The 144179-nt window shown below is 40.4% G+C and overlaps 4 protein-coding genes across 11 annotated transcripts in view; 1 reads left to right on the forward strand and 3 right to left on the reverse strand.

The window, feature by feature from the left end:
* Positions 1-28886: 28886 nt before the first annotated feature.
* ism2a (isthmin 2a) lies at positions 28887-51797 on the reverse strand. Its single transcript, XM_031321427.2, has 6 exons — positions 51234-51797; positions 45344-45592; positions 39201-39501; positions 34974-35108; positions 31973-32041; positions 28887-30656 (listed from the first exon to the last, which is right to left on the reverse strand). The coding sequence occupies exons 1-6, from the start codon at positions 51363-51365 to the stop codon at positions 30139-30141; spliced, it is 1404 nt and encodes a 467-aa protein (XP_031177287.1). The 5' UTR covers positions 51366-51797; the 3' UTR covers positions 28887-30138.
* Positions 51798-58623: 6826 nt separating this feature from the next.
* dglucy (D-glutamate cyclase) lies at positions 58624-91800 on the forward strand. Of its 4 annotated transcripts, none has more exons than XM_031321388.2 (15): positions 58624-58722; positions 61302-61384; positions 66080-66233; positions 68145-68231; positions 68578-68731; positions 69030-69180; positions 69310-69432; positions 69893-70135; positions 70949-71066; positions 71419-71561; positions 71667-71766; positions 72890-73038; positions 75397-75516; positions 76331-76491; positions 77799-78866. In XM_031321388.2, the coding sequence occupies exons 2-15, from the start codon at positions 61309-61311 to the stop codon at positions 77958-77960; spliced, it is 1941 nt and encodes a 646-aa protein (XP_031177248.1). In that variant the 5' UTR covers positions 58624-58722; positions 61302-61308; the 3' UTR covers positions 77961-78866. The 4 variants fall into 4 exon arrangements, 3 of the variants coding, with proteins under 3 accessions (XP_031177248.1, XP_031177249.1, XP_031177247.1); XR_004895723.1 differs by lacking the exons at positions 58624-58722; positions 61302-61384 and adding exons at positions 64285-64701; positions 91787-91800 and having other exon boundaries at positions 77799-78245; XM_031321387.2 differs by lacking the exons at positions 58624-58722; positions 61302-61384 and adding an exon at positions 64285-64701.
* Positions 91801-93649: 1849 nt separating this feature from the next.
* LOC116065767 (ovarian cancer G-protein coupled receptor 1) lies at positions 93650-117134 on the reverse strand. Its single transcript, XM_031321390.2, has 7 exons — positions 117024-117134; positions 100829-101140; positions 99241-99390; positions 98748-98881; positions 96659-96881; positions 95181-95361; positions 93650-95100 (listed from the first exon to the last, which is right to left on the reverse strand). Exons 2-7 carry the CDS (start codon positions 100925-100927, stop codon positions 94634-94636), a joined length of 1254 nt encoding a protein of 417 aa, XP_031177250.1. The 5' UTR covers positions 100928-101140; positions 117024-117134; the 3' UTR covers positions 93650-94633.
* A 5092-nt stretch (positions 117135-122226) lies between these two features.
* ccdc88c (coiled-coil domain containing 88C) overlaps positions 122227-144179 on the reverse strand; it is a 47614-nt gene continuing 25661 nt past the window's right edge. Inside the window, exons 14-31 of one of the 5 annotated variants that reach the window (XM_035994817.1) lie at positions 144075-144179; positions 143500-143784; positions 142590-143387; positions 141721-141848; positions 141457-141595; positions 141257-141367; positions 140753-140914; positions 140336-140613; positions 138269-138412; positions 137794-137980; positions 137473-137618; positions 136529-136618; positions 136085-136392; positions 129960-130049; positions 128903-129013; positions 128679-128813; positions 128364-128602; positions 122227-124010 (exon numbers count right to left, since the gene is read on the reverse strand). The exon at positions 144075-144179 is cut by the window's right edge and continues 33 nt beyond it. In XM_035994817.1, the coding sequence (XP_035850710.1) occupies positions 123237-124010; positions 128364-128602; positions 128679-128813; positions 128903-129013; positions 129960-130049; positions 136085-136392; positions 136529-136618; positions 137473-137618; positions 137794-137980; positions 138269-138412; positions 140336-140613; positions 140753-140914; positions 141257-141367; positions 141457-141595; positions 141721-141848; positions 142590-143387; positions 143500-143784; positions 144075-144179 (4230 nt within the window). In that variant the 3' untranslated portion in view covers positions 122227-123236. Of the gene's footprint in view, positions 124011-128363; positions 128603-128678; positions 128814-128902; positions 129014-129959; positions 130050-131749; positions 132179-136084; positions 136393-136528; positions 136619-137472; positions 137619-137793; positions 137981-138268; positions 138413-140335; positions 140614-140752; positions 140915-141256; positions 141368-141456; positions 141599-141720; positions 141849-142589; positions 143388-143499; positions 143785-144074 lie in introns of those variants that run through there. The other 4 variants (XM_031321383.2, XM_035994818.1, XM_031321382.2 and 1 more) reach the window with 4 other exon arrangements.

Raw genomic sequence — 144179 nt, forward strand, 5'->3', positions numbered from 1 at the left:
GTCCAACTACAATCATTAGATCTGAGAAAAGTCTTTTAGTTACATCCATTAGGCCTATGTGCTGCCCAAAACGGCTCGGGTGCTGCACCTAACCCTTACAGTGGCAGGGAAAACCCTGCTTTCTACATTTGGCAATGGCTTGAATGTAACAGACGTTCATTAATATCAAAAAGTTACGCACTAAAGCTGTAAATCTCTGTCTTCTGTAATACACATGCATTTCTATAATACACATACATGTTTATAATACATACACATTTCTATAATAAACACATTTAAAAAAGTTTAATTCTTTTCTCAACCCGCTTTTTTTTAAGTAAAACAAATGAGCTTGGTAATGTGAAGTTCACCCTGCAGGGGATCCACCCAGAGTCTCCTGCATGTCTTGTGTGTCGTCGTCCCCCTCCCCCCCCTCCCTGCTTACATCGGCTTGAGTGGCATCCCGGCTCCACAGGGAACGCCGGGAATTTTCACCTCCTCCTGTCAGGGTTGATTATCAGTGGAGCCATCAAAGTGTGTGTGTGTGTGTGTGTGTGTGTGTGTGTGTGTGTGTGTGTGTGCGTGCGTGCGTGCGTGCGTGCGTGCGTGCGTGCGTGCGTGCGTGCGTGCGTGCGTGACGGAGAGTGTGTTTCAGCGCAGCCTATGCTCGTTAGAAAACATTCTGGCACATTTGTCGTTAACATACTTTCCTTAAGGAATAATATGCATGCTGTTCAATGTACAGTGTGTATAAATACTTAACAGTGTGTCTTTTTGCCTCACCTTTAAACAGATTTCATAATTATGAATTAAGTTAATTGACCTTTAGAATGTGGCTGCCCAATAGATGCCATCCCAACAGGTTCTCACACCCATCTCGTAATTGGCCATCCACATCATAAGTATGTCAGGACATACAATGTAAGAATGTGGTAATAATCCATGTAAAGTGTAAACAGTGTATGGAAGTGTCCATTATTATGCATGACAAAACACAACAACATTTAGTATTTATGTCATGTAAAATGTACATTTTTCAATGTTTATGTAATGGTTGTCTTAACTTAAAAAAATATTAGGGGATGAGTATTCCCAGACTCTAAAACATCATACATTCATAATGTGTATTAGTCATGGGTGTTACATTGTTGTTTTACACTGCTAAAAAGTACAATATGCAGCATATATGTAGATGCTACACTCAGTTTTTGCAACTTTTCAAAAATAAGTGCACCGTAATAAAATTAAAGACAATTCAATTAACCCTCTGAGGTCTGAGGGCATTTCTACATATCTTCTTGAATTCTCCTTTTAAGGGCATTTGCAGATGACTGATCCCCATGTGTTTCATAACAAAATCATCAGAAGAAAATTAGCTCTCTGTATAGCGATGCCCAAAATTGTTCCAGAGCAATGTATAACGAGATAATTTGGCCCTAAAGCGCAAATATTTCTCAAATCTCTTGTGAAAACGTACCTACACTCAATTGTTTAGGTGCTTGAAAGAAGTTTTTTAAAAATAAACATTGGGTTCACAAAAGAAGCGTAATATAGGAATAAAACAGTAAATAAATGTCTTAAATGAAATTTTGTAATATCGCTTTTTGAGGGTTACTAATGCTAAGTTTAAAAATGAATGAGATAGGATCACCCACTGAATAATTATTGGTTACACTTTACTTGAAGGTATCTACATAAGAGTGACATGACACTGTCATGAATGTATCATAAACATTATAAACAAGTCATAAACATATGACATAACGCTTCTGTCAGTAAGTGTCATTCGATTTTTTTCATGACAAGTTATGGTTAGGGTTAGAGTTAGGGTTAGGGTTAGGGTTAGGGTTAGGGTTAGCGTTAGGGTTCATGTGTCATGACTGTGTCATGACAGTGTCATGTGTTCATGACAGTATCATGTCACTGTTATGTAGATACCTTCAAGTAAAGTGTTACCTAATTATTTACAACAAAATAGGATAAGTGAGTCTAAAAAACTAAATTAATGACTGAAAAAGTAGTGAGACCTCCCAGGGAGAGCCATGAAGCCAAGTCACACAGTTTGCAGAAGCAAAACGCGCAGCCATGAGATGGAGTTCAAGATAGTCACACTCTGCTTCTAATGTCGTATTAGCTTACCCCTTGGCCTCACACACATTTTCACTATGGTCCTTTTCCATTTACAGGTCCCTCCACATGGACAGGAGCCGTCTATTAATAGGGGGAGAGGTGACCCAGTGAGATGAAGGCTCCACCCGGGAGCCGCTCCGTCTCCTCAGGGTTTACGCAGGGTCTTAAAAAGTCTAAATAAATCAAAAATGTTAGGCCTTAAAAAAGTCTTTAATTCGCGGAAGTATTGTGTTCTAGGTCTTAAATGATTTCAAACATGTCTGAATTTTCCTACATCCATGTAACACTACTTCTAATGCTCATTGAAATGTTTTTTTTTTTTTTATTCTGTGGCGTTGTTCTTTCTTTCTCTTGTCCAAATATAATTCGCTGAAGATGTACAGATTATTATTACTCTGTCGCTTTTATCCAATTTGAATACATTTATTTACTTTGCAAGTACTTTTGTGACTCTGCATTTTGTTGTACTTTCATGTCGTGATATAGGTCTTAAATTTCATTCATAAAAAGGTCTTAAAGTCTTAAATTTGACTCGGTAAAACCTGCAGAAACCCTGCTCCTTCATCTAGTCTTTCTCCCATCTTCTCACAGCTTTGGGTCTCTTACTTGTGCCAACATCCATCCGGTGGATCCCCAAGAACCCAGAACCACTGAGGCACTAATAAACTTTTTATATAATATCTTCAGTGCCATTTTTGGTAACTCTTCAAACATGATCCCCTCCTTCACATAGTCCATCCTAAAATTGGAGTCACAATTTCCTGTGTGAAGGCCTCCGAGTGCAAAGGGAAGCCACATAATGCTCAACACCAGCTACGGTTACTCAAACTAAACAACTTATACCCCGGAAGAGTTCCTCTGAATGGTGCGAACAGCACGGCATAATTTTAAACCATCGATGTAAAAGGGAAAGGCAAATGACCACAGCGAGAAATCACCTTCCTATCTGACTTGAGAAGTATTTTTAGAATGGCATTGCAGGATGTGGGAAAACATGTAAAGTGAAACCCTTTTTTCCTTAGTTAGCCCCTCTCAGCATGTTTTTGAAATGGAGTTGGATGTACTTTCTTTCCCAGTGCCGTGATCGACAATGTGCGACTCTCAGTCCAAGGTTTTGCTCTAAAATTCACTCCGTGCATTTATTTTGGCGAGTCAATCATATGTTATATAATGCAAGTAGGAAAATAAAGAGTGATTTGTGGCAGTTTGTATTCGCTGGTAGCTTTACTTCCAGTCCACTCAATCAGCAGATGCATAGACACAACTGAACGTTGTCAACGCAAACTAACGCTTCTCCTCTATGTCCTCCTTACGACGCCTTAATAGACCTCATTGCCAGACCTTCCTCCACTGCGCTGCGGTGGAGGGTCTGGCTTCTCCACACAGCATTCTGGGATGGGAGAAAAACATGCTCTGGTTTATTGGCATTTCTTTAAACCAATCACAATCGTCTTGGGCAGCGCTAAGTGCCGGACGGAGCCCTGGTCCCGCTGCAAAATAGCCTCGAGAAGGAACTTGTTTTGGTGGAACGTGGTGTGTACGTTCAAAAGTTGTTTTAGTCGTGTAACAGAAAACTCAGATTGGACAGAAAGTCTTGCTAGCTGTCTGGATTTACCCTGCAGAGATCTGAGGAGCAGTTAACCATAGTCCTCAGAAATCCACCGGAGTTTAGAATGCCAACACAAAGAAAGCCCAAGGTAACGGACATCCGGCCGAAATTTAGGGACATCCAGCAGAATTTCCAGCGGCACCTGAACAATCCTGGAAATGAAACATCGTCGATAAAGACTAATCAAACGTTTCTCTTTTGATCCCTCAGCCTAAGTTTTCACTTCACAAACTACAAACTCGCCAGCATTGCAAAGCCTTCTTCCTCTATTCATCCGGGCACATTGTAGTCCATTGACCCTTGACTGCTGTAAAAGCTGGACAAACACAGGAACAAAGCAAAGATAATGAGGAGGAACAGCACAGGCACTGTGAGCAGACAGACTGAGCGAGCGTGTTGGCTCCCTGATAACCTCTTGAGAAAACAAGGTTTTATGAAGTAAATAGTCCACTAGACAATAAGCTAACCTTCGGTGGACATGGGCCACCTGTGGAGACCTCAGTTCTCGGGAACACAGCGAAGGGGAATACAAGTTGTATAAGAGCAAATGGAGGTCAACTACCTGTAATGAGACTAGTTTCCACCAAAAGATTCAGGAGATAGAGGACTTAGAAATTCAGTTCAGTCAGGATATTAGAGATATTAGCCGAGCTTGACTCAGTGACCTGCCAGAACGTACGCTATGCTTCATTTCTGTGAAAGTTCTGATTTCTACGCACTTTCCCAAGAAGTAGGGACAAATATGGATGTATCATGGATATTTTGATAAAAATGATTTTCTTTAGCAGCCGACTCTCGTCTCCCTTTTCTTGTCACGGATAAGAGCCGGACTGTAACAATCCTCACTAAAAATTCAACTCTCTATACAGTTCTTCCACATTGCATCTCACAATTCCAATTCAGTATTTGCATTTCAGTTTCTGTTTACTGAGATACGCATCCGGTTGTTAAGGAAAAGCAAGCAAGTGCAGATTCACAGAACTCCCAATCCGTGTAGCCAAAGATGCTTCATAACAAGCCTACATTTTGTCTAGTGATACATGATGCATATGTTTTCAATATGTTTTCAATTTTTCTAAAGAGGAGAAAAGCATTTTTGGACATATTTTGACTGTAGTTTGTTCACTTTTTTTCCCAAGCTAAGGGAACGCATCACTGTTCAAATGCACTCCAGTGCATAAAAAAGGACGTGAACGCATCACAGTTCAAATGCACTCCAGTGCATAAAAAAGGAAGTGAACGCATCACAGTTCAAATGTAATTCAGTACACGTACAACAGTAAGAGAACGCATCAGTGCTTACGGCAGCGACATTCAGCGCTTATTCTGTCCTTCAGTTCAGTCGGTTGTCAGTTCAAGCTGCTACTTTAAGTTCAAGAAATGATTTCTTACCAAGAATGCATTTCAATTTGCTTTTTGTAAAATGCTAATGTCATTAAGAGATACAGTGAAAAGTTCAAATTTTTTTTCCCACATAGTCACATAAACTCACCGTCTCTGCCCACCACTGCTGTATAGCCTGACAGAAGCAGCTGTGTGTGTGTGTGTGTGTGTGTGTGTGTGTGTGTGTGTGTGTGTGTGTGTGTGTGTGTGTGTGTGTGTGTGTGTGTGTGTGTTCAGGGTGGTGGTTAGTCTATGGTAAATGGTGGCCTTTGAGCTCTATGAGCTGCTCAGGACCTGGTTGGACAAACATATCTTTTCATGACAAACTACTGAATGGAGACAGTTAATGTCTAGTGATTTATGCTTACAGTTTGAAATCTAACTTATGGGGCGTTTCTTTCATGCTTTATTCTCGTGGAAACAACTTCTTGCTCTTGGCCTGAAAAGCTCTATATGGAGTACGTAAAGACAGTTATGGCTCCCTGTTGATATGCCTTGCAGCTGGACTTTTGGCCCACACAGTGATGTGGCAGTAAATCCCAAAGTAAACAATGACGGCCACTCAGTGATCATCATAAGGCACACAGCCCCCCACAGAAAACTGAAATCAGTTACAGCTCCAGAAAAGTATTCCTAAAGAACTTTACCCTTTTATTAGTCTTGCATTGCCAGACGCTCCTCCACAGCGCTGCGGAGGAGGGTCTGGCTAATCCACACAGCATTCCGGAATGGTTTCTTGGCATTTCTTTTTTTCTTCTTCTTTTTTTAAAGATAATTTTTTGGCCATTATTTTTATAGGACAGCTCAAGACATGAAAGGGGAGAGAGAGGGGGAATGACATGCAGCAAAGGGCCGCAGGTCGGAGTCAAACCCGTGGCCACTGCATTGAGGAGTAAACCTCTATATATGGGCGCACGGTCTACCAGGTGAGCTACCCAGGCGCCCAGCATTTCTTTAAACCAATCACAATCGTCATGGGTGGCGCTAAGCTGGACGGAGCCCGAGTGCCGCGACAAAATAGCCTCGGGGAGGAACTTGTTTTGGTGGAATGTGTGTACGTTCAAAAGTAGTTTTAGTCGTGCAACAGAAAACTCAGATTGGACAGATAGTCTAGCTAGCTGTCTGGATTTACCCTGCAGAGATCTGAGGAGCAGTTAACCGGAGTTCAGAATTACAACACAAAGAAAGCGGAAGGTAACGGACATCCGGCCGAAAAGAAGGACATAGGGAGGAATTTCCGGCGGGACCGGAGCAATCCTGCAAGTGGAAGGTCGTGGATATAGACTACCCTTTTATAGACCCTATTATTACAGTTTTTCATCAGTTTTCACTGCTTGCTGTGATGCACACTTTTGTTTTAAGATTTGCAAGGGCAAGACAAAATCAGACAATGCACCACCCGGTGAGCACGCTAAGACCTTGAGTGAACAGCTGATTCTGGCTAAAATACTGAATGCTAAAATGCTCACGGTGGATCCTTCAGCAGTGATTTCTGTATTCCCTGAGCAACTTTTCCCCTCAGTGAAGTGTGTAAGGCTTTTCATAATCCCTAATGTGACTCAAGCTCAAAACATAGACAGACAGGCAGAATGGACTGGTTATAACATGCATTGAGAATGAATAAGCGGAGAAGTTGAACGTAGTTTAGATTATGTGTGTGTGCGCACTATGCGGTGTGTAAAAACTGTGCAGTCGCTTCTTTGCTATAATATGTGTGTTTGTGGGCTCCAGCTGCTGAGGAGTTTATATTGTTTTTACAGCTCTGTGTTGTTGCCTTGGTTACATTTCAAAGCAACACCAAAGCAATGTTCCTCTTCGGTCCCCCTATAGTTTGGAAGCGGAATTGTGTCCATTATGTCTCATTCGAACTACAGATCCGCTACCCGATCTGGCAAACTTGCATAGTGCGGTTATAGCCGATAGAGAGCCGCAAAGCGAATGCAGAAGTGCCGTTCAACCTGTTACAAGTTGATGAACCACTGAAACGATTTTGGAAACATTATTTTAAGGTACAAAAGAATCTTTGGTGTTGCTTTAAGTGTCAGGTTATTTAATTTATGTTGCTTAACAATGCTTGTTGCACCCACCAAGGTATCCATAGACTTTTAATTTATTCATTTTTGTTTAATTCTGAATTCTCAGACTTTTTTAAGTCTTAGTTTTGTCTCACGCAGAGACAACAGGGACATTTAGCAGAATCGGCTAACTCTGCTGGCTGTAAGACACAGCCTTAACACACACTTGCCCACAGGAAAACCAGAGCTTAGTGAGCTTACTCTGCATACACGTGCACACATACCCTTGCACGTGTATAGAAATTTTACCCGGCAACCTTTAGCCTGCTGATTCCCATATGCGTCCTCCAGCATTCTCCTATGGTATCATTTCTCCCAATTTCATCCCATGTGTTAGATAATTAGATAAATACTCAAAAACATCAAGGTTTCACACAAGTGTGTTTCTGAATGGTCAATTACAGTAATGTAACTCAGATGCTTCAGTGCCATATCATTAGAAAAAAAAAAAACCTGGTCCACTTGTTTGCAAAATTTCCCAGCTACAATCAATCAAGTCTCATTTTATTACCTTTAAGTTTTAGTTTAGCAGAGTTTGAAGGCAAATGTTTGATGTACTGTATTACAAAAACAGAAATAAGGTTGAAGAAAACAAGAAATATGCCTGCAAGTTTCATCTGTTTTAAATCGACGACGACGACACATTTTAAAGAAAAAAACATGTTAGGATTTTTCAGACACAATAATTAAGAGGAAGAGGACACGAAGGAAGCTGAGAAGAGAAAAGGAGAGCGTGACTGAGGAATAGTAAATCTCGGACTGGCTTTTTAGTCGTTGGCTAGAGCTTCGCAAAATAAAAGGCTGCAAGACAGATACAGAACTGGCCATCCTGTAGTCTCACTGCTCTCATCAAAACTGTTACTATTTGCAGCAGCAGGTAGCTGTGCTCAGTGTAAAAGCTCTGATAAAGCCCCTGTACACTACGTGTTCAGCACCAAACAGTAAACAGACATTTAGAGGCTAGCTGGTGAACACAGTGCGGCATTTAGCAGCTAAAGAGACAGATGTTTTTCTCAGGAGTTGGCAGAGACCAAAAACTCTGCTGCCTGCTCTGTGTAATATGGCTGTGTAAATAAGCAACTCTTTGCTAACACATCCGCCTTAATAAATGCAAAGATTATAATATGTCAATATTGTGTTTACAGCTACTGCTCCTTGGAGTTGTTGAAGCATGTCTTATATTGTGAAGAACAGAAGTACGTTCTCGGATGTGTTGACAGCGTTAATGTTAATTTGGGCAACTTGTTAATAAGGTTAACCCTCCTGTTGTCAAATTTGACCCATTTTCTAAAAGTTTCTATATCAGAAATTTGGGTTTCTTTCAACCAAATTGTCAAAAGAAAGTTGACGCTCTCTTAAGAAGTCAAATAAATCATCAGTTTACTACTTTCATTGAATGTAGGTGTTTAATTTAATTGTATAGCATTTGACAAAGAATTGATAAAAGAATGTTGAAAAAAGTGACGAAAACAACAAAAACGTAAAATAAAAATTAAAAGTATAAGCTTCAAAAACGACGAAAAGGACGACCAAATTTTGACCCCGACAAACAAAAAGTTTGGTCGACGGAAGGACAACACAAGGGTTAATGCCCCAAAAAACCAGAAGCGGCCAGTGAGTTTTTACAGTGGGGAGATAGGGTGTCAGAGTAATACCAAGGGTAGCACACGGATAATTCACCGGTTTGGGCTTCCTGTTTGCCAACAACGCTAAAGCAAATAGTTAAAACAATACACCGTGAGAAAGCTAAGAAATTATACTTAAATTACACCATTAAATTAACTGAAAACACTACAAGGTGATTTATATTCATATTTATACAGATAATTTGATAGAACGTCAACAAGTGAGCCAAAGGGTGCCAAGAATGTGGACACCGTTCAGTTACACGCATTTGTCCCATGTAGCCCTTCCTCCCTGCATCATGTGGATGAACTGTGGTCTATATGTGTGTGGCCATGTTTCCACCTGTCATGGTTGTGTATGTTTTATGTTTCAGTTTCCTGTTTTATTTTGTAGTCTGTTTTTCTTCCTTGTCATGTCTTGTTTACTTCCTGCCTTGTGTTTCCCGCCTTTGTGATTGTCTGCCCCACCCTGATGTGTTTCACCTGTTCCTGAGCCCTCGTGTCACCTGTTCCTTGTTTCACCCTCGTTACCTAGTGTATTTATGGGCCATCCACACGGAGACGCTTTTTGATGCAAACGCACGTTTTGCATCGTTTGGGCCGATCACCCAAACTAATCCTGTAAACGCACTTTTTTAAAACTTGGTCCCAGGGTGAAAAAATTCAAAAATGGCTCCCTTTTGGCTTCGTTTGGACAATGAAACCGCATACGTGCGTATCGATGATGTCATCGACACACCCCTCGACCTCTAACGTTATGTAGCTAACGTTAAACATCGCTAAAGTAGCTGACGCTCCAGCAGGGACGTAACGTTAACGTTAGCTGCTATAGTTAGCTGTTTATAAAGTGGAAGTAGACAACTTATCAACTAGCTAGCTAATCTGTCTGCTTATCAACTCCTTGAACTGATTATGGTAACTTTAAGCACAGCTTATTGTAGAAAGCCTACCGCAAGAAAAACGTGTAGATTATCAAAAAGACATTGGATCATTGATGTTTGTTTGAATGCCAATGTTAGCTAGCAGAGCTAACGTAGCTAGCTCTGCTAGCTAGCGCGCTGCAATCATGTCCGATGGCAGACAGAATTGCAAAATAAAAAGCAATCCAACAGCACATTATACAATGTAAACAAAGACACGTTTTCTTGCGGCGGCCTTTATAAAATGAGCAGTGGTGAAAGTTATTATAGTCTATCATGTTATGATTGGGAGTGACTGAAGACTATGCTCTTCTTCTCCGTTTTTGGTGAATTTCTGTAGCAGAAACAGCGCCACCTATAGGCCTGGAATATAAAGTAGCGTGTTCAGTCTTTTACAAATGGATCCGTTTGGACACACATTGTTTTTGGCACGGTTCCAGGGAAGACGGGGGGGGGGAAAAAATGTTTTGGTACGTGTGGACGTGGCCGTAGTCTCTGTGTTGTCAGATCATTGTATTGTGTTAGGGTGTGTGTAAGTCTACTCCTTTGTCTCGGTGTTCCAGTTTTTGTGATTCCTGTTCTTTTGACTTACTCAACATTTTGGAACTATTTTTGTCTGCAGTCTTCAGGACTTTTTTTCTTTGTATCGCTTTTTATTTTTATTAAATCCTCAAGCTCACCACCCTGCCCTGCTTTCTCTGCATTTCTGGGTCCGCCATTTCTCTAAACCTTAACACCCCCTCCTAACCCCCAATCGGACTGAGTCAATTATACATTAATAATTGCTTCACCACGTCTGGCCATTAGGGTCTTGAGCTTTACATTCCAAGAGCTGTCATGCAGAAAGACAGATGGCAAGCGTCACGCTCAGACATTTGTCATACACTTAGATGAACCTCCAGGCTACATCCGTCATGAATTAGTGATTAAGTCACATGCTTAGGATATGTTTTAACACCCCAGAATTAAAAGCAGTTTTGGTCTTTTCATTTTTATTCTTAGTAAACAGGATGATAACTAGCTTCAGAAATATTATTGAAAGTTTGCTTTTTTAATGAATTTTATGTCTATTTCAGAACAACCAGGCAGACAATTCAGGCAGACAGTGGATTGATTACTGCCATCCATTTTGTGCAGCAAATAAGATTGGTCGTAGCCTCACGTGCACCTCCCCAGAAATGTGACTTCACGTCGCAGCGACACAGACCGCAAAACAACTGTGATTGGTCTGCCATGGATTGGTAGCGTGGCATTTCCCCCTACTCATTACACTGCTACCTCACAGCAAGCAGGCACTGCAGAGTTCGATCTCCTGTGTGGGGTTTGCATGTTGTCCCAGTGTTTGCGTGGGTTTCCTTTGGGTGCTCCAGTGTCCTCCCACCATAAAGACATGCATGCTAGGTAACTAGGACTACAGTTGAAAATTCTGGCTAACACTGGCGCATTTACGGAAATGTTGATTAATGTGCATTGTCCTAATAAAGAAATAAATCTTAAATCCGTGAACAACATGAAATCGGGGAGAGGGTTAACTTTTCCTGCAGCTTTTGGCCCGTAGTCAGAAAGCACAGGGGAGACACTTTGTTTCTCTTTGTACGCTCGCTCTACCACACACTCCCCACTTAGGCCACTTAAGTGTAGAGCTCTGCGTAGAGCCTTCGTACAACCATAGATCAGCCTTAAACAGTTATGTTAGGTATGAGGGGAAGGGGAGAGCAGCTTCCACTGTAGGCATAGGATCCAGTGTCACACCTCAGTATGTAAATGAGAAGACATGCTCACAGATATCAACCGCATGACTAATTTTCAGGAATTTTCTGATGCATCAAAAGTTTTGGATTAAGCCGAAAAGTGCATGGATTTAGTTTGAGTAGTCCTTTAACACAATATCGACAAACCAAATGGAGAGTAAGATAGGGCAAAACAGCTGTCAAAGGAAGGGTGGTGAAAGTTTTTTTTACAGAAGGCTGGTCTAGGGAAATGCATTTAAGGACATTCCAAAAGCTGAGATATTGTGACTGTAAAACTGAAAACATCTGTAAATTGACCTTGGCTTGGCTTTTATACTATTAACGCACAGTTAATCTTGAGCTTCTTGTGCACCTTCAACAAAGACTGCAGATAGCTCACTCTGTTCACGTTGAGAAACACCTTACATGTGTTAGTCTCGAATTCAATTTAATCCTGGACTAAATCTGGCCTTGAATGGGTTTTTACAGGTCTTCAGCTATCAGCTGACATTAATTAGCTACACACAGTTATCGTACTGAACCAGGATACCATTAGTACTGTAAATGACAGAGTAACTGACTTCTCTGCTTGAGCCGTGCAAACTCTCTTCCTTAACACCTATAAGACCCTTCAACCACTCTAAATACCTTTAAAATATTTGCTTACAGAAATCCTGACATCTGTCAAACCTTCGCGTCAGAGCCAATGACACAGGCGCAGTTTTGTTCGAGGCTCTGGTTTCATGCCCTGCCTGCATTCGCTTGAATTCGCTCGGGCCGGAGGATTTGGCAAGCTTGATAATATATTAGATAAGTTCTGGGAAGTGGCTCAGAAGTAAACACGTCTCAGCCACAGTAATGGCAAAGTTCGCACCCTGATCTGCACTAGAAGGAGAGGCAGCTGTGTTCAGGATGAGCAGCAGTTATTGGCAGCTCACACACACACACACACACACTCACACACACACACACACACACACACACACACACACACACACACACACACACACATAAACTGTCTCAATCTGGAAGAGAAAAGCTACAGATAATCAGATTGAGTGCTATAAATCTTTTTGATGAAACCTTTGAGAGGTGTGTGTGTGTGTGTGTGTGTGTGTGTGTGTGTGTGTGTGTGTGTGTGTGTGTGTGTGTGTGTGTGTGTTGTGAAATCAGACATCTGGTCTTAAGGTCTCTATGCTCTCCATCCACACAGCACAACAGGCCGCTATTTACTGCCCCTCCAACGGCCATAAAACACACATGCCTGAGTGTGTCTGTGTATGTGTCTGTGTGTAATCATCTCTTCCTTCCCTGCCTTCTCTTACGTTTCTCTCTCTGCTTTCTTTTTTTCCTCCAGAGCCAAAGTTCAAAAGATTCGATCACCGGGGAGAATGGGGAGAACTCCTGTTTGCCTCTTTTTCTCTCTTTAATCACTTCTGTCTTCTTCCGTCTCGTTTGCTCAGTCCCAGAGAATTCCCCGACAAAGAAATACAACAGGGCCAGTAAATCAATGAGAAATACAGTGGAGCTGAAATACAGAGTAGGCTTTCAACTCACTTACAAGAAGTGTGTGTGTTATCTTACATGTAAGTGGCTGAATATCACAGACACACCTGTGCTGTCTGTATCTATAGTTATGACAGGATCTGTTTATATTAGTTACTTTCTGATCAGTTTGTGAAATCCCTTTTGACGATTAAGGATCATGTGCCGTGCGTGGTAATTCCAAAGCAGCCCCATACGTCTCCACACAATTAAACACACCGTGTAGTACTGAAAACATTTAAACGAAATACTATAACATTTCAGGCCACGCTGCGTCTTTAGCTGCAGAACTGTTGTACGTCCCAGTGTTGGAATCCTCTCGAGTGAAATACAGTCCCAGTTTAGACCATTTAGCTGTCAGCATTTTAACCGTGTTTGAGTAAGCTACTAGCTAACGGTAGGCTAACGTTACCTGCTGCCAAGTGCAATGTTAACTAGTGTCACATGCAGTGATGCTTCTGTTGACTGTAACGTACGTTTCGGAGCATCAGAGTGCAGCTCAGGCATTTAAGTGGCACCGAAATCTGTGTTCTCATTCGGTCCGGTAGAAGTCAGTCATTTTGGAATCAGTGCAAATATTGGCACCAGGTTTCAGTACCCAACCCAAGTATTATGTCCAGGTATGTCCAGTGGCACCAGAATGGTGGACTGGACTGTTCATTAGCTGTCACTGTCAGTCACATTTTCTGTCCTTCACATCACCTTTCAATATTTAGAAATGAAAATAAACTTAACTTACAATTTTTGAGACCCACCAAAAAGAGACCACCTCATATTTAGCACACTGACTGCAAACATATTCCAATTAGCAAAATGGCATAGTGATACAAGCATTTTGTGAGAAAGGGGTGAATCCCACACTCTCCCACAAATGGCAACAGAAAATCTGACAAATGTTAATTACTTATAAAAGTCCAAATCCAAATGGTGGAAAGTATTGAGAAATACTGAAATCTGTGATGCCAATTTCCCATTGCAGCCCATGTTGTGTTAAGACACTACAGGGGAATAGGGAAAATATTTTAACTAACAGATGTCTCCGTGAAATTTCCCCAGTTGATAACTTACATTAAGATAATCATTTTTTGTATTACAAGTTTTCTGAACTTTTATGTTTAATTATGCAAATGAGGCAAACATAATGGTATTTTTCAATAGTTTCCACCACCCGGATTTCTTAGGACTTTTTTTATATGTGATAGAGGAGACTTTAATGAGACTAGAATTGTTGGAAGAGTTTCTGTTGCAATTTGTGTGGGGTCATGTTGCATAATGCCTGTACTATGTGTACTCATGTGTTCTGAGCCCACATCAGTGACCTTCAACCAACACAGCAGTAATTCATCTACAGTATATTAGAACACACAAACAGCCACGAAGTTCTAATGCCTTTGTTTTTCTGGTTTATGAGCAGATCTTGTTACTTAACCTTGTTGACCGACTCTCAACGCTTTGTTTTCATCTTATCTCCCAGCAGGAAGTAAAGCAAATGCTTCTGGCCAAGCCCTGCTTGTGTTCCCACAATGCCTTGTTTTCAGTCCAAACAGATGCCTGTGTAGGTATCATTATCTTTAACCTAAATCCACGTCCTCCCCGCTGCAGCCTTTGAAGTAAACATCAGAGGTGTTAAACATTGACACTGTGGTTATCCTCTTTGTGTTGATATGTGAGAGGAGCTGTAAGTTAGTATAGTATACTGTGTGGCTGTGGAGGGTGGCCATGTGGCTATAGGGATCAACAGTATTGTGCTTCACATAAAAACTGAATACACTTTTCAAAGGATGCTTTCCTAACCCCAGGCACAGAACTGTTTGTGAGAATTATACAATGATGTAAAACTATAAATCAAGGTAAAGATGAATTAAGCAGTTATTAGTCTCGCTTTGCCAGACCCTCCTGCAAAGCGTGCTGAAGGAGGGTCTGGCTACTCCACATAACATTCGGGGATGGGAGGAAAACGTGCTCTGGTTTAATGGCATTTCTTTTAACCAATCAGAATCGCCAAGGGCGGTGCTAAACTGATCCCCTGGAAATAGTTGTGCGAGAGAAAACTCAGATAGGACAGATAGTCTAGCTAGCTGTCTGGATTTACCCTGCAGAGATCTGAGGAGCAGTTAACCATAGTCCTCAGAAATCCACCGAATTTAAAATTCTAACACAAAGAAAGTGGAAAGAAACGGAACCGGCGGAATTTCCTGCAGCACCGGAGCAATCCCGGAAGTGGAACGCGAAGGATATAGACTAGGTAGTCACCACCCCAATCCATGTATTTGTAAATAAAAACAAAAGCCATGCAGATGCCACTGGTCTGCATCTTCTTCTGCGTTTGCATCATTTAGCGCTTTATTTAAATCTTTATTTAATTACCAGACAAACACATTAAATAAATCCATTTTTTCAGGTTTCGTAGGCTTGAAAAAAGGAAAATGACCGTGTAGTCTTTGTTTTTTTGTCTTAAAATGGAGAAATCTAATAAACAAGGAAACCAAATCCAGAGAACACGTCTAAATTCGATACTTCTGTTATTTTGTTTTGTGCTGTTTCTCCGCTTTGTACATGCTGTCACGGTCCTTCTCTGTGGCCATTGGTTCATTGTGACACTTTGCCTTTAATTTGGTGTTCATTCATTTTTAATGTTTTTTGAGGGATTTGTGGTTTTCTTTTCATGTTCCTTGTTTTGTTCATTGTTATTTTGAGTTGTCTGTGCTTTCCATTGTGGTCCTTATGTGTTTCTGTAGCCCTGCGTGTCTAGCCTCATCTGCCTGCCTTGTGTTGCCAGGCCTCGTCTTGTTACTCAGTGTTTCCCTCGTTATTTCTGTTCCCTGCCCACTCTAGCTGTTCCTTGTCTTGTGATTTTCTCCATGTTTATTAGCTCCATGTGTATTTTTACCTGTCTGTTCTTTGTCGGTATACTTATTTACTTACTTACTCCTCTTCATCCCCTATGGTACATAAGGCTTCAATGAGCACTCTCCACTGCATTCGGTCACTGGCAGCATGTTGGGCCTCTCCCCATGACAGGTTCATCTGTTCCAGCTGGTGTCCATCTTTTAGCGACTTTTGTGATGCGGTCCTGCTCCATCCTCAACACATGTCCTAGCCATCTCAGGCGTCTGTGCGTAATCTCCTTGGTGATGCTCCGGCTTCCCGTTTTCTTGTACAGTTCGTTGTTGGAGATCTTATTAGGCCAAAAGATCTGAAGTATTCGTCGGAGGCATCTGTTATGGAACACTTCCATTCTCCTCATGTCTGTTTTGACAACTCGCCAGCTCTCTGAACCGTACAGCAGAACAGAGTTTACCTTGCAGTTATTTCGGTATGTTAATTGTGATTAGCTCCATGTTTATTAGCTCCATGTGTATTTTTACCTGTCTGTTCTTTGTCGGTTTGTTAGTTGTGCTTTGCTCCAGTTTGCCCAGGTTGTATTCCTTGGAGAATAAATAGTTAGATTTTCAGTTCCTGTATCCTGTGCGTTGCTGTCTTTCCTGCTTTTGGGTCCAAACCTGCACCAACCGCGAAACATGCGCAGTCTGATCTGTGTGGGAGCAGGCTGATTCAAAGAATTTCAAATAGAATTTGAATTGAATTAAATAAAAAAAAAAATGAAAGTACATTTTGAGGAATTTGAAAAGAAATATATGTTTGTAAAGTTATGTAGGATGTATGTAGGAGTGAGGTGCACGTAAATAACGTTTCCTACATTAAACCGGTAAAATAATTCTTCATCCTCACCGGTATACAAGCAAACCGCTATATACACGTGTATACAGTACATCCGCCACTGCTTCTGCAACTGTTTATCTGTTTTTGTTCCTTATTAAATAAACTAATTCATAAATACATAAATGTATTTATAGTATTTGTCAAAGCGCATTTTTTTAAGTCGCATAAAATCAGTACAGAAAAATACTTTGCACATCTGCAACGTGAAACAGGTGCGTCAGGAGGGGGACAAGCAGGTCAAAAGTAGCATAGAAACTCCTGCAAACTATCTAACTTGCAAAAAATATATAAAGTTTAATAGTAGGCATCATTTCGATACTAGACCGAGTCACTTAAAATGAAACGATGTGTGAGAGAGACATACCTCGCGACCCATTACCCTTTACTGTCAAAGATAAATATCTGTCAACCTCTCAGGTGTTACAGTTTTAACCCTCTGAGGACAAAAGACGCACCAGCGAGTTCGAGCGATGTTTGACAACACTCCTACTCAAAAGGCGATATTACAACATTTCATTTTAAACATTTATTTACTATTTCGTTCCTATATTACGCTACTTTTGTGAACCCCATACTTTTGTAAACTCATTTCAAGCACCAAGACAATTGAGTGTAGGTACGTTTTCACAAGATATTTGAGAAATATTTCCGCTTTAGGGCCAAATTATCTCTTTATACATTGCTCTGGAACAATTTTGGGCGTTAGGTTATATGCAAATACCCTTAAAAAGAGAATTCAAGAAGATATTTAAAAATGCCCTCAGACCTCAGAGGGTTAATAATGTTTTGTCTTAACAGACCCTCGATCATATTTAAAATGTACTTTACAAACAATGCCGAAAACAAATGAAGGCATATATTGTTACATACAGGACAGCATACTTTACTATCCTTTAAAATTTAATTAAAAAAACCTATTTGGCAACACTTTATAAGAAGGTTACAAAACATTTGCATATATATATATATATATATATATATATATATATAATGCATCGATTAAAGCAAGATGCATCATGAATTCCTGTTGCTCACCATTAACAAAAACAAATATTTACTGACAATGGTTGCAACATGTTTCTTTACATATCACATTTGTTTTATAGACAGTACATTTTAAAGAATGTGTGTTTTTCTCTGTAAAATTCCCAAAAAACATGTATTTCTAGAAAACTAAATCCTATGTTCCTGGGCTTTAAAGCTTTGAAAGGTAAACTTTCACAAAGCTTGTAACTGAAGTGAATGCCAAGTTTAATCTGGCAATGAAATATGGTGCCAGCAGTGTAATGGAGAATGCATTCCTGTGCAAACATGTGAACTCCAAAACAGATGTTTTTTTTATAGACCATCAGAGAAACAATAACTTTTGTTTGTCTCATTTATATGTTTTCCTATTTTTTTATATGCTTTGCTATGGTTTTATGTCCCTCTTTGTGCACAGATTGGATTACTCACACTCACTACTGGGCAAGTGAAAAGACACATTCCTAGCTGTAGCCCCTGGGCACTGGCATGCAGCAGCTCCCTACAGGTCCAAAGAGTCTTGGACGTACTCACCTACACTGCTCGCATGTCTATATGCACAGTGCTAACTTCTTCCTCTAATTTGCTGCATCTTGATTTGGTAAAACTACCTTTTTATGTATTTACAGTACATTAGCTGGCTATTACTGGATTTTCTCTTTTCTTATTTTTCTGTGTGTGGGATGTTTATGGGCGTCAGCAAAGAGCCTTTGAGCTTTGGGGCCCTATCTTGCACCCAGCGCAATTGACTTTGTACACCGACGCATGTATCATTCCTATTTTGCACCTGATGCACAACGGACTTTTCCCTCAACAGACTCACATCGGTAAATTAGGGAATGAACTTGCGCTCCCGGGGGCGGTTCAGCAAAAAGAGGAGGTGTGTTCCGGCGCAAACGTTCCCTAGTGCTATTTTGCAGTTTCAGAAAACAGTTCCGCAACAGACCAGGAAAAACCTAGTCTAAAGTCAGTGGCGCGTTATTCAGATGCTATTTTAAGGGCGCATGCTTGGCCATAATGTAGAGTGTGCACACCGCGCATACACTTTGCTTCTCTCATCTCACGGACCCAGCAGCAACATAAATACAAGGAAAAATATGACCTTGTTTTACGCAACATTTCCATGAATCACGGATGTGTTGATGACATAAATGAGGAAATATTAGAGGACTTAAGGAGATGTGATGTTGATCTGCATGTGCCGATGTCACTTAACCCAAATGCCCCAGCAGTAGCACGGGAGAGGAGAGACAGAAGAGCTGCATGGTCTATAGTGAGGTAATCTCGGTCTAACGTTAGACTACATTGCAAAAATATCAATATTCATAACCTTGTGATTCAGTGAGAGTGAGCGATGGATGTTTTTGTGACATTTCTTTATTTACATTTTGACAAAAAAAAATAGTCTTAAACTAGCAAAGACACCTGTGCCGGGCTTTGCGCTGCGCAGTGCCGGGTGCAAGATAGGGCCCTATAACTATTTATTACATTCCTTGTCCTACCCAGTGTGTCAGCTCAGAGCAGGGATGCTGCATGAAACCTGAGGCTGATTGGACTATCCACTGGGTCCTGGACTTGCTAATGCGTAGAAATCCCAGGGTTTATTCAGCTGGACCAGCTGGATGATGACCTGCACTAACACAGGGATCCATTACTCCAGCCTTCACCCCCCCTCGCCAATCTAACCTAATAAGATACAGACTGTTAGCAGTCAGCTGGCCATTACAACAGGGTGCCAGCTTCTCACTGAGGTTAAAAGTCTAAGTATTAATTAAAAGCTGTGTGTTTTGATTCCTGGCACTGACAAGATGATGGATTCCAGCTGCTAGTTGGCCACTGGAGGATGGTGGGTATTATATCTATGGTGTTACACACTGCCAAACAGCAAGGCACTGAACCCGAAACTGTGTTTCAAATTAGTTTCATCCCTTTATTACCCTGGTTTCTTATCTGCAAGATCCAATAAAAGTAGTTTGTTATAAGATAGGATAAACCTTTATTGATACCCAGGGAGTAATTTGGTTGTAGAAATAGCAGAAAGCAGTAGTAATTGTAGAAAGCAGAAACTGTACAGAGAAATAGAGAAAGTAAAAGAATACATAATAACAAGTATACAAAAATAGAAAATAGAAAATCTACACAAGAACATATGGAAACAAAAATTGCAAGATAAAGTGACAGTGGTATGTTTAAAGTGGCAGTAATGGTGTGGCTGGGTTAGCTCAGTTGGTAAAGCATGCGCACATATATAGAGGTTTACTCCTCGACGCAGCGGCCATAGGTTCGACTCTGACCTGCGGCCCTTTGCTGCATGTCGTTCCCCCTCTCTCTCCCCTTTCACGTCTTCATCTGTCCTGTGAAAGTAAAGGCCTAAAAAGGCACCAAAAAAAGTATCTTTAAAGTGACAGTAATGATTAAATAGCAGAGTCTGTGGTTTCCACTGCCGTTGTGCAGCAAATGTTGATAGCAGCAGGTACAAAGGAGGTGCTCCGTTTTGAACCTGGGAGGGATGATCGGGTGGCTGAATGAGCAGATTTGTCCTTCATCCTCCTCTTCACCACTGCCTCCACACTCTCCAGTTCAAGCCTGACCCCAAGGCTAGACTCCCTTAACAACTTGTTGAGTCTGCTGGCCTCACCAGCCTTGGTGCAACCAGCCCATCATATGAACTACCGTCCTTATTAATGGAGCTCAGTCAAATACTGTTAGCTACTGAGTTGGTTTAACCCAGAAAAGTTTATATTGTCGACGTTCCATTTCCAGGATTGTTCAGGTGCCCTGCCGTAAAATCCCCCGGATGTCCATCATTTTCGGCCCGATGTCCGTCACCTTCCTCTTTCTTTGTGTTGGCATTTTAAACTCCGGTGGATTTCTGAGGACTATGGTTAACTGCTCCTCAGATCTCTGCAGGGTAAATCCAGACAGCTAGCTAGACTATCTGTCCAATCGAGGAGTTTTCTGTTGCACGACTAAAACAGCTTTTGAACGTACACACGTTCCACCAAAACAGGTTCCTTCCCGAGGCTATTTTGTAGAGGCACCATTGCTCCGTCTGGCGCTTAGCGCCGCCCAAGACAATTGTGATTGGTTTAAAGAAATGCCAATGAACCAGAGCACGTTTTTCTCCCATCCCGGAAAGCTGTTTAGCTAGACCCTCATTTGCAGCGCTGTGGAGGAAGGTCTGGCAATGCAAGACTAAATCCAGAGTGACCTGGCTGACGCGCTGCCCTGATGTTAACCTTGCTGTGTAGCGTTCAAGAATCTGCAGGCTTTGGTTGTGTTGCAGAATGACAATACGTTTTCTTTGTTTTACCATGCTGCATGGAAATGTCCATATTCTTTCGGTTTTCAGCAGTAAATCCATCCATATAGTCCATATCGGACAGCATTTCAAACAATGTTTTAGCGCCACAGTGTCACAATGGTCAAAAACCCTTTGCCCTTCCAGGCCAAACACCTGCCGACAACAGTTTAGATTCTACCTTTATAACCTTTTCCCAGGTAATAGCATAGCAACGCCCAATGTACACACAAGAAACAACACCCAATGTGTGAATACTCCAAACAACATATTTGGCTCCTGGCATTGGCATTTGACATGGATGTGATGAAGCTGTTTGTATGGCAGTGTGTCTTTGAGAGGTTAATCATCTATTATAATCATGATGAAGCGTGTTTTTCATGTTGTGTGAGAATTAGGGCTGTCAAATTGAATGCATTGTCATCGCATTAACGCAAATTTGTTTTAACACCACTATTGTTTTTGTTACTTTTCTGTTGATGATTGATCATGAAGCCCAATGTAACTGTATACAGTAGTTATCTGGTTTATCAGTGACGTGTATGAATAACACTGCAGACTAGAGTCTCTGAACTGTTGCGTTACCTAACTTTAACATATAATGAACCATGAGGCATGCTATCGTATCCTGATCCATATCGTCTCTGGCGTGACTGGGCCTACACCATTTTAGGCATCGCTGCCTTCTCCAAGCTGTGGACCTCTGGGATGCGATGGAGAAAGAGGGCCTGAGCCCAAAGCTGCAGCTAGAACTTTCTTGTTCATTTAAAGTGTGAGAGCCGCAAACGTATTTCGAAACCTTTTTTAATTAGTTTTATCTCCGCTCCTAATGTTAATTATATTAGTGACGGTCGGGTAAATGTAGTAGTACAATCTTTTCCTCTGAGGAATACACAAAAGGTCAGAAGTAAACATTCGGGGTCGCATATTAAGTGCTCTGGCGGCCTTCTATAAGTTATTTCGGTATACAATTCTTCTGGAGAAAACTTCAAGCAGCAATTCTATAATAATATAGGAGGCCAAGCAATCGGCCCCTGGATGTTATCATAGTGAAACCTGAGCTCAAAAGTCTAAAAACATTTCAGCAGATAAAAAAAAAAACTCAAACCATGATATAAGGACTGCAAATTAGCCTTCAGCTAGAAGTCCCACATAATTGCATTGGTTGCACTTTAGATGTAACAATGCCTACATGTATTGTCTCTGACAAATACATGTTTTAATCTTCATACATTCAATATAATAATTTCTTATTTTTTATTCCCCAGAATTGTTTGGCCTAGTTCTGTTTAAACAGGGTTAGGAGTAGGCACAGTTGTTTTTCACTATTGCTGAACCTTATTGTGGTTGGCACCCTGATGAACTGGAATCTCTGAAGTCACACTGTAAGCCAATTTGCCTGTATATATGTGTGTGTTTGCCTCAATGCACTGTGAGAAACGGAAACAACGTTATGTATGAGTCACATTTCATCATGTTTTTGTGGGTTTTTTTTTTTAGCATTTAGTGTAATGTGTGATAATCAAAGACAACCTATTGACAGCCAAGAGGGAATTTCTGTGTCCTGTTCTTAAAACAACATGCTGTCAGTGTCCAACATAGTTGAGCAACAGGCTTCAGAACAGCAGGAGGGAAAGAGGGAGGAGGAGGAAACTTCAAAAGGCTGGCATGTTTACAGAGAGTCCCTGTTTCCCCTCCAGTGTCGACTACCCATACACACACACACACACACACACACACACACACATACACGGGGACAAGAGGAGGGGTGGGGAGGCGTGGTTGTTGGGGGTCTATCTATCAACTTCCTGTAGCTCCTTCTGACGCATTCTTCTTCCCTTCTTCTATTTCATTTAGGTTTCCATTTACTGCTAAGTACAACATAAAACAGTGAAAATTAAAGGAAGATTTCATTTGTTTTTGTCAACTTAACACTCCTGTTATTTCAGTCTAAGTCTTTCTCACGCGCGCGCGCGCACACACACACACACACACACACACACACACACACACTAATCAGTCTAATTTTCCTCCATCAACACTGTCTCACTTCTCACCTTTCCATTCACACCCCGACCTTTCAGAGCGTCGCTCCAAGCGTCAAAGAACACTCAAGGTTCGTGTTTGATGGAATGGAATGACCAAGGGGAAAGGAAAATATTTCAACACAGGTCGGCACTTCAACGCAACAACTGAGTCCAAACAAGCACTAATACCAGAGGGGATGAGGATGAGTTTAAATCAACACGGTAACCTTATTAGGTTACCTTGATCCGAGGGGCTCACTGGATCACACACTGGAAATGACAGAGTGCAAATAATAGTTTCAACGGGGATGGTAGACACTTGTCGAGCGTGAAATCAGGCTGCATTCACTGTGTGATTTGGATGAAATTCGCAGCGACTAATTCAGAAAGAAAAGGCAGAAAAGGAAATGAACAACATTTGCCTATTTGGAAAGTGCATTGTTTACAATAGGACGTGACATAAATGCAATCTTAATATAATAAGGAAATACAATCGGTTTCCAGAACTACAAACAAAGATGTCTTCTTTATTTATCCTACCTTTTTTCACCACACCAAAATGCAATGTCAGGTGAGGCACCAAAGCTTATAATTTTCATTCTTTTATTGGTTTATTTAAAACGGGGACAGTGTAGGCTACAACACATGTATTGCACCAAATAAGTTACACTGCTAATGTCCATCTGTTGTCCCTGGGCACAGTGCACATGTATATCAAAAATATAATTCCACATAGGCTAACACTAATGTACAACTGTAGGACAGACCAGTGTGTATACTGTAGAATACTGTTCTTACTATTTGCAGATATATACAATAAGAATGTAAAGAATGTAAAACTCTGACGCACAGAAGGTTTAGCTTAAAGCCATAACTATAGAGTAGTTAAAGGTCATGAGCCTCGAGCAAAGTACATTGAGTAATAATAACAAGTGAACAGTGTTGGGCAAGTTACTTCCAAATTGTAATACATTATTGATTACTAGTTACTGTCATTTGAGAGTAATTAGTTATATTACAATATTACTGTCTCTGAATTGTAATGCTTTACACTACTTTTGTGTTACTTTTAAGTTAGTTTTCACCAAAATAAAAGCAGAAGTATGACTTGGCAGGTAGCTTGTGAATTTCACCATGGGATCAACAAAGTCTCATCTTTATCCACTATATACATCATCATTTATTCATATTATTTTGTATTATTAATCTGTGAAGTAACTAACGCTATAAAACAAATAGTTAAGTAAATCGTACAATAGCCTACCTGACTCTGAATTGTGGTGGACTAGAAGTAGCCTAATACTATATATATCAGAATCAGAATCAGAATCAGAAATACTTTAATAATCCCAGGGGGAAATTATTTTTGTTACCACTCCAGGTATACAAACAACATATACAAACAACATATATTATCCAGACTTTTAACATATATGATAAAAACAAATATACAGTAATAATAAATAAAATATGAAATGTACAGTGTTAATGTTAATGTGCAAATAGTGCAATAGAAAGAGAAAATGATTGTCTATGTTGAGATGATTATAGTGCAATAAAAAAGAGAAGTGAATTGTCTATGTTTGAGATGAGATGATTACAGAGAGGGGGTGTGTGACTCTCTGAGGGAGGTGTTTTAGAGTTTAATGACCACAGGCAGGAACGACTTCCTGTGGCGCTCTGTGGTGCATCTGGGTGAGAGGAGTCTTCTGCTGAAGGTGCTCCTCTGCTGGGCCAGTGTGTCATAGAGAGGGTGTGAGACATTATCCAAGATGGACTGAAGCCTGGACAGCATCCTCCTCTCAGCCACGGTCGTCAATGTGTCCAGCGCCTCCCCCACGACATCACCAGCCCTCCTGATCAGTTTGTTCAGTCTGTTGGTGTCAGCGGCCTTCATCCCACTGCCCCAGCATGTGACAGCGAAGAAGATAGCACTGGCTACGACAGACTGATAGAACATCCTCAACATCGTCCAGCAGATGTTAAAGGACCTCAGCCTCCTCAGGAAAAAGAGTGGACTTTGGCCCTTTTTGTAGACAGCCTATATATATATATATATATAAATACTCAATTAAAAGCACCTTACAACTGAATGGAAGTAGTCTACAGTATAGTTACTTTCCACCGCTGATAAAATGTAATGATGTTATGTGTAGCAAGACTAAACATTAATTCCCGATGTTGTTATCTGTCAGTTGCTCGGGCACATTGCTGTTGGCACTGACAGGACACAGATGTCCCTAGCCTACCGTCTCTGGTTCTGGCTCACTGTGACCACGGGAACAGTGACGGGACAGCTCGCTTCAACGCAGCATAAACAACTCCTGAAAATAATGTCCATGTCGCAAATGTCTCTGTCTCTGCAGTCATTTCAACCACCGAATCCAGCAACAGGAAATAACACTCACGGATGTTTTTTTTCTGTGCCGAAATGTTTCACGGTGTTGGTGAATTCTTAAAAAAACAAACGCCACTAAATAGCGGGTTAAATTTATTGTAACTTGCGTTACTGAGATTGTAAAGGGTATAATATTACCGACATTTTATTAGTAATGCGTTATATTACTGCGTTACAGCAAAAAGGAATATATTACTGTAATTGCATTACTTTTGTAACGTGTTACTCCCATCACTGCAAGTGAAACAGGAACAGTGTAAATGTGCAAATGAGGACGAGACATAACACAGCGGCCCCCACCCTGGCGTGTATTGTGTGAAAATAACAGTCCCTGTGCTGGAGAAGAAGAGGGGTCCCAAGAAAGAAAGTATAAGAGATGAGGGGAAGTATAGATCGGGGCTCACAAGGTCTGACAGTCTAGCGATACGTGGACCAGCTCCGGATTTTTGTCTGTTGCTAGGGAACCTTAGTCTCTGCATGCTTTGTGATCCCACAGATCTGTGTATTGTGACTTCAATACTTGACCAATTAAACAAATGTATTTGACTTTATCTTATCGTCTTATTTGGCTCTTGCTTAGGATCAATGTAATACCAATTTAACAAATATGCGGGGATATATAGGTCTTTTATTGGAGTCAGACACATTGTCCCAAAAGGGGAGACACAGAGGAGGTAATCCCCAACAATTAGTTTTAAACTGACTAAAACTGAAAAACTAAAAATGCTTTATTTATTTCAGTAGGCTATATATAATAGCCCCCCCTCTTTGATGATCTTGTTTGTCTTATTGCACCATGAGCTGTTAAAATATATATATATATATATATATATATATATATATATATATATTTTTTTTTTTTTTTTTTTTTTTTTTTGTCCAGTGCTTTAAAGGTGCAGTAAACGATGCTGCACAAAGATCGTTGATATTTGAACTCAACTTCCAAAGAAATACAACCCCCCCCTTTAGAAGCTCCCCCCCCCGATTCACAGACAGGTAACTACTGGCCGGTCGGCACATTCACATGCTGCCTTCCACCTCACCCCCCCCCCTACATCAACTGTCGCCGCCTGTTGCTGATTGGCTGGGATAGTGTTTTGGGCCTTGTGCACTCCTTTCTGTTAGTTTTCCATTCACACAGCCAGGTCTGTGTATTAACAAGTTACCACCAATGTAAGTGTATTGGATTAACATCACTTACTATACCTTTAAGAGCTTGTTCAAAGCCTTAGCCTGGCCTAGCATACCGCAGAATAAATTGATTTACCAGAAGAGCCGAGCAATAACACTGATCGAGAGGAGGAGCCAATCAAGAATCACTGATCCCCTTGAGAGGAGAAGGTGTTCTGTCCACACCTCTTCAGGGACCCCTGACTTGTCCAGACTCACAGCGGTCCAATGAGACTTCCTCCTGCTGGATGATGTCATCATGATCTCAACCACTTAAGGACCAATTAGGTGCTTGTCAGATTATTTTAACGTTCCTGCTGATCATTTCCCCTGTCAGTGTATCCAGTTTCACCTGTCTTGCAGATGATTTAGACGTTATGTACTTATTACATGGTCTGGGTGAATTCTCAATTCTGATTGGCTGCAGGGTGTCCATTTAAAATTGATATAGGACCCCTACAAACCAGTTCTGGTGAAACTGACTGTTTAATGTTCTAAATTGAATGCGCTACATTAAAAGAAAAGGAAATAATGAATGTTATTTCCAACACTGTGTAGTCTGCGCTAACACACAAGCTGCAAGAAGTAAGTTACACTGCCCCTCTGAAGTTACTTTGTTTCACAGCAATCATCTCTCATAGCGTTCGCTGTTCACATCGCTACTTCAGGCTGCAGCCGACAGTGCACATGGCGTATAATCTGGTCCTGAAAGATTGATTTGGGGACTATGACATGGCTGGATAGCTAGTTTGTCTTTTAAACATACTGTGAAGTTACATTTACTGGTTGTCAAGCATACACAATGTTATTGACTTTGAATCTTGCTAGCATATATTAGCTTTATGGCTCATAGCTGTCTGAGCTGAAGGGGTTCTGTGAGCTAAGCAGACTAGAAATAAACTTAGCACAAAAAGTAAGGACATTTGTGTTTGGTAGATTATTTCTCTGTGGTAACAATGCTTTTTGGCAATAACTCTTATACCGTTGGAAAGCCTGTTTAGTTCCCTTTCAAATGGTGCCCCATTTGTAAGGAACATGCATTTGAGAGATGAGCAGCAGCGCTGAGTATGTGGGTTGCACCCATGAAAAATTTAACAAATCTTCTCTACCAATGCCAAACAGCTTATTCTGCCGTTGACTCGTTTGGTCAAACACACATTTCCTTACTTTTTGTGCTAAGTTTATCTCCCGTTGCTACGGTTGGAAAGTCGTATCTAAGGTCCGTCCTATTTACTTGAGCAGTGAACGCTTGCATTGCATAATAACCTTATGGGATGGGAATGATTGTTCCAAGTATTAGTCAAACTGAACTATGAAGTTGAAATTATGGCTCTCTCACTCATGCAGTCATCTGACAACAGGCACACAACAATATGTCTGTGATAGGAGTGTGTAACACTTCTGTTGTTTCCAGTTAACTATAGTCCTCATAAATCGACAGGAGTTTAAAGTGCTCATATTATGCTCATTTTCAGGTTCATAATTGTATTGTGAGGTTGTACCAGAATAGGTTTACATGGTTTAATTTTCAAAAAAGACGATATTTTTGTTGTACTGCACATTGCTACAGCTCCTCTTTTCACCCTGTGTTCAGGTCTCTGTTTTAGCTACTGAGTGAGACATGGCACTTCTTTACCATCTTTGTTGGGATTCGCACATGCGCAGTAGCTAGGTAAGGATCACATCAGCTAGCTAGCTGTTTCTCCAACTTGGTCAGTACAAGGCAGGATTAGCCGGGAGACTTCTTCTAAACGAGGGTGCACTTCCAACTTTGCGTGGAATACCTGCAGGACAAGGACATGTAAGTAGTTCTTTTGTAGATTATGGTGAACTAGTGTGTGTTGTAGCAGTGTTTTGCCATTGAGAACGAGCTAGCATGCTAGCGCTAGCATACTACAGTTAGCCACCTCGTTTCAGCTAGTGACGTAGAAAGCCGTGCAGATTTTGAACAGCTCACCCGGAGACTGACGGCAGGACACATTCAGAAATCTGTATCTCACTCAAAACACCATGGATGTTTTTTTTCCAAGTTTGTATGTCTATGGAAGCACCAGAGACACAAAATAACACCCCAAATCCCAGAAAAAGTGTTTTTTTCATAATATGGGCACTTCAAAATTTACAACACAAAATAAGCGTAAGGTGACGGACATCCGGTCGAAAAGAGTGACATCCAGTGGAAATTCCGGCACTATTGGAGAAACAATTATGTGAACCCTCACTGGCTTTCCACCCACAAACACTGCAGTAAAGAGATGTAAACATATTTTATTTGTTTTGGCATGTCAGTGTGGATGACAAACTTGAAAATGATTTCAAAATGGTATGTGAACAAAATCCTCTTTTGACATTTGTAAGTCTACGTTCAAATGTACATGAATGCTGTAGGAATGTTAAATCTTTCACCAAAGAAAATCTTTTACCAAAGAAAATAAATATTTGCCCGTTAATTATCTCAGAATTCTGAGAAAATTTGTCATGTAAAAAGAATTTCTGCTCTGTTTTCGGAATGAGATACTCCAAATCCTGCAGCAACTGAACTCTATGCAGGTGAGATATTCCACAGGACTTTGAGGTATCTCTTTAATTCAGAAAAACAGAGCAGAACAGAAACACTTTTTCTCAGAATTCTTAGATTATTGTATCGTTGAGTCAGAATGGAGTTCCTCTGCATTTCATGGAACATATGTATGTTTTCCTGCTGTGGGAGCATGAATTGTGTAAAAAAACAAAAAAAACATGACATTGAAGATGTGGACAGGAAGAAACCCCCCAGACACGCTCTGGCAATAATTATGTCATATTGTTTGTAAAGATTAGGAAATAAAGCATGTATAGTACAAAGGTCAATTTGACTTTATTTCCTGCTTACCAGTGAATCAGGAATCCCTTTCCTGGGAAACTAGATCTGAGTAAAATAGTTCAGGTGCCAATAAATAAGCTCATCCTCTGTATACACACACACACACACACACACACACACACACACACACACACACACACACACACATGCCACTGCCATCAGAGACATTCACCTCAACTCATCCCAACAGAGTAGCAGCAACATACAGGAACAGGGATTGGCTGAGAAGGTTCCTAATAGAACATGCTTTAAAACACTTCAGCACTGATTTTCATTGTCCATCCAATGGTTCCAACATCAGTGTTATTTCATTTTTGTTGCTGTGAACAAACTGCTGAAAAAAGCTTCACCATTATTGGTTGTCCATGCCTTCCATTCAAGTTTTCATATATTTTGAAATGTTAAAGCCAAAGGGACCAAAGTGTCAATTTATGCAGGAGGCCATGAGATTGCAACAACAAAGCTTGCAACTGCACCAAAGTACTTCAGCTGGCACCACAGAAATGCTGTATACATGTAGCAGTTCAGTTTTTCTGTGCTTGTGCAGAATGAAGAAAATAGACAAGAGAAATGAGGATTTGAACAAGCAGCTACCATCATCGTGTCCATGTTGTCCTCCCTTCTTGTTGTGACACTGTCAGTACTCCCTGGCCTCTTTAAGTTCCATCTGAAACACTTGTTCAGGGGGGTTATCTGAACAGTCCAGCCCATTATTGGGCGGCCTTACTGAGTGAAACCTACTCCAGTCCCCCTTGCACAGAATCCAGGGCAACACATCCACCTTGTAATGCAGCTCTGGTGAGAACTCTGTACTGATTAAATTTGGCGCTCCTGCTCCTTTCCCTTGCGTAATCAGTCTCATCTGATCGTCGTAGCAGCAGTGCTGCGCCGCTAACGTTGTGCTTTCATACGACAGCATTGAGCGGATGCAGAATCGGGCTGAAGGTTTGTAGATGTCCAGGCGTTCTTTCGGTCCGCTCGCGTCTCTCCAGCGATAGGTCTTGCGTAGTTTTCCGTCCTGGATGTTGACAGCACTGTAAACAGCCTCAGAGGGGTAGGAACATGGGCAGCTGGGGAGCTCTGTGAGCACTTGGTGCAGGTACTTCTGGAGGAAGTCATTCTTGCAGTTTAGCCACTCCTCACAGCTGTCTACATCTAGGTTGGGGGGGGGGGGGTTGAAAGATTGGAAAAAGTTAGAATTAATTACAGAACGTCTTAATATTCTTCAGTTATTTGAGAATGAAATGAGCTTTGGTTGGTCTTACAGAAACATCTCAAATGCAGTACCTGGATTTGTGTTGATAAAGGATCATATTCATGCAGCCAAGTATGCAATGCACAATGCATCACACAGCACTTCAGTTTAAAATGGTACAAAGCAAAACATAATTTTGATAACTGCAACTGGACATGACAAGGTTAACAGCAAAAACAAAGTAAACCAATAAACAATTTCCCATGCAGGACCTTAATTAACATTAATCAACTGCGTTGAAGATTGATGGAATCACAAAAAGACTTAATTGGCTTTAGCCAATCCTAGTTATGATTACCAGCTACAACTATTTCTCAAAATTTTAGTCTGGATAAAAGGTAACTTCAGCGTAAAAGTTAGACAAAAAGAAATCTTTTTAGTAGAGACGACACATGGACGTGGACTGACATGCTGTCAAGTAACGGGTTTAGCATTTAGAAAATGTTAGCATGCTATTCATATTCATGCAACAGTGTGGCCACTATACACTTCTCACTATTACTCTGCTGCTAGGCTCATGTCAAGAGTTATACATTTAGTGTCAGTTTGAAAAAAACTTTTTTTTAAATCCACAGTCCAGTTGTAAAACATTAAAGGGTGATTGGGAGAGGGGCTTAGAGGAAAAACAAGTATAAAAAGTTTTTGGTCAAATTAAAAGCTACTCTCTGTATCTGCTTCCTGTGTTGTAAGGGAAAATGTCAGACACTGGATTGTGTTCTCCTTTCCTGCTGTATCCGTTGTTATGTTTGCAGAATGAAAAGAACTATCGTGTTCTCTGGCCGGTGCTTAGCAGCAAGAGAGTAATAAAATGGAAACCAAAAAGCAATTCAAACATTTTCTGGGAGGCAGTCTCGGTGTTTCATCGCGTCTTTGACAGACTCAGCGGAGAAGCTCTCAACATGCTGAGAGGGGAGATTTCTAAATATCAAAACCAGGCACTCCCAGTGTGATTGAATTTGTTACCCACCACTGAATGGAACGTACTGTATCATATACAGGCCAACGCCCCATTGAAAACATAGAGTGTAACTTGTTGACAATTGTGTGGATGCATGGAACAATAAGATAAGATAAGATAAGATTTTTACTATCCCGAAGTAAATTTCTCTTGGACAAACACACAATATCTGCTGCTTAAATGATTTAACACAACAAGGAACAACCATACATACATACATAATAATATACACAATACACCCACACACTCCATACGTACTTGTGTCCAGGGAGTCGGTGCTGTTGGTAGTCTGGATGGGTGTCAGTTCAGTCACTGAAATGGCAGTGTCTACATGACAGAGTGAAAGAAAGGGCCCACTTGTCTTTAGGTGCTTTAATCTTAAACAAACATGAACACACGTACTGGCATTTGACATTAAAGCTTAGATCGGGCCCAAAAAATCATGCCCAACCCTACCCGAGCCCGTGCATGTTGTGTCCGAGCCCGGCCCGACACATTAACTGTAATTATGAGCCTGAGCCCGATTTAAACCCGATCATTTTTGAATACGTGGGCCGTTATAACTGACATTCTCGACTACAATTCCGAGTTGTTTGAACTACAGAAATCTGTTTAGAAGGGGTATGCTTGGAGAAGTAACGAAATAGGACATTGAAGGCTGACTATCATCTTTTTTGCCATGGCAAGCCTGCTTCATGTGTCTGTTCATCGTCGAAGTCCCCGTTTTTTTGCTGTCATAGGCGAGCAGCGTGCCGCACTTAATGCACTCGACAAAGACAACACATATGTTGTCACTGCCCACGACTTGTTTAAAATGGTTCCATACCTCCGACTTTCCTCCAAACTTGCTCAAAGTTAATTCTCCTGTTTTTATTTTTTTTCTTTACATCTTCAAGCTCCTTGTTGCACTTAAGCTACACAATACAGCACAACAGGCCCGGTGTGATGCGTGCGAGTGGAGGAGACGCTGCGCATGATTATGGCATCGCTTTCTCCCCACCCAATTAGGCTAATAAAGTTATGATTAAAAAACATAAATGCTTGATCAAGGGCCCGGCCCGGCCCGAGGATAGTGGCGGGAAATATCGGCCCGACCCTCGGGTCCAGTTCGGGCTCGGGCAGAGAATCTAAACTCTATTTGACATACACATTAATGAACGAAATAGGAGTACTAAAATATTATAAGACACAGTGGTGGAATGTAACTAAGTACATTTATTCAAGTACTGTACTTAAGTACAAATTTAAGGTACTTTTACTTTACTTGAGTCTTTTCTTTTCATGCCACTTTCTACTTCTACTCCACTACATCACAGAGAGAAATATTGCACTTTTTACTCAACTACATTCATCTGACAGCTTTAGTTACTTTACAAATTAAGATTTTGCACACAAAACACATGTAGTTTATAAAATACGATGTTTTATTACAAATGAAACTACCCAACAATATATAGGCCTACAAGTCTAGCTGAAATGACTAGCTGATGAAACACTTAGTTGATTGACAGAACTGATTTGATCGTTTCCAGTTTCTAAAATGGGAGGAATTTTCTGCATTGAGCACTTTTATTTTAATAATAATAATAAATTTTATTTATATAGCGCTTTACATGGCATAAGGTGGCTTTCAGACCAACTAGCGCTGTTTGAAAAAATGGAGACCCCCTTCATCCATTCAGATTGGGTGGAGGTGCCGACACAGAAAACCTGCAAAAAAAACTAAAGGTCACCCGGGAAAGAAGCAGAACCTGGCTCAAATTTTTGTTGTGCGATGTCATCCGTCAAGGCACTGCATTGGCCAGTCAACTACATGCAAGGGCAAATTCTTGGCACGTAAACGCTGTATTTGTACTGTTTACCTCACTATTGTCGTGACGAAGATATTAAACAATTGCCACCAGTCTGTGAGTATCATAAAACTCTGAGCAGTGTTTTGGCGTCTGACAAAATCTGAACTCTATTACTCAAACTGGACCTCTTGGATTGAATTTCACGTCTCATCAGTACCTGAAGAAACATGACCCACCCCACATTGTGTTGCTTTAACGCTACAGTTGATAACTTTTATAAAAATAATACTTTTTGTCATATTTACTAAAACTATCACTATATCCTGACAGTAATATTACTTAACTGAAGGGACACAGTACCTGTTTATGATGGGTAATATGGAGTACCTCTGTTGTTGGCCCTCTGCTTTTCCCTCTTTGTATTTCACCTCTTGGCTAAAAAATGTATTTAGTATTTACGCTGATGATACTGATAAATTCATAAATAAGAGGCCTGCTTGTTGACTTTGAAAAAATGGATGTCAAATAATTTCTTGCTCCTAAACTCAGATAAAACTGAGATGCTGGTCATTGGCCTTGCTCGACATAGACACTAGTTTGATCAACTAACCGTCACTCTGATTTCTCAAAGTTTGATGATGCTATACACACACACATAGTCCAAAACAGATGCAGAGGCGGACACTGTGATTATACTACATTGGGTGTTTACATTCAAGGTCCTGTTCACACCAGTTTTTTTGCACACTGTCTGCATGTACAAACCTTTATGCCATGGGAAGATAACAATATTTACATCACGTGGACCATCACTGCCACATGGATGCAGAGAGTACAAAATGGACTTCATTGCTGTTGACTGTACAAGAAGTGTCAGGCTGTTCCATTTATGTTTCTTATTTAAACATGTGTTCAAAGTCTATTCTATTTAGTGTCAGTCATTTTGGTTTCTTTACATGAGGTTTTTATTGGTTACGCTCTTAACGCTCTACTGAGGAAGGTGGTTGTATATTTGTAACTGGTATCTGTTTTGTCTTTAGTATTCTTTTGGTAGCCTCTCGGCTGTCTTTCTAAATGGAGTAAATATTTATCCTGGACATAAGGGTTGCTGGTGTGGTATTATGTTGGTCCGCAAGTGGCATTCTGAAATTGTCTATGAGCACCAGCACTGTACTAGCATTCTTTATCTTCCGCTTTTAAATTAATAAAAAACGTGCTCTTATAGCAAGCTTGATTGCACATATTCCAGTAGCTTGGTAGCTTATCTAAAATGTAATTTATCCCCCCCTTCTTGTCATATCTGCAAATGTTAGAGAGCTGATTTTAAGGTGATTGGTTGATGACTAAGTTTAAAACATGTTCATGTTGCTTTTGCTATTCAAATTCCATCATTAAAAAGTGGTTAATAGCTGCTAAACAAGTCAGAGTTTTAAAATCTCGCCACATCGCAGAGTTTCTAATCTCACCGGCACAGTTCTCCAGGTCACACGTGCGTGACTCAGTCGCCGTGCACGCGTAGCCACATGAACGAGTGCGTTTCTGGGTGCCGTGTCCACAGGTGACGCTGCAGGGAGCCCAGTTACTCCACTCCTCCTCATACTCTGAAAAAAACACACACAGAGAAAAGATTGATGAAGAAAAGACAGCACAGAGGGGAGGAAAGGCAAAACTATGGAGTAATATATTAAGAGCAGGCTTTGAAGTTAGTTTGTGAATTCCTCACCCAGCTGGTGTATGTGTGTTATGCAATTAAGGAGCGGCTGAAAAGAGCCGGGTAACGACAGCGTGGGACCTCAGAGACATGCTCCTCTGTATTTAAACAACGCTTTCAAGAGGGGAGCGAGAGGGGGAGAACTTCAAAAGACTGAAGGTGGGGAGGGGGGGTGGGGGGGGGGGGGTTTAGGAGGGAGGAGGGAGCCAGCAGGACTGAATGTCTACTTGCAGTGAGAGTGATGACGGCTGTATGCTAGCAAAACTCCTCACTCTCACTTTGAGAATGGTACAACCTGAGTTAAGTGCCAAGATTTTATCAACAACTGGAGCTTAATGCAGAGCCTGAATGCATACTTCCTTTTTTCCTTTCTGCAATAACAGGCTTAAAATAACATCGTTAGATTATATGCTAATAGGAAAATGTAATGCATCAGTGCCCTATAAAAAGGAGAAAAGAGTAAAATGAAGCAGTTTAAAAATGGTCAGTGACACTAAGATTTCCTACCTCGATACCTAACCTGATCTTTGGGATGCAAAAAAAAAAACATGCCGGTAAGTTTTGCCCAGCCTCAAAGATCTGGAAATATTCCCCTTTGACCTGTTTCTACACAGAAAGTAATGATGCACTGTGACCAAATGAATATTGCATACTTTTGGGGAAAGTCATAAGCACACTAATGATGAGGCAGGAAATACGGCCAGCTGGCGTTTGTGGATGAGAATGAGAAGTCAGTCGGAGGGTGAGCACGTGAAAATGTGTGCGTGTGTGATCAGACTACAATATGCAAGTCAGACAGCTGTAAGCTCAGTCACTTAGAGAGCCGCGGTGTGCACACCAGTGGTGGAATGTAACTAAGTACATTTACTCATGTACTGTACTTAAGTTCAAATTTAAGGTACTTTACTTGAGTCTCTTCTTTTCATGCCACTTTCTACTTCTACTGCACTACAATTCAGAGAGAAATACACACACACACACACACACACACACACACATCTACACACAGAGTCTGCAGGGCAGTGAAATGCCTCAGAGGTTGTCTGGCTGAACAACAGTGACTTCACTCCTTCTCCAACATCCCATGGCTGTAATCGTCCAAATATTAGTGGATTATTTAAGAGGTCATGTTACTGACGGGGTGGCCAAGCTTGCACTGCAGCTAGCGAGCTAATCCGCTTGCAAGTTTACAGCCAGCTAGTCTCACTTTGCCAGACCATCCACACGCTGCGGAGTGGAATAGGGTCTTAGTTCATACAGCATTCCGGGATGGGAGAAAAACAGTCCTCTGGTTTATTGGCATTTTTTAAACCAATCACAATCATCTTGGGCGGCGCTAAGCTCTGCACGGAGCCGCTGTAAAATAGTTGTGCGACAGAAAACTCAGATTGGACAGATACAGCTAGCTGTCTGGATTTACCCTGCAGAGATCTGAGGAGCAGTTAAAGGAGAAATCCGGCGCAAAATGAACCTAGGGGTTAATAACACATGATTACCGAGTCGACCGTTCTCTGAGATATGTTTTCATTCTAATCGAATGTGACCAGTTTTAGCCCAAACCGCTAATTAGCTTATACCGCTAGTCGTCGGGGCACGAGGAAAGTAAAAAGAAAAAATAGCACCACACTTCCATAATGAGGGTCCCTACATGTAAATCGAAGCATTGAGAACTGTAATGAAAGCCTGAAATGCCGCCTAGGGAGGCTGGTTGGGGTGGTGGATGGAGGATGATAGCGTGGATGGGTCCAACAACACAGGACTTTCACCCCGGAGACCGGGGATCATATCCCGTGTCACTGAAACGTACATTTTATAACCCCACCCACCATCTTTTCCTAAACCTAACTGTCCCGTTGTTGTGCCGCATGTCAGTTAAACGTACATCCCGACCCAGAGCATCAAAAAGTGACGCCAAGAGTCCCGACCAAACACATTTAGATATGACGTCAATAACAAACACCAAAGGCACCTGTCCAGCGTCCGTATTTTACGCAATGGGAGTGAGAATGTGTTGCGAGGAGCAGGCTACAGAAGTCTGCTGAGATCACTTCTTTCTAACTCTAACTAACCTGCTTTTTTCTTTTTTCTTTTTACACATGCAGCACTACTCCCCAACACCTGGAAACATGTGCTGTGTTGTGTGAATGTGTGTACAATTGAGTTCCCCTAATAACATGAAGGAACTGGCAATTGTCCCTTTGGCGACTTTGTGATAGATTTAAAGTTGCTAATGAATCAAGCTTAAAAATGGCAGCTGCTATTAAATGTTGTACTTGTTAGACTGGGCATTTTTATTGATATTTACATTATGCACCACTCAGACTGATACACTTCTCAAACCACTGGCTCTGAGTAAGAAATCATTTGTGAGTGAGAGTGTGTGTGTGTGTGTGTGTGTGTGTGTGTGTGTGTGTGTGTGTGTGTGTGTGTGTGTGTGTGTGTGTGTGTGTGTGTGTGTGTTTGACATGTTTATGTTGCGGGCCTTGAAGGAGCAGACCCTCATATATCATGTCATGCCGGACAGACCGTCTGCACTGAGTGTGTGTGTGTGTGTGTGTGTGTGTGTGTGTGTGTGTGTGTGTGTGTGTGTGTGTGTGTGTGTGTGTGTGTGTGTGTGTGTGTGTGTGTTAGCCCTCTCACTCAGAAAGGTAACAGGAAGAAAAACATCATCAGACAGCTTGCTGCCAACATGCCCCTATTCGACCCCCATCCTACACACATACACACACGCACACACACACACACACACACACACACACACACACACACACACACACACACACACACACACACACACAGCACTGATAATACAACAGCATCCAAACATTCAGACCTTTCTATACAAGCAGAAAGCTTTGCAGTTGGCAAACCCGTCACTGAGGAACCTTATCTCTCTGCTGTCTGCCCAGTCTTCATGTTTTGAAAGAGAACTTTACTATGTAGCTTTAATGTGTCACTATGAACAGTGGTTTCATTTGACTTGTGAGAGTTTATTTCAGTTAGAAGGAATGTGTAACAAGTCCAACTGTGTGAATTTTCACATTTCTAATTGAACCAGAGGTACACATATTGCTCACAACCATCTTTCAAAAATGAAGCATTTTCAATCTAAAAACTCTTGTCAAAAGAGTTTGACATTTTAAACATGCACATTATTATACTCACTATTATACTTACAAAAGGTAGTGACATGACAACTCATGGTTGCCAGGTGTCATACTAACACAATGCATGCTTATATTTATGCTTATACATTTTTTTTTTCAGGGTGACAGCAGTTTGCCAACCTCAGGATTCAGTCGCATTGACGACCAAATATTGGACATTATCAATCTTACAATTCCAATATTGTTATTAATACATTACCATTGCACTGAACTGCCTTGCCCTATATTTATATTTAAATCTTAAATCTCACACTTTACTGATATTGCACTATTCCTTCCCTCTCTTCAATTGTTATTGTATATTTTTTGTACATTTTTAAATTCTATTTCATTGTTATACTGCACACTTAACAGTATTTTTTATATTTCTTACTGTCCTTTCTGTTTTTATTCTTTATATGTTAAGTGAGTGTTGTACTTTGACAGCAAAGATTAACCGGAGTCAAATTCCTTGTTTGTTTACGCAAACCTGGCCAATAAAGCTGATTCTGATTCTGATCACACTCATTTTAACTTGGATATGAAGTGGAATGAAGCACAGCACACTGAGGTTGACAAAACAGTAGAGTACAGTTAGAAAAAGGATCAGATTTTGATCGGCTTTACTTTAGTAGATACTGATCCACAAAAATATGCCCGGATCTGTCCCAATACCGATCTTTACGATTGGACTCGGGGCATCTCTTATCTTGCAATGATGAAAACATTTATTTCACATTCATCAAGGTAAAGAGTAAGATTTACATTAGTTTAATCCTGTCTCCAATTTTATGAATCAAAGTTGTGCGGTTTTGGTTTTCAGAGAGCATTCTTACCATAGTTATCCTTTGCATCCCAGTCTTTGTTCCAGTGACCACCCCAGTCTCCCCCGACTCCACTCAGAACGGGCTCCTCTGGGTCGTAGGTGTAATCCTCCGATTGTTCCTCCGAACTGGCTCTCTCCAGCCCGTTCTCCGCCTGCTCTGGGTACTCCCAGAACAGTGGCCAGAACAGCTTCTTGTGGCTATTGGCCCATTCTGAGGACGACACCGACCAGTCGTTCCGCTGGCCCTCCTTGACCAGGTCCATCTCCACTTCCGTCTCCGTCTGTTTGTCGTCTACCACCTCGATGGTCACCTGACAGAAACACAAAAGACTTACTATAGCGAGGTCTTCAATGTATGCCAAGGACCCCTTAACTGTATGTACATGTATTTTATGGATTGTTTTTAACAATCTACAGGTTATGTACTTATTGGCCACTGTTTAGAGTTTTTATTCATCTAATTTATTTATATATTTAAGTATCTTTTGGTTTTTAAGTGTCACGCCTCTGGTGTTTCCTCACTTATGATGGCGTTTCCTCAGCTCGGTTCAGCTCGGTTCCTGTTTTTAATGAATTCATTTTTGTCAATTTAGGGATGGGTGGATGAATGGGGCTGAGGGGAGGGATATTGTGTTATGTGTGTAAATATGTGTGTGTGTGTGTGTGTGTGTGTGTGTGTGTGTGTGTGTGTGTGTGTGTGTGTGTGTGTGTGTGTGTGTGTGTGTGTGTGTGTGTGTGTGTGTACCTAGAGATTGGCATGGTTTTATTTCAGTTAGCCTAATAGCTGGTTTGATTTGCATTGAGAGATGATCTTATGGAAAGTACCCCATGCCAATCTCTAGGTATGGTGAAGGGTATGTGATTCCAAAGGCCAAGGGAACTTTATCAGGATGCATAGTATCCTGGATCCATGAAATAACTGGCCTTTAAAAATAAAAATCTGCCTGCCTCTATGGGAATTTAACATAGGGGTGTACTTACTTATGCCCCCTGTATTGTAAGGAAGAACATTTATTTATTTACAATACATTATTCATTCACAAAGAAAATTGGTGTCCTTAAAGGTTGGATTTTTTTTAATTAAGGCATTAAGATCAATTTCCAAAAGATGATTTTTTTTATTTGATCAACTTTAGCATGGGTGTATTCACTTATGTTGAGCACTGTATATGCATTAAAGCTGCTTAAAATAATCTTTTACTACTAGAGTCCTGGTCTATATCCACGACGTTCCTCTTCCGGGATTGCTCCGTTGCCGCCGGAAATTCTGCCGGATTTCACTCTTTTCAGCCGATGTCCGTTAACTTCCACTTTCTTTGTGTTGGAATTTTTAACTCTGGATTTCTGAGGTCTATGGTTAACTGCTCCTCAGATCTCTGCAGGGTAAATCCAGACAACTAGCTAGACTATCTGTCCAATCTGAGTTTTCTGTTGCACGACTAAAATAACATTTGAACGTACACATGTTCCACCAAAACAAGTTCCTTCCCGAGGCTATTTTACAGAGGCATCGTGGCTCCGCCCGGTGCTTAGTGCTGCACAAGACGATTGTGATTGGTTTAAAGAAATGCCAATAAACCAGAGCACGTTTCTCTCCCATCCCAGAATGCTGTATGGACTAGCCAGACCCTCCTCCGCAGCGCTGTGGAGGAAGGTCTGGCAAAGCGAGACTACAAGAGTCCTACCCAAAAACACATCCCTGACATACTGTCAGTTTATTAACTTGTTTTATCTTACGTTCAGTTATCACCTCATCATAAAACTCTTCTAAAATGTACAGTATATGTCACATATTGCTGAACAACAGCTTTATGAAATATCTACATTTTAAATTCATCAATATAATATAGGTGCATTTAAAAGAAAAAAACACCTTTCTGGGGCGCTCTCGTAGCTCACCTGGTTCAGCGTGCACCCAATGTACTAAGGCTCAGTCCTTACCGCAGCGGCCCAGGTTGGAGTCCAACCTGCGGCCCTTTGCTGCTTGTCATTACCTCTCTCTCTCTCTCTCCACTTTCCTGTATTTAGCTCTCCTATCAAATAAAGGCCAAAAATGTCCCCTTTTCTACAAAGATTTATGTTATAACAACTTCACATGTTGGTGCAAGCTCTCAGACATGATGAGGGAAGTGATGTCACTGCTCCAGGGGAAGTGTGTTTATTTGAAGATCAGATTAAAAGTGCCCTCTGATTTTATGAAAGAGGGTTATTGTGCAGTGGGGGAAGGGACTGAGGGAAATGAAAAATACAGTGGGATGGACTGATGGACTGATAACGAGTTCTGATTATCTCTGTTTCTCTGTCACACAGTCATACACATGCATAACGTGCATACACACATATACACGCACAGGTCTCGACAAAACCCAGGTTGCTTATGTTCCCAACGGCAACTGTTTATAAAGACAACGCAGCACCTGAGGACAAAGATTTCAACATGATGCCGAATATCACGAGAACACAGAGGATGATAATAGTAATAATAATAATAATAATAATAATAACTTTATTTATATAGCACCTTTAAAAACAGAGTTTACAAAGTGCTTTGACAGACAACCAAGGCAAAAGAGGTGAATAAAATAACAGACAGCTAAACAGTGGGGCCAAACATTTGCAAAACTGGGCTAAATAAAAAAAAAAAGAGGCAAAACACGCCAAACTAAATAATAAGAAGACTAAATAAGCATATAAATATAGAATGAAGAACAATAGCAATACAAGATAAACAGATCAAAAGAAACAGTAAAATGGGAGAATAAAGAGAGATTAAAAAGAGAGTAAAAAGAGACATCACATAAAAGCAAGTCTATAAAAATGGGTTTTCAGAAGTGATTTAAAAGAAGTCACTGATTCTCCTTGGTGATGGTAAAAGCATGGTCACCTTTAGATTTAAGCCAAAAGGGCCCCGCCCGAGGAGCTAAGGCTGCGAACTGGCTCATGTGGGGCCAACATCTCTAATGTGTAGCTAGGAGCCAGACCCATACAAGCATAGGCGCCGATACCGTGGGTGCTCCGGAGCTCGAGCACCCACAGAAAATACTGAGCACCTACGTGTGCCAGACTGCCAGTAGGCTACATTAATTTCAAATTAAACATTGCAGTTGGTGCTAAGTAGAGCGCCTTTCATAGTGTGATTGGTTATGTCGCTGTCAGTCCCCTGCTCCATATCCTATCCACCAATCACAGCGTCTCTCGGATGAAAACGCCTCTTTAGTGACCCCCCTCCATCCCCCCCACTATACAGTGCGTGCATGTGCATTAAGTAATCAGAGTGAGACAAAAATGGACAGATTTGTTATTAAAAAAGCAAACCCTAATGATGCAAGTGCATCGACATCCACCACCAGTGCAGAAAGTCCACCAGTGCATCGCGGTTACAGTTCAACTTCTCATCTCCAATTCTATCTGTATTTGTGAGAAGTGGCGCTGTCCTGAGTTGAAAGATAATAGGCGTGTGTGTTCGTGTCGGCCGCTGTCCATTTCCTAAGGTTCTGAAATGCAAACATTTTTTGACTACTTTTTTTTAAAGGGCATGCGGCCGTGAGCACCCACGGAAGAAAACATAAATCGGGGCCTATGCATACAAGCGAGGATGGTCAGGACTATGGGCTGAAACGATTTCTTGAATAACTCAAGTAATTCGATTACAGATAATCATTGATGTTTAATCTGTATAACTATATACAGCCTGCTGTGGTTCGAACGGATGACTATTACTGTCACACAACGCGCTTGCTGGCTGTATACATGTGACGTGAATACATACATTTTGCATAATGGAGGAAGAGGGCGAAAATAGTGAGCGGCGAAGAGAAGAGAAAACGACAGAAAGCGTCCAAAGTTTGGGATCATTTAAAGCTGAAACAAAACGAAAAACTTGGTATGGTGTGTCTATTGTAAAACACAACTATCTTACCTAAGTAGCACATTAATCCCCAAGCATGTTGTCATCATGTTAAATGGTTATACAAAAAAATTGCAGTAACATGTGGCACTTTGTAGTTTGGATTATTTGAAGCTAATGTACTTCTTCTATGCAGTTCTTGCTGTTCTGAGTTTGTACCCTTATGGTTGAACACACTTATTGGAAGTCCCTTTGGATAAAAAAAAAAAAGTCAGCTAAATGAAATGTAATGTAATGAAATGTAAGCATCTCAGCAGAAAGAACCCAGTCTGCGGAATAGACCCACACGGTACCATTAAGGTTATCTTTTCTTTTTGGCTTTTTTATTGCATTTTTTATTTGATAGCACAGGTAGACAGGAAAGGGGGAAGAGGGAGGGGATGACATGCAGAAAAGGGCCGCGGGTCAGATTTAAACCCAAATTGTTGTTATGTGCATCTCACTCTGTTGACCAGGCAGGCAGTGAATTCCAGAGTCACATCATCAGCTCTGTAAATCAACTCCACAAGTCATAACACTTTTTTTTTCGTAAAGCCAGCTCCACCAGAATTTGGCTTTACAGTCACACTTAAAAAGGAACTTTTCACCTTTTATATTCGCCTCTCATGTGTTTTATATTTTCACTTTTTCCCCTTTTTTCTTTTATTTCTCCAAAACCCTGTGTAGATGTCTGGGGTTCATGGACAAGTTGGAGCGCCCCACTGTTAAAGGTCCTGCATAATGGTAACTTAAGACGCTGTCCTGACTCAAACCAGCTGTGCACAGAGATGGTATGTATGGAGCGAGAGGTGGAGATGCATGGTGTTAAGAACAGGAACTGAGGAGAATGTGATGGAAGATGACTGTCACATCCCCACTTCCCGTGATCACTGGTTTAATCCAGAACACCTGCACTTCAGTGACTACATTTAAATTTTTTACCCTTATTCCGAAAAAGACGATATTCCGACTAAGCTGTTTACATGGCTAATGAAAGTGAATATTCCACTAATATTCCCGTTTACATGCAGCCGTGCAAAATACGATTTTTTCAAAGTTTACCAGCGGTGGTGGACTTGTTGGACCGTGCGAACACAGCGTCCCTCTTTCATTCCTTCAACCAGCTTCTTGAAAAGGTTGACGTAGCGATGTGTGCGCATATCCAAAAACCTGTTGATATCCAAGTCTTTGATAATGTTTAAAAGTAGCTGTGTTTCTCCTTCTTATCGGGTCGGCAGCCTTGCAAACTGTTGGTTGGTTGGTTTGTGTACAGCAACCATAGCAACGCACAAAGCTGACCGTAAGCCGTAAACAGGCCAGAGGCTGTAAACTGCGGTAAAAACCCTGATTGAGACGCATATTATATAGATTGTGCTGTATACATGTCCAAAGAATGCCTCTAAAACACAAATAATACCGAAATATCCCACCTCGGAAAATGTTATATTCGGTAAAAGGCCTTATTTGGAATGTCCAGCCGGAATATGCTGTTTACATGACTTTCAGAATAATAGTGGAATATTGGTGTGCAGGTAAACATACTCAGTGATCATATGAATCCTTGCTATGAGAGAAGTGGCCTAGACATATTTCCAATGATATCATTTGTCCAAAAAACTTTTGTGACACCCATACTCGATTTTTTTTAGACACGCGTGATAAAACGACCAAAATGTCCAGTGATTCCAATACCTTTTTGCAGTTTCTCCCCCATTTAGTATTTAATTATGAGGTTCAAATACTTCATCATCATCATGTACCACCTTTTTCAGTCCAAACGCACGCATGCACACACGCACAAACGCACGCACAAACGCACGCCTCAAACATTTTGTTGAGTTGAGTACACAAAGTTAGTTGCTTGGATTGTTGATACATTAGACGTTAGATTGTTACATGACACGTGCCAGTTAACACATTCACAAAAGTGTTTTTTTTAACAAGATTAGGGTTTCGGTTCGGTTTGGTTTAGATCATTTTTAATGAGTGGAATTCGAATTATTGGCAAACCACCCGAAACCCCCCCCACTCCCCCATGTCTATGGGCCTGGTGATCATTCATATCTCCCTATTCCAGGGTGTTACATTTGCTTCTCCATACAATGCAACACCTGAGTGCAGTTACCTCTTGATTATAATACCTTTCCTAATTGACAGCGAACTACTGCCCCAAGTGGCGGGAGGTTGAAACCTAACAAACAAAAACAGAAACCAAAAACGGCTCTTACAAAAACATTTTGACTTCATCCGACATGCATATTGCATACCTGGATGTTGGGGTTCTGTGAGCCCATGTCTGCATTGGCCAGCTCTGGGAAGTTCTTCAGGTCTAGGACGAAAAGATCATTGTCCTCCTCAGGTTCGGGTGGTGGGAGGACACCTGGGTGAGAGTCCTGGGACCAGCGATGTCTGGGCCTGGGGAGAGACGGACCAGAGGGAAGAGTCTGCAGCAGGTTCTCCTGCTGGAGCTCCTGGAGAGTCTGATGGCCGTGGCCTTGACTAGGCTCTGCTATCACCTGAGAAGGGGAAAAAGACGTTGATCATGATGACTACCATACAACATGCTGGGGGAAATATCGGGTGACATAGATGATCAATTATCATGAGTGGATTGCATGTTTTTGTAGTTTAAAAAAAACCATCAGATGGACTGTATTTATATAGCACTTTCAAGTCTTAACGATTACTCAAAGCGCTTTTACATAGTTCAGGAACCATTTACCATTCATTCACACTCATTCATACACTGGTGGCCAAGGCTGCCATACAAGGTGTCACCTGCTCATCACATAAACATTCACACACATTTACACTCCAATGGCGCAGCATCGGGAGCAATTTGGGGTTCAGTGTATTGCTCATGGACACTTTGACATGGGACTGCAGGGCCAGGGATTGAACCACCAAGCGTCTGATTGGTAGGCGAACACTCTACCACTTGAGCCACAGCCGCCCAACAGAGCAGTGCCCCCTCTCTTAAGGAATGGTCTGGTTGTTAGTGTCTCGGCAATTTCATGAAAAAGCTCACAGTTAATTGTTTCTGCATATCATTTTAATATTTCAGGGATTGTATAGACTGAATCACCGTGACGTCAAGCTAACACAAAAATCACTTCCAGGTAGACAAATGGCCGTTGATTTGAATTGGGGAGATATGTACAATGAGGAAAAACTTGATTGTGTCTGTTGTCATTTTCAGCCGTAATGTAATGTTTTAAGATATATAGTTAAACACGGCAGTCCAGCCTATCTGACGTTTCTGCTGTGCTTATTTTCTGCACTGTGTTGCTTTGCTAGTGTCTTTGATAAACCAAATCTAGCGCTACGAACAGCAACATCTCGCCGCCGGTCGGACTGACTGCTAGTATGAGTGGAGTCCATTTCTTTAGTATGTGGCCCAACAGGTCAATTAGGTCTTTATGTTAGTTCAAGTGTTGAGATATTTAAGCAAACATGTATTTTAGATGAATAAGATGAGAGTATTTCTAGTTGTTCCCTGTCCCCGTTTGCTCAGCGCCTTTAAATTGCATGTACGGGATGCAGGAGTTTTCTACCCGGAAGTTATTGTAAACAAACATTGTGATTGGGTCTATATGTGTGCATATATAATGTAGAATATGCACATTGCATGTATGTAGACTTTTTTTAGCTGAATGCAAATTTGCACAGTGAAAGCATTAGCTTATGTTCCTTCATTAAAAACCCGCAGAGGCAAAGAATCCAGTGCTTACACACGATCGCATATAGCATACATTCTGATATTTGGATTATGATATCCAGTTTCATTTACCTCATCTTGGGTGCAGGACATTTGAGAGCAGTCCATCCCACACAGCCTATTCCACAATAAAGTACACAACTTAAACTTGAACTGGCTCAAGAATTTGACGCCCTCCGCAAAATGTGGCATTAGCTTCAGCATGCCTCTTGGGAGGGAGTGGCGAGGGATGACTGTCCATCCAGGATTATTATTGCAGCAAAAGCACCTTCATGTCCCCTGTGATTGTTTAGTGAATGGGTTCCCTGCAAACCATACTCAATATCTCCCTGTTCACGTTCCTTTTTCCAGAGTTTGGATACGTTAAGTGACTGTTTGTGTGTAAAACGACAAGTTCATATTGCAACCCTGGACTGAGTCAGGCGTCAAGGCTCCCTGTGAGCAACCTGAACCCAACCACTCGCTTTAATAAAAACACAGAGCCCAGATTGAGGGAAGAGAAAGTGGAGCTCTGAGACCAGAGGAGAACAGCGGAGCCAGGAAAAGACCTATATGAACCATACACACATACACATGTATACTCTGCCGTTCAAAAGTTATGAATCAGCTGTTGGCCTGTATTGATGTTGTTCTTCGTTCCTTCAATAATGTCTTCTGAACAGAGATAAAACTGTGTAATTCAGACACCAAATGTATTATTTACATTTGAAAGAGTTTTAGAATGAAATGATTCAAACTTCCATTTAGTCGATGTCCCCACAGGAGAATACTGTTGGAACTTAGATGTTGAATTTGTTTTCCAGTTTGGTACACCTTAATGGTAGCCAGCTGCAGTGATTAAGGAAGTTTCCTGATTGATAAAGAGTGTTTATTTTTGTTAATAAAGGGGAAAATACCACAGTAAAAAGCTTTATAAATCTATGGTGGGAGACCTTCCATTTCTATTGTGAAGTTTGAAGAAGAGTTTTGCTAAAGCAGCACGTTGCCTGTTAATTCCAGCTTGTTATACTGTATGCTGCATTATTGTGCACTTGACACTGTAACAGGAGCCTGTTCCTATTTAAATCTGCACACGAGTTGATGCTAAGCTTCCAGTTTCTTTTACCAATGACTGCTGATTTCTTCTCTTCTTATTCAACTGTTGCTCAGAGGGATCTTTGTCTTTTTCTGCCCTTTTTAATTGTCAGTCTGGTTATTTTTTTATTTTACAGCGTTTCGTTCTTCATGTTCAAAACAAACCCTTCATACAAAATAACATCTATTTGTAAGGAGGACTTTCGACAATTTAAAAGCATCAAAGACCATTCAAACATATACAGTAGTCCTCTCAGATATCTGACTGGACCCAATCAAGCTTTTGTGGCAGGAGATGGAAACGACTGTTTGTGTGCGTGCGTGCGTGCGTGCGTGCGTGCGTGCCGGCCTGCTTGTGTGCGTGTGTGCAAGTATTTCAGTACTTTATCGATTTGTGCGGATTATTCATGAAAACGCACTATTCAGTGAGGTTCGGTGTCATTACTTTGCCAATACTTTGTCAGTTATCAATGCACAGTAGACAACAATGACATTAGGAAACTAGTTTGGTTCACACCAGAGTGCAGTTTTCACCCCAACCTAAACGTACCAAACTTTCAAAGATTTTTGTAACTTTCTGAAACTACAATCACCCTGTTACTACAACTCCCATCACTTCAAGCAAGTGCAACACCAAGAATGCCTTTGTTAAAAGACTGTTCAAAAGGTTGCGCAGTTATTCCCAGTTGTACGATTCATTATGTTGAGACACATGTAATGAAGCCAATAGAAAGCTAATACGGTAGGTTTTTCTCCCCACCTTTGAGTGTAGTTGATGTTTAGATTAAATAGACTACTCACCAACGTGATTTCACCTCTTCACCAACTGTGTCAAGCCATGCTCTCTGCCAAGAGTCTAAAACCCAGCCAGCCATTTGTCCATTCATAAAACTTGACTGAGAGTCTCTGTCTGAGCATGTTAATGTGAAGGTTACTTCACCTGGCGGCTGCATGCAGGCTGAAACTGCAGTGTGGGCACTTCACATCACTAAATAAAGTGGATACAGCAGGTACATACATTATACAGGTCTTCTGTTGCTGCAAAGTAGTAGCAGTTTACATCAGTGCATACGGAGTGTGCCATGAAAGCAACTGCTCACACAATGCAGCATGCAATCTTAATCATGGAAAAGACAAAAAAAAATCTGTAAAGAGGGAATTGTTATTTTTCCCATAGCAAGATAAATCAGGAGCCAAATTCAGGTCAGTTGGTGGTCAGTCAGTGAAATGGTCCCTTAGCTCCTACTGAGTAATGCTCCTGCCCATAGATTCTAAATATAATGGACGAAGCTTCCGGGTCTGAAAAGTGAAGCCAATGTGGAAGTGCCTTAAACCCGCATTCCATCTAATTTCCAGCAGGGGCGACTCCACTGGTTGCAAAAAGAAGTCTCTTTCAATAGAAGTCTATGAGAAAATGTCCCTACTTCTCACTTGATTTATTACCTCAGTAAACATTTTCATAATGAGTTTATGGTCTCAAGTGCTACTTTCAAGTCTTCTTCAATATAGCATGATGTTCATTTTGTAAATTATGGTCCCTTTTGTTTTAAAATAGACGATAAAGCAGGGGATGCTTTAGAAGCATGGCTACAAACCGACCTGTTAATCATGACAGAGGCTTAGCAATGCTAATCACCATGGTATGTGTACATTAAAATAGCCGTTAACTTGTTTTGGTGTGTTGTCCATGTTTTCATCTTAAACTTTGACCCTCTCACTGCTTTCTTTCACTTTATTAAAATTAATTGGAACATTTTGGTCGCCTAAAATGTCTTGTTCAGCGTTCAACCAAGCTAGCTAGCTACGGCTAGCATTAGCTGGTAACTTAAGGGAAAGTTTGCCAATTTTCTGTACTGCCATACATGCAGATGAATGGCGCCAGTACCCAGTGGTCCATATTCACGCGCCGGTAAATCTCCGCTGGATGACTTGCTTCAGAAGACTTTAAAATCAGCAACGTTCCGTCTTTAGCGTTTAGCTTAGTGCAGCGCCATTGCAACCACAAACAACAATGGCTTAGCCGCGTCATCCTCCCCAGCTCCACCCTGTCGTCAGAAATCGTCACGTCCGGTTTCAAAAAACCAAGATGGCGACGGCCAAATTGCCAAACTCGAGGCTTCAAAACGGCAGTCTACAACCCAATGGGTGACGTCACTGCTGCTACATCTATTATTTTTACAGTCTATGTTCCTGCCTTGAGTAAGCTGTAGCTTTATAAAGCTTCTCAGCCAAGTTTATTCATTTAGCATGTTTTTAGGTCAACTTTTTAACTTGTTAACATCTTTTACATTCATGCATGCAGGTGTACGCCTTATAAATGTCATGATGTCCATAAGTCGAAACTTGCATTGTAGATGGTTTGGGCAAATTCAATTCAATTCAATTCAATTCAATTTCATTTATAGTATCAAATCATAACAAGAGTTATTACTTTAAAGATAGAGTAGGTCTAGACCACACTCTATAAAATCAGGGCAGAAGTCCACAACAAGCTATAAATCACATGTTTGACATATTACTGCCTTGTAAAGTTGATTTAACAGATAGGCATGGTTGATATAGCTATAGCTAATTTAATGTTGATGTGTTAGCTGAAAATAGGAATGACAGAATGCAATCATTTTCTAAAACAATATTTGTCTATTTTGTAGACATCAGGTAAGAATGTGATATCCAGTGTGTATACAGTACTTTTAAACTACAGCAACAGTTGATGCTTAAACGCACTGTGGGATTATGCATCTTCTGGACATCTTTGAATTTGTATTAATACGCACAGGGAATGATCCTGTTTACATTGTTGTGGCCTCTTCTACTTTCTCAAACTTTTAACACATTAAGACATAATTCTCAACTTTAATTGGCTTTCATGAAGAAATCGGACATTGGGAGGACTTGAATTCCACCTTGCTCACTTCAAACAAGGATGTGTTTACATGACCTGTTCTTGTCTGCACTCCTCTGTATAGGCCTATGTTTGAATAAATAACAAAGTAAAGTCTAAGGATAACCCTACCCTAGATATAATTGGGTGTGGAGAAGGCACAAAACAAGAAAAAAAAACCCTGTGGGCTATTAAACTAAAAGGCTCAATGTTAAGTGTAGCCTAGTTCTGATATATTTAACATCAAAGATTAATAAACTGAAATCAATATTAGAAACACAATTTGTCAATATGAAATGTCAACAGGCTATGCAAGAATAATTTGCCATGACTTTTAAGTAGCCTATAAGGTAAAAATAAAAAAAATTGTTTACACATTTTAAAAGCACCGGTCTTTTCTAGACTTTCTAAAAAGCTACTGCATTTCAATGGCCTGCACGTTTATAACGCGGACAGCATGCAGGATAGTAGAATAGTTTACCTCAGGAACAGACGCTGTGGTGTTTCTGCCTCTGGCTGAAGTCTTCTTGAAGTGCGTGGGAAAGCCGCGGACAGACACCGACAGCACGGTGAGGACCAGCAGCCACAGATGCGACACTGCCCTCCGCTGCATCTTTACCACAACTCTTCCCCAAATGCTACAATGTGCAGAATCTCTCAGCCTGTATCCTCAGATGGAAGAGGAGTGTTCAAACCATATCAGTGCGCAGAGAGCCAAATAGAAACCAAATCTGCACACGTGCGTGTTGGCCGTGCACCTCCTCCGCGCCGCCGCTCTGCTGGAGTCGCTTGATCCCCTAATTGTAATAATCCCCGATATCCGCTTTCTAATATTGGTCTGTTCATTTCACGCATATGTGGGACACATAAAAATCAAACCGATGATAAGAATTCCCTAATTGCTAAAAGTGTCCAATAAGTCTAGTGCAACTTCCAGCCCACAGAGCGGAGAGTAGGCGAAACCATGTCCACGGGGTTTGGAGGTTCCTCCTCTGCTCCTCTGAGGTGACATCGAGTCAGTCATCGGTTCCTCTGGTTGCAGTCCAGCTTGTAGTATTGGCTTTAAAGGAGCAACCCCCCTGCCCTGGGTGACGTAATGGAGGGAGGGTACAGCCTAGCCCACTACTAGAGAAATCAGAATCAGAATCAGAAAAAGGTTTATTGCCACAATAGGTATATACTTAGGCCTACGTGGAATTTGCCTTGAATGATGCAAACATGAACAAACTCACATATTAAACATGAATATGAAATAAACAGTAAAGGAAACAAATCCATAGGCTACATACAAATTAACTGTTCAGAATCACAATCAGAACAGGTTCTATTGTCACAATAAGTAGACTCGTGTGGAATTTGCCTTGGTAAATGGTGCAAACATTAACAAACATAAACGTTAATATGAAATTAACAATAAATACAGAAAACAAATAAATGCGTAGGCTATAAAATAAAGCAAAAAGAGGCTGAATGGGTGGAGTTCAGAATATGTGAAGAATAGGCCTACTATAAGAATATATGGTCAGGAACCAAGCCAACATTTGTGTTTTAGCAATATAGCACCATTTAATTTAATGTTAAAAAACAAAAAAGCCATTCAGACCTTTTAGTTGTTAAATGATTAGGCTACAATATGATGCACATGGTAACTAGTGGTGGAATGTAACTAAGTACATTTACTCAAGTACTGTACTTAAGTACAAATTTGAAGTACTTGAACTTTACTTGAGTCCTTTCTTTTCATGCCACTTTCTTCTTCTACTCCGCTACATTTCAGACTACCACTACATTCATCTGACAGCTTTAGTCACTAGTTACTTTCCAAATTAAGATTTTTCCACACATAACACATGTGGTTTATAAAATACAATGTTTTATTAGAAATTAAACTACCCAACAATGTAACGGCTGAAATTATTAGCCGATTAAAGACTCGCTTGATTGACAGAACTGTTTGGATCGTTGCCAGTTTTTAAAATGTGAGGATTTTTACATTTTCTTGATGATACTTTCATACTTTTACTTAAGTAACATTTTGAATGCAGGACTTTTACTTGTAATAGAGTATTTTTACAGTGTGGTATTAGTACTTTTACTTAAAGCTATAGTGCATAGTTTCTGTCTCTCCCATGAGGAATTGTAAGTAATGACAACAAAACTGTCGGCCCATCCACATGATACAAGCCTTACGTGATCATGCACCACCCCCACCATCCTTCACACAGTTGCTAGTAGCCAAGGAGGACACGGAGGATTAAAAAAACATGATGGACTCTTCAGAAGAGGTCATTATCTTCACTCGAGCTTCTGCGCAGGAAAGTCGCCGGACGCCACAATCTTCTGAACATAGCCATACTGAGAAATACAGAGAGAGTTGTGTGGAGCTGGAGTCTTAATTAGCTTTGTAGCAACTCATTTGGCAATGAACGGACGTTTATTGATATCAAAAAGTTACACACTAAAGCTTTAAAGTGCTCACATTATGCTCATTTTCAGGTTCATAATTGTATTTAGAGGTTGTATCAGAATAGGTTTACATGGTTTAATTTTCAAAAAACACCATATTTTTGATGTACTGCACACTGCTGCAGCTCCTCTTTTCACCCTGTGTGTTGAGCTCTCTGTTTTAGCTACAGAGTGAGGCATCTCACTTCTGTTCCATCTTTTTTGGGAGTCGCACATGCGCAGTACCTTTGTAAGGACTACTAGCCAGTCAGAAGCAGAGTATGAGGGCGTGCCATGCTAGCAGCTAGGTGAGCATTCTAACACGTGTTCCAAAGTGACCACGTTTGTCTCTGAAGTAAAGGCTGGACTACAATAGAGCTGTTTGGAGCAGTTTGTGAACAGTGTTTTCTGTTGGAGATGGTAAGTCCCTTTGGGGTGGACTTTGGGCTTTTTCACTTTGTAAACCTAGAACGTGCACAAAAAAGATATATAACACAATAAAGGAAAGGAAAAAAAGCCAAAAAGCATAATATGAGCACTTTAGAGGTGCTCTCAGAGATGCTGGGTGACGTCACTTCTTGTTGACGTTCAAAGTATTGTCAAACAAAACAGAAGCTAGCTCGCCCCTCCCTCCTCCTCATCCCGTCCCCTCCCCCTCCCTTCCGCACACTAAGCCCCCCAACTCCCACCCCCAAATCCTTCTTGTCGGTTATTGGCTGGAACACCGTTTGTTATGTTTGGTGGTGCAGGTTGGCGCAGTTTATTTTTGTTGCCGTTTGTGGAGCCTGGGCTGTCTACAGAGACCGCGTTTTTTTACAGTGTGTTCAGGAGACAGGCAGCTAGCAGATAGTGAGGAGATGTTTGCTGTATGTAACAAAAAATGTTGTAGCCTAAAAAACGCGTGACATCGCTTAGAGCACCTTTAAGTAAAGGATCTGAGTACTTCTTCCACCACTGATGATAACATGAACTGATGTGGCAGCTCATGAACTGTGCTATGCTCTGCCTCTGCCCATTAAACAGGCTTCTTTACTGTCTGAGATTTTTAAATCTCTTCATAAAACACAACTCTTCTCCTTGGTTTATGACATCTGACGTTGATATTTGATTTTTATTGATTTTATTGTTTTTATTATATGGCTGTTATGTTTTATGTCTCTAAATTCATGTTATTTGTGTTGTATGCCTCGTGTCAGTTATTTATTTTATGTCTTTTATTTATTCTTCTGTACAGCACTTTGGTCCACTTTGGTTGTTTTAAAGTGCTCTATAAATAAAGTTTGTTTTATTGATTGATTATAAAATGTAAACATAATTTTTAGTTTTTATGGTATTTTCTTCTCTTTTGTTCCTGTTTTCTACTTACTATGTATTTGTTTGTACTTCTGTTTTTTATTTTTTGTACAGTACAGAGTGTGTGTGTGTGTGTGTGTGTGTGTGTGTGTGTGTGTGTGTGTGTGTGTGTGTGTGTGTGTGTGTGTGTGTGTGTGTGTCTGTGTTATACATAGAGTTGTGTGGAGCTGATAGTCTTAATTAGCTTTGTAGCAACTCATTTGGCAATGGCTTGAATGTAACGGACGTTCATTAAAATCAAAACGTTACGTATTAAAGCTTTAAGTGATGTTTGACGACTTGGGTGCAGAAAGACTCCTAAACAATCTTCACACCTTCTAAGATAACCTGTAAAGTTTTGTATTTCATTGGTGAGAGGTTGCTGTTTTCTGTGCATAGTGTTTATGATATCCTGTGTAGTTGCTGCTGTTGATGTTAGTTTCCTGTTACCCAGTCAAGCTCTATCTTGGATGTTTTGCATTTGAAAAAGCAGCTGCTCAGCAGCAGGTCCACTCTTAAGGAAAGTCATCTGAATGTAGAGACGCTCACATGTGTAGGCTATTTTCTCCCCATTACACATTGCTGTGTAAGATTGCTACTGATGTAGTATCCCTAAACATTCTAATCTGGGCTACCTTATACAGGCCAGCAAGCGTATCATCAGTGTTGTGTAAATTGTTTTTTTTTTGTTTTTTTTACTTTTTCTAATAACATATTGGATTCCTGTTGATGTATAATTTCAGACATATTTTGACTTTGGTGAGAAAAAAAGCTTTCAAAAAATAATTTGGTGGGCGCCTGGTTAGCTCAGTTGCTAGAGCGGGTGCCCATATTATTCCTCGGCGCAGTGGCCGCGGGTTCAACTCCTCCCTGCGGCCCTTTGCTGCATGTCATTCCCCTTCTCTCTCCCCTTTCAAGTATAAGCTGTCCTATCCAAATAAAGTCCTAAAATGGCAAAAAAAAAAAAAATATATATAAAATGAATAAAAAAAGTTTTTGGTGGCCACCTGCAGCATCTCTGAGAACCCCCCAGGTGTCCCAGACCCCCTGTTTAAGATCTCTGGTGTATGGGGACATTTTGAATGTAATAAAATGTGTATAACAGCTAAACGAAAGCACAGACTATTAACTACTATCGGAAAAATAGTGAAAATACTGTAGCATAATATCTCATATGCTGTAGATGAAAACAATTGAGTCACAGCATGTGAGCCATTGTACGATTCCACTTTGATTGTTAAAGCACGTTATATCTCTAGCCTACTTTATCCTCTCGTGAAAATTATTTATTTATAATAATAATAACAAACTACATAACCATAACAATATCTAACCTCCCACACTTTGTATACTAAAGCTCAGAGGTCCAGTCTTATTGTTATAATAAATGTAACTTGACTAACAACTCCCCAGGGGTTAAGTAGGAAGGAAAGGCTTTTAACATGTTTTGGTTGGCCTTCGAGGATGCACATAATATACATTGGTGAAAACATATGAAGGTATGACTTCATCATTTCACATACGTTGTTAGGAAAACTTCACTGGGCACCTTTAGGTTGTGGTTGTACTCTTGTGGATGTGGTCTGGCAAAACTGTGGCCTAAACTTGGCATGTGGTTGCCAGAGCTGGCTCACATTTTGCCCTTGGATGCCAGAACATAGCCTAGTGTGTCAGCAATGTGACGATACCTCATATAGCCTGGCAAGATATTGTCTCTTCAATCGAAAATTAACTTAAGAGATATTTTTGAATAGTACTGCATTGCCTCTTCTAACCACTTGGTTTCAAAGTTTGAAGGTCACATGCTATTCCCTGCCTGCCCGGCCACACACATACCAACATGCATCAGCACCCATCAGCACACACACATGTATGGTAGGTATATACACTTAACTCCTTCCAGACAAGGGTCTAGAAGACCTGCAGTGAGGTGGAGTAGGCGTGGAAAAGGAATGGAGCGGGGGATGGGGTCAAGGGGTGAAAGAGCTTCCAGATGTTGAGACTGTTTCTCTTTCAAATGAAAGTTCCTCCTTACTTCCTTTTTTGACTGAGAACATGTGTGTGTTTGTGTGTGTGTGTGTGTGTGTGTGTGTGTGTGTGTTTGCGCGCACGTGTGTATGTGTGTGGGTGGGTGTGTTTCAAGTACGCTTTTGACACTTCCCACATTGCGATCTATTTCAGCACTTCTGACATGAGTTTTGATGAAACACAAAGACACATATATTCAATTTTTTTTTTCTGAAAATCATCTCACTGCATACAGGCTCATTAACTTGTGTAATGCTGCACACCATTGCAAGTCAGAAGTTGATAATTCTGAGTTGGTAATCCCGAACTCCCGATCTAACTGTGTCCCAGACAGTGCATCTGCTCGGGAAAAAATGGACCCAGCAAACTGATGTTTGTATTGCAAGTCTCTGAGCTTCAAAAGCATCTACAGAGGACATACATCAATTACCACAGAGAAATCTCTTGCTCATCATTCACCTGATGCGCCAGATGGTTCTGTGTAACAAACCAGAAAGAAGCCGTCAACTTTGGGTTTAACATCGGTTGAGATCTCCACTTTTGTACAAAATTTTAATTTTGAGCATATCAAACATCATTTTCTGCATTCTGGTGATTTTCTTTCTGCAACAATTTGTGCCTTTTCTGCATCAAGTTATGTTTCAAATGTCTTTATTTACAGTATGTAAAGGAAATTATAATAGGTTTTTGGGGTGGTTGCACTGGCCAGTTTTGATTATTGGGGGGGTTGTAACCACCCCATCCCCCCTGTAAATTACGCCAATGATTGCAAAAAATATAATTCAGAGAGGGGGGTGTTAAGAAATATGTATTTATGTCTGCTTTTGTCCTGGAGACTAAAGATTTTTAACAAGAAAGATGTGGGCATTTACCAGCCAGAAAAGTTTAAACAAAAAGATTCTATGAAGTTGCTTCATGGGAAATGTAGGATCCACAGTTTTTGAAGTTTGGTCCATACTGGGGACTAAAAATCTGAGGATCCAGTCGCATCTGGGACAGTAGCAGTCGAGTACTTGATTATTTCTTGCTGTTCTATATGCTTAAACCTGGTTTCTTATGTATCTTCTTCTTCTAATAGATGCAGCAGCTGTACCTGGATGAATATTTTGAGTTTTGAAATAAAATGTAGTGTGTTCTGTCTTGAACTGTACGGGTGACTGCCACAGCGTGTCTGCATATTGATGTAGACTTGCTGCCATCTAGTGTGTAAAAGATGTGTTGCAAAAAATGGTTCCTTGGTTCCCAAACTTTTGCACATTAAGGACCCAAATTAGACCACAGACCCCCATTTGATAAGACTTTGTCCCAGGGGCCCCCATCTGATCAAATGTTTTGCTTTTAGATGTTTGATTACAGAAAGTGTATAAAAGTCATGACCAACATAGTAATACAGTCATTTTGTTACTTATGGGTGGATTTCTAGTGAAAAATAATCATGCCCCTTTTTGCCCCCTCCAGAGCCCCACTTTGGGAACCACTGCACTGTCTTGAAATGCCCTGTGCTATCAATCATTTGTAATGCATAGGTCTCACCCATTTACAGCTCTGAACTTCTCTACCTGAACAAAGATTCTGAACAATCTGACTATCAAAGTGTTCACTTCACACAAATGTCGCCTCAAGAGTAAAATGCTGAAGCCCTAGTTTTGCACTTTGGTAAACACACGATGGGGAAATCACTACAGCTTGCTGAATGAAAGCCAGCAGCACTAATGGTATGTTCATTACTGCTTAAGGTAGTTAAAATGCAATATTTACAGCTTATTTTTGAATATTAAATGTGCATAACGATGCACAACGTTTACATTATTGGTGATTACAAATACCAAAATTCAAACCTTAAAATCATGGCTTTTATAGCCTAGTGGTGGGTGGGAAAACACCAAGTCACAAAGCCATCATGCCAGAACTACCAGAAAAAGGGTTTAGTGCCGTTTCCTTGAAACCAGATTTTTTTTTTCGACATTGTTATTGTAATTTAATACGTGTTGCGAAAATAATCCAATTAGATTACTTTATGAATTATGTACACCTTGTTAACACCTTATTTTGAAAACCGGACGTATCCACACCGCTAGAGCCACACGCGTATCCATCCGCTAGAACCAGTGCACCCTGAGTGCACCTCAGTTTTAGCGTCGGCTGGTTAGCCAGCAGTTTGTAAGGTAAGACCATAGACTGTTAATATTAATAATATAATATAGTAATTCATATTTACAGTCAATGGGTAAGACCTAAGACATGAACGAGTCGTATAAGAGCCAACGGGTCACGGTTTTAAGCATTTCCTCTATAACGTTATAGTTAACAAACTGCGTATTGACTTTGTTAATGATGGATTTAAATACTGACTGATTTCTTTAGCAGATATGACATTTTTGTTTAACGTTACTGAAATGATAGGCTCAGTAATGTTAGTAAATGGAATAGGTTTAGAGTTCCACAAATGATTCGGTAGGCTGAGCTAACTCGGCTGTGTTAGCTAGCTTACTTAATTAGCTACGTTATGAATGAGTTAACAGCAGGTGCTCAAGCTGCAGCTTGTTGAGATCTGGTTAAGGTATACAGTCTGTTGCACCAGCTGTGTGGAAGTTCTCTCATAAGTTAGAGTGTAAAGTCCACACTAAATATTACGTTAAACTACTTAGCTAGTTTGACACTAAAGTTTTGTCGATGTGTGCACCACGGAGACGTAAGGTTCATCTTGTTACACTGGTGTAACGTTAAAGTCAAAGTCCACACTAACCATAATATTGTGGCAGAAAATGGCCAATCAGTGAAAGCACAATTGATGCATTGTTTATTACCGTGTTGTCTCTCGTGCCCGGCTCAAAATAATATATCACCAAACAACATAAACTAGGACAACCTTAACCTAACGTTACAGCTATTGCAAAATAACAAGTGACAACTCTTCTGTCACAGTTAAATTATTTATGTATATACTGTATAGTAAAGAATATAAGACACACAAAAAGAAAATACTGTTGTATTTGGTTGCACCTTGCAGAGAGAAAGAATGAAAAAGAAAAACATTCCTTACCAATTGATAAACTATAGGCCTATTTATGATATTTTATTGGATTGATTATTTATTTTCATACTTTATTATTATTAGGCTGCTTTGTTTTGTATACAAACAGCCTTCAGCAGTTTCTAATAACACAAAACTTAAAAAAAAAAAAGAAGGATCAGCATAGTTTTGGTTCAATATGTGCTTGAACTCTTCTTCACTGTCGTTTGGTTTCTGACCTAAAGCACATTGTTTGTGTTTGTGTCCCCTAAATGTTAAATACATGCTCCTCAGTCTGGTCACATCCAGTCATGTGGAAGAGAAAGAGCCTGCGCACATTTTCACAACTTTTCATGTGACAGCTGTTGCAAATAGGTGATGCCGAGCTAAACCGTGCTCGCATAGGCCACTGTGAACTAGAGCTTAGAAAAAATAAAACTACTTGATTGATTATCTATACAGTCACAAATCGTTGAATGTAACTGACAAAAACTGTGAATCAGCAAGTTGTGTGATGTGCATTCTTTTTAGAAAACAATTAGTTTTAGAAATGTCTCATGATACATTGTCTCTAGAAGTGTATTATTTAATATTTAGTTTTTGTTACATAAGAAAAAGAAAAATGCAATACTCAATACTATGAAGTTGCAATACTTCTAGATCGCGATGAATGAAAATTGCATTACAAATCGAATCAGCACCCATTTAACGTGAAAGAATCGAATGTCTTTCTGTTTCCTATCGGCTGACGTGGCACAGATACCGATACAGTCTAACTATAGTAACTAGTCAGTAGTCTTTAAAGGAACACGCCGACTTATTGGGATTTTAGCTTATTCACCGTATCCCCCAGAGTTAGATAAGTCCATACATACCCTTCTCATCTCCGTGCGTGTTGTAACTCTGTCTGACGGCCCCACCGTCACCAGCCTAGCACAGATCCTGGAGGTAACCGGTTCCATCTAGCCTACTGCTCCCAATAAGTGACAAAATAACGCCAACATGTTCCTATTTACATGTTGTGAATTGTAAGTCACAGGGTGTACAATTAACAAGGTCACATGAGACACAGCCATCTTCTAACCGTTTACAAACTGGGAACTATATTCTCAGAAAGGCAAAGCACTGCTACTTGGGCGGAGTGATATGCTTGCAGCACCTGAGAAGCCCCGAGCAGAGAGTGTGCAAGCTAAGAAACCGAACCCCGTCAAAAAGCCCAATATTCGGCCGAAGCCAAATCCTGGATTCGGTGCATCAGTGATTCTGTTATCACAGAAACTATTTGGCTCTACGTTAATGCTGCCATCAGTCTGTGACTGGCACCAGCCGGGCCCTTGTCGAACAAAAAAGACACTCGCCACCGGGCTAAACAAGTTTTCTGGGGGAAACCCTGCTATAAAACTGGCACTGTAAGTTTGGCTTTCCTGTGCTTTCTCGTTGGAATTGTCAGCACTTCCTTTGTTGTGGAAATAGAGTTGGAGTCAAGGTTGAAATCACTGATTCACTAGGCTCAACAGCCAGTCAGACAGCTTTCACATTCTGCTTTTTATTTCTATACATCCAAAATTCCATAAATATAAATGTGACTGGTAATGTACATAGTGATAAAAGAACAATGTAAGGTTTTGGAAACAAATGAGTGTGTGTGTGTGTGTGTGTGTGTGTGTGTGTGTGTGTGTGTGTGTGTGTGTGTGTGTGTGTGTGTGTGTGTGTGTGTGTGCTGATGTTTAGGTGAAGTATGCTGACTGCTGTCAGAGCCGCCAGACGTTCCCTCAGATTTTTCCGGAGCATCTTTAACTCCTCCATGGACTCAGGTAAAACACAAACACACATACTACATGTATATACTATTTCCCTTCGTATGGGTTTCTCTGTTATTATCAGGGATAGTAACCGACAAGTAAGAATTCTCACCAATTAATACCATCAGTTAAACAGTTAAAATCATTATTTAAAAACTTTTTGTTAAGTAATAAAAAAAAAAAATAATAATATTAAAGTTAAAAAATTAAAAGTTTGTTGCACGGTAAAAGAAAAATAGGCTAGACCAGTGGTTCCCAACCTGGGGTCCGGGGACCCCTAAGGGGGGCGGCAAAGATCACAGGGGGGGCGCGAGTCTTTATCTGGTTTGAGGTTGAGGTAAAAAAAAAAAATATTTGCAATGTTAATGTTAAACAAATTATGATAATACACTAGAATATATAATGTATACAAAAGTCTGTATAAAAACTATATATTTTTGTTCTTGCTTAAACTTGTAGGCAGGCTACTTAGTAGGTCAAACCTCCGGGACCTCTTAACCTGGGGCCCTTGCTGTCATCAGTCAGCTGCTAGCTGCTCTCATCCTCATTTTTCCTGCCGCCACGGCATCACTATTTTATGAATGAAACATGGCGGAGAAACGTAAAAGTGCTGATAACTCCTCTGTATCAAAAAAGAAAGTAAGGGAAAGTTACCTCAACTTCGGTTTCGGAGGGGGGGCTCAGCTTTTCTTAGACATAAGTAGGGGGGGCTCCAAGGAAAAAAGGTTGGGAACCACTGGGCTAGACAATATACTTTGTAACTGCTATTTAACTTGCTAATGCTACCTTTGCACTAGCAAAGGTAGTTAAATTCATTGTTGTTACCCATAAGCTGATTAACATCAGGGGCCCTATTTTAACGATCTAAGCGCACGGTGTGAAGCGCATGGTGCAGGTGTGTTTAGGGCGTGTCCAAATCCACTTTTGCTAGTTTGACGGCGGAAAAAAAGGGTCCGTGCGCCGGGCGCATGGTTCAAAAGGGTTGTACTTAGTGTCTTCATTAATCAGAGGTGTGTTTTGGGTGTAACATGCAATAAACCAATCAGAGAGTCATCCCCCATTCCCTTTAAAAGCCAGGCACGTTTTTACCTTGGTGCATTGCTATTATGATGGAGGATTTGTACCGTAATATTTTTATTTGTAATCTTTTGCATGTTTGTGTGCTGCTGCGCTTCCCTGTGTGTGTAACAAGCATAATGTGTGCGCGCTGTGCATAAGCTTAGGCGCATTTTACTAATTTGCTGTTAAAATAACAATGAAATGCTGCGTTATTGACTTTAGACCAGGTTTTTGTTGGTCATTGGCACGATCACTTCCCGCTGCCTCAAGATAGCAATACACCAAGAATGCACCTGAACACACCTCCCTGTAAGACCAGCACGCCCATGGGCGCACAGATGGGCGCAGGTGCATTTGCTATTTAAACGACGCAGACACTGGACGGGAAATTGACAACTGCGTCGGTCTTAAACTAGCAAAGACACGTTTTATTAAAGGTCCCATGGCATGAAAATTTAACTTTATGAGGTTTTTTAACATTAATATGAGTTCCCCCAGCCTGCTTATGGTCTCCCAGTGGCTAGAAATGGTGATAGGTGTAAACCGAGCCATGGGTATCCTGCTCTGCCTTTGAGAAAATGAAAGCTCAGATGGGCCGATCTGGAATCTTCTCTTTATGACGTCATAAGGAGAAAGGTTACCTCCCCTTTCTCTGCTTTGCCTGCCCAGAGAATTTGGCCCACCCATGAGAAAGAGAGAGACATCATGGCTTGCAAATGAGCAAAGCATGGCCTTTGGGTCAAGGCCACACCCCCACCCTCCACCTTGCCCCCCCTCTCTCCTCCTCAATAGCATTTAAAGCTACAGACACAGAAATGGCACGTCCTAAGGAAAGCTCATTGTGGGACTGGCTCGTAGTGGCTGTAATTCAGATACAGTATTAGGGTACCACTGAGGCCTATATAAAAGCATCCCAAAAAGCAGCATGTCATAGGACCTTTAAGTATTACGGTGTACTGTCAACTCAGCCGTTCAGGTCAGAGTAATAGCACAGTTGAACCACAGAGCCGCAGCAGAGTGCAGATCTATTCTCTCTCGTCTCTTCTCCTTGATGTACTATTGTCTCTCCATTCATTAAAGGTACAAGAGAGTTGATGTAGATTTTTGTTTCATCCGTATCTATATGTAGGTATACAGTACATGGGATGTACTGTGCAAAGCATGTGTGTGAAGTTAATTTGCTAACAACAAAGACATGCTATGGCAACACACAAACATGGCACACAGTGTGAAGGCAGCGGATCTTTACAGGCATAAACTGTATGTTTAGGTCAGATGAGCCCAAAATACCACAGGGCAGCTTCACCAAGTCCAACCTAACATAAAACCAAATAAAAAGTTAGTGTGACTGAGACCAGCTTATGTGTCATACTGTAAATTGAATCAACAACCCTATCGATGACAAATCAAGTGTGGGGGTGAGTTGATTTAATGATTCCAAAAAGTTGGATTGTGTTACACGTGCCCCAAAATATAGAAATAAAGGTAATAATATTTAAGTAAAAAAAACATACTGCAGTGGATGGCATTTCTAAGAGCGCCCAGACAACAAAGAAAGTTGTTATTTAGTTACAAATTCACAAATGTGAGATTCTTGTACATTTTAGAACTGTTTTCACAGACAGGAAAGTTGGAGCATATTTAATAGTTCTGTACATGAGGTAGTCAAAAACGGCTGAATGTTTTTTTCTGCACATTTTCTTTTGTCTTTAATACTGATCTCAACCGATATCTCGGTTGATTATTCTCCCCTTACCCCAATAGTTTTAAACTTCAACAGAGTACCCGCCTTCAAGGAAGTTAACACTTGTCAATGGAGAGCGGCCATGCTCAGAGTCTGGTAGGACCACGCTACCGCCCTGCCCCCTCTTCACCTTGAATAACTCTTATCAAAGATTAACCACATGCATAACTTCTTCACTTGAACATTAACCCTGGAGTAGACCAGTCTTTGATGGGCAGAGTTTGGCTAAATTACAACATGTCATCTATCTTCCCCCACTGCAGTCACCAGTTTCTGTAGCTAGCGTAGCTGCCACTGCAGTTTGCATCTATGGCTCTTCTTTGACCCAGAGGCAAGAACCTGAGAGAAACCAGTTCAGCCATAGAATAGAAGAAGGTAGTTGCAGTAGAAGTTAGAGTATCTAACAGAAGTGTGTGTTCTGTAATGGAGCAGTCAAATGATTTACATTGTTTGAGTCCTGCTGAGTTGAGGCTGTTGATCAGGCAGGGCGATCCCAGAATAAGCACCACGACTGGATTAGCTAACGGTAAGAACCAGTGTAGTATAGTGCTGCGTGTGACACTGAAACCATGCACTTGGAATTATTTGTAATTTTCTGCCAGAAGGGGGTCTGTCAATCAATACATTAACAGAAGACTGACTATTTGATGACTGGGAGGGAGAGTGGGATCATGGGTGTTGTTGTCTTCAACCGCCATTGTCGATGAAAATCAAGCTGACGTGAGTCAGACCGTGTTCACGGATGCGTTATTCTGTTAAAGTGTTATTCACGTTACGTTAAGTAACAGTGCAGAGACTTCAGTCTGCAGTGTCGTTCATACACTACAACCCCATACCTGTACAGTTACACTGGGCTTCATGATCAATCATAACAGAACCTGCATTAATGCGTACAAAAAAATACTTCACCCTCGAAATGACTGAATGTAGAAAACTGTTATTGTTGCATGCCTCCACTAGGGCTGCACAATATTGTTTTTTTATCGTTATCACAATATCAACTTGTGCAATATACACATCGCGAAAGGCTGTGACATATCGCGATAGACACTCGAAGAAACTTTTTGTGTTAGTTTAAAGAAAATATCAGAAAATTACAGTTAAAAAATAATCATTTTTGTCATTCTTTTTTAGTGGAGCCTTTTATATTCAATTCAATGTTAAATTTGTTCAATAAAATAATGTTGGAAAATATTTCCTTTCATTTGTTTTAAATTCAACAAGCAATTTGTTGTATTTTAGCAGAACACTAAAAGCTGCAGAAATGCAGAACTGAGCACACTTTAACATCTGTTTATTTATCGCAAGAAATATCGTTATCGCGATATTCAACAACCTTATTACATATCGCGTATTTTCCTCATATCGTGCAGCCCTAGCCTCCACAGAGTTCAATAAAATAATGTTGGAAATTATTTTGTTTTATTTGTTTTAAATTTAACAAAGCAGTGTGCTGTATTTTAGCGGAACACTGAAAGCAGCAGAAAAGCAGAACTGAGCACACTTTAACATCTGTTTATTTATCGCTAATTATATCGGTATCGCGATATTCAACAAAGTTATTGCATATTGCATATTTTCCTCATGTCGTGCAGCCCCAAATCATACTCATCACACAGTTTAGCCTTTTGACCTAAATAAAGAACTGAATTTACTGAGTTTCCCTTTAATTGATCACTTGATGGAAGCCGTAATTGCACTTTTGGTACTTTATCTTAGTAACATTAAGATATATCTGTGTTTCTTTTGTTTCGGAATTTATTATAGTTTTATTATAGTGCATAGGATGTGGCACTCCCACTCGTTATCCATCGAATAGATTTGAAATCCTGTTCAACCAACTAATCTACTGGTCTGGAGCCAATCATGTTCTCCGTTTTGTTTCCGGTATGTGTCTGTGTCAGGATACCAGCAGGCTAATGTTGTCATCCTACCCAATCATCTGGCCAATGACTTTGAAGCGTTCTGTCGCAAGAATCCTGCCCCCCTGCCACTCCTTTATCGCAGCCAATCAGGAGAGACTGCCTGTCCACCTCTCGCTAGACATGCTGACATAAGGTAGAACACACGTGTACATCACACACTGAGCAGCATTTCCATTATTCGTTGATGTTTTGTATCTGTATTCCTCTTCTTCTTACTCCAATATGACAATAATGAATGGAATGGCTCACCCTTGTATGAACAAATGTCAGCAGATTTCAGATTAACTCTGGTTTATGTTTGTGACTCTGTGTTACTGCAGCTCTCTTTTACACGTGTCTGCTAATGTTTTTGAATTTTACCATAATGTCTTGAACAGAACCCTTACTCAAAACATGTTTTGGATAGAGATAAACCAATCAAATGTAAAACGTTGACGTGATACTTTCCACACGCCATTCAGAAAGTGTAGAAAACAGTGACTCAGATGAAATCCTAATGGTCTTTTGAAATTCACTTCAATAGGCTCCTAAATTAATTAATTCATTTAATGAATACGTATTGGTATTTAACAATCAATTGTTCTTTGAAAGTTTTAGAATATATATATATATATATATATATATATATATATATATATATATATAAAACTGAAAACATTTACACAGGAGTTTGCCTTTTGTGCCATTGACCCACCTAAAGCTGTGTGGAGAAGGTCACATACTGCAAATAACATTCCCATTTCTCATCTCAATTATTTGATGAAGGTACTTGAACAGAGAAAAGTTATTGTATTTTTTTTATATACACCCATTCATTAATTTATTCATTCAGTCAACCTTTGTTTATACTCGAGAGATAATTGAGGAGCGGCCCTCATTTACAATGACATCGAGTAATTACAAAGACAAAAACAGAACAACAACACAGAAAAGAAGCAACACCATCATACGAAAAATTGAAAGACACTAAAACGTTCTGAATTGGTACAATTATTTGATAAATAAATTATGGTAATAAGGATGCAAAAGAAAGCACAATTATGTAAAGCAATTACAAGTAAAAGTTAGCAGGTTTAAAACCATTTCTAAATTATCCCAAAAGGCACAAGGGAGTTGATTTATGTCTTGTGGGTTGAGTCAGCTGCACTAAAGTTAAAGGCAGGTTTTCCAAGTTCGGACCGAGCTTGTGGAACATGAAGCAAAAGCCAGACAGCAGAGCAAAATGGATTTGAAAATGTTGGCAAAAGTTCTTTTGTGGGTAAATATATATATATGTATTTTGTTAAGGCATTATAGAATCCCTCACATTGATCCTTCCACTTTATTCTTGCTGACAGTACACTTTACAAACCTTACAAACTGCCTGCGTGGCGTGAGCGTGGCGTTTCTGTTGCGTGGCGGCTGTGTGTATTCTATGTCTTTGCACACCAGAAACGTGTCTGACGCGGCGCTGCTGCTGCTGCTAGCCTTGTCTGTACACATGTATGTTTCCCATTGATTTACTGCACTTAAGCAGTAGTATACTTCATGTTAAACATAAATGTATACTGATTTGATTACAGCAAAGACAACGTCGGCAGTATTGACGGCAAAATAGGCTACAGAATATTTCGTTCTGTATTGACAGGTGCAATATTTGAAAATCAATAATTATTTTATTTTTTTTATTATTACATGTATGTAATGTATCTGCATTTATGTCAAAACCTAGAGACTTTCAAACATCAACATGTCATTTATTAAAATGTATTTGTGTCAAAATGACATATAAACATCTTCTCGTATTCTATTTTGCCTGGAAACTCTTCCAACACGCTTGCGTGTCGCGTGAAAAATAGGCGTCGGTTCTATTTCTAGCATGCGCGCGTTTTCGAGACATGCGTGTCATGCAGGCAGTGTGCAAGCTCTAACCTGTTAACATGGGAGCCGAAATAAAAAAAGGACACGCCATGCTGCTAACACGCTCACGACACGCAGGCAGCGTGCAGGAGCTCTAACATGGCAAATGACAAATGTGTGTGTTTGTGTCTTTCTGTGTCTTCAGGACAGATATTTCTCAGTACTATGTGTATGAGGAGGGTTGCCTGGTGAATAGAGTATCCAGTCTGCAGAGTTACTGCACTCACCCAAGGTATTTTAACAAAGACAAACACGGCACTAAAAGCAGTTTGAGTTCAAACACGCAGAGGAAACTGACGTGGAGAGTTTAATCCGGATTACTCAATGGAAAAAGTTGGAATATGTTGGTTCATAGCTTTCTCTTCTATTTATAACTGGGGCTCTGGTATACTTGGGGAATACTCAGCTAACTGACAGCAACGAATAATACCACGTCTAGTCATAACTGGGTCCAAGTCCTTTAGGTTGGCTCTGAGGATAGATTGATATTCTCCATGATATGGGAGATGGCGGGGAGGGTATGGATGGTTGGTTAGACTCTCCACTCTCTCACTTCTCTTTTTTAATTATGCTCCCAGGATTGCATCAGAGCAGCAGACTGAACATCATGGCCAATGGGCAGACATGGTATGTTTCTATCTGGGCTGCAGTTTTGGCTTTGAAGGCCGACTGAAGAAAGCCGGAGTCCCTGTCAGAAACGTGGAGCAGGGCACAAATGTCAGCATGTATAGGGTATGTACAAATATCTTAAAATATACACATGCAAGTGAATACAGGTAATAGATGTCTTTGTTTTGTGGCTATGTTTAAAAATTGTGTATTCCGGCAACATTTGCGCGCGAAAGCTCGAGTGATGCATTTTATGTCATCGCTGAGAAAGGACAACAGCAGCGTGTGTGTGTGTGTGTGTGTGTGTGTGTGTGTGTGTGTGTGTGTGTGTGTGTGTGTGTGTGTGTGTGTGTGTGTGTGTGTGTGTGTGTGTGTGTGTGTGTGTGTGTGTGTGTGTGTGTGTGTGTGTGTGTGTGTCCAGACTGCAGTTCCCTGTATCCCTGCAGGAGTGTTCAGCTGTCCTCTTGTGACCACTATGCGTCCTATTCCAGCTGGCATGCTGAATGCAGCAGTGGAGGTTACTTACCTCAATCCGCTAGCACATGGAGCTCCTGTACACATAGGAGACCCAGGTACACACACACACACACACACACACACACACACACACACACACTCTCATACAGACACACACACACGCTTTACACAGGATATTAACCTTAATTTAAAAACCCATAACTTTACATCACTTGTGTGTGTAGCTCTCCTAGGCATACAGGACCTGTCCAAACCAGACTACGGGGAGCGAGTAGAGCTGCAGCCTGGGGATGTCACCGTGTTCTGGGCCTGTGGAGTGACTGCTATAGAAGCGATACTCAGCAGCAGTGAGGAATATGATTGGCTAAAGGGCCGTCCGCACCAAGAACGATAACTGCAACGATAATTTTAAATATATAGTTTTAAAAATAGTTCTAATATAATATGTTGCCTGGAAAAGACAGCGCCGTCGGCGTCCCCAGGGACAGCCTGTAGACTTTTTTGGTTCATAAAATGTACCCGAATCCACAAATATGTAGGATAAAACAACAGACATTCCTGTAATCTTACGTTGCAACGTCTGCTGTATTTATGTATTATAATCAGCTGGAGCATGCAGTGCATGGTTGGCGCCACTGTTGACACTGTTAGCGTCCAGCAGTGTGGATGCCAACATAATTAGTTATAGTTATGATTGTAGTAATCCTTCTTAGTGTAGAGCCCTTCATGCTGTATTCACTCCATAACCTTCTCATAGTTTCTAAGAAGTGATCATGCATTCAGACTTCATGTTCTGTCTCCCTCTAGAGCCTTCATTGGCATTCAGTCACGCGCCAGGCTGTATGTTCCTGACTGACATCCCAGACTCCTCCCCTTCTTCCCTCATACCTCCACCCTCTGAGGGCGTAGACTCTCCCTCCACGGATCACAATCTCGAGCTGATTCCCCTCTGCTTTCTGGTATCCCACAACCCCTTGTTGTACAGTTTGGCATCTCAGAGGGCCGTGGCAAAGATCAGACAGCTGGAGACGATTATTGGAGAGGACCCAGGTAAACATGTGCCTAGAGCAAGGGCATAGAACTTGGTAGAAATGGTACTAGGGGACTTGTCCCTACCGATATCCAGTGATGACTGAATTGTCCTTAGCAATAATTTTGGTCAAAATTGCTAATGGGTTTAAATCAAATACAATTTTCATCGGCTCTACAAAGGTAACTCCTCGGATGAGAATAGTTTCTATTGGTGTTTGTTTGCTTTGCATGCAACGACGTGATTGGATTTTGGATGAATCAGAAACGGCGCAGTGCACTAAGCCGAGTCAGAGGAGAGCGCTCGAGGCTAGAGCACGAGACAATCCAGGCTGTCGTGTCGCAGGTGCTTTGCCTTCCGTTAAGTTAACATTTGTGTGGACAGTAAGCCACACGATGCCTGATCAGAAGTGTTTTTTTAGTTAGTGTTGGTTTTCCACCTCGAATGCAAAGCAGCATACAGCCGTTTCCCTAAACTTTGTCTCATCCGGAGAGAGTGTCCCAAACGGAGTTCTGTATCTGTCAGGCGGTCCGCATGAGATAAAAACCATATCAGCAGAGCAATGACATAATTAACAGCGGACTGTAGGGCGGATGGGGTTTTTTCTTGAAATATTACAACTTTATTCTCCAAATCTCAGAGTAACTTAAATGGTGAACTATGATATTGTCTCATATATTGTCTCATATTGATCGCGAGGGTGACAGACAACTCTCTGACAGCCTGAGCAGTACTGTAGAGATGATGGAAAGTCACTGAGTGCTCTGCTCCATCTTGATGTCGGTACCAGGTTTGCTGGAGGTGGATGTGAGTTTGTCCCGTTCTCTCACCAGGTCAACGAGGAATCAGAGCTTTATTTGTTCAGGATGAACTTCTGCGCTCCTGTCTGGCACTCTCCCACGCCTTCTCTGTTGCCATAACGACCGGCTTTCCCACACACTATATGCACAGGTACCTATGCTTCTCACACTACTTTTACAAGTATTATTACAACACACTATCCTAATCCCCATTTATTTTAACAGCCTGCAGTGTCACTTACACTGCTGAAACACTATGGTACATAGGGAATTATTCAGTTTGTGACTTGTTTGGTGCCACGGTTCTGTTTTGTATCACGCCCATGTCCCTGTCTTGTGCACGAGCAGGAACTGTTGCTTTCTGTGTGTTAACAGCGGGGGGGGGGGGGGGTTAGGTAGCGGTGCAGATAGATATTTCCTGGCATGGAAAAAACGTGTTAAGGAATCGCTGACTGCACCTTTGAAGTGTTTCATCAGGTTGATTGTTAGGGTTTCCCCTTTAGCCCCCCTGATGAGACTGACGGCCCACCTGGAGCCATTGCCATGGCAACCATGCTGCTGTCGCTAGGGAAACAGGTGACATTGGTGACGGACAGGAGAGCCCTGGAGATGAACCGGGCCATCATTGATGAAGCTGTGAGGACAGGTGGGACAGAGATCCACCTGTCACCTGAGTCTCTTAACCAAATAATTATCCTTCATCAATAAAGAGCATCTACTTGGTTTAATAACTCTGTGATACTACCCTCAGGTGTGCTGAAAACTGCAATCCCATTAATCACATTTGAAGACAGCGGCCCCGACTCTGCACTACACTTCTTGTGTCACCATGGAGACCCCAGCAAGCCCAGGTTAGCTGACCTGCCGTGTGTTTGCAGTGAGGATGAGGACACCTAAAGGACCTTTTAGCCCTGTTATGATCAACTATTTTACATCACAACAGCCTTTCTAGACTACTCTGGGTTGGTTCAGTTTGTGTCCTTGGTATATATACTTGTTAGCCTGATAATGCAAGAGTAATTCGCAAATGCTTATTAGTCTCAAACTTCTCAATTGATTTTCGATTTCCAAGGGGCGTTATCAGCGGTGCAGACCAAAGTGCCTCTGAATGCAATTCAAGAGAGCTGGAAAGATTCATCGATTAGTTGTCACTTATTACATTATTTGCCAACTATCTATGACAGTAAACTTAAAGGAGAATTCCGGTATCTCTTTTCGGTGTTGTACTTTGTAGACGGTCCCTAAGCACTCGTCTTGCCGTCTCAACACCGGAACTAAACAGAGCTGAATTAGCACACATTTTATGCATTTCTTTCACATCTACTGCAGTCAGATTCACTGTGTTCACTCGGAAGGAATCACTTCACATGGGTAGACACTTGTAAGGACATTTCAAACAAGTTAAGAGGCTAAAAAAACGTTTAAAACTTGCCCTGTTTCAGCCTCCTGTGTGCTAACGCTAGCAGGAGGATAACACGGTGTAGGCGACACTGATTGTTTTCGTTTTTCTCGCTATTGATAGCACTCCAGATTTACAAACAACAGAGCTACGTGTTGAAATCGACCGAAATTCTCCTTTAATATCTTTAAGTTGTCCTATATGTTGTCTGTCCTACATATGGGACAGACAACAAGTAAGGCAATAGGAGAAGACGTACAGTTTGATCTGAGTTTCGTGAGCTTGGTAAGTTACGTTCTGTTTGTAATTGCATTCAAGCATAGCGCTCCCCTGTCAGTAGTTATCCCATGTGAGTTAACGGTTGGGATTGGCCCGTCCAGGTTCTGGCCGGCTGAAAATGATTAGAACGGGAGGGGGGGCCAGACGTATCTGCTAGAGCAAATGAAACATGAGCACCGTCGATTTGTCTAGTTCCCAGGCTAGATATTTGACACTGGACTTTGATGTCTTGCCATCTGATGAGTCCTTCAGCTTCAAGAGCGTGAAAGTAATGTGCTTGTAATTTGTAATACCAGGTACGACCACCTTGTGGCGATAGAGCGCAGTGGACGTGCCGGAGATGGAAATTACTACAACATGAGAGGAATAAACATCAAACATCTGGTGGATCCCATTGATAACCTGTTTATTGCTGCCAAGGATTTACCAGGAATTACCACTACAGGTAGGTAACACTTTATACTACCTTTTTATTACTCTAATTCCGGGATTCAAATTGTAAGCAATAATGGAATGTTAATGATTTATGTAGCCTCTGTAGCCCACTCCTCATCTCTGCTTGAATCTCGGCCAGAAGCTCCAGGCTACATTAGCTGCTAGTAGCATAACACACTCGAATCTCTGTCTACGGTGGAGTTGCATTGTGGGTGGTCTCGCCTTACCAGACCTATCTCCACAGCTCTGTGTCAGCGCTGGAGTATTGTCTGGCTACACCCCCTATCTATTGTGAGATCAGGGGGGGAAACGGTCTGGCTTGTTTGAGTTTCTTTAAACCAATCACAACCCTCCTGGCTGGCGCTAAGCCCTGATAGCGGAGATAACGAGAGGGGAGGGACATCCGGTGCATCAGGCTTTATCCCAGCAATGTACAGTATCTCACAAAAGTGAGTACACCCCTCACATTTTAGTAAATATTTCATTATATCTTTTAATGGGAGTTGTCCCATTAAAAGATATAATGAAATATTTACTGCTGAAGAAATTACACTTTGCTACAATGTAAAGTATTAAGTGTACAGCTTGTATAACAGTGTAAATGTGCTGTCCCCTCAAAATAACTCAACACACAGCCATTAATGTCTAAACCGCTGGCAACAAAAGTGAGTACACCCCTATGTTAAATTCCCATAGAGGCACTTAATTTTTAAAGGCCAGTTATTTCATGGATCCAGGATACTATGCATCCTGATAAAGTTCCCTTGGCCTTTGGAATTAAAATAGCCCCACATCATCACATACCCTTCACCATACCTAGAGATTGGCATGGGGTACTTTCCATAAAATCATCTCTCAATGCAAATCAATCCAGCTATTAGGCTAACCGACATAAAACCATGCCAATCTCTAGTGAAGAAGGAGCAAGAAGTGAACAACGAAATGGCAGAGTTTGAGGTTAGCATTGAACGCGACGATGAGTGTATCAGTTTTGAAGGTCCCCCGTACCTATTCGAGCCTGAATACACAGACGAGGAGCTACAACTAATGGAGGAGAATCGGAGTGCTAGCTAGCTAGCAGCGGTAGCAGCAGAGAGTAGAAGCCATCAGGCGAGTGTTATTTAAATAAACTCCTGGTGTACTTAGAAACTTTCCAATGCCTCGTTTTATGAGTACAGAACTGTTTTGAACAGAACATTTGTACTACTGTAGAAGAACATTCTGGGGGGGGTGTTTGGCTCGAGGTCATGGTGCAAAGGTCATGGTGCAAAGGACCCTAGGGTGAAATTACTCCGAACCATCCCTTTTAAAATAACCAAAATAAAAATACTAATTATATAAACAACCTTATGTACCTGTGTGATTCAAGCAAAACAGAAATTAAATAACCAAATATTTAACTATTAAATATAACAAAACAATGAATAGCTCCAACAGATAGTATAAGCAATTTGTACTCACAATGGTCTGTTAGCATCTGGACAGAAACTTTGTTGGCCTTGGTGCTTCTGCTGCACTTGATATGAAATGATAGGTTTAAGGACAGAACAGAACTAAGCCTTATTTTGGATGTACTTTAAAGTGCTCATATTATGAAAGAAATCACTTTTTCTGGGATTTGGGGTGTTATTTTGTGTCTCTGGTGCTTCCACACACATACAAACTTTGAAAAAAAACATCCATGCTGTTTTGAGTGAGATACGGTTTCTGAATGTGTCCTGCCTTCAGTCTCCGGGTGAGCTGTTCAAAATCTGCACGGCTTTCTACGTCACTAGCCGAAACGAGGGTGCTAGGGGGCTAACCGTTAGTATGCTAGCTCGTTCTCAATGGCAAAACACTGCTACAACACACACAAATTCACCCTAATCTACAAAATAAATTGTATAGAACTGCTTACATGTCCCTGTTCTGCAGGTGTTCCACGCAAAGTTGGAAGTGCGCCCTCGTTTAGAAGAAGTCTCCCGGCTAATCCTGCCTTGTACAGGCCAAAGCTGGAGAAACAGCTAGCTAGCTCATGTAATCCTTACCTAGCTACTGAGCATGTGCGACTGACAACAAAGATCTTACAGAAGTTGAGAGGTCTCACTCTGTAGCTAAAACAGAGACCTGAACACAGGGTGAAAAGAGGAGCTGGATCAATGTGCAGTACGACAAAAATATGGTGTTTTTTGAAAATTAAACCATGTAAACCTATTCTGATACAATCTCAAATTACAATTAAGAACCTGAAAATGAGCATAATATGGCCACTTTAAGATAAAGGAAAAGAAAAACAACCATGAACCTTTTCAAATGTTTTCATATGTCTTCACCATGCTCTTAATTTCTCTGTACAGCTCATCAGATGTTCCTCTCTCTGACCCTGTAGGAATCGGTGATGGGGGTAATGAGTTGGGGATGGGTAAACTGAAGGAAAAGGTGACGACTCTGATGCCCAACGGGGGTCTCATAGCCTGTGTTGTTCCTGCTGACTATGCCATCACTGCTGGTATGGACTCACAATTATTATACTAGCTGTACAAAGTGAACACCACAGATTATACTGCTGCTGTTGTTATGGGTGCATACACACAGCACAGAAATGCTTTTAACACACATGTTACAACTCTAACGTCATATACAGTATATAAAACATAAAGACTGAACACACTAGAGAGAAGTGAAAATGGCCTCTCCACAACCTCTCTGTATGTATTCTGAGCCCATGCCAAGTACCAAAAGGGTTTAGAAAGTTCCACAGTGGAGTAACTATGTTATCTGTATATGCTAATCTGCTAATTGTCAGCTATTTTATCTGTACACATGGAGAAGTGAAACCAAAAAGTAGTAGTAGCAGTCATGAATAAACACAACCTTTGTGTCTCAGTTATGCATGCCTAGATAATCAGTACACACAGCAATGTGAGAATGGGACCATTCAAGTCCTTAACTGACCTGAGTGTGTCTATAGAGGGCGACATGTCCCCACATCCAATATTATTTTTCCTGCAACATTTCAGTTATCTTGGCTAAAAATGTTGAATTAACAGCTGTTATTTTTTGGCCACTATGCTAAATTTTCGTCTCTCGAAAACCTTTCATGATTTTTATTCCAGTCATTTCAAAAAAATTCAAAATTACACATTACTACAGCTTGTCACTGGCTGATGGCCGTGATCATCACTCATTATCAATTACCAATTGGCCTTTGAGAAAGCCGTAAAATACCTCTTATAGTACTTGGAGTTTTCCTTGTCAGGATTTGCCAATGTCTTTGTTTATCTGCCTTCTCCCACTCTCACCACCGCCCCTCCCTCCTGCAGGGGTGTCTAACTGGGGAGGATATGCCGTGGCCTGTGGGCTCTACCTGCTCCACACCTGCCCCTCCCACCAGCGATACAGAAAGAGAGGACTGGGTTTGGAAAACACAATCCCCCAAGAACAGCTCCAGGACTGGACTGCTAACCTGCCATCTGTGGACAAGGTGACACACACACACACACACACACACACACACACACTTCATTTTAGAATTCTCTCTTTTGGGATTTCCATCTGCTTTTTCACATTCTCTTAATAATCAGTTTTGTGGGTTTATAAGATGTAAATCATGGGTTAATGTCCTTTTTATTTACATGATATAACTTTTTTCAACTACAAACAAATGCAAAAGGTTTCCTGTTATTCATGTATCTTCCCTATGTCTGTTCTCAGTTTGAGATTGGATTATTAAGATGATGGAAATTTTTAATAGCATACCAATGCACATGAATGTCCCTGGTCCGCGTGTTTACAAGACACCACAAATTAATAAAAATTTATTTAAAAAACAGAATACACCACATACATTTCCAAACAATACAACAAAAAGTAAAATAAAGGAAATCAGTTCCACACAAGTTATATAATCAGATTTTCAAGCCTAAACAAAATTCAGGTGTATCATATATGGTTGTTTAGGCTACATACAAAAAAAAGACAAAGACTAAATACATAATGCGGTCTGTTCTTTGCTTTTGAAATATAATGTATTAACGTAAAGCTGCAATAAAAGGTACACATTGCCCAAGTTACAGAACCCACAGAACATTATCACCAAATCTACAGAGGGTTTTAGCCTCTTTTAGCTCATTCTTTTGCTCCTCACTCCCAGCAGCAGCATGCAGCCGTTTTGAGTGGAAAAGCTCCTGTGGGCGCCTGGGTAGCTCACCTGGTAGAGCGGGCACCCACATGCAGAGGCTCAGTCCTTGACGCAGCGACTCAGGGTTTGAGTCCGACCTGTGGCCATTTGCTGCATGTCTTCCCCCTCTCTCTCCCCCCTTTCCCATCTACAGCTGTCCTGTCTATTAAAGGATAAAATGACCAAAAAAATATCTTTAAAACCTGGCCAGCAATCAAACAGTAGACAGTCAGAGTTAGCTGGTGTATATAGTGGAGTATTAGCGGCTAAAGAGCCAGATGTTTTCCTCGGGAGTTGATGGAGATCAAAACAGAGCAGAGAGTGAAAAAGGGGAAGTGACCACTAGAAATTGGCCAGGTGGCAAGGCACACAACTCTGAATGAATGCTAATGTAATGCTCTGTTTATGCTGGATGTGTAAACAGGCAACTGTGTTTATAATGTGTATTATAAGATGTAAATGTTATGTACTTGTTCCTGCTGACCCCAAATGGCCAAAGCAAATCAGCTTCCACTTATAGAAGCAAATAAAAAAAAGTATACCTATGGTACATCTTTAGGAGGACTGCCATGTTCACACTCTCTGTCTCTCTCTGTCTCTCTCTCCTCCAGGAAGAGTCTATCCTTTCTACTCTGGTGCGTTTTGGGATAAGAAGCGGGAAAACTGGTCACCTGGCCATGGAGGTGGATGGTTTGACCTTTCACCCCACGCACTCTGACATCATCACCAGACTACTGGAAGTCACACTAGGCTCCACCACTCCAAACCTTTGACCAACTCATCAGCTTGTATTCTCAGCCATCTACTGTATCTCATCTATATGTGAGATTGAGTATTAAGATAAACTTGATACAGATAGCTGCAAATGCTCGTTGACACTAGAACCGCCATAGCCCACGCCGTTTAACGTTGTGATTTAAAAAAAAAAAAAAAAGAAAATTGTTATTGCTATGTTTCCCTCCTGCACTGCCTTTTTCTAAACACCTTTTCTGCACCTTCCCATATTGTTATAACGATAGAAAAATGTTTAGAAAACTCTCCTCCGCAGAAGAATGTATGTACTGTAGGCCTACAATATTCATCTTTTCATATGTGTAAAATATCAGAAATGAAAGCGAAAGTAATCCCAGGTTCTGTCTTGCCATCTATGGCCGGTACAGTAGACCGTTGAACTGAAAGATGCGCTGCTCCTGGGAGAGATGAAGAGACAAATGTAAATGGTGAGGGGACTTTTTGTTTTTCTTTTGTGTGTCATTTAATCATTTGCACTGTGATTATATTTTATTTACCATTTAGTTGACAATGACAATGTTTTAGCATTTGTTTCATGCCTTTTAGGTTTTACTCTGCAGGTTACATGCTGCTTACAACTCAAAACAGAACCAAATAGATGTATTTTTTTTAATCAAAAATGATTTATTTGCAGGAGTTGCTCACTTGTTGATTGTTGACTGAACTGACGCGTTGAATGGCCCATCAACGTTCATTGGACAAAGGGATACAGACGATCTAGGGTGTCGGGTTTAGGCGGATGTAGTACCCCCCCAAAGAGCCCGGCGGTGCTAGTGTTAAGCCCACGGCCCTGACGGAAACACACTGGAGCATGCACAGACTGAATGTGTTCCGATGGGTGAAGTTCTGTTTCCTCTCCATTCAGATTGCCAAAAGAAAGCGAGAGAGTAAAAAAAGAGAGAATGAAAGGATTGCTGTGTGTGTATGTGTGTGAGCGTGTGTCGCTTTCAGCCCTCTTCCTTGACTACCGGTGATGAAGCAAAGTAATCTCAAGTAAAAGCAGCTCTCTTTGCTCTCTCTGTCTGGCTCTTTACTGCCTCAGTCATAAATACATGTAGAGCTCTGACACTATTTTGATGCCTTAAAGAACTTTTTTTTTTAATTTTTTTTTTATACACTTTGTAATGGTATAAAAGATCCATTGTATTGACAGTAACTAGAAGGTGATTTGTAAAAGAACTGTGATGTTATTGATCTTTAGCATGGAACCAAGCACTAGATGTTTTGTCCCTTAAATGAGCCGTCACTATGAACACACCAGGCCTTATGTTGCACCCGGCGCAGCGCGGCGCAAAGCCCGACGCAAGTGTCCTTGCTAGTTTAAGACCGACGCAGTTGTCAGTTTCCCGTCCAGCGCCCACGTCGTTTAAATGCACCTGCGCCCATGGGCGTGCTGGTCTTACAGGGAGGTGTGTTCAGGTGCATTCTTGGCGTATTGCTATCTTGAGGCAGCGGGAAGTGATCGCGCCATTGACCAACAAAAACCTGGTGTAAAGTCAATAACGCAGCATTTCATTGTTATTTTAACAGCAAATTAGTAAAATGCGCCTAGGCTCGTGCACAGCGTTCGCACACTATGCTTGTTACACACACAGGGAAGCGCAGCAGCACACAAACATGCAAAAGATTACAAATAAAAATATTACGGTGCAAATCCTCCATCATAATAGTAATGCGCCATGGTACAAACGCGCCTAGCTTTTAAAGGGAATGGGAGATGATCTCTGATTGGTTTATTGCATGTTACACCCAAAACACACCTATGAATTAATGAAGACACTAAGTACAACCCTTTGGAACCAAGCGGCCGGCGCACGGACCCTTTTTTCCACCGTTAAACTAGCAAAAGTGGATTTGGACACTCCCTAAACGCACCTGCGCCAGGTGCTTCACGCCGTGCGCTTAGATCATTAAAATAGGGCCCACTGAGTTTCTCCTGAATACAGTCCAAACACATCTTAACAATATTAATTGTCTTCCTGTCAACCTTGAAAAAAACTTTTTTTTTCTACGTTTTTGACGCCTTTTTTTCACAATTTGTTTTTGCTTTTTCCAACGTTTTAAATTGTTAAATTTGTCTTCTAGACATTTTCAGCGCTTATTTCTACGTCCCATATTTTCTGATATAAAACAAAAATTGAAAACGGGTCAATTTGACCCGAAGTCAATACAAGGCATTTTTTAGATGCATTATCGATGCGGAGGTCTTTTGCGATGCAGAGATAGAAGAATTGAACGTATTCCACAGACGGTTTAACAAGTTGGATCCCAATTTGAACTTCACATTATTATGTGACCTTGATTTTAAGATTAGGATTATTATGCCGAAGCCAGTCGGGAGGCGAGCGAAAAAACCTTTGCCCGGAAGAAAAGCCTTCTGTGCTATTTTTTGCTGTTCTTTCATTGAAGAGAAACACACAGTTCTCATATAACTAATACTTTTGCAGCATCTATACTAACCTCTTTAGGAACAGCCACTATTGTTCTGAACGAACAGTCCCCCAGCACACACACCTAAACCGCGCCAGTAGGTACAAGTGTATATATATATATATATATATATATATATATATATATATATATATATATATATATATATATATATATATATAAACGCAATATTTGAAGCCTGACAAGATGGATTTTCGTGTAATCTTGTGATCCTGCGACTCTCGTGGGATTTCTCGATTGCAAACTTTACACTGTTAAATATTGCAGGATTTGAAGTTTTGATTTAATTGTTACTGTCAGGAAGAAAAAACTGTTTATATATATAATGTAAATAAAATAAAATATGATGCCACTAATATCTGAAGTCTGTCTAATAAATGTTATTCTTTAGTTGTTTTTTTCTTAGTTGAGCTATGGTGTTTTCTTGTGCAACTTTTATAGCAGTTAAGCTGATTCTGGGGGGGGGGGTAGAGATAGAGATACATGGCAGGTTAACAAGGGGGATGTATTTTGGTCATTTTGTAAACAAGGGGGAAGGTGTGTCCCCCTGATATTGCCTTCTGAATTTACTAAAAGCTAAGAAAGAGGTTGGTTTCCCAGATGTAGTTTGAAGTGCCGCTTTCTTAAAAAATCATATTTGTCTAGTGACGGTATTGACTGTGGGTGTACGACTGCAGTTCACAGTTAATAAATAAATAATTTGATTCTGGTTGGGAGGCTAAATGGTCTTGTGTGTGTATATAATGAGTGTTTGGTCAGAGAAGTTGGAGTGAAAACCAAGCAGCCACTTTTTGAGACATTTCATTCAACCACTGTCTTTACAGTCCTATTCTTACACAGGCTAGCCGTGGGCTGACTGTACCAGGAGACAATCAATAACCTTTATTTCAACTGTGAGGTTGCCCTCTCAGCATGTGCCTTTTTTATGTCAACTTGAATCGACAGCTTACCAAAGAAGAAAATGAGGAACAATAGCACAGCAAAGGATGACTGATGAACACGTTTGTTTTCTTATGGCTCCATCCTCAAGTTATTGTCAAGTTGTGATGCATTATCAAATCCACCATGCTGGCAAGGACATATGATGTTCATGTTCATATAAGTATTCATGAAGGTGTGCTTGAAAACACATTTCATCTTTGTCATCTTTTGTAATTGTTTCCATCCACACATGGTTTCTTTCCCCTCCCAGACATTGAATTGAATGCACATACTTACAAAACAAAAGAAGCCTAAATGTTCAGACTTAATTAAGCCTGCACAGACCTGAGGTTTCAGCTACATTAAAACACTTAAATGTGCAAGCTTAGAAAACTAAAATGACAAAAATAAATTTAAAATATTTCATTTTCAAGCACTTTATGAATGTGACAGTATGTAAAAAAACACATTTCTCATACAAATAAAAAAAAGGTATGAACTAAATTAATTAACAATTTAATGCACTATTGTATCTTGAAATCAGTTTGCTTACTTTGATAATGACTCTTCTTAACTTGTGTTACACTATGATTAAGAATGAAATGTTAACCCCTCAGGAAACATGTAGGTTGGTTCCTCTTTGTGGTCCAACGCCACTTCTCTGTCACAGTCAGGTTGAAAATAACTGTGAGGGCAGGAACTTGTTTATCTTCTTGGCGAAAGATGAGCAATTTGATGTGTTATCTTGTGATTACCACAATGTTACTGTTCAACAAAAGTTACATAGACACGCTTTAAAGCAACACTAAAGCACTTTTCCGCATTTGAACTACAGATCTGCTACCCGATCTGGCAAACTTGCACCAAAATAATGTACCTTAAAATAATGTTTCCAAAATTGTTTCAGTGGTTAACAGGGTGAACGGGACTTCTGCATTTGCTTTGCGTCTCTCTACCGGCTATAACCGCACTATGCAAGTTTGTCAGATCGGGTAGACATTACGACTGCGCTAATGGACAATTCCGCTTCCAACCTGTAGGTGGACCGAAGCCGAAAAGCGCTTTAGTGTTGCTTTAAAGGTCCCATGGCATGAAGATTTCACTTGATGAGGTTTTTTAACATTAATATGCGTTCCCCCAGCCTGCCTATGGTCCCCCAGTGACTAGAAATGGTGATAGGTGTAAACCGAGCCCTGGGTATCCTGCTCTGCCTTTGAGAAAATGAAAGCTAAGATGGGCCGATCTGGAATCTTCTCCTTATGAGGTCATGAGGAGCAAGGTTACCTCCCCTTTCTCTGCTTTGCCCGCCCAGAGAATTTGGCCCGCCCATGAGAAAGAGAGAGACATCAATTTCAAATTGTGAGATTTGCATAGGAAAGAGGTGTCAATGGCACTTTGAGGTTCTCTGTATGCCCATTTTACCCACCAAACTGTCGTTATTTAACTATGACAAGGTAAACTCGGGTTTGCATTCTATCACCCCTTTAATGCCCCATACGTACAGAGGCTATCGCTCACATTCACACGTGCTGATTATTATTCAATCATTCTAATTTGAAATAAATAGTGTGTGTGGAGGAAACTATCATGACGTGTGAACTCCACACACAGTTCAGAGATTTACTCTAGGTGATTTTAGGGCTGCACAATTAATCGCCATTTTATCCAAATCGCAATACGGACTAAGGCAATAACCAAATCGCAGTGGGGGGTGCAATATTTGTTAAAGGCAAAATATGTGTCAATCCATTCTGAATGAAGTGTTGTGGTGCTGCAGAGACATCCCGGCCTACAAACAGTATCCTACAGACTAAAGATTTTTTTTTTTGTTTGGTACAGATCCTCGCAAAAATTCACACTCATTTTAATTTTAATATTTTTCAACGAAAATGAGAATAATGCTACAAAAAATGATCATTCCCTCTAATATTGTGAATCATGTCACCATCGCAATATCAGTCAAAAATAATTGCAATTAGATATTTTCCTTATACCATACAGCCCTACATGATTCCATTTCCCTTTGTGATGCCTTATCGATTGTTGATCACTTAAATAACTGATTTGCTGTAACTGATTTTAAACTCCAAACAAACTTCCTTAACAAAAAAGTGTGTAGGGACTTGGCTTGGGGACCGGAGGATAGCTGGTATCATTCATTGTGGACTGGTAGGTGGAGAGTCAGTTCCTGGGCACTGCAGAGCTGCACTGGCAGAACCCCTCACTGCTCAGGGTGCTGTGCTGCGGCGACCCATCATCCTGACATCTCTTCATATTTGATGCATGAGTGTAATGGCAATCAAGAGAAAGTAATGGAATGAAGAACTGAATTTCCCCAAGGGGACAAATAAAAGTATATCATTATTCTCCCAATATTTCCTCCTAAACCTTCTATGTTTGACAAATGCAATAACTGGCAAAGGGAGAGCTAGCATTTCTGTTCTTTATATGCAGTTAAATGTTTCAACCCTGCCTGCTACTGTTTGCAAGGTGCTATGGTTAGCGCTTATTAATTCCAATATGATTAGTTGCATTTTGTTATGTCATATCTGTTATTGTACCCTGGTTCTGCTTCTGTGTATTCTAAACACACTGAAAATATGAAATCATACTCCCAGCTTTCTTAAATAGCTAAGGAATTTATTGAGTAGAAAAAGAAGTAAATCTAAATCAAATCAAAGAATGGGGGCCAGTTTCAACACACACACACACACACACACACTCCTCTGCTTCTGTTTTGTTTTCCAGTTCTTCTCATCTCCTCCCATCTCCTTTTCAACTGTGACCTTTGACCGCAGCACGACCCAGGTTTTATGTGACTTCCTCTTTGACGACAGCAGCAGCCAGAAGCGACTGATATTGCCAAGATTAATACACACTCACACACTCACATGCATACACATATTCTGCCTCCCTCATAACACACACATTCATCCACACATGACACACAGATCTCTCAATACACACATTCCACAACTTTCTCTCTCACACACACACATTTCTCTGTTTGGAGTATTTGCACACACACTTACAACATCATAAGTGCCTCCAGAGGAAGCTGCTACAAAAACAAATACAATGGCAGACAAAGAACACTTTGAACACTTTCACACACACACGTCATTTTCAGCTCCTGATTCACCTGACAAGTGTGTTTATTGATCTTCTTAAACCAATAAACTCTATTACGTCACATCCAGCCAACTGTAACATCACGTGGCTTCACCAATTACTAATGAAGTAAAAAGATTCCTCTCTCTTTTTATCTGTGTGCATTCATGCTTGTTACTAACTTAGCTCTGGGGTGCTTATTCCCCCGGAGTCCTTATGTTTTCTCACCTCGCGGTTTTCCTTGGATTAGGGTGGCACCTAAATCATGGTTGCCGTGCTCGGCGCCCTGCTATGCCCTACTACGCCCTGCTATGACCTGCTACACCCTGCTATGCCCTGCAGTGCCTTGCTACACCCTGAACTACTACAACTACTAATCAGGCGCCCGCCCACCAATAGCCTGGGTCTGTCCGAGGTATATCCCTAAAAGGGAGTTTTTCCTCGCCACTGTTGCACTGAATGCTTGCTCTTGGGGGAATTACTGGAATTGTTGGGTCTTTGTAAATTATAGAGTGTGGTCTAGACCTTCTCTATCTGTAAAGTGTCTTGAGATAACTGTTGTTATGATTTGATACTATAAATAAAATTGAATTGAATTGACATTCCCTGTAAAGGAAAGTACTGCAACTCAAAACTTACAGGCACTGCACTCAAGCACGGTTCTTGTAGGAAAAGTATGACATTTATAAATATGTGATTATGCTAAATCACATTTTTCATGAGAAGATGAGCAGAGGAAAGTTTTAACAGCTATTTGTAACGTGTAACCTATATTTTAGCATTTCTATTTGTGCAATTTGCTTGATGAGGAAATGATTAGAAGAGAAGTGAATTCTTAAGAAGTTAGGTTACATTTCCCTTTTATTTTTCTTATTTCATGACATTATGAGCGTCGTACCTGGTGCTCTAGTCACGTGATATTCAGGTTCTGATTAAGCTCTAGGGCCATCTATGTGTTGTAGGAGGTGGATTCAATAACGTCGTAATTTGTTGTGTCTCAGTTTGTCAACCTATTGGTGAGCGACCGGTAGCTCGCTAGCGACTTGTTGAAGACCCCTGCTTCTAGGTCACACACACACACACACATACACACACACACACACACACACTGTTGCTGCATATCTGCACACACCATTAAAAATGAGAAGCTGTCCTTTTTGACTTCTTTCGACATACTATACTATGACTTTTAAATTACTTTTTTAGACATGCTATACTATGACTTTTTTTTTTACTTTTTTCGACCTGTTATACTATGACTTTTTGGGGACTTTTTTTCGACAAGCTATACTAACTGCCATTACACTCATGCATCACTTTTTTCCAACATAATATACTATGACTTTTTTGTGACCTTTTTCGACATATTATGTTATGACTTTTTTGGGACTTTTTTCGACATACTATACTATGACTTTTAACGAGCCTTTTATGACATATTACACTATGACTTTTTGCTGGTATGAACAACAAATGATAGAACGAACTTGGCAATTGACAGGTTCAGGATTAGCTCACCAAGTTAAGCAGTTGACTGAAATGATAATTTCATGATGTAATGTGAAAGCATCAAGCCCCACTTCTTTCTTGAGATTTTTTCATCTTCTGCCCATGGTAATGTTAACAATAACTTTACAACTTTGCACCAGTACATTTTGAGTTTCACAAATAGCTCACCAAGCTAAGGTGCTGAATATCAAATGAAAATTTGAGGTTGAAGGTTGAATCCTTTTAAAAGAGCAATCAATCATGTTTTTAGACTCAACATGAAGAAGTAAAATAAACATCGTGGCAATGATGAAGTGGATCAGATAGCTCTGTGTGCTAGAATGCTGTTGCGCAATCTCAATGGTTGAGGGTTCTAACCTCATGATATGGTTCATTTTGAGTTTTTTTTTTTTTTAATAAAGTTTATTTTACAATTTCACAGTTTATTATGAGGACATACTATACTAAGACTTTTTCAGCATATTATACTATGGCTTTTTTTGACATATTATACTATGACTTCTTTATGACTTTTTTCGACATATTATACTATGACTTCTTTATGACTTTTTTCCAACATACTATACTATGACTTTTTTCCGACATACTATACTATGACTTTTTGTGACTTTTTTTGACACACTATACTATGACTTTTTTGTGACTTTTTTGGACATGCTATACTATGACTACTTTCGACATACTATACTATGACTTCTTTATGCCTTTTTTCGACATGCTATACTATGACTTTTTTGTGACTTTTTTCGACAAGATATACTATGACTTTTTTCCGACTTACTATGCTATGACTTTTTGTGACTTTTTTCGACATACTTTACTATGACTTTTTTGTGACTTTTTTGGACATGCTATATACTATGTCTTTTTTGTGACTTTTTTCGACACACTGTACTATGACTTTTTTGGGCCTTTTTTCGACATGCTATACTATGACTTTTTTGACATCTATACTTTGATTTTTTTGTGACTTCTTTCCGACATACTATACTATGACTTTTTTCCAACATACTATATTATGACTTTTTTGGGACTTTTTTCGACATACTATACCATGACTTTTTTGGGACTTTTTTTGACATACTATACTATGACTTTTTTGGGACTTTTTTCGACAAGCTATACTATGACTTTTTTCTGACTTTTTTCGACATGCTATGCTATGACTTTTTTGGGACATTTTTCGACATGCTATACTGTGACTTTTTTGTGACTTTTTTCGACAAGCTACACTATGACTTTTTTCCGACATACTATACTATGACTTTTTGTGACTTTTTTTGACATGCTATACTATGACTTTTTTGGGACTTTTTTGACATGTTATACTATGACTTTTTTGGGACTTTTTTCGACAAGCTATACTATGACTTTTTTCTGACTTTTTTCGACATGCTATGCTATGACTTTTTTGGGACATTTTTCGACATGCTATACTGTGACTTTTTTGTGACTTTTTTCGACAAGCTACACTATGACTTTTTTCCGACATACTATACTATGACTTTTTGTGACTTTTTTTGACATGCTATACTATGACTTTTTTTGACACACTGTACTATGACTTTTTTGGGACTTTTTTCGACATGCTATACTATGACTTTTTTGTGACTTTTTTCCCACATACTATATTATGACTTTTTTCTGACTTTTTTCGACATGCTATACTATGACTTTTTTGGGACTTTTTTGACATGTTATACTATGACTTTTTTGGGACTTTTTTTGACATGTTATACTATGACTTTTTTGTGACTTTTTTCCAACATACTATATTATGACTTTTTTCTGACTTTTTTCGACATGCTATACTATGACTTTTTTGGGACTTTTTTGACATGTTATACTATGACTTTTTTGGGACTTTTTTTGACATGTTATACTATGACTTTTTTGTGACTTTTTTCCAACATACTATATTATGACTTTTTTCTGACTTTTTTCGACATGCTATACTATGTCTTTTTTTGTGACTTTTTTTGACATGTTATACTATGACTTTTTTGTGACTTTTTTCCAACATACTATATTATGACTTTTTTGGGACTTTTTTGACATGTTATACTATGACTTTTTTGTGACTTTTTCCCAACATACTATATTATGACTTTTTTGTGACTTTTTTCGACATGCTATACTATGACTTTTTTTGTGACTTTTTTTGACATTCTATACTATGACTTTTTTGTGACTTTTTTTGACATGCTATACTATGACTTTTTTTGACATTCTTTACTATTACTTTTTTGTGACTTTTTTTGACATGCTATACTATGACTTTTTTTGACATTCTTTACTATTACTTTTTTGTGACTTTTTTTGACATGCTATACTATGACTTTTTTGGGACTTTTTTCGACACACTGTGACTTTTTTGGGACTTTTTTGACATGCTATACTATGACTTTTTTGTGACTTTTTTCGACATACTATACTATGACTTTTTTGTGACTTTTTTTGACATTCTTTACTATTACTTTTTTGTGACTTTTTTTGACATGCTATATATACTATGACTTTTTTGTGACTTTTTTTCGACAAGCTATACTATGACTTTTTTGTGACTTTTTTTGACATGCTATACTATGACGTTTTTGGGACTTTTTTCACATACTATACCATGACTTTTTTGGGACTTTTTTTGACATACTATACTATGACTTTTTTGTGACTTTTTTCGACAAGCTATACTATGACTTTTTTCTGACTTTTTTCGACATGCTATGCTATGACTTTTTTGGGACATTTTTCGACATGCTATACTGTGACTTTTTTGTGACTTTTTTCGACAAGCTACACTATGACTTTTTTCCGACATACTATACTATGACTTTTTGTGACTTTTTTTGACATGCTATACTATGACTTTTTTCGACACACTGTACTATGACTTTTTTGGGACTTTTTTCGACATGCTATACTATGACTTTTTTGTGACTTTTTTTCGACAAGCTATACTATGACTTTTTTGTGACTTTTTTTGACATGCTATACTATGACGTTTTTGGGACTTTTTTCACATGCTATACTATGACTTTTTTCTGACTTTTTTCGACATACTATACTATGATGTTTTTGGGACTTTTTTGACATGCTATATTATGACTCTTTCGTGACTTTTTTGGACATGCTATGCTATGACTTTTTTATGACTCTTTTAGACATGCTATACTATGACTTTTTTGACATACTTTACTATGACTTCTTTATGACTTTTTTCGACATGCTATACTATGTCCTTTTTTCCAACATACTATACTATGACTTTTTTTTACGACTTTTTTCGACATACTATACTATGACTTTTAACGAGCCTTTTATGACATACTACACTATACTAACTACCATTACACTCATGCATCACTTTTTTCCAACATAATATACTATGACTTTTTTGTGACCTTTTTCGACATATTATGTTATGACTTTTTTGGGACTTTTTTCGACATACTATACTATGATTTTAACGAGCCTTTTATGACATATTACACTATGACTTTTTGCTGGTATGAACAACAAATGATAGAACGAACTTGGCAATTGACAGGTTCAGGATTAGCTCACCAAGTTAAGCAGTTGACTGAAATGATAATTTCATGATGTAATGTTAAAGCATCAAGCCCCAATTCTTTCTTGAGATTTTTTTATCTTCTGCCCATGGTAATGTGAACAATAACTTTACAACTTTGCACTAGTACATTTCAAGTTTCACAAATAGCTCACCAAGCTATGGTGCTGAATATCAAATGAAAATTGGAGGTTAAAGTTTAAATCCTTTTAAAAGACTAGTAAATCATGTTTTTAGACATAACATGAAGAAGTCAAATATACATTGTGACAAAGAAAAGCTATGTCAGAGTGGATAGCTCAGTGTGTTAGAATGCTGTTACAATACCTTAATGGTTGAGGGCTCAAATCCCATGATAAATAAAATAAAGTTTATTTGACAGTTTATTATGAGGACATACTATACTTTGACTTTTTCAGCATACTGGACTTTTTTTTAGACTTTTTTCGACAAGCTATACTATGACTTTTTTTGACATACTGTGCTATGACTCTTTCATGACTTTTTTCGACATGGTATACTATGACTTTTTTGGGACTTTTTTTCAACATGCTATAGTATGACTTTCTTTGACATTCTATACTATGACTTTTTTGTTACTTTTCTCAACAAGCTATACTATGACTTTTTTCCAACATACTATACTATGACTTTTTTGTGACTTTTTTTGACATGCTATACTTTGACTTTTTTGTGACTTTTTTGACAAGCTATACTATGACTTTTTTGGGACTTTTTTCGACATACTATACTATGACTTTTTTGTTACTTTTCTCAACAAGCTATACTATGACTTTTTTCCAACATACTATACTATGACTTTTTCGTGACTTTTTTGGACATGCTATACTATGACCACTTTCAACATACTATACTATGACTTTTTTGTGACTTCTTTGACATACTATACTATGACTTTTTTTATCCCTTTTTTAGACATACTATACTATGACTTTTTTATCACTTTTTTAGACATACTATACTATGACTTTTTTATCACTTTTTAGACATACTATACTATGACTTCTTTCGACATATTAAATGATATACTATGACTTTTTGTGACTTTTTTAGACATGCTATACTATGACTTTTTTAGTGACATTTTTTGACATACTATACTATGAAGTTTTTCGACGTGCTATACCATGACTTTTTTCCAACATACTAGGCTATGACTTCTTGGTGACTTTTTTCGGCATACTATACTATGACTTTTTTTAGGACTTCTTCAGACATGCTATACCATGACTTTTTTTTTTCTCGATATTTCTATACTATGACTTTTCATTACTTTTTTCCAACATACGGTTTACAATTACTTTTTTTGACATACTATACTATGACTTTTTTGGATACGCTATACTATGACTTTCTATGACTTTTTACAACATACTATGCTATGACTTTTTTATGACCTTTTTGACATAGTATACTATGACTTTTTAATGGCTTTTTTCGACATACTTTGCTGACTGTTTCAACATACTATATTATGTGTCAGTCACGGTGTATCAGTGGTTAGCCCTGCTCCATCTACCAGCAAGTAGCCACTGCAGACTCTGACTCTTGGGCCTTTTTGTGTAGAGTTTGAATGTTCTTCCAGACTTTCTTTGACATACTATACTATGACTTTTTTATCACTTTTTTTCATTGCACTTAGACAGACAACTGCTGCAGTTCTTCTAACCATATATTCGCCAGACAGACAAATTACAATTACAGACAATAATATGAGCATTAACACAACATTAAGTCAATAATTTGTATTAATGGTATATCTTGTGTATATCTGTGTGTTTTGTGTATTTGTAATTGTAACAATAATATTTAATTTATAATATATAAAGAAGAAGAAGAAGAAGAAGAAGAAGAAGAAGAAGAAGAAGAAGAAGAAGAAGAATTGCACAGAAGATCAAAAGACTACTTTCCATCCATGGCAAAACAAAGCTGTTTGCCTAAGTTTGTCACAAAAAGACAGAAATAGGTAAAGGTCTCAGTGCATTCAGCTTTGCATACAGCTCTTTGGTTTGTAGTTTAGTTTCTTTATTATATGTACTTTATTTTATGTTTTGTGTTCACTTATAGGAGTCGTGTTAAGTTACTGCTGATAAAGACTCAACATTTCCTGATGTGGCTGCTTTATAATGAAAGCTTTTCAATAACAATGTAATACATGTATGATAATACAACCAAAACAAATGTAGTTCTGCTCACAGTCCAGTTGGCTGTCCTTAAGTGGCTCAGGACACATATGCATCCAAATGCGTTTGAAATGTTTATTATAACAGCAGAACATAAGTGTTTGGTGGCAAGACATCAACATTATTATTCAAAATAAAAGTTACTTCAAAGACCTTACTTACTTTCAATTTAAATTACATTTCAGTAAACTTCAGGTCATATATAAACTTTCAATCCATCTGCATTTCCCATGCCTTAACTCTTTTTTTTTAACATGCTTGTAATTAATGCATTTTATCTATCAGCTTTTTCAATGCAAAATCATACAGTCCCCTTTTTTACAAGCAACATATTTCACCTTTCAGTTTTTTAAGGTGATGCTTTTTTGTTCCATGCAATGGATATGTCGTATAATAATACGTATTTCTTCTTCCAGTCTTTTCAGTCATTTAATTTGAACTTCCACTTTTGACAGTATTCCAGTTTAGCTTCCAGCTTTTTAAGCAAGGTATTTCAGCTCTTAGCTTCTTTAGGTAATACAGTTCAGGTTCCAACTCTGACAGTTTTACATTTCAACTTTCAGGTTTTCAGCAGTGCAGTGCAATGCATTTGAGATTTTTCCAACAAATTGTTTCATATTTCTGCATTTTCATAAATGTTCCTTACAGCTCTCTCTTCTCTACTTATTCATACTTTCAGCTAGAAAATAAATTAAAACCATTCAATGATCTTCATCTTTTGGCATTATTGAACATTTAAAGTCAATAATTCACTTTGTGTTATTCAACTTTTCAATCCAAACCATTCCCACTTTTCCAACTATTCTCACTACTTCACCTTCTGCTCATGCAGTTAAGCTATCAATTCAGTTTAGCTTTAGCAATTTAGCTTTTCAGAATGCACGCTCATTTTCTGCAGGAAATCCATTTTCTAGTTAATATATGCATTTTCACCATGGATGTATAACCCACCACACAGTTTTGGTTTTTTTTTTCTTAATGTAACATTAACCTGGTGATTAATAAAAAAGTGTGCAGATTCTATTTTTATATATTTTTTTAAATGTTCTTCTGTCTAGCCCCTAGTGTTTATCATCTGGATGTCCGTGCTTATGTAAACCTTTTTACAATTAAATCTTCCACCATAAAGTCATGAAATTTTGACAATCATTTCATACTTTCATAACATTTAAAGTAATTCTCTGTTTTAAACATGATGATTGTGGAACAAGATGTTGTTAAGGTTCTTTAACAGATTAAGTTTGGACTTTCTTACACTTCCAAACAAAAGTTTTGTTGTAACATATTATTGTTAAATAACCGATGGACTTACAGATTCTTAACCATTTAAAATAATCTATAATAATAATACTCTCATTATCTCATAGCAAAGATGCATGCACATTAAAAACCAGAAAGTGTGTCACAAGCTGTACATCTATCTGCATTCACTGACACCAAAGTGGAAATTTTTTTTTTTAGATTATTTTTTGGGTCTTTTAACCTTTATTTGAAAGTGGATAGATATGAAAGGGGGAGAGAGATGGGGGATGACACGCAGCAAAGGGCAGCAGGTCGGATTCAAACCCTGCACCGCTGCAGGACTCAGCCAACATGGGGCGAACGCTCTTACTGGGTGAGCTAGAGGCCGCCCCCAAAGTGGAAATTTAAAGTCACTCAAAGCCATAATATTATGCTTACACAATATTATCATGTTTTAAAATGACGTAAAATTATTTTTCAAAGAAATTGAACAATATATAATATCAATGAAAGCCATTAAAAACCTTGAAGTTGGGGTTAACGATCACTGTACTGTTTAAAGCAAGACTGCGTAACTTTTGACAAAAGAAATAACAAACGGCAAGAGACCCGGCTGTTTATGACCTTGCTGCTGTTTTAGCATTTACCATTATTCTTTTTTTTTTCAATTATTGGCCACATTGGCTGTTCAGCAAAAGTTACACAGTATTGCTTTAAAGCAAAAGATTTTTTAAATCAATCATCTATGCTAAAGTCTCAAATCCATCCATGGACGTTACATTATGCCCCACAAAATACTGTAGAAAGTTGCTAATGGGTAGATTTTGGTCATATTTATGGACAACTTTAATACATTTAATCCCTACCCAGTGGCCCATTAGAAACAAAGAAACATTTTCTTCTTAAGTCAGCAAACATCAGTAAATCCATTAAATGGATTGTGTCATTATTTGTATAGCTGCACCATAAGTATACCACTTTCTTATTTAGTGCATTGTGTTCATGCACTGACCAAAATGATTAGCGACCATGCCCACATATTTTCTCTGCCCAACCACAACATGACTTCTGGCTACGCTACAGCTGGCAACCCAAACATTGTAGTTAATGAGAGCTTATACTTGATCTTTAAAGCCTTAGTAAATTATTTATAAACCATTAATAATTAGTTACAACTACTTTTTATAAAAGGTATCTTATTCGAAAGTGGTAACATGATACTACTGTTTTAAAGAAAACCTTCTCCGAGGGTTCGGTACCCAAATGCACAATTAAATAAAAGTACGTGTGACCTCCTTATGCATACGGACCTTGTGACAATCTCAAACTACACCTCCATTTTGCTCCCATGTCTAAAAACACATTAGAGAAATGAAACAGGGCATTAGATTCATGTTGAACTCTCACATAGTGGAAGTTACTGTACCAAGGCTCAGTGAAATCACTGCAGAGAGAGAAGAAAATGGTTTCAGTCCAATGCCATTGGATGATGATGATGATGATATTGATGATGTTGATGATGATGATGATGATGATGATGATGTAAACACAGCTGGGTGGGCAGCATTGCTTCATTAGGGCCCGCTGCAATTGCGTGTTTACAGGCAGTCTTGGCTTCTTCCCATTGCTCTGAGGACTCTAGCATGGTTTACTGATTGTTTTTGCTGGTGTTCTTGTCTGTCTCGTCAGTCCTCTCTGTCTTTTTGCTCTGCTCTTCCATGGCAATCACACAGCTGGGCTTTCCATCCCTGTCCACACATTTCTCAGAGTGTCTATTATTGTGTATAATTAAGGGTATGATAGTCTTTTCATTAGTCTGTGTGATTAAAATTGTGTTTTTGTTGTCTGTTTTTCCTAAGTTGCTGGTGTGTGTGAGCAGCATCACACTTGGCTGGCCGTTCTCGTCTGTGGCGACCTCGCGGGAATCGGTTGCTGGGTTGGCGGGGCTGGCGTTGCCACGGCGAAAGCAGAAGCATAGTATCCGAGCAACGGGCCGGAATATAGCTCTGTACAGGCCGCGGCGGGCACTTTCGCTTACGAAGCAGTAGAGAGCTGGGTCGGCCACGCAGTTCAGGGTGGTCAGCAACAATGACATATGGTAGTAGTTAAATATTCCTGGAAAATAAAGAATACAGGCCACTTGGTTACCACAACATTTTCACCCACTGGATAACTCTGCAAGAAAGACTCTGTACCTGCGATAAAGTTGCAGTCTCGCTCCAGCAGGGTGCGCACTAACAGGAAGACGTGGTAGGGGGAGAAGCAGACAAGGAAGATGAGAATGGTGCTGCTGACTAACTGCCTGATCCTCGTCTTCTGATCAGGCTGCGTCCCAGCGCTCCGGCCCACGGCCCGAAGGACACACAGGTAGCTGATCTGGACCGAAAAAACATGTCATCGGATGCATCAGGATCATTGTCAAGATGACCAACTCTACTTCATATTTCCATTAAATAATCCTTTCTTCATCCTCTGAAAAACCCTATCACATCTTTTTTAAATGACTGTATTTAGACAATTGAATAGGAATAGAAATAGAAACAGATAATAGTAATAGTAGTATTATACACTAAGCAAAAATAAGATTATTCATTCATTCACTCATCACACAGGGCTGTAGTTTTGGCAGTTTGGGATTTTAAACGTGTCCAGATGAAAGATTTGCTAAGACACTGAGACCTCCAGCTTGAGTTCTATCACCATCAAGTGATCAAGATCACTGTGGTGAAGGCAGATGTAGTGCAGTAAAGCAAGACTGTGTTGCTAAGGTTTTGTTTAATAGCTGCCAACGTGATTCTCTGGACTCAGTTGCTCTACAGACGTCATCATAAGGCACCCTGACTGAGAGATTTTTTTGTCATATTTTACTTTTACGATGGAACCATTACATTTTTGTGTGACATGCTAAAATGTTAGCCTGGTCCTACCAGACTCTGGTACATTTCATGTGTACAGAGAGTCTGGCCACTCTCCATTGACAAGTGTTAACTTCCTTGAAGGTGGGTACTCTGTTGAAGTTTAAAACTATTGGATCTGCCCAGAGCCACTCTGGTAGCCTAGCTCCGCCCTCCTACGTACTGTCTGGTAGGACCAGGCTAACAAGAGGGGAGACGACAACAACTATCAGCTTAGCATCACTAGCGTTAGCCTTAGCCAACTCCTTCACCACTAACGGAGCGAGCTGGAAAATCTAACTTTTCCCAAACCCCGTGGGGAGGAGGGCCACAACATCATGGCCACCAACAAAACTCAGCAAAGATTGTTCTTGCTCAGGCTTTAACTTCTGGATATTCGGCAGCGTTGCCACAATGGACCGCATCTTTCTCCTCTGCCATTACGGAACTATAACTTAAACTAGCACACGTCACGACCTCAACGTCATCGCTCTCAGCCACTCCCTCTGTTTGCTGATTGGAGATTTGGTCGGGGAAAATCCAAGAATATACCGCAAACCCAGACGGAGTACTGAAGGAAAATTAAACTTGAGCGGACGTACGTAGGAGGGTGGAGCCAGGCTACTAAAATGTAGTGTAACAGTAGCAAAAGTAAGAGTCCAACTCTAACTGAGTAATATCTTTATCTGAGTTTTTCAGAACTCAAGCTCATCATCTCAATCAATTTAAATACACCATTTCATTTTGGATGAAAACATAGATCTGAAAAATCATCATACCGATAAAATAGCCAGCGGAAACATGAAGCCGATAGTGAAGCGGTAATAGTTGATTGGATACTCCCAAGGCTGCATGGGGTAGTGCTCGAAGCACACTGATTGGTTCTTGCGGTTTTTGCTCAGTTCTTTATGGCGGAAGAAAACAACACCCACAGCGATCTCCTTCAGCCAGATGATGGCACTAACAAGCCATGCCGCACTCATAGAGCGGAGAGAGGTGAACCTGGAGACCAACAAGAGACAGAAAGGAGAGAACATGCCATTAGCATTAAATGAGTTCTTATGTTTAATTGATGATAAAACTGCATAAGCCAGTGATGTTGCTAGGACGCTAGGAATGGAAGCGCCACAAGAAAGTAGAGCTTAGATTGGCCCAAATAATCAAGCCCGAACCTACCCGAGCCCGAGCACGTTGCGTCCGAGACCGGCCCGACACATTAACTGGAATTATGAGCCCGAGCCCGATTTAAACCCGACATTTTTTTAATACGTGGGCCGTTATAACTGACGTTCTCAACTACAATTCAGAGTTGTTTGAACTGCAGAAATCTGTTTAGAATAATGCAACAAGGACGAAGCCTGTAAACTGCGCTGTTTGTTTATTCAGAATGGAACGGATTGCAAATGGATCTGAATGAAGAAACGTAAAAAAAAAGAAACAATGATGAACAACATATTGTTGTCACTGCCCACGACTTGTTTAAACTGCTTCCATACCTCCGACTTTCCTCCACACTTGCTCAAAGGTAATTCTCCTGTTTTTCTTTTTTTCTTTACATCTTCAAGCTCCATGTTGCACTTAAGATACACAATACAGCCCAGCAGGCCCGGTGTGATGCGTGCGAGAGGAGGAGACTCCGCGCATGAAGTGCTGCATTTTGTAACTGCAGCCTAAATTTTGTACACATTTGTTACTTTTATATAGCTTATATATACATATTTATAATATTTCTGATTATGGCATAGCTTTCTCCCCACCCAATTAGGCTAAATAGGTAATGGATAAAAAAAAAAAAAAATGCTTTATCAAGGGTCCTGCCCGGCCGAGGATAGTGGCGGAAAATAACGGCCGAGCCCGACCCGAGCCCGACACGACCTCGGGTCGGGCTCAGGCTTGGGCCGAGAATCTAAACTCTACAAGAAAGACGCTGGAGACAAGACATTTAGGGAAACAAAGAGACTAAAAAACCCTAACCCTACAAACATCAATGTAATGATAACAATAAAACTACAAAATAAAAGGCAAACCGAAGTTAAACTCTTAAACAATAAAAAAAAAAAAAACATCCAGGAGGCACAACAAACATTACAGGACAAAGTGCATACGGAACAAATACGTTTTTAACAGCTTCTTTAAACCATTGACTGACTTTTATTTGGAATTTTTTTTTTTTTGGGACTAGGAAAGACTGTACCAGAGGGTGGGAGACGCCACTGCAAAGGCGCAATCACCTTTGGTTTTAAGCCTAGATTACGGGACAGCCAGAAGACCTTGGTCAGCACATTTAAGTGATCTCACCGTGTCAGGGGACACAATAATTCAGGGGCCAGCCCGTGAAGTGCTTTGTAGGTGATTGAAATAATTTTAAAATAATTTTGCACTCTATAGGTAACCAATGGACCAGTTGGCCAGCACTGATGTGATGTGTCCCCTATGTTGAGTATTAGTTAAAAGTCTATCATGAATGAATGATTTTTTTTCCAGATCTTGAAAATGTGACAGAGGTTTAATTTTGGCACTGATTAATTTTTGGAAGAAGCACAATTGGACCACTTTCTTTATATGTGCCACTCAAAGTTCATTATGCTGGTCGGTAACGTAATAGTGGCGGTGACCTGCTGCTAATTCCAAATTTTGCCGTACAATTAATTGTCTCAGAAATAATTGTGATTAACATTATAATTGTCTCTTTCAATCAAATTTAAAATGTATGTATTTATTTTTCAAACATATAAAGTTTTTCTTTTGGTTATATAACTGTTATGTGACCCAGATGACCCAGTAATAACACAAAAATTTGACATTTATTAAATAATTGTTACAGGCCTACCTACTGCTTGCATGTACATCATGCTGAATCAAAATTACCTTAAAGGGTGGACCACAGCCAGATAGCGGTCCAGGCTGATACAGCACAGGAAACCAATGCTGATGTAAATGTTCTCATAGAGCAGAAAGCCACAGAGCTGACACAACCACTCCCTGTGACTCCAGTCATCATCCTGAAACAACACCGCACACACATAGACACATAAACTAGACTCTAGGTAGATGAACAAGACAACAGGTAGGTGGCACGTAGAAAAATCCAGATAAAACTGGATTTTTACATTAATAAATCAAAATTAAAGGTATAATCAGACTGAGAGCACATTCGTGAAAAAACCCCCCCAAATTTACCAAATGACCTTACCAGATATGCATTAGGCTTAGGAGTCACATAAAAGTGCTGCTTGAAGAAACATAATAAGTGCAGTACAGTAATGTAATAACCTGGCTATGTTTACATTTTGTGAAAAATGTAGTAACTTCTCGCATTTTTTGATTGTTATGACAAAATAAATGAGTGGTTTTACGCTACCTGAAAGAAGTACTGTAGCCACAGGGGTAATGATGCCAGGTATAACAGATCTGACACAGTAAGGTTCATTAAATAAACTCCCAGCTCATTCTTCTGCTTCAGTTGTAGAGCAGCGTGGTACAAAGAGTACAGGTTGGAGGGAATGCCGACCTAGAATCAAGAAGATCATTTATTGGGAATATTTTTATTTCATCAGGCAGTTTCCACAATGCCCCCTCTTCATTGATTACTAAATCCTGTTTAGAACACTTCCTTTCTGTTTCAATATTCAATTGTATATTTGTGAGTCCACAGATATCCCCTAATGATAATCACAAAAACACTGAATATGTAACCAGCTGCTGGATAACATAAAAAAATGATGCGTTGATTTTTAGACCATATGACGATATGGGTCGGTCGCTTGTTCCTTACCCCCTGCTGTGGAGGAAGGTCTTGGAAAGCGAGACTACTTACCCTCTAATATGACGCCCAGGAACATTTCATAAACTAGTGCCCCTAGCGGCAGGTGTAATACGACCTCATATCTAAACCAGAACGAGAGTTTTGAACATAAAGGTCGCGATATAAATGTCTTTTTGCAGTTTGGGTATGTTTATGCACCAAAACTACTTGGTTAACTTTAGAAAAAGATCATGGTTTGGGTTTAAATTCAGACGTTACTTCACTGCCGGTTAAAGCAACACCAAAGATTATTTTGTACCTTAAAATAATGTTTCCAAAATCGTTTCAGTGGTTCATCAACTCGCAACAGGGTGAACGGCACTTCTGCATTTGCTTTGCGGCCCTCTACCGGCTATAACCGCACTATGCAAGTTTGTCAGATCGGGTAGCGGATCTGTAGTTCGAATGAGACATAAGAAACTGTAATGGACAATTCCGCTTCCAACCTGTAGGGGACCGAAGAGGAAAAGTGCTTTGGTGTTGCTTTAAAGGTGCACTATGAGTTCCTGCATGGTTTCAGCACGATTTCATTTTTGTCTCAAATCGTAGGCATCTCTCCTTGATCCGCTAGCTGCCTGCCCCCTGAACACACTGTGAAAAAGCCCGGTCTCTGGAGACAACACAGGGGTCGTCAAACAAACACTAGAGGCACAGGCTGTGCACCAAAATACAACAAACCACTCCAGCCAATCACCAACAAGATGGTTGGGGGAGGGGGTGGGGGTTAGTGACAGTTAGTCAGTTAGTCATGACAGTTACGGAAACATGGGGGGAGGGGCGAGCTTGCTCTGTTTTGTTTGAAATTTACTTGGAACGTCAACAGAAGTGACCATGCAGGAACTCATAGTGCACCTTTAAGCGGAGAAAAAAAAACATGCCAAAATATCACTGCAGGTTGCAAGCCAGCCAGGGAGATCCGTGCCTCTGCCTCCTGTCTGAGTCTGCCCATCCATTATATGTCTTAGAAATAGCCTAGAGTAGTATTATTGCTTTTTTTTATTGTGTTTTTTAAAATAACGTTCTTATTCCGCATATTTGTAGGCTGCTGAAAATGTCTGGCCCATCTACATTTCGTGGTTCGAAATCTGACTGAAAAAAATCAACTGAAGTTGAAATTGAATAGCCCTGCCGTACACACACTCACCAATAGTACAAGTATATACACCGAGGAGAAGAGGTACTGATGGATTTCATGGCTGATGGTGCAGTTAGTCACGTCCTCCTCTGACATGGTGAACACCATCAGACCCCGCTCGCACTCACACTACTTCACCTTTCACATGCACACGCTCACATGAATGTTTTAAGACATTTGCACTTATACGTGTTACTATAATGTAACAACACACACACACAAATCTCCATGTTGGTTGGAGCACTCAGCGATGTCCCAAACTCATCTCATCTGGGTGAGTATTCGTCTTCTCTGATTGGGCAGTCCAGTTTTATTTGGCCACTGAGGAACACAGAAGAATATATCTTTATTAGAGATTATAAACATTTACTGCTTATTATATTTAAATGTAAATACACACACACACAGTTCAGTATATACAGCTGAATGTAAGCAAGACAATGACAAGTTTTTGGATAATATTAATGTTTTGGATAATGTTGTATTAAACGACAAAGGTTGGTAATTGGTCGTTAACCAAAGTATTGTACGAAGTGAAATCACACCTAATGATGCCGCTAGATAAAAAGAAAGGGGTTCACAAAAGTTATTACAATAAATCTTGAGAAGAAAATTCATGTATTTCCCAATTTCATGACAATCAAATCAATAGTTGTTGACATATTTAAACCGACCTCATGGTGGCGCTAGAGGAAGAGTCAAGGGATCACCAAAAGTTTTTTGGCTTCTCATTCTAAAGAAAAACATGTAACCAGGGCTTTAAGTTAACTTTTTCAATCACCAGCCAACACGGATTTTGAAGTTACCAGCCAATCAGATTTTCCAGTAGCCACATGTTTGGTTTTTTATTTACTTTAATTTCAGCTCCTCTGGTTTGTTTCGCGCCGTTCCGTTTGTCTTTTCTCTTTACGCGTTGCTCGTATTTGATACCACACGCTAGGCAGGTAGCCAACGGTTGTGCTACAAGTCACGACACAGTGTTCATGGGAAATGTAGGATTAATACTACAAGCAGGATTGCTAGATAAAGATTATGTTTTCAAAGCAAACACACACAAAACCGCCAGGAAAACAGACCAATCTGGAAACAATAAGTCAAACTGCCGATTTAAACAGACGCAGGGTTATTTGCTTCATGTATTACCTGCCAAATTGGCAAGGAACTTTACAATGTTACCCGCCAAAGTTAAGTTTTACAGGTATTTAGCAGGTTGGCGGGTGTTAATTTAAAGCGCTGCATGTAACCATATTGACATAGCTCAAATTCGTCTAAACTGTTCTCTGTGTTGTTGAGACAGAAGGAAACGTAGTGAAGGAACAGACCGGCTTCCTGCGTTAACCACGACTGCATCCTGTCGTGTCAATACTTGTTATCACAGATGAATCTGTCACTGTCCAGACCATATTATAATTTCAATAGCCATTAATCAGAGATACAATGTGAAATGGCATTGGCTTTAAAAGATCACATTATGAAACAATTCATCCTCATTGAGAACAAAGGGAAACTCCTATAAAAAGCCTTGAATTATAAAACAAATGACAGGTCCTCCCAGTGACAATTTCCCACCCACTGCTCAGGTCAACATGAAAGTAGTTTTATTAGCATGGGTGGCAGAAAGAGGAGACAAATTCAGAATTTACTCGTACATGCTGCCAGACCACTTTACAAGAAGCGGCACTTAACAGCTTCTACTTAACAACTATGATAAACTGTTGGCTAAGGAGAGAGAAGGATGAATAATGAGCTGATGATGTGAGGCCCCGCATTTTTAGAATAATATACCAGCAAAAGTTAAAGTAGGTGTGTGTGTGTGTGTGTGTGTGTGTGTGTGTGTGTGTGTCATCATGGCAAAATGTTATACAGAGGTGGTTTATATTTATATATATATTGGTTTATATGCCTGTCTGTCTGTCTGACAGATTTAGTCACCGTGCAAAATAACAATCATGAAACTTTACAGATGTGTAGTCAAAGTAAAGGCCAAGTTCAAAGATGGGTGTGCTCAAAACAAGGGCGCCGGAAGTGTGGGGGGGTAGGAGTCACGGCCCCCTGGCCCAATTTGTTTTGTTGTTTTTTAACATCAAATCAGGAGTCCAGGTTAGTGCAAAACTGGATGTAGGGTAGTTTGCCTACAACCATATTATTGACCAGTATTACTACAATACAACAACCAAGGTTGAACTAAATCTGAATCTGTCTTGCATTATGACGGAGTAGTGGTGCAGCAAACAACTTTCTCAGGCAGAATTAAGGAAGAATATTAATCTGAACCCCGCTGTCCGTCTGCAGGTTAGATTACAACCACATGTTGTATGCCTGCTCTTCTGCTCCAGAATTTTTACGTATAAAAAAATCACTCTTTTGCAAGCTTCCATTTTTTTCCAATTTGTTGATTTTCCCCCACTGTTGTTGACTTTGATAACTGTGATACAATGTAGAAATACCTTTTTGGCTGCACAGTTTTCTTTTTAACTGTGTGCAAGCAAGTGTTCATTATTTTGTATGTGTTCACAGTCACTTTAAATATCAACACCAGCACAATCAAGTCTTACGTTAGGCTGTGCACTGTTCGGTTTTCACCTATCTTTTCATCTATTTAATTAGAAATATAGATTAAAGGTCATTCACTCCTCTGTGTTCTGTCTCTTATCAAAAAACATTTGCATAGTCGAGTAGAAACATACTTTGGCAATTTGTAAAATGTGTTCTTCGTACTTTATATCCCTGACTTTGACATTTAATTGCGAGGCAGAAGTAGTGTCTGTCTGTTAGCATTTTAGTTTCAGCTGTTTTGCGTTCCACTGTCAGTGAAAATGAGTTGGATGCATGAATAGCATCTACATTCAGTATTCTGTGAACTCCAGTGTAACAGAGTCAATGGAGCTTCCTCTGGATATAACCTCCACTATACTTCTTTGCTTTGCCATCCAAGCATTTTGAAAATGGCTCCATAATAACACACTATGAAACCATTAAGAGCTACCTTCACACAACACACTTAAACCACAAGCACCATCTCTCTTTCTCTCACTCACTCTGTCCTTCTGTACGACTCTCTCTGGTCTTCCTAAATAAACCACAGACAGATTAAGGCACAGCTGGATACACCGTGCATTCCTGAAGTGTCAAGCTAAACCATGCTTTTAACCCTTATTCAGCCAGGTGGCTAGTGTTATGGAATAAATTAGAATTATACATGTGCAATAATACTGTATGTGAAACTTCTCCTCTTTGTAGATAAAGATATGTTGAGTCACTTATATATGTGATTGTGGAGATGAACTCCCTTTAGTCCAGGAACTGTTGCTAATGTGAACACTGTAGTGTCCGTCCTGTAGATTGATGTTACAGTGTCAAATGATAATAAGTCTACAGGGGGGGCACACACAGCAGGGGCAGCAGTCTGAAGTGGGATTTATGCTTCTGCAGAGGCTCCACGCAGAGCTTTCGCCGTAGCCTACGTAAGTGGACTACTAAGAATAGCAGGGCGGGCATGTGTTGTGTGCATTTGGAGTGTGTGTAGAGCGAGTGAGAGAGTGACGGTGATTAGCTTCGGAGCGAGTGCTGACTCTAGAGGCATGGATGGAGAAACAAAGTGTCTCCCCTGTGCTTTCTGACCACGGTGGGAAAGCCGTAGCAGGAAAAGTTAACCCTCTCCTTGATTTCATGTTGTTTACGGAGAAGGAGAACCAGGAAATGAGTAGGATGAAATGCAACACTACCAAGCCACGGCCGAGCGGACCAATCATAGTTGTTGCAATCTGTTTCGCCTCAACGTGTAGTTACATTTTTTGAGAGGTGCACGTCAGGCTACGGCGTAGGGTCGGTATCTCCACGTACGTACCCACGCCGCCGATTTAACGCAGAAGTATAAATTGGCTTTTAGGAACAGAAAAGGCATAAAGTATACACTTCCATAAGTGGGAAATGCCAAGTTGGATGTATTGGAGTTTTCCCGTCATAATTATGACTTGGATGTTTACGCCAATGCTATTTAGAAGTCAGAAACGGGTGACATAGTAACTCCAAAATAATTTGAACACGGCAGAATCTACAGAACACATAAGTCATCAATAAGACAAAATATCTTGTATGTAGAAGACATTAACCTTTATGTTAGCTGACCAAGACATCAGTTGTGCAAACAGACCCAACAAAACAAGCTTAATTTAAAGTATGAGTCTGGGTTTTCTACCTGTGAGGAATCCATGACTCCAGATTCATCCCACTGTAATGACACACTGAGTATATATATATATATATGTAATTAAATAGGTAATAACAGACAGATACTGTTGATGTTTCAGAGGAAACCTCAGTCAGTATGTTATAAATGGGATTCATAATAATAGTAGTAGTATTGTAGTATTTCTCATTAATTTCTAGAGTAAGACACAATTTCTACTGTTCAAATTCATTCTTCAAGTGGTCTGAAGGGTTAATGGCCTTTTGTTCTGACTCCCAGCAGAGACTCTGCTCACTGTTCAGCTGTGAGATCTGGATTTAATAAAGTAATTCAATCACATGAGTTTATTTGGAATATTTAGAAGAGGTTAAACTGTGTGTGTGTGTGTGTGTGTGTGTGTGTGTGTGTGTGTGTGTGTGTGTGTGTGTGTGTGTGTGTGTGTGTGTGCGTACAGGAGTGGGCGGGTTATTCTTCTGCAAATAGATTTTCAAAGGTAAAATTGAAAACAACTTTATCGTTTTAACTGCACCGGTGTTTTGTAGAAATGTACAACATCTGAGACTGATCACCTGAACTGATGATCAGGGTGACTGATTGGTGTTTGGTAACTTCTAGTGAAGGGGTGTATAACTTTTTACTAACTTTTCCGCTCCAATCCTCAAATCTAACCCATATTTCAGCCTAACCTTTAAGTTTATCTTAGCTTCAAACTTATAAAACTTCAGTCCTTACCCAGAGCACATCTTAAACAATGTAGGCATATATCATTTTACACTTTTCTCGGGCTTCATAACGTAAACAATGACTAAAACGCATTTTCTTCATTCCTAAATGAGGTGATTTAAGAACTTACGAACATCAGAATGTTACCTTTTTATCTGGCAATGGGTTTCCTTAAAAGCTACCGAGCAGACACACAAAGTATGCCAGGCAGACACACAGCTGACAAACTCTGATGGAGACTCAGGTGGAGAAACTAAACTAGTCACTTTGATAACTTTAAACTTAATCAAACCTCCAGACATCAGGATCAATAAATGAACAAATTACAGTGTGATCAATACCTTAACTCATTTCCCCAGGGCAGCAGGAATGGCACTGCTGCTATGTGATCGGTGACCCTGGCAGCGGTAACCGTAGCAACAGCAACAAGTTGTAAATCAGGCACAGCTACAGGGAATATGCTGTTACCACAGCCATTCCTCTAACCCACGTATCACTGGAATTAGCTTCATCACCAACTACTATCACAACCCCCTTAGCTGCAAAAGTTTGGGAACCACTGGTCTACGCCATCCTAACTTACGATTCCAAACTTGGGAAATCCCTAGGTTATAGGACGGTTCTGTAATTCTTATCCTAAGATAAGATGCAATTAGGATTTTAGACTTGAAGTTTCTGTAATGAGGCGCTTTGATTAACATCACACTCAAAACCCACAACTAGTCACTGCACAAAAAAGATGAAGACTTCAGCGTCTAGTAAAGATAGTAAACTATTGCAATGTTTGTAACTTTAGCCAATGCACCAGCCGCCACTGCGGTTACTCAGTGTTGTTAATTATCTTCTGTTACCTCAAAACACCATGTTCAAGTGAGACTGACAGTAATTTCTTCATGCAAACCTCATCATCCAGTAACAGTAGCTTAAAACACCACTAACAGTCTGTAAATGCTGACAAAAGAAGTTGCTGTGATATATTTTAGCCTATGACAGTCATTGTCACACACATGATGCCCAGAGTAGTAGTCATTGGTCATTGGTATTCACTGGTTTAGAAAAGTCAAGTCAATTTGAGCATGGAGGTTTATCCTGGACTCCAGTCTCTCCTTCCGGTCCCACGTCAACAACATCACCAAGTCCGCCTTCTACCACCTGAGAAACATCTCATGACTCCGGCCTTCACTCACACATTTAGTAACTGAGACACTCATCCATGCCGTCTGGACTACTGCAATGGTGTCCTGTCTGGACTGCCCACCGAGGCCCTTAGCAGACTCCAGGATGTCCAGAACTCTGCTGCCAGGGTTCTAACCCACACAAAGCCCTGGCAGCATATCGCTCCCATCTTCCAACAGCTCCGCTGGTTGCCAGTCAAGTCACGCATCACTTACAAGATCCTCCTGCTCACCTAAAAATCTCTCCATGGACTCTCACCACAATACCTCACAGATCTCCTCCACCTCTACACTCAGTCACATTCCCTGCGGTCCTCTGACAAGGACTTACTGGACACTCCCCGCACTACGTTGCAGACTTTTGGGGACAGGGCTTTCTCTGCCAACACTCCCACACTCTGGAACAGTCTACCACTCCACGTCCGCTCTGCCCCATCCCTGCCCATGTTCAAGAACACCTCAAATCATTTCTTTTCACTAAGTCCTACTAGTGAAAGGCGCTATATAAGTCCAAGTTATTATTATTGTCTACACATAGTATCAGTCTACAAATCTCTTGGTTTCTTCTTAGAAGAAAGTTTGTCCTTCAAGCAGCATATAGTGTTTACCAAAAAAACACTTATATAAGCAACATTTCTGTCAATGCTGGATTATGGTGATATTTTATACATGCATGCAAATCAATCTTCTCTGAAAATGCTGGACTCTGTGTACCATGCAGCACTAAGATTTGTAACTAATCCTAGTTTTCGTACTCATCCCTGTAGCTTGTATGAGGGCGTTGGTTGGCCTTCTTTGCACAATCGCAGGTTGGAGCATTGGTATATTTTTCTTTTTACGGCCATACTGTATAAACTGCCTCCTTACTTATGTTCTCTCCTGACTCCTAAAGTCATCACCAGGAAATGTAATCTTCGATCATATGGTCAAATCATGTATGACATTCCCCGAATGCGAACTGTCTTCGGTGAAAGTGCCTTTAAAGTTTTTGCACCCTCATCCTGGTATAAATTGCAGAATCATCTTAAATTAGACTACCTACCAACAATGACACAGTTTAAAATTAGGATTAAGGACTATTTGAGTACTAAAAGCACATAGCGCTGTTACTGAGCGCTGCTGGTGATTATGTTGAGGTGATGTTAAATTTCCAATTGTCTTTTTCTGTTTTATGTTGTCTGTTTTTCACTGTATATTTTAATATGGAACTATTATACTGCTGTCTTGGCCAGGGCTCCCTTGAAAAAGAGATTCTGAATCTCAATGGGATTATTTCCTGGTAAAATAAAGGTTAATAAAATAATAAAAATAAAATATGTCCAACTTTCCCCAAAACAATCTGATCGGAATCTAAAATGAACATCATCTCAAGCCATGTCAGTGTCAGACAGCTGACAGCTCCTTTATCACAGAGCAACTATCAGATCTGAATTGCACTGTCCTCACTGTCCTTCCAATCAATTCATGTCATGAAAAGTAATCTTCTTTCTCATGATGTACTGTAAAGGTAAATCAACTGAAATTGTGTTTCTCTTGACACTGTGGCACACTGAGACCTCAGATGTGACATGAAATATGATTTGATGCATGTTATGTTTTCATCCAAAGCTCCAAACACACCCTTCACTCCACTGTTTGATGAATGTGTTCACTCAGCAGTGCTCGGCCATCGCAGCCAGATGACTGCCTCAGAGGCTGGTGACCCCGTCACTCTGAATTACCCAGTTTGCCTCTTTGAGACAAGGATGTACAAAGTCAGAGTTTGTTGTTTGTGGCATTTGAAAAGAGCAGATTTTGTGACACAAGCTACTATGACATCAAACTAGTGTGAAATTCAGCATCAAAAATAGCTGATGGTGATTTTTGATGTTGAATTCCACCCTATTAGGAGGTGGAAGGATCACAAAAAGATGTATCAAACACACTAAAAGTCTTTAGTTGTACTGTATGCACATTGAGGGATTAAATGTATACAAACAATGTTATACTTGAGGCTAGGAAGGGATTAACCCACTTTGGGGGTTAGGGGCAAAAATTAGTTATGGGTCCTATACTGAGACCCCCACCAAGCCTGGTTCCAGACCTCTGAATCACCTGCCATTATCCAATTTGTTCAGCAATTCAAAAAGCTCTGGCTATTTCTGATTTTGGAAAAAAAAATAAACCTATCAGAGTGTTGCAGACTGGATTGGAATAGTGACATCATCTTCCTTCATCATTCCATTCTAGTTGAATGAATGAATGAAGAAATTTATTTCAGACATATCAAAAATAAACCAAAGTATCAAAGAAATATGCTAATAAGTCAAATAAGCAAAACATTCAATAAACAAGTAACATTGGCCAACTTAGACACGTCTGAAAAGGAGTAGGATACATATTGCAATTATTAAAGCCCTCCTTCTTTTCTATATTTTTTGAAAATCATTGCTTTGTATCTTTTTTTGAACTGGATTATGTTTGGACATTGCTTAAGTTCTGCGCACAGACCATTCCACAATTTAACACCACTGATTGTAATGCACTGACTTTTATAGTCGTGCGAACAGTAACAGTAGTTAGCTCTCTACATCAATGAAACAGCAACAGAAAAAAAGTGAAAAGAATTGATGACATCGACAAAGGTTTTTATCGACTTAAGGAGGAATTGCAGGTGACGGGGTAGATTCCAACTGTAGAGGTAGGCACTGTTTAGTTTTATTGCCCACACATTTCCTGTATTCTTTAATAAACATGACCAGTTTCCTTGTGATACAGGTGTCCAGAGAGGCGGCATATTTAGGCAGGTGTGACCATAGAGGTAGGTTGAAATTATATTATAGTATCCTCTTAATTTGAAGGAAATCTGGTATTTATTTTTTTATGATAGTTTGCTACTGTCTTGCCTATAGTGTTTTCCTTTGTTTTCCTTGTTATTACCTTTTGCTTATAGTTTAGAGTCAGTTTTTTGTATTGGTTTATAGCAAATATTCCATTTATAGTGTGGCATTATCCATTCTGTTTGTGCCTTGTGATACAAACCTCCTGTTCCTCTTTGTTGATCCTTAAGGTGCTAATGCTGTCTCTGTGCTCCCTTATTTAGAGTAGGTCCAGGCTATACTGTGGGGGGTGCTAGTCATTTGGTTTGCTGTGGACTTGCATGCAGATAAGTATTGCATAACACTTAGGGGTGCTTGTTTGCAGTGATGGTGCATGTGTGTGTGTGTGTGTGTGTGTGTGTGTGTGTGTGTGTGTGTGTGTGTGTGTGTGTGTGTGTTCTGGGTATATTGTATTAATTGTATTGTATTGATTACCATTTCTGAATCTGACTTTCTGCTTTTGTGTATAAAATATAGTGTGTATCTATATTCCAGCATATCTATATTTACTTTTTTAAAACAAAACTTTTTTACAATTGAACTTGAAGCTGCGTCTCTGTCTACTTTCCTTTACACTTCTGTGTGTTGACCTGTAGCTACTGTATATATAAGCTAGTATTGGGGAAACCCGGGTAGCTCAACTGAGGCTCAGTCCTTACTGCAGTGGCCAGTGTTCTAGTCCAACCCGCTGCCCTTTGCTGCATGTTATTCCCCCCCCCCCCCCCCCCTTTTCCTGTCTTCAGCTATCCTATAAAGGCCAAAACGGCCAAAAAATAATCTTTAAAAAAAGAAAATGCAATATAGTGGGGGAAAAAATTATTGAAATGACTACAGAAATTATGTGAACGTTGTGGCCTCTGAGGGTCTGGAACGCCAGACCAGCTGCCTGCTTGGTAATCAAGCCTTGTTCAAGGTAATAAACTATCACAGCAATAATGCAATGCAATATGCTGAGCCGTATGGCTTTATTATGTGTCAGTCTTAGACAGTAGAAAACTAAATACATTATTTATATGCTTCATCTGCTTCCCAGTATCTCCACATTACAGTACATGATTAAAAACCTTTATACTTTAATATTTTATAAAATGATCATTTCTAGACTGTGAAAAGCAGCAGTAAATGTGATAAGGTGTACACATGCATTAGTATCCTCGCATTCCAGATAATCTTATTAGTGGTATTTTCCTACTGAGGATAAAAGCCTATTCAGCTGATTATGAATAAGATATGAGCTTTACACGAGCCAGCTTCCTAATAGTCTGGTATCCAATAGAGTGATGGAGAAGCAACAGGATACTTCAGTTATAACAGGAATACATTTAGGTCTACTGCTGGTTCTGGTGGAAAGCAGAGGTTAATTTCTCAGTGGATTTGGCATCTCTGTAGATCAAAAAACAAATTTAGCCCCCATGACCTTTGCGTAAATGCATGCTACCTTTGTGAGAGCCCCGAATCCAAAATGGCTACTTTCGGCCATGTTGGAAATCTTTTGAATGGTTTGGCCTGCAACACTGCACTATTTTTCACCCTCAAATTTTCAGGTCAGTTTTTTTTAAGTCTTTGTAGAGCATATTAGGCTTTCATGGAAGCTCTGCTCATGCTGAGTTATAAACAGTAAAACAACAAGCACACAAAGGTCAACGTTTGCTCTCCATGGTCACAGAATTACTGGAGACAACCCAAAAACATTCTAAATGAATTCTATTAAATTAAATGATAAAGGTATTTATTGGAATATAATGACATACATTTGTATATCACTATCCACTTTATGGAAGAACACAGACTGATCTCACTAAGTGGCATATGTATGACACGCCAATTCGTATGCCATTTTGGCGTGTTATCACGACACGTAATCGTTTTTTAGCGCGTTTATCAACGCCGTTTGGCCACCATTGACCTACATTACATGAGAATTATCCACAGGACTGTCACCCAGGAGAGCCGGAATCACGTCCCGCGTTTTGCATTTATCAACCGTTTTTTTTATATATATATATATATATATAAAGCCTTCCCCAGTGTTCTTTTCCTAAACCCAACCATTTATTGTTTTCCTAAGCACTGTCGTGTTTTTGTAGTTTTTTAGTGTTACTAAAGCCTTTCCCAATGTTCTTTCCCTAAGCCCAACTTTTTTTTTTTACACGCATGTGACGTTCTCGCGATAGCACGGCACGTTCTTGTGACGCCACGTGGTGTGTATGTTTACATCCGCTGTATACGGCGTAGACATACACGCGGATAGCTCAAAATGCGTACAGATAACACGCCATTTGGCTTCAGGAAAGTGGCGTGTATGTTTACGCAAAGTCATGATGCCATGTTGAAGAACAAGGTATTTAACCTGAATTTTCAACTTTACAGTGATTAGTTATTTAACTAATGGACAACTAATTACTTTTCATCTGATGTCTGTTGATTCTCCACACTCACACCTCTCATCATCACTGCTACTCTCATTTGAACAGTTGTAAAGTGTGAGCTGCTGGGACAAAGAGGAAGGGTGTGACGAACTGGTCCGCACTTTATGAGTTCCCAGCCATGACCAATGGGAGAGGAATACTCTAGCAAGATGTAATAAAGCTGGCAATATACAGTATAACATAGTTTATCCTTTCCACATGAAGATCAAACGAAACTGTCTTCAGGTGGGAGATGGGTTATACACTTCTTCAGTTTGTGCCTAAGCATGAGCAGAGCTTTCATTATAGACTAATATGAAGGCTCTATGACAACAAAAATTGACCTTTCGGAGCTGAAAATCAGCAGCCATCTTGGATGTAAAGGTCAAAAATAGGTTAAATCATCAAAATAACATCCACTATGAATTCCTTGACCCAAAAGAGTCCCAGAAACCATGTACTGTGCAGCACAAGAGGCCAAACTATAAGAGATAATTTCCAACATGGTTAATTATTGCCATTTTGGGTTGGGGCTCTCACAAAGCTAGCTGGCATTTTCGCGAGGGTCATGGGGGCTAAATTTGATTTTTAACCTTCATAGAAGACAAATCCACAGTTATGTAATAGTAATTAGGCTACCAGTTAACACTCATATAGAATAAGGTATTCTCCATAGATTATCCAGATAATAAAGTAAGATTAGCCAGATAATAAAGTATTCTCCAGAGATTAGCCAGATAATAAATATTCTCCAGCGATTAGTCAGAGACATAATTGCTCGCTCTCGTTCACCTGGAGACTATGAACAATACGTTTATGAAATAAAAAGAAAGATACAGAGAGTGATAGGAGAAAGAAGAAAAAATTTCTCTAAAATAACTTGAGAACCATTCTTAATATCACATGTCCTTGAACTTCATCCACGCCCATAGCAGGAATTCCCAAAGAGTTTCATCCAGGGTACCATATGGTAGTTAAGTTGCATATTAAATAATATGAGATTACGTACACTTTTGAGTGTAAGCACTGCAAAAATGAGCTAAATATAATAGTCATTCTGTCAGATCATGTCATGGTATTTAAATCTTGACAAATTTTATTATGTTGCAAAATTAGAAGCCCTGAATTCTTCTAGATGGATCCTAACAATGAAAAGGCCTTCCTAAAGGAAATAGAGGACATGACCCACTGGTGTCAGGACAACAACCTAGTTCTGAACTTCAGCAAGACTGAAGAGATGATAGTGTACTTTGGGAAGAAGCAGAGAAGGAACAATGGTCCGGTGGCCATGATGGAGGTCTCAGGAGTCCACAAGGGATTTCTGCCATTCTTCTCTGGGGCCTTGAGAGGATCCCAGGAGGCATCTAGCAGGCACCAGGGCTTCCTTGTGGGCCTGGTTGAGGTAACATGTCATTAAGTGTCATTCTAGGGACCATGGAAAACACTTAAGGACCCTGGGTATGTCCACCAGGGCAACAAGGTGAGTGGGGCCTAAAGGAGTGGGGTCCAGGGCCTGGTGAAGGCCAATGTGGCTCTGATATAGGTCTAACAGGTCCTCAAGACTGTTCCTGATCCGTAGAGGGAACCTAAAAGACCCATTTCCTTCGTCAATGAGAAAAACACATGCTACCAGAGCAGCTACTCCCCCTTGAACATCTAGCAAAGGTCACAAAGGGCCTCAATGAGGTTTTGCAGAGGGACCCTGGAACACCTGTGTGGACCCTTGAAACCTCCACGAGAGAGTCCCACGGAAAAGTGTCAGGAGTCTACGGTAGCCAGGGTTTTTTCTAGGGACTCTCAGGGGTCCTTGAGAGAATCCCAGAAGGCCTTAATTAGACTCAGGACTTTCTTGTAGGCCTGAAGAGTTCAAAGTCACTCGAAGGCTATCATTAAGGGTGCTTGTAGAGACCCTCGAAACCCCTTAGGACATCAGGATTAACAGGGATTTACACATTTAGCACTACCGCCTGTTCTGAATTCTGTATGTAAAGCCACTGAAATTACAAACAGGTAGGGCTGGGCAATATATTGATATGATATCGATATTGTGATACAATATTAGATATGGTCTTAGATTTTGGATTCTATTATTTGCCTTTACCCCCTTAGTCATTATAGCCACGTTACTGATGATTACTTATTAAAAATCGTATTATACAACCCTACAATATTGTTGCGATATCGATATTGAGGTATTTGGTCAAAAATATTGTGAAATTTGATTTTCTCCATATCGCCCAGCCTTAAAACAGGGCTTGGCTTTTTTGTCTTTCTGCTAATGTCTGCAGAGAGCTGAGATGGCCTTTTCATAGATGAATGAGGTTAGTTACAAACGGCCACTGCACTCTATCCAACTGGTGCCCAATGTCTGGGCCAAGGCCCAAGGGCGGGCTGTAAAGAGATCAAAAAAGGGTGCCTTGGAATAAAAATGAAGCGCATTAAAACAAAAGTAAGAGGGCAAGATGTGATCAACAGTTGTTTGTGTGGTTGGAGGTTGATCCGGAAAACCTCACTATGTAGAAAAAACAATTACACTTACAGTTTGTGTGTTGGTGGTTACAACTTAATTGCCTTTATCTCCTATTTCTGTTATCTAGCTATAGTTTGAGTTCTCTAATTAGTATGATATGTGAAGTCTTGTATTCATTTTCTCTCTTTGCTGTAACTCTCTATGCTGTTAATGTAAAGGTTCACGGAAGTGCTTAGGCAATGCTGCTGCTCCTCCGGTCATGTCAGTACAGCCTACAACAACCGATTTAGGCAGTTTAAGAAAGCCTGATAAGAATGTCTCCACATTATGGATGCAAAGTCTAAATACAGGCTAAATTATCAGAGCTGCTGGGCTGAGCCTTTGTTTTTGTGGGCAGAGAGTCAAGGTTTAGTTATGGGAAAATTAGAGTGAATCCCATATTATTCAGGAAGTAGAAAGTCTGTATTGACTTTAGGCCAACCTTTTCAAGTCCTTGTGATGTATGGGTAGCATGCAAGCTAGTAGACAGCTTCCCGGAAAAACTAAAACCAGATTATTAATACGTCATTTGACCACTTCAAACACAAATTGTAGTTAAGATCTCAACATTTCCAAAGATATCAAATATTCCTTGAAATGATGTGCCATGAAATAATGGCTGAAACAAAAGCAATAATTTGACAATTTAGCAATCATGTTTTTGTATGATCTAATGTTTTAGACAGAACCTGCTTTTTGTTTTGTATGGTGTAGCCTAATGTTTATTCTCTGTACACCTGTCAAAACAATCAAAACATTTGATGCCATATCTCATTGATGGATTTGCCTGCCCAGAGACTGCTGATTAAATTTTGCTAGGTCTATATCTGACAGCCCATTGGCCCTGTTAAACAAATAGATAAATGTCAGGCTGCTGCATCTGGGGGGAATGTGTATAAGATGCCGCATTAGACAATTAGAATATGTCCATTTGATTGTATGATGTAGCCATAAAAACATGCTTTGAGTTTGAATATGTGCGCTTACAAGTTTTTCCTGGAGCTTCCAAGCGCATCTCATAGCTCATGGAATGATTTTTGAAATCTCTGGGAAACAAAGTTCAATCATATACAGAATCATAAAAAGAATAGGCTAGGCCAGTGGTTCCCAAACATCACATCAAGGGCCCTAAACTGACACAAACCAGACCGCGGACACCCATTTGATTTTGCCCCAGGGTCCCCCATCTGACATTTTGCTTTTACATGTTTTATTACAGAAAGTGTATGCAACTCTTGACCTAAAGAGTCATACATTCTGTCACTGTATTACTTATGGATGGCATTATAGTGAAAATAAATGATTAATCTTTTTTTTTTTGCTGGGGGGACCCCTTGGAACTCCCTCAAGGACCCCACTTTGAAAGCCAATGGGCTACAGTGTTCAGATTTCAGTTTTAGAGGGGTGTTGCGGTTCTGTTGAACTGTATTTGTCACTGCAAGCGACCCCTTTCACCTAACGCTAGTCCTTTAATCCATGGTTATTATACAGTAGAACATATTGTATGCATATTGTATGTATCCTATAGCCTTGTTGATGCTATGAACGCAGTAGAATCATACCGGACTATTTTTCTTAGCGGAAGCAATACAATAATTTTTAAGTCAATACAATCATTTTTAAATCAATATTTTGTGTCAAATTATTGATGTCTTTAGTAAGTAGCCGTGTAATAAGAAGGATAATGTACAGCGAGCGAGTCGATATTTTGATGAACCCCGACAGAGTGATGCAGCACCCCATACGCAGCGCAGGGCTCTTCAGCCACTCACTGTTATCTGTGTAGTTCCGATATAGAATAGGAAAGGGACATGGATGGACCACAACAGATAAAGATGAGGTACATGCTGGATGTATCCCACACTGCTTTACGTTTTCCACACATGGTAACTCTCCATAAATATTATATAAAGCCTAGCCAGCGAAAATAACAACCGACATTTGAATGAATCTGCAGCTGTTGCTTTTCTCCTACAGTTCCATGAAGTCCAGTCAGTGCATGGATTACTAACTGACACGACTTGACAGTTAAGATAAATAATTCATAACTCTGGACTGAAGAGCCGGTAGAGCTACAGGCATTCTAAACACGTTTCACTTTTCACAATAAACCAATGAGCGTTCCATAATAATCCATATTCAACAGGAATCCGCTGATATGTCACTTCAACCTAAATACCAAAATATCAAAGACTATCGATGATATAGCCTGTAGCCTACAAAGAAACTCTCCTTAATGGGTCCGCACAGGCACATAAGCACACATAAGATCTACGGTGGGTATCTCATCTTCAGACAGTATTTTCTTTTACATAAAAATGAAATGAAGACGTATTTCTTACCGAATCTCTCCGGTCTGAAGGTCTGCATCAAACTGACCGCCAGCTCTTAGTATCTCTGTCGTTCACTTACACACACACACACACACGTGCGGTCTCTGTTCATGAAGTGCGTAAACACACACACACACCGCAATGTGTCAAGATACTTGTGTCAAAGCATGATGTTGAAATAGCCTACTGTATAGTCTGCATGTAGGGAAGTATCACCCACTCATAGAAAATCTTGATTATTAACCAAAAATAGTTGGGTTTTTTTTTGCTTCAAATGTTTGGATTGTTAAATGTTCATTTTCTACCAGTTCTTAAAGATGCATTTTTTTTTGGATTATTTTGGCCAAACTGTAAACTGTAAACACAACATTGACATAGGCTATAATCACCGAATTAAGTTTTTTACTGTAGCCTACAGTGAACATGTTAGAAAACAGTTCCCTGTTTTACATCTAGGAGACAAGCAGCAACATTAGGTCTATTTAGAGACGTGTTTCAGGACACTTGAATGAAATAAGTTCATTGGTCACTGTGCTTTATTTAGCTCTGTTTTGGTCTCCACCAACTCCTGAGAAAAATCTCTGGATCTTTGGCTGCTAAATGCTCCACTATGTCCACCAGCTGGGCAGGTAGTGTCCTCATGCATGAAGTCAGGGAATGAGGAACTCCTCTATTAAAAATTCAATTAATTCAATGTATGGGAACAATAAAAGTGAGGGTTAGATGATGGATGTAATTGACCTATTTTACCACATCAATCATTTTTTCATATCCACCAAAATATATCTGCAATATACTGAAAACAGCAGATAATGCACCCTTTCACAGCAGACAGTGAGAAAAGTACAGGTTAAAATAATCAAATCCAATTCAATGCTTAACTTCATGGTCATATTGTTATGGTTTACTGGGACACTTGAACAGAGTGGAGCTTTCATTCATAATTAACACTTCCACTTTGAAAAGGGCCTTTAGTGGCCAGCTAAAGTAGCATTTTAGCTCTGTTTATGAAGTTGTCAGATGGCACATAACTGTGTAAGTAAGACAAAATGAAGTTCAAGTTTACAAATCTTTATTACCAAAAAAAGCTTTTGGTTGAAATATCAACCTGTTTCTACTGAATCAAACTAGTAGCCTTTTTTAACAGTAGTCACATCACAGCAGTCAGCAATACTCATAAAGTGAACTAAAGTAGGAGTTATTCCAGTTACAGCAGGAAATGTCAGTGACGTCAGCTGTCCTCATCTTCTGCTTTCACTTCTCGTGTGTGACGCTGATCATCCTGCAGATATTTGTATTCATCTGGTGCTGAGAGCCACAGACGGAGGACACCAAGTTTTAAGGAAATCAGCCTGTTGGTTCACAGTCTTGCTGATGGTTTTGGTGTTGTTGCTCTAACATGCCAACATTAAGCAGGTAAGCTGACCAATAGGAGCAATCAACCCCCAAACTGGTGTATTGGGAAGGGAATAATGGGACATTTACACAGTTGGACAGACACAGGTAGTCAGCAAAGCAGGCAGGCAGACAGACGAGTAGACACACAGACATACAGGACACAAACATACACACACTTTTCAGAAAGCCAATAACGGTAATAATGTAAAACACACATGCACACACGTGTGTGATGGTGTCGTTTCATAGAAAAAAAAGATTGTTTCTGGGAATGCAATATGTTTTTCTGTTGACGTCAGCAAACTGAAACTGAAAACACACACACACACACACACACACACACACACACAGGGAATTAATAATGCAGAGATGCTTTAAAAGGTACACTAAGCAGCATTTTTCGAAGAAAAAAAATCCCCACAATGTATAGACTCATAAAAATAACCCCTCTCAATCATCCCTTATGACTAGAAGTGTGTGGCAGTGTCTGTATCTACAGAGACCCTGCTCTCGGTCTGTATTTTCTTATTTTGCTGTGTGGTCAGGACGTTTCTGGGCGTCAACAATAGTCTTTGGGCCCTGCGTGGGCATGTAACCCCCAGCCAATAACAGTGTGCAGGGTGTGCAGCCTGTTTGTGCTGCGAATGTTTGACAGACACATGCACACACATAGGATAAAGCTCTGTATTCACACAACATCTGGCACCTTCCCACAGGGGTTATATGAAGGTGTAGGTGTTCATTAGTGCTTTAGAACGTAACCGCTGTAAAACAATCAGAAAAAAAAACATTGTATTCCTCCGATTCACAGCTTTGTTCGTGTCGGCTCCCTTTCTTAATTCACTCCCTAGCTCTCTCGACCATTGCTGCTCTCTCTCCCCCGCTCTCCTTTAAATGCTGCATGTTTACAAACACCAACCAACAACTGCTGCTCAGTATACCCTAAAGTGCGTTAACTTTAAAAAGTGACATTAAAAAGCCAACACACACCAAGCCAAAAACAGGTGAATAGACAGGTTGCAGTACTGACAGCATCAACCTACAGTGTATCATATCATGTCACTTCATCTACTAACGTGACCTCACTAGCAGAATGTTTAAAGTATTTTCTTTTTTTTTTTTTTTTTTTTTAAATCTACAAATCTTGGAACCACATGACTTTAACCAGTTTACAGGAATTGATCTAGATTTGCTTTTTGGTATCAACAAACATTTTGAAGGTGAAGTTCCAGAGGATTTTACAAAAAGTATTCCAAGTCTTCTAATATTTGCCCAGTTTATAAAATCTAAAAGGCATGTACAAATGTTACAGGTAAAATAATTTAGCTTGTTGCATATTGACATGTGCTTTTTGTTACAAAAGGTGAGCGGAAAGGTTAGTGATGGATTCCAGTCAAATCTTCATTTTCACAACTCCAGTGTTACATCATCTTCCTCCTCCTCCTCCTCCTCCTCCTCATCATCATTCTAGTGCTTTTAGGAATGTCTTTGTCGTCGGTCATTAATAATGCAGGAGGGACAGGTTTCTATTTACAAACAGCAGTACAGACACACTGTCTGTTGATCAGCATAATTAGCATGAGATCAATTATTTTCATTAACATCGGTCTCCACAGCATAATTTCATTAATTACCTCCACCTCTTTATCTTCCTCTTCTCTCTGATTAATGGGCTTGAAAGAATACACCGAGTATTTGTAAATTCCCCCAACAGTCATCTACCAGTGATGACAACACTCATACAAAAATCATTCATGTGTCTCCAGTTGAATCTTCACGTTGACTAGTGAATACTTACATGTCACGTTTTGAGTCTCAGACAGGATGACGAGTGATAGTATTGGGTTGTTTATTCTTAATCCTAAGGTCTTATAGTGCGTGATACTGCATGAATCCTGGGACTTAACTGTGTGCGTGTGTATGCGTGTGTGCGCGCGTGCGTGTGTGTCGAGTGCGTGTGATTTAGACACATTTCAGTTAAACGTAAAAGTGAGAAAGACTAAAAACTATTATTCTCGCTTAAGAGAGTGCTCTTAGTAAGGTAAACAGGACGTGTGTTTAATATCTCTCTCCGTGTGTATTTAACCTCCTGCTGCTGTCTTAATGGTGATTGCATTCAAATCAGTGAGCAGCATTATAAAATGTTGCATCAGAACTAGTAAGATTACTGTTGTGACTAGACTGAAAGGAGCTTAAGCTGCTATGTTATCCAACATAATTAGAGCACATGCTAGTGAAAAATGTTAGCATGGTGCACCAAAGTCAGAGATTCACCAGAGAAATTTAGAACAAAATCATCTGTTTCCCGTCTACCAAACACCAGAGGCCTGTACTACGAATCAAGATCAACGTGCCCTGGGTTTATTTCAGTTACCCGGCTTGACCTAACCTAACAACTGCGGTCCCGCATAAGCTGTGTCACGACGGTGGTTATCAACTAGTTCAGTCAACCCAGGGTTTCCCAATCCAGCGGCGCGCGCGTTCACATAAAAGAGGCGGTGTTTGCACAGCACGACCAATCGCAAACATCTACCAGAGCTGCGTATTTTACATAAGAAGAGCAACCTATAATTCTACATAAATATGAAGAACACAGACACGGTTTTACAGGCAAAACGCAATACAGTCTTCCTAAAACAGGATTCCTGTTTTAGGAAGCAGCGACTGTATTGCGTTTTGCAAAAAATTTGCCGACGCTGTAAATGCGTGAATTACAACGCTTATCATCAACCCATCAGTCAGGCACAAGATCTGTCGTTGCTTTAGCCTATTATTTCAGTGGCAACCCTGGCACTGGTAAGGGATCATGAGAGCAAATAAAAAATATGAAAACATAATTCAAACCGATGTGCGTATTGGCAACACATGGCTCAAGAAGCCGACAAATAGCCTATACGTAATTCCTTCCGCTGAAAATCTATATCTTTCATAAAAAGACCCATCGGGGAACGTCAACGGGGTTGTCGGTCTCTAAATGTTTTAACTTTTATGAGCGCACCTCTCTCTCTCTCTCCGCGCACCGAGCTCCACCGGATCTTCTAAGAACGGCGACGTTATCAATCGAGTATTGATTGGTCAGTAGGCGGTGCTTTTACACCGGTTGATCTCTAATCTCCAACATAACCTGCTCCCGAGCAGGTTAGGTGTTCAGCATAAGTTACCCCGGCGATTTAACCCGGTAACAAGTGATCCACCGTCGTGATACACAAAACCCTGGGCTGAACCTGAAGTTACCTCGTTAACGCCAAATCTTGCTTCGTAGTACAGGCCTCAAGCATTCAGTTATTCTAAAACTACTGCCAATTCTAATTCATTACATGCAAACTATCCAGATCACAGCGGGTCTGGATTCAGCCTGAATCTCTCTCTCTCTCTCTCTCTCTGTTGTGTTGGCTAACTTAGCGTGCAGCAGTACACCCTACCAAAACACAGTGGTTTACCCAGTGGTGTGTGTGCATGTGTGTGTGCGTGCGTGTATGTGAATTAAGTCCAGCTCAATGGTTAGCGAAGCCACAACCAAGCCCCTCAAGGACAATTCCTCTGTGTCTGTATATATCATTATATATGGATGTTTGTGTGTGTGTGTGTGTGTGTGCGTGCGTGCGTGCGTGAAACTAGTGTTGGCTCGGGACGAGCAACATTTCCAGTAAAGTGTCAGAGTGTTGCATGCTGGGACAGAATCTAAAGATGGAGGGAGAAAGACTGTAATTTAACTGGGAGGAGCCCCTCCATCTCTGCCCTGTTTACCTATCTGTCCTCCCGTCACTCCATCTATCTCTATATCTGTCTTTCCCTCTGTCCACAACTCTCCATCTCAACATCCCTCCGTTTATTGCTTGCTCTTTGCTTAAATCACTCCATTTCCTTCCCTTCTCTCACCACTGTTTTACAGTGTTTGTTCTAGATAACAGAGGAGACAAGCGGGACAGAAAAAGGAGGAGAAATCTGATACATTCAGTCGCTCTGGTGCTTGTGGTCGCCTTCACTTTAGTTCAATCACTCCTCTCTGTGATGGCTAATTCCTGGCGTACAGTTCTGCAGGATTGGTGCCATCTAGCAGGGCCAGACTGTGTATCTGGCCAAAACATCCACAATTCATTTTTTAAAACAGAAAGTAATAGCAACACCGTTTAAAAAAAAAAAACTCTTTTGGTGGCTCCTTTGCCCCACAAAAAAACCCTATCCTGTGGGCTCCGGCTGCTTGCTGGATCACAGTAAACATGGTGATAATAGAACAGCAGAGGCCAATGAATTCCAGCATTGTCCGAGACCATCTACAGTGTTGTGGTGTTCATGTCTAAATCCTTAAAAAAAAAAAAAAACACCATCAATGACTGAGCTCAAATCTATATTGCACCCCCTCAGATGAGAGAGTCAGCCTGTGATGAAAAATGGTGAGAGGAAATTGACTCTGCAGATCCAGAACTTGAGGTGTGGCGTGATTGTTTGTGTGCAGCTGACATCCCCGGCAGCTTTAGAAAGCTTCCCGATAGACAGTTTTAATCAGCTGTATTGGCAGGTGGTGTACGGAATCAGGTTTTGGTCATTAATCTACAAAAGTTTGCTCCGGAAAACACAAAATAAACTCACGACTCCTTCGTGTAGAGATGTGTAAGTGTTTAAATTTGGCTTTGCTCTCCAGGGTTTAGACTCATTTCCAGTTGATGTTGTATTTTAGCAAAGCATAACCGTAGACTTTTAAGAGTTATAACATTCATTTTGTAAAGCTCCAGTATTCATTCGGCCCCAGCAGACTGTAGTTTGAGTATTTGGTCCCCGTCTTTAGACACAGCCACATCCATCAACATCCATTAGTGTCAGTGTTTAGACACAGCCGTACTCATACCACACAGTCTGAGGGTCGTTGTTGGGGTCAGGGGAAGCAGGCGTGCTTTTTGGGCGTTCGACAGAGCCACCCCTTGCACTCTCACTTTCTTTCTTTAGGTGGGAGGTGTCACCTTGTCGCCCCTCCCTTGACACCTCCCCATGCTCTGAGGCTTCATCAGGCCGTGTGGCAGGCACAGCCCTGACAGGAGTTACCATGGCGACCTCTCCGCGATGGTGGTAGGAGGAGGATGAGGTGGGGCCGTTCCGAGAGACGGGAGTCCTCCCTCTCTCTCGTTCTCTCTCTGCGTATCTCTCCGTTTCCAGATTGAGAGAGGACGAATGGTGAATCGGCGGATTTAGGAAGCTGCCATCTCCATGCTGATTGGTCGGACCAGCCAGCCGGGCAGAGAGCGGTCGTTCCCTCACACCGGCCCCTCCCCCTTGTCTCGGAACAACCACATCTGATTGGCCTTCATTTCCACGGAAACTGTCTGGTCCATTGGAGCGCAGCAAATCAGATGAGGCCAGGCTGAAAGTCCTGCTCAGTGACTGGCTAGTTCTCTGGGTGACAGGCATGCCTGAGGCCGGGGATTGGCCTACAGGCTGGCGGGGCGAGGGCTTGACGCTCTGGCCTGGCTTCTGGTTAGATGACTGTACAGTGGGCGTGACGTAGCTGGTGGGAGGCACCTGATCTCTGCCAGCTGGAACCGAGGGGGCGGGACTTCTGGTGAAATAGTCCGTCATCAAGTCCTCCCTGCTTCCTGTAGACACCTTTATGAACAAAAACAAAAATTAGAAAGAATAAATAGGGGACATTGTGAAAAAAAATATTAAAATAAATGTATTTACTATTATTGATTCTGTATTCCTGTTGCGCTTTTTGAGCAAGTGCTATAACAACAATTATTTCTGACAGAAAGAATGAACTCCCATGTGTCTAGCCTACATTGAAAAGTCTGTTGTTGATTATTGTGAAACCTTTGATTGAAGGGTGGGAATCAGTGTTTATCACATCCATTTAATATATTGTTTTAAACTTGGTATCGTTATCCGAATCATCCTGGATTTCAAATTTTATTGTCATAGGAATGTGCACTTTTTAGAGGCCTCTCCCTCTCTGTGGGATCAACAAGAATTATTATGGGTGTTGCAGTACTTTTTGTAAAACAGGATGTCTGTTTGGACTCAACAGATGACAAGTTAGATGTTCAGTGACTTGAAGCAATATTCTCACGCCGAATTCACGTGTCTGGCTCAGTCTGTACATATGTAGATGACAGGTTGGAATGAAACATCTGATTTGTAGGCAGGAGTCAGCCTCACAACAGTTAGATTAGAGGTGAAAAGAAGTACTCTCATAAAAATGGACAATGACTAATAAATACGCGCCAGATGCTCAGTCAGAAAACATCCCTTCATGGGCCAGATGTCTGATCTGCTCTGCAGTGATACTTATCATTGGCAGATTTAATTGCATTTATTAGGAATGACTAAAGGCCCGCATACCTCAAATGCGCAACTCTATGATGAGAAAAGATATGCTCTCGAACAGAACACGTGTCATGGTTTCTTTCTTTGTGTGCGGTGCTAGATGTAGGTTGCAAAATAACTCAGCGGGTTCAGAGAGTATAAAGTACCTTCCCTCAAAGTTAGACGGCAGCATCATACCAGAATAAGTCTGCATGAAAATAGAAAAATAAAATGAAATATAACCACACAAACCAGTGTTGCCAACTTAGCGACTTTTTTTCAAAAAAAAAAAAAAGCGACAAATCTGGCGACTTTCTGTAGAAAAGACAGCGACTTTCTGTAGAAAAGTCGCCAGTATTGTCCAGCGGGCACGTGAGGTATTTCTCTACTGTGGCCGCCAAAACAGTCTCCTCTCTCTTCTGTTCTGTGACTCACTAAGGAGCAGCCCCTCCCCTCTCTCCTCATGTGCAGCAGCAGTGCGCAGGCAGGTAGAAATGGGAGAAGGGACAGGGTGCGGGGGCCTGTGTAGGTACGAGAGACAGCAGGACGCGACGGGAGAAAGACGCCGCTGAGCTGGCTTGCCCAGGGCCAGGCCAGCCCAGCGGCGTCTTCTTTGAGAATTCTTTATCGATCTTTTTCCCTCCCTTTGTAGAATTTATTTTTTTACTTCAAAGATAGGCTACCTAAGTAATAATTCTAAGGTAAAATAAATGATGTATTAAATTTGTGATTATTTGGCTAAAGATTTCTATTTCTTTCTATCTACCTTGCTGACACAACCACTAAGCTTTATGCAAATGATTGCGTATGACGTCATCTAGCTACTTTTAACGACTTTTGGAGCTGGTGCTAGCTACTTTCATTGGAAAAGAGTTGGCAACACTGCACCAAACCCCTCTCAGTCATTGTAGTTTATACTGAAACTCAGTCAAACTACACCATTCTAATTCAGAATACACAGTCTGTTAAATTGAAAATTGACAGAAATAAAAGAATGAATGAATAAATAAATGCATTTGAGGATTGTTTGTGGAGTTAATACATAGATTCAGATTTTCCATTGGATTGTTTAGTTTTTATATCTATGAAATAATGACCAAATAAGAAAAAAAAAATACCGTCTCTCTTGCTGTCTGCCTTGAGATTAACTGCATGGTTTGCACCATACTGTCATTTAAATAAATACAACTATTGCTGTTGGTTTTGTTGACACCATGAACATGCAGTACAGAATTTATTTCAAGAAAATTATTTTAGTTTTCAGTTTTGTTCTCGTGGCTGTTTGTTCTCATGTCAGTTCATCTTTAGACCCTGTTCAAGACGGCAAATGTTGCGTCTTTATTCCGCCTTGCTGTCTGTATAAAAGTTACGAAGACAGACTGGGGGGACAGAGTTGTTCTGCCTTTGAGCCGGCAGCGGGCGTAGTCACAAAGCCTTAACCGAGCCGAATCAACGTCTATGTACTGTATAAAGGACAGCCGGCATGGTGGGACTACATGCAGCAGTGATGCGCGAGTCGACCCACATACAATATCACCATACATATTACCTTTTTTCAGTTTTTCACACATACAGTACATTATTCAAAGACTGTTAATAATGTATCATTGTTTCCACCAGCTGCTCTAAAATGTATATTTGTTTAAGGCTGATTCAGAATGATTCCATGACCTAAAAATTGAATTCCTTGTTCCTTCCTTGTTTTTTTCTTGGTGGGTGGCCAGTCCAAAATTGACTCCAGCTGGACCAAAAACAAACATCAAAGGCAATGAAATTGTGATTCACACAAAAAAAACATATTTTGCTATTTTCTTTTTAGGTGAGTCATCTGTAATTTAACATAACATCCCCAGATCATTTATTCTATTTCCTGACTTGACCTGTGCAGATGCCCCTCTGTAGAAAATCCATGACCAATGGGAACTCTGTAACAATGATTTGTCTTGTGACAATTATGCGTCACATCGGCTGAAGGGATGGCGGACTAGCTGATCTCCGGCTAACTTTTGCTGTGTTTGTTAAATGTTTGGCGATTTTGCTTCTTATTAAACATCAAAATTGAAGCCATGGTAAAAGAAGGAGCAAATGCCTGGCAAGCCAAAAGGAGAACAAGAAAAGAAAGCAAAGAAAGGAGATCTACATACGACTCAAACCCAATCTGCAATCATGGAGACACTGAGAAACCTGAGTAGCAAATTACATGGAACAAGCTATGGGAAAGGCTCCGGCCAAACCTTTTGGAGAGACCGACAAAAACTTTCAACAGCTGCCCGACCGCTAAGAGGCACATTTTCAAACTATGAACAAACAGGTACTGTAGAATCGGATGTTAAATCGCTACATGCCAACGGAACAAGCAATTTAAACATGAAGCTTGAACTCTTGGAGACAAAACTCTTTACTAGAAGACAGGGGGAGAAGAGACAATGTGCTATTTTTTAGATCAAATCATGGGGGATTGATTATATTATATATACTATATTATATTTGTCTGTCATATAAGTCCCGTGAAGTTTATTCCTGTCTGTATACATATTTTATTTAATCAATACACATTTGATCACAAAAAAAGAGATTTGTCTTGTCTCACTGGTGAGTGTTTATTACTTACTGTGAGGCGGTTGTCTTTAACCTCTTTTGCCAAGTTAAAGGCACCACACTAAAGGCCTTTTTATGGTTCTGCGGAGGCTCCACGCAGAGCTTTCCCCGTAGCCTACGTAAGTGGCCTGATGTTTATACTTGTGCGCTGGTGTGTGCGTCGAGCCGGCATGTGTGTGTGTGTGTGTGTGTGTGTGTGTGTGTGTGTGTGTGTGTGTGTGTGTGTGTGTGTGGAGTGGGTGATAGAGCGAGGGAAAAGTGAGAGAGTGACGGCGATTAGCTTTGGAGCGAGTACCGACTCTAGAGTCATAGTCACTCCCCTGTTCTTTCTGACCACGGTGGGGAATCTGGAGCAGGAAAAGTTAACCCTCTCCTTGATTTCATGTTGTTTATGGAGAAGGAGAACCAGGCCGAGTGACGTGTAGTTACATTTTTCGAGAGGTGCACGTCAGGCTACGGCGTAGGGTCCGGCGTAGACGCAGAGGGGTCTGCGGGGGTACGCCGTCGATTCGACGCACAACCATAAAAAGGCCTTAAGGGCTAGATTTATCAAGCCGTTTGCGCCTGTTTCCAGGCGTTAACTGTTCGCAAAGACTGACTTAACCGATGCGGGCTATTTACAAACATGGGGGGACTTGGGTAAAATGGCAGATTGCCTGCCACATGAGCGAAAAGAGACAAGTTGCGCTTTCAATATGCATTCGTGGGAGAGTCATGGGGAAAGTGGGAGTTCCACCCAAAAAGGTGGGAGGATACGCGTAGAGTGCGCCTAATTATATATTCCGCGGTATTTACAAAGACTGCCAGTAAGAGTCTATTCTGCGGGGGGAATTCTCCACCTCTTAAAAGCAGTTCTAAACCAGCTGTAAACAGCGAGGTGTACATAATAAAGTGGACACTGAGTGTATGTCAACGTTATTTCAGTACATGAAACATGAAAATTAATTTGACTGTTGTACTATATTTAAGAGCTAAATATATTTCTAATGTGTGTAAATATATCAATTATGAGCATTGAAGTAAACCTTATTAACAATATATGCATATATTTCTTACCATAGGAGGTGACTTTAGGTTGCTCTCTTGTAGAAACTCTTCCAGCGACACCATCTCACTTCCTGGGGAAGATGGACGGGTCTTAGACCTAACCCCGCCTCCGCGCTGTGGTTGGGCCCTCTGCGGTGTGTGGTCGTATGGAAGGGTGGAACTACGTGACAGAGTCTGTTGTGATTGGCTGAGACCCATGACATCATCACTTGAGAGGCTGGCTGGGCGAGCCTGACGATCTGATGGGTCTAAGACGGTTACGAATATTAAATAACAGCAACAATTATATTTATACAAATATTCTTACCGAAGAAACGTGCGTACCTCTGCAGTTGACAGGGGAGTTGGAGCTGGAGGTGTTGTGGCTGAAGTCTGCTGACCCCGGGCGACCTCCCATGTTGCCATGTTGACCAAACACAGAGTCAGAGTTGTGGCGGGAGTCTTCATCAAATAACAGCCCTGAAATTTTAATGTATAAATAATCATAAACACACTCACATTCCTGCTGACTTCTGAATAACATCTTATGTATTAATAACTTGGCTTACCTCTGGGCCTGCGGCCGGGGCCTTGTCCCAGTCTGGAGCTGGAGTTGTTAGTTAGGCCCAACGAGGATGAATGATGGCTCGGAGTAGAGCTCAGAGCTTTATGGATCTGACCTGGGGGCAGGAAAAACTCAGAGGTTAGTCTGCCAGGAGCAAACCAATGTCTTATTTTTGCATAATTATTCATATTCAAGCTAAAAAACTGACTTTTCACCTAATAACATAATACATCTTTGCTTCCTTGATCATCATTATATACTGCATTTGATTATTTTTTATTTAACCTTTATTTATACAGGTAATTGAGACACAGGGTCTCATTCTCAAGAGAGACATGCTGAGACCTGCTTGATATAAACTATAATGCCATATAAATATCTCCTTTTATCTCAAACGCCGAAGCATTTATCAAAACCACAAGTATTTGTAAAAAGAAGCAATAGAAGACAACGGAAATTGGTCTTTGCTTTGCCAAAGTACACATTGCTCTTCCCTTTCCTTTCCAGTGTCTCAATTTAGGTTCGCACGAAAAATAAGACCAAACAGCCACTGTCAACACTAAATATGAACATTTTTTATATTTTAATACTGAAATTTGTGGACTAAATGAAAATTGAAATGATTCCAGCTGCTAATTTCACATTAAATCCAAGCAGGTGGTTTACAACAATGTACAGGCTACCAGTCTTGTTTAGTTTACAAAAATGATACAAACTCAAAATGTATGTGAAAGTGATAACACCTTAAACCTCAATTTAACTTCAATCCTAATCAACTTTCACAACATTTTCGTTGATATATTTCATTTTATTTCATTTATTTATTTATCTCGAACAATCAACAATGTTGCAAGACAAAAAAAATTAAAAACCATGAAATAAAACACAAAAAATCAGAATTTAACAACAACAACAAAAAACAAAATAAAAAATATAAAAGGGATTAGTTCGAGAAGGAGCAGGCGGAAGCAAATAGCTTATTTGGTCCTGCCCCTTATTTCACAAAATCATATTATTACAAAGTAAACAGATATGCAAATACATATACAAATATGCATTACCTTGTCCATGTCCATCCTCTCCATTGACACTCTCACTGCTGCCTCCTGGAGTACTGCTACGATAAACACCCCAGCCTCGGTCAGTCAGACCTGCAGACCAATCAGAATGTTATAAGGAACCATTCTGGACCTGGGTGGCATAGTATGACCATAAGATGTGTGGCGTGCGTAACATAAAGTAGCAAGAAAGCCAAGCAAGACATTAAGAATCCATTCTTTGACACAGACACGCTGGAAGCTTGCAAATAACTGTGATATTGGTTATTTTTCAATGAATGCATCTCATTCTATTTAGACACGACTGGATACGTCTAATCAATTTCAAGGTACGGGGTAACTGACATCTCTGTGCGTCACAGTGAGTCAAGGTGTGAACATGGATGCACCCAACAAAAACACAGCTTCTCTGATGCAAACTCCTGCCATGTGCCATCTTGAAAATAGAGGAAAAAAACATCCGAGCCAAACACTAAATCCCTGTAAATCGTTTTTGGCATTAAAAGGTTCAAATTAAAAACTGGACTATGCTATTTTACATGTAGTTTGCAGCAAACAATAACAGGTACCTGTTTTAAGAGCTTCATTATGCAGACATTTTGTAAATTGGTATCTATTAACTAATAAGCTACTTAGCTACTAAGCTAAGTAGCGATGACAGCCAACCATTACTAGTGAGCCCAAATTTCACTGGATGTAGTGTATATAACAGTTGCTCTCTGTTAAGAGTCTGCATCTTGCTTTCATAGTTATTATGCTCTTATAGTAATAGTCTTTCTAAAAGTAATATTAAAAATAGTAATTTTGCCAAAGTGGGGGAATCCATGATGCCTTAGTTATTGTAAATGAGTTACTCTTTACCCGATATAAAGTGAGACTTTCCCCCTCTTTTACCACATCGGCATGTACTTACTTCTTGTTTTACGTTGTGAAAAAATGAAATGCAATGTTTATCTGGGACATGCTGTAACGTAGAGAATATAAAGTGATGTCATAAAGTCAGTGAACTGACTGAGTAAGTAATGTCAGTGACACTGGTGTCTCTAAGCTAACACTAGCTAATATTAGCCATCATACGCTACTGGTCACAGCAGACCAAGTAAGGCTGTAAAGACAAAACACCGGAGCGTGTTAAATACAGCATGTGTATACGTGTTTTATTGCTTATAAATTAGCTTTTCATTTGTAGGAGAATGAAAGTATAATTTATTTCCTTTTTTTAAGTGACAGTCTCTCTAAAGCTGATATGGTGTCTTGATTTTTTTATCTTCGCCAGCGCAGCTTTAAAGATGCTGATGTTGGTGTAAAAGCCCATATATGCTTTTGACGCTTGAAAAGCTCATTTCAGACAGAGGATGGCTAGGCAAAGGGTTAATGCAAGTGACAGACAGAAGACGTTGATAGAGGTTCTAGGTGAGGAGTTTGCAGTAGCACGGTTGCTGCGATGAACTTTCACTGCTGACTGAATTAAGAGAAAACTCTGCAGCAAAGCTTTGTGAAGCGAACCGATCTATCTTCAACTCACAGCTCAGAACGGACCAAAATCTGCTCTTATGACAGAAATCAATCTTCACCAAGACACCAGATTAAAAACAATAAGTGAGGTGACAGCACACAGGCACACAAACACACAATTATTATTTAGTCAGATACTAATCAAAAATAAACAACTCTTGCAAGACATGCAGATATATGCAGGCAAGCCTGGCGTGCTTAGAAACCTGTACATGTGCACACACGTTCTCACACACACATAAACCATCTATACATGTGCGTACTTACTACTTACTAGAAATACTGGCTGGCTCACACCCGCAAAGCACCTGTTTGTGTGTATCTGTATGCTTGAGGAGCGTGTAATTTGGGACTGCATTAGTGTTTATGAAGTGCATGCATGTATGATTTGTGCGTTTTTGTGTGAAGTACTGAAAATCACACTGATGAGTGTTGTTGAAATGTCTGATGTGGAGGTGGCAGTGAAGAAGATGATGATGATGATGTGTGTGGTTAAAAAGGATGATGAGGAGGAGGATTTTAGAAATTGCCGTTGGCTGAGATTGGCTGGCTAGTGAAGATGTCAGCTGTGATGTCAGTGGAAGACCAGAATCGCAGTCTTCTAGTGAGAGAGAGGGAGGGACGGGAGGGACGGGAGGAGGGGAGGAGGAGGAGTTTTTCTTGACTTTTACTGCGGAGAAAACTGAAGCGTTTTGGGGTGTTGGGAGCTGAGATGGAGAGAATGGAGAGAGATAGGAGGGAGAGAAGGAGAAATGTAAAGAAAACGATGAAATAATGACAAATTAAATTAAATTAATAACAAAACAGTTGATTAAGAAGTCATTAAGTATGTAATTGATAGAATGCAAAATTATAGATATCATGCAAGAAAATCCATTAAAACAAGAAAACAGAAACCCGTTGTCAAGTAAAATCATGCATCAGATTCAAGACTGACCTCAACTCACTCTGAATTTACAAAGCATGACTATTGGTCCAAAGCTCAGTGCACAGGAAATGGCAGATAACAAATGTTGGCATACCTCTGGCCTACAGTATATTGTCTCACAACAGCAAGCCATATGAAGATGTATAGTAATAGGCAAGCTTTATTGTTAATGGTTCAATGTATCTTGTTAAATAAGATGAAGGGCAACTTCCACATGCCAGTGGAATTCAATTTAAAAGCCTAAGAGTGAATTGAGCTCAGCCATGAGTAGAATTCCATCTAAGAGTAGAGCACTAAAAAAAGAAAACCCAAGGAAATAGAATCATAAACAAAGTTTGGACCATGCATTAGAACCATGGATATATAAAGAGAACTGGATACAGCGTTCGAGGTGGAGCCCCGTTCATTCCAATAAGAGAAGTTGCTCAGAGGCGCATGAAGCCAAAAAAATTCAACTGCCATGTATAAAATTACCCGGATGATCCGCACTGCTGGGGCCCATAGAGAAGGCGCACTAGAGACTTCCGCCGGCCGAGTCGGCTACTTCTGGTTAAGCGCTCCGCCAACTTACATAGGGATAACCTTATGTAATCTTCTAGACTTTCCAAATGTTATTGGACCGAATGGATCAAATTCTGATAGCGAAACGAGTCATTTTGCGGGGTTGTGACAACTTATCCGCTGATTTACAGACATCTCTTTCACCATTTAAGTCAATGGGGGAAAGTATTTTTTGGCCCCATGGCATCAAGTGACGGACCCAGAAGCTGTAATTTCACAGTTTGGCCACTATGTCAAGCCGGCTTCAAAGCCTGCCGCACTTCCTGTGGGCCTGATTAGAACCCAGTTCTATTATTGGGAAAAAATTATGAAAAGTATTCATCAGGTCCTACAGTTGGTTCTGTAACTTCTCTGTATGCGTAAATACAAAGCAATGTCTACTTGCTTTGTCACAAGTTGGACTGAAGATATTTTGATGTACGAGTTTAACTATATACCGCTGTGAAACATACATACTGACAGAAACGATACCAGTACCATGTAAACAGTACTGTGCCCCAGTCTTCATTATTAGTGTCATAGGTGTTTAGCGTCCTTAAACCAGACAAAAAAAAGGCAGAGCAGGGCAAGTGAAGTCAGCCCTAGTTATCTAGCTTCACGGCCACAGCTTGCTGTGAAAACATTTGCTATTTGACCTACTGAAGCGTGGCCAGTTTGTGTTGTTGAGTTATAACGTGAGAGAGGACACATTTTATCTGTCTGACAAATAGGAAACTTGCTGCTTTAGGATCACGCACATTACCATCTTCCTCAGGGTCAGCTTCAGCTCTGCCCGTGGTAAGGGTTTTTATTTCAGTTTTGGAGGAAAACCAAAAATATGCAAGTGTGTAATTAATGCAATAGAAACCTACTTTGGAACATTCAATAATACCTCTGTGTACTTTTAGTATTTCTACTGTAGGATCGGCGCCTTGTTAATATGGAAACACAGCAGAAAACAGATACAGTGGCTGTTAATAGATGTGAGAAACAGAGGTGTAAAGAAACTGTCAGAAATTCAGTCAGTTATGTGCTGGTCAACGGTGCCCTCTATAGGAGCAGATAGGGAGGTGCGTCTGATCACAAGTCACCGTGTTCCATTAGCTTTGTGTTTTAGGAACCAAAACATTAGCAAGACAGTGTACTTGGATATATGCTGTATGTGCATTTCCTAATAAAACACTTTATGTATACAGTTTTCCTCTCTATCATATTCCATGAAGATGACACCATAGACAATTTCTCCCAGATGTCAATATTAAACAAACTTGTAAATGGGTCTTTGACGGTGAAGAGGTGACGTCCTGAGATAAAAAAAGATCATCACCAGACATCTGCTGGTGATTAATGCTGTATAAAGAGGGGTTTGTGCTGCACCCACCCTCTGGAACGCCCTCCCCGACCACATCAAACAGTCAAGCACCCTACCATCCTTCAAACAGGCCCTCAAAACTCACCTCTTCCAACTTGCTTTTTCCTGTGAACAAACTTTCCCAGTTTTCCCTCCTTTTCATTGCCCACCTATCTTGCTTTGCCTCTGCTTGTCCATGCACCTATGTGTTTTCTTTTCTTTTGTCTGTTATGTAACCTTGTCTATGTCATACCTGCAAACTCAGAAGAGCTGAAAAAGGTGACACATATACATATATATATATATACATATATATATATATATATATATATTAGGGCTGTCAAAATAACGCGTTAATTTTTCGATTAATTAATCTGAGAAAAAAATAACGCGTTAAAAAAAAAAAAAAAATAACGCAGATTAATCTATTCCATATTGACGTTTGACCCGGAGCCGTTCTAGCCACCATTGGACTGTAAAATGAAGGAGGGAGACGAGAATGTGCTGCCTGGATCATTAACTGGAACATTTACTTGTAAAAATCTTCTTCCTGCCAACCCTGGCTACCGAAATCTGGTGCCACTGATATGTCTGCTCTTCTCTCTGGTGCTCTGAAGACGATACAGGCAACACAAACACCACTGCATGTGACGCTAGTTAACACTATACTCGACAGCAGCTAACGTTAGCCTACCGCTAGCTAGTTAACACTATACTCGACAGCAGCTAACGTTAGCCTACCGCTAGCTAGTAGCTGGATTAAACACAGTTAAAATGCTGACAGCTAACGCTGAACGGTGTAAAGTTTGACTGTGTTTTACTGTAGAGGATTCAACACGGTATGTAACAATCTGCAGCTGCCGTCGGAAAAACAACACAGACGGTGCGTTCAATGAAACTGGTAAACTACAGGCTCGTGGTGCATTTGAAGTTATTGTAAATGTCCATTTCCCATCTGGTGGTTGTTTTTGTCGTTCAACAGCAATTTACTAGTGAAATAAGTTACTGTTATTGTTATACATTATTATTAAATCATTTAATTTTGACCATATGGCCTTAGCAATAAACAAGCCGTTCTTTAATGTCACCGACTGTTGTTTAGTACCCTTTTTTTTTCCTTTTCTTTTTTTACTTTATTAAAAAGTATCGGTTCAGGCACCGTTAATTATGTATGCGATTAATTTCGATTAATTAATCACAGAGTATGTAATTAATTAGATTACATTTTTTAATCGATTGACAGCCCTAATATATATATGTGTGTGTGTGTGTGTCACCTTTTTCAGCATTTTAACCGTGTTTACTCCAGCTGCTAGCTAACGGTAGGCTAACGTTAGCTGCTGTCAGGTGTAGTGTTAACTAGCGTCCCGTGCGGCGATGTTTCAGTTCCCTCTAATGTCTGTTTTCGGAGCGTCAGAGAGAAGCGTAGGCATTTAAGTGCCACCTAAATAAGGCACCGAAATCCACGTTGCTATTCGGTCCAGTAGAGAACGGTCATTAAGGCACCGGTGCCGTATTAGCACCTCCCCCACCCCCCACCCCAAATAAAAACTCTTCGGATCTACACGATTCACGTGGATGACATTTTCCCATTCAAAACGGCAATTTTCACCGAAAAGCGACTAGTTTGCAGGTATGCTATGTACCTTGTCTGTTTGTTGTATCCACTGTATGTAACCAAAACTGTAAAGCGTCTTTGAGTGTTTAGAAATGCGCTATAAAAAATAAATGTATTATTATTATTATTCTATTATTTTTGGATGTGTATGTCGGTGAGTGTGTGAGAGTTTTTACCTCGGCTGATGGGCGTGAGCGCTGGACTCTGGGGTCCCAGGCTGGTGCTGGCGGTGTGGTTGTTATGGTTACTGTGGGCATGGCCGCTATCCTGCGTGTCACTCGCCGTGCGCTGGGGAAGTGGTGGTGGGGTCTCAGGAGGGAGGAGGGGAGGTGGGGAAGGCAGCGGGATGTCCGGGGCGCTCTTTGCTCGTTCTCTATCTTTGCTTCCTTCCTTGTCACGGTCGGCCCCTCTCTCCCTGCTGCTGCTCTCCTTTCGGGGTTTGATCAGTTTGGCAAAAGCCTTGGCTCCAGACCACTGACTCCTCCTGACAAGACACACACACATTAACCAGTTATATTGGGCTGATACTGTGGAAACCTAGCAGAAAGTTGGCAAAACTACACACAGCTATTCCATATCCTCTATAAAAAGAAAACTAATAGTGCTGATAAAAGTATTACTTTTTAGGTGTGGGGTCATAGAACTTGTACTGGTCCATGATCTTTTCTTCTAGTTTCTCTTTCTGACGACGAAGAGCGTTCAGCTTATCACTAGATGAAGAAAGACACAGAGGGAAAGAAACACATTGCAATTTGTTATTCATCGGCATCGCCTTGGTATACTTTAGTATGGGCTGGGCAATAATTCAATATGATAATTTATTGTCTTTCAATGGAAATCATATCGTGATGAAATCATATATCGAGATATTGTGATATCCAGAACACATACTAACTCAAATTTCTCAGAAGATCTGTTGTGAAACTTTGGAGAAAATATCATTTGATGAATTGCAGATTTGTTTTACCATCACACTATTTTTGTTCATGCATGTAAACATAGTCAGTATATAGCTGGGGAAAAAATATTTACTTGTTCTCTATAATTTCAAAGAATAAAAGCGTTTCCAGGCAGACACGCTCACGCCACGCAGGCAGTGTGCAGGAGCTCGAAGCCTCGGGCTGGATTAGGAATTACAGAATCTTGTTGTCTTTCCAGTTAGACATTAAAGTTGGCGTCTTTGTGTAAACAAGCCTTTTTCTCCACGCTTGGTTGTTTTCTTCCGGTTTCACGCCAGCAGCGTGATAGAAACATCATCAACACGCCAACTCGATCGATGGGAATTCTCCAGACAACCGACTGGGATCAACTGGACATTACACAGACTTTGTACCAGGGAGCTAAATGTTCAGAGTAGTTTAGGGAGTGCCGGCCCAGGCCCGCGGTAGTGCTGCTTTTATTCTTTTCTTACCACAATCGAATATCAATTTTCATTTTCAAATGTCTTTTTTGTTTTTACATTTCGAATATATATTCAAATGTAGAATATTCGTTGACAGCCCTAATGGTACACAAGTAAAGTGTTGGTTGTGTCGCAGGTGTTACAGGTGTTGTGTGCCGTTACATGTATAGTTTCTGTTCCTGGTGATACAGCTCTTTGCTCTCCATGCTCCTCTCAAGCAGAGTGTGGTTCTGCTGACTCAGCAGGTTGATCTGACTCAGGAGGTGGTGGTTCTCCTCTTCCAGGTTCCCTTTCAGTCGACTCAACAGCTAAAGACACACGTAGGAGTCAGGTCAGGAAAGTAACAAAGAGACGCGTGATCCAGACTCGTTCTCCAACGGGAAAGCTGAAGTGATTTAGAGTCAAACACTGCTGTGCTACAAGAAATATTTGCCACTTATTTGTCCCCACTGCCTCATGGTCAAATAAAATGGCCCAGTTTACCTCACAGTGGTTGTCTAGTTTGGTCATGGTTAGATCCAGGCCCTGGTGTTGCTCCATTAGCGAATCGTATCGCGTCATCCATCGACTCTCTTCCAGCTGGGAAGAGCTTAATGAGCTTTTGAGTTCATTCATGCGCTGCTGCAACGCCTCACATTGCTCTGATTGCTGTGATTGGCTCTCTGTTATTCTAAACGGGGAGATAGAAGAGAAAGAATACCAATATGAGGAAAGTCAAGTGATCAACTCAGGTAGTTTTAAAAAAAATTGTAGCTGACTGTGCTCCCAGGCTCCCAAAAGGTGCAATGTTAGATATGGAGATGTGGCCAGAATTGAATAGGAAGAAGTAATAGTTTTGACATTATGTAAAAGATGTCTGCATTCTCTGGCACAGTCAGTTTATCATTTTTCACAGCAAAACTATGGACAACAAACTATCTTTTTTGTCAATATCTTACAGTGTGTATAAATATTGTACCTGTCCACTTCTGTTTTTAGCTGTAGATTCTCTTGCTGTAGTAGCCGATTCTTTTGGATCTCATGGTTTAGTTCCTCCTTCTCTTTCCGACCATGCCCCTCCTGCTCCTCCCATTTCTCCTTCTGCTGCAGTAAAATACAATACCTGCAGACGGACAAAAACACTTGATTGGGACATCCTTGGTTTGATATTTGTTAGAAAAAACGATGGTACTCTTCTTGTTTCTATTAATATTAAACTGTTTGCATAACAACAGCCAAAACATTGCTGGCGCTCTCACGAGATAACCGTGGGAGGCACTTCCTAACCTTGGGAAAAACACAGAATGCTCCTGAGGAGGAGGAGATGCCCTGCCTGACCAGAGATAAGAGAAAACATCGCCTTTTTCTATTATGACTGTATTTTACTCATAAAAAAAGCTGCTGCTGTTGATCGTGAGTCACTTTCTGTACTTTGAAATGAGTGCCGTAAACTGGCTCCTTGCTTGCGCAAGTAAAAATGAACTTTGAGAAGAACTTCAGTGTTTCTGTCTATTCTTTGATAAATAATTATCTTAACAGTATCACAGCAATTTTGAACAAAATAGAAAAAAATACCCTGGAAACAAAATGGAACAAATAACTCCAGCAAATTCTATGAGTTGAGGAGGGTTGGGCTGTGGTTATATTATTCCAATGTGTTGGTGGATGTCCCTGTCACTGATCAATAATACTGTGACCTACAGCCACTGGTGGTTGTGAAACACAATATGTGTAAAAGCGGCCAATAACCAACAACAAACTAAGCTTGACTGAGAACACTGTATGTGTGTGTCGATATGTATGTGACTCCATGCTTCCGTTTACGTACTATAGAGCTTTCCTTTTTAACATTTTTGACAAGTATTAGCACAGCACCTTTATTAAAGACACAGTGAAATGAAATATATATATTTTCCAAGTTCTAATCCTGCACTTCTATTTTTATCCTGTTACATGCTAAATATATGTTTAAACAAGACTAGACTTTAATTAATTCAACAATGTAATTATGTTATTTTAACATTTTGATGTGTAATTAATGATACTTAGGTTTCGCCTCATGACAATTAGGAACCACAGCCACAAACGCTGGTCTTTAGGAGCCGCAGGGTTTATTCATGAACAAACTAAAACCTACACTGAACATTTCTACCACCTCACAACTTTACTGTTTTTTTCTTCCCTGCTCTCTTCGCTGCACCGATGAATTCATTTGTTTTTAAACATACTATAAACATTCACAGGGTTTTCTTTGCCGTTTTGCCTTGCCTTTGACGATTCTTTCGCTATCCAATCAAATTTCAAGCCTTTGATTTAAGCTTCAATGTATCACATTACAGAAAAAGATCCTCTAATTGCCATGTCACAGTGACTTTAGTCTCGCTGTGACCTTCCTTCACAGCGCTGTGGAGGAGAGTCTGGCACAGAGCGCCGTCCAGCAAAAAGCCACAAAGCTTAAATCGCCCTCAAAAGTTAGCTTTGGCTGCTTCTCGCTTGCCATGATTACTCTGCTACCAGCCTCCCGTGTGGAGCTTGTGAGCGCGCAGCTGAGAAGGCAGTGTCGCTGTCAAATCTGTCCCTGGGAAAAGTAACGTTGCGCCAAATTGAAAAAGGAACTACGTTTCGTTACCAAATTTTCAGTACACTACTTTTTACCCGAAAAAGTAGTTACGTTTGGGTGTAAGTAACACGTTACACCCAACACTGGTCCTCATAAATCCACCGGAGTTTAAAATTACAACACAAAGAAGGTAGCCCAAGGTAACGGATAGCCGGTCTAAATGAGTGAAATCCAGCGGAATTTCTTTTGCCAACGGAGAAATCCTGGAAGTGGAACGTCGTGGATATAGACTACTATGACTCAAACAGAGGATTCAAGCTGCTTCCATTTAAAGATGATGACAAGAGCTTGTTCTCTACATTTTCCTCAATGATAATTTTCTGGTCATGTGTTTACCTCACAGTGTCCACAGGGCTCTCCAAACTAAGAATTATGAAAGACTTTCTAGCTCTCTACTGTTAGTAAGGTATGATTTTTTTTACTTACTTGCTGTGCAGCGTCCTGTGTTCACTCTCTAGCGCCCTCTGCTTGCCTTTCAGTGCAGCGTGCTGACTGATCAGCTGCTCGTACTCGTGCGCTTGCCTTTCATGAACGCTCAGCAGGCGTTCATGGTCACTGAGCACGCTTTCCCTGCCTCGCCACGCCTCCTCGCGTTGTCTCTGCCACGACTCTACCTCCGACTCCAAGGCGGTGACTTGGCCCTGCAGCACAGCATTCTGGGCCATGAGAGATGCACTCTGGGAAGAGAGTGTGGAGTTCTCCACCTAAGACATAGTGAAATCCATCCATTAGAACAAAACAAAAAAATACATTATCTGGAGAAATATCGTAGAAATGATGTTACTGCCTCTTATTAGACCAGTTTTACAAAAATACCATGTGAGTGAATTGGATATTGTTTACCTGTAGTTTTGCCGTCTGTGTGTGTAAGGCTGAATTCTGCTCCTGCAGGGTGGTGGTGTGTCGCTGCAGCGCCAACATCTGGTTGTTAACAGAGGTGTTCTGGTTCTCCAGCTGTTTGAGCTGCCCCTTCAATAGACTGCTCTCCATCTGCAGGGAGGCATTCTAGAGAGGATAATGATGATAACTTAATCTACTAAAATAAAACATCAAAGTGGTAAATAACAGGCACATCAAGTAATTCATGTGACAATTATGTTCCAATAATTGTACAGATACTATCTTTATATACTAATTAATTGTGCGAAAAAGGTGAATTATGAAGGAATGAATGATAGGAAACTAAACATAAAAGAACATTAATTATGCTACATAACATACGGATAAACACTGAAAAGCAGAAAAAGTTGTAAATATAAAATGTATGTGATACCCAAGCAATACAAATAGAAACTGTAATATGAGACAATACTGTGAGGTTTTTATATATAAAAAGAAAAATCTTACATTCTTTTCAACATCAATTAGATAATCTTTGATTCGTAGCAGTTCAGCAGTGGCTGACCCTTGACCCCTGTCGCTTCCTGAGTGCTGCTTTGAGTTTTGGTTTTCTTCCCCCTGGAAAAAAAATAAAAGTTGTAACACTACAACACAATGCCTCCTAATCTGGAAAGATTTCCGGTAATAATTTGTATGCATGTCCTCACAGTGGCTAGCTCAGCACGTAACATAGTGTTGAGTGTGTTGCTTTGTTGTAGTTTCTTCTCTAGACAGGAGATTTTCTCCTCTTTAATCTTCATCGATTGTTGGACAGTTTCCTCTAGCCGAGACTCCAGCAGCCTGTACCTGCTGACATGTACAAAAAAAAAAAAAAATCTGTCAATCAATTGCCCTTCCGAGATTCGTCTCTACACATGAAATAATTTCAATCTGATTAGTAACCAAAATAACAGCGCATTAGAGAGAACTACCTGTCCTCCAGTGTGTGCTCTTGCTGCAGTAGTTTTTCTCTGTTCAGTCCAATCTTCTCCAGTTCTTGATTGAGTCTCTCTAACTCAACACTCTGCTGCTGAACACTCAGTTTCTCTGACACCAAGTCCTGCACACACAAAGATACACGACACACAGCTATGAAACTCATACACATCAACACTTCCATACAGACGATGAAATGCACGTCAGGGTTAAAAAAATGCATACTGTAGGTTAGTCTGAATGTAAGGCCAATATTGGTATTGTATTAAAAATTGGATATAGCAGGGCTTTACAGTGCAAAATATATGTTGCACGTGCTATCCAAAATTTCGGTCTGTTTGATGAATGAAATTACCGCAGTAGCACCTGCATTAGACCCGTTCATACGAGTCAGACTGTTTGTCACTGTTAGTAGAGACTCTAGTCTGCACTGCAGTTCATACATTTCACTGATAAACCAGAGAATTATACAGTGAAACTGGGCTTCTTGATCAAAGAAAGTCTATCTTTACAAATATTTGTGTACTACACATGGAACTTTTTTTTTTGATTATTTTTTGGGCATTTTTAGGCCTTTTTTATTGACAGTACAGCTGAAGGAATGAAAGGGGAGAGAGAGGGGGAATGACATGCAGCAAAGGGCCACAGGTCGGAGTCGAACCCAAGCCTGCTGCGTCGAGGTGTAAACCTCTATATATGGGCGCCCGCTCTACCAACTGAGCTATCCGGGCGCCCATGGAACACTTTCTTTATGCTACATTACAACCAAACTCTTCTTCTTCTCCCCGGAGTCAACAAACACGAGCTGATAGCCTCAAAAAGAATAATTTCTACAGACTTGTTGTGTGAAGCTTTTTCCTCTCACCTCTCTCAGAGTGGCCAGAGTCCTCTTGTCAATAGTTGCCTGTTTCTGCAGCTCCTTGTGCTCCCTCTCAAACTCCCTGGCTTTGACTGACACCTCCTTCAGCCTATCCACTTCCTTACTCAGAGTCGCGCCCTCTTTCTCTACTGTGGCCAGTCGCCGGGCTTTCTCCTCCAGCTCTGTCTCTTTACCCTCCAGCAGTGTTCTAAGCCTCCAGCTCTCCTTCTCCAGTTGCTTCCTGCCCTTCTCTGACTGCTCCAAGTCCAATTGGAGCTTCCTCCTCTCCTCTTCAACTTCCTCCCTCCGTCTCCGCTCCTCCTTCAGTTCTTCTACTTCCCTTCTCAGTTCCTCTTCTCTGGCCTGGGTCTCCTGCCTCTCTCTCTCTTCCTCCTCCCTCTCCTCTTTGCTCCTTTGTATTTCCGCCTCTAAGCGATGCTTCTCCTGGTTCAGAGCGGCAACGTTCAGCTCGATCCTCTCTGCCCTCTTCCTTTCTCCTTGTGCCTCCTCTCTGGCCTCCTCCAGCCTCCTCTGCAGATTCTGTGCCTCCCTCTGTGCCTCTTTATGCTCCTCCTGTAGGGAGACCAGGCGGGCGGATGAGGAGCGCATGTTTTCCAGGGAGCAGCGCAGGTCCAGGTTCTCCTTTGACAGCAGGCCGTTCTCCGCCTCTTGCCTCCCCAGTCGCTGCAGTTCCCGCTGGGCCTCCTCCGCCTCCCGCTTCAACCTGTGCACCTCCTGCTCCAGGGAGGACACCTGCTTCTCTAGAGCCTCTGACCGCTCGCTGCATGCACGTAGAGAGGCCACCTAAAAGCAAAATAGAGACGTATTTCTAATACAGTATTGTTTGTATCAATTCAGTTAGCTTTAAAGAATACATTATACATAAAATGTATATTAAATATCTTGTTATTATTACCTCTCTGTTCAGAGCTTCTCTGCTCCTCTCCAGCCTCGCCGCCTCTCGCTCCACCTCCTCACACCTCCCTGCCCTCTCTCTCAGCCTCTCTGCCTCCTCGCTGGCTAGTTTGAGTTGGGTTTCTACTCTGGCCAATCGGGAGCTGGTGTCAGTGATGTTCTGGTGCAGTAGGCAGTTCTCTGTTTCCACCTCGCGGACCCTCGCCTCGCTGTTTGACTGAGCGCGCTCCTGAAGGGACGCCACGGCATCAGCGAGGTGCTGCTTCTCACTCTCCAACTCTGAGATCTGATTGGACACAAAGGGTGGAATACAGTGTGAACAAAAGGATGCATTGTGGTCTCTTATAATGAACATTAACAATGTCTTACGTGTGTGTGTGTGTGTGTGTGTGTGTGTGTGTGTGTGTGTGTGTGTGTGTGTGTGTTTGACATGTTTATGTTGCGGGCCTTGAAGGAGCAGACCCTCATATATCATGTCATGCCGGACAGACCGTCTGCACTGAGTGTGTGTGTGTGTGTGTGTGTGTGTGTGTGTGTGTGTGTGTGTGTGTGTGTGTGTGTGTGTGTGTGAACTACCTGTCTGTCTTTCTCTGCCTTCAGAGTGTGCATATCTCTCTCCAGACTCTGTTTTTCCTTCAATATTTCCTCTCCCAGAGACTCCATGTCCTGATTGGTCAGTCT

This window comes from Sander lucioperca, chromosome 18, assembly GCF_008315115.2.
Source record: "Sander lucioperca isolate FBNREF2018 chromosome 18, SLUC_FBN_1.2, whole genome shotgun sequence".
In the NCBI taxonomy this organism is placed as follows: Eukaryota; Metazoa; Chordata; class Actinopteri; order Perciformes; family Percidae; genus Sander; species Sander lucioperca.

What these genes read in the sequence shown, in the direction of transcription:
- ism2a (XM_031321427.2), bottom strand. Translation starts at nt 51,365, where the DNA reads ATGCAGCGGAGGGCAGTGTCGCATCTGTGGCTGCTGGTCCTCACCGTG. An exon ending in CCACAGCGTCTGTTCCTGAG is followed by an intron (nt 45,593 to 51,233) that starts GTAAACTATTCT and finishes TCCCCTTCTCAG; the next exon opens with GTGATAGCAGAGCCTAGTCA. An exon ending in CACAGAACCCCAACATCCAG is followed by an intron (nt 39,502 to 45,343) that starts GTATGCAATATG and finishes TGTTTCTGTCAG; the next exon opens with GTGACCATCGAGGTGGTAGA.
- dglucy (XM_031321387.2), top strand. Translation starts at nt 64,599, where the DNA reads ATGGAGCAGTCAAATGATTTACATTGTTTGAGTCCTGCTGAGTTGAGG. An exon ending in ACCAGGAATTACCACTACAG is followed by an intron (nt 73,039 to 75,396) that starts GTAGGTAACACT and finishes CTGACCCTGTAG; the next exon opens with GAATCGGTGATGGGGGTAAT. An exon ending in TGACTATGCCATCACTGCTG is followed by an intron (nt 75,517 to 76,330) that starts GTATGGACTCAC and finishes TCCCTCCTGCAG; the next exon opens with GGGTGTCTAACTGGGGAGGA.
- LOC116065767 (XM_031321390.2), bottom strand. Translation starts at nt 100,927, where the DNA reads ATGGTGTTCACCATGTCAGAGGAGGACGTGACTAACTGCACCATCAGC. An exon ending in TGTATATACTTGTACTATTG is followed by an intron (nt 99,391 to 100,828) that starts GTGAGTGTGTGT and finishes TCTTGATTCTAG; the next exon opens with GTCGGCATTCCCTCCAACCT. An exon ending in TTCCGCTGGCTATTTTATCG is followed by an intron (nt 95,362 to 96,658) that starts GTATGATGATTT and finishes TTTTCGGTCCAG; the next exon opens with ATCAGCTACCTGTGTGTCCT.